The sequence below is a fragment of the Ceratotherium simum genome, chromosome 34 (assembly GCF_057802395.1).
Source record: "Ceratotherium simum simum isolate JZ-2026a chromosome 34, ASM5780239v1, whole genome shotgun sequence".
Taxonomy (NCBI): Eukaryota; Metazoa; Chordata; class Mammalia; order Perissodactyla; family Rhinocerotidae; genus Ceratotherium; species Ceratotherium simum.
Genome location: NC_141933.1, coordinates 18080593 through 18224771, shown reverse-complemented (window position 1 = coordinate 18224771; position 144179 = coordinate 18080593). Strand labels below are relative to the sequence as shown.

The following is a 144179-nucleotide window of genomic DNA, read 5'->3' as shown; positions in this document are numbered from 1 at the left end:
TAGCTTTATTTTCTTCATCTGAAATATTTGGGATGACTCCGATACTCCACATCACGAGTAATAATCAGCTCACTGTTCAAATCCATGTATTCATTGCTGCAGCCAAACCAGGATCTCCATTTTAATCTAGTCTTCTGATCCTTCTTCTATGCTATACTGACCTTTGGCCTGTAGTGTAAGGATCAAATAGTCATGGGCTGGAAAGCCTTGATTTAGCTAGGAGAATTAAATTTAAAATGCAAGATGCAATATGGACTCAATTGTTTCATTTTGTTTTGTTTTTTCCTGACAGAATTCTAAAGAAAAGCATTGGCATTTGAATCCATACTATGTTTCATCTATTTCTAAGATATATTTTCACTTGTTATAACATCTCTGAGGTTGGATGTATCTTACAATTAATGGTAAAGAAATAATTGTCTCACAGTTGAATGAGTAAAGATTATTTCTGGGCAGACATTTAGTGATGGTGAATTGTATAACACTTGAACCATGAAATGGTAATGGACACAGAGAAGAAGAGTGTGTGGTGAGAAACGTTTCAGAGGTGGCATTCCTGAGAAACTTGGAAACAGTGTTCTCATCTATCCAGTTGGGATAATCATGGAAACGTTACATCTAATTTGAAAATAAAATGATGTTTACTCCTGTCAAAGTCCTGTCTTTCAAAATAAATGCTGTGGATGAAACTGAGGCCACAGAGTCTAGTGGATTTGTCTAAAATCACAGATAGCGATATAAGCAAACCCTGCTGTAGAATAGCTTGTAGTGTTTTTGTTATTTGTTTGCTCATTTGTTTTGCGTGTGCCTCAGCTAAATATCATTCCTTGGTGACCTAAAAAATCAAAACAAACAAATAAATACTGATATGGATGATACTAACTTTAAAAGTGTAAATTATATTCTGCTGTGGTCTGGCAATATCTTGAACAAGCTCCAACTCCTATATTTTCAAAAATAATTCTGCTTAGAATGCATATACCATCAAAGAGATTCTAAAATAATTAAACAAGTAGGTAGATGGGAATAAAACTTCAGAATATGGGTCATATTAACCTTTAAATCTGTTTCCCCAGTTCCTAAGTTGGTTATTTGTTGAAATGTTTAATTCAATTTTTAAAAATTTCTGAACATGACTTTTTGCTGGTTATTGATTATTCTTTCCAAAAGCCATTTTTAATCTGGTATGAGTAAATAATCACATGATTGAGTTAATTTACTTCTTGGAGTGTGAATATTAAATAAATCAACTGCTATAGAAAAACATTTGCAAGGAACTCTGCAACTTGTTCCCATTAAAAGTGATGTTTAATTTTTGTTGTTAATAAATGTTCTCCCCTCATGGCAGATTATTGTATCCAGCTGGAGGCACAATGTAGTTCTGTCCATTTAGTAATATGGCAATGGCTAATAGAAGACAGGTAGTATATTTTACAATCTTGCATCATACCAATGGTCTTGCAGAGATAATTTTGCATTTTGAATGTTAAATAACATTATAAAATAATATATCCTTTACTCTTTATTAAAGAAGATGGAGTAGGAACTGTGGGATATTATCCAGAGTCTAGCAGAAAGATCAATGTTAAGAACATAATGTGTTAAAGAATTTAATATATGTTACTGGATATATTACATACCAATAGGGAAGAAAAGGATTCTCAATAAAAAGTGTTGTAAACATTACTATATAGTTTGGGAAGGGGAGCTGGACAATAACTTTGTAAGTACTCATTAATTCAGCAAATATACACAAAATAAATAAAAACCAATAAATTTAATATTTATTAAAATTTAAGTAAAAAATCATACAAATATGAGATAAAATATAGAATGGAGCAGGAGTTATTTTCACCGCATTCATTTTTTAAAAGTTGCCAAAAATTGAATATAGAACATACAAAAACGTAAACTATATATAAAAAGCATACCTAATGCATAAAATTAAATGGCATACCAGATTATGATACTTTGCAAATATTATACTCAGAGGTTAATGTTTTTAAAATGTAAAACGTCTTGTAAATTATTATGAAAAACATGAATGCCCAGTGGAAGTAGGAGCAAACTCAACAGACACCTCACATAAAAGAGTTTAAAAACCATTGAACATTAAATGCTTCTATTTTTCGAATTCCTCTTTTTTTGCTCATTTGTCCCTAATTTTTAGGTTGACACAGAAATAAAATTATCTTTTGAATAAAATCATCATTAGGATGTTTTCTAAGTCTTATTATATATAAATATATATTCTTATAGAGAAAATGTTTCTTTCTGCACTTTTTCTTGCTGTTTTATGTACTTTGAATGTATCATTTTATTTGACACAAGACGTAAAATATAGAAGTAAAGTTTTACACTGTATCTACATCTCTGTGATTCAGTAATTCATGTAATGGAATTCAGTAATTCATGCCTGTCCCTCACCCCCTTCTCAAATTCTGAATGGTGCATGTGAATCAGGTTTGAAAGAAGAAATGTGGTTTAGACATATAGAGAAAGAGTGAAAAGGGTCATTTCATCAAGAGCAAAGACACAGCACAGAACACAAACAGAGGTTAGAAGTCCACTTACCAGTCACCATAAGCATTTGATCCACAATATTGCAAAATAAGTATGAAGATGAGATGTGAAAGATAAAGTAAAAAAAGAGGCCTAAGTCATAAATGCTGCTGCTCATAACAATGCTTATTAAAGGATTGCAAATATATATAAATATACTATATATAGTAAAATACATTATACGAGAGAGACAGAGAGACAGAGTGAGGTAGAGAGAGACACAGAGACAGTGTGACAGAGAACTAATTATATGTCAGGAATTATTCTTAGCTCTTGCACATGACATGTAATTTAATTTTTCTAAGATGTCTGTGAAATCATTATTACTAATGTCTCCATTTTGCAGATATGATAGTACCAGAAGTTGCAAAAACACTGGACATTGGAATGACAACAGCAACAAAAAATAATAAAGGAAGCAAGAAATAAACAACAAACAGGATATATACACATATGAGAATCTCATTCTGTGCGTACACTGAGAAAGGTGTGTTCTTCATCGTAAAATAACAGGAATTCAATTTGGAATTGAATCATATTTTCCACAATGGATACTGAAATAAAATGAGACCCATGATTTCTTCATTAAGCTTATGAAGGCTTACAGCAAACTAAATTGTCTTTGTCCAATAACCATACTAATTTAAATCATTTTAGATTAAATAAAAGCAAATAAGTAGGCTACCAGATTTGAAATATGCTCAGTCCTACCCTTGTCCACGGAAGAGGCACAAAGATAAGTGAATCAAAAAGACTCACTCATAACTACCTACCTCTTGATTGTTATCTCCACTCCAACACTGAAGCCCGCTGATTTAACGCTCCAACAGCCTCTACTTTGGGACTCTGAGTCCTGCTAAGAAAATATTCTCCAGGAAAATATTTTCAACCCCCTGGCTTTACTGAGAGTTTCATTCACATCCTTGTTTCTCAAGCTGTAGATCAGAGGATTCAGCGTGGGAATCACTACCATGTAGAACACCGTGGCCACATTGTCAGTATCTATACTGTTGCCAGAACTGGGCCGGCAGTAAATGAAAAAGATTGTTCCATGGAAGACAAGGATGGCTGTGATATGGCAAGCACAGGTGGAAAAGGCTTTGCATCTTCCCTCTGCAGAGCGCATCTTCAGGACGATGATGAGAATAAACAAATAGGGGGTGAGGATGATCATGATGGTGATGATCTCATTGAAAGTGGCCGCAATGTAGAGCAACACTTCATTCACAGTGACGTCAGAACAAGCAAGAGATAAGAGAGGGGGTAGATCACAAAAGAAGTGGTTAATCGCATTTGACCTGTAGGATGGGATCTCAAGAGCCAAACACAAGTGGATCAGAGAACACACAGTCTCACAGAGGTAGCAGCCAGACACCAGCTCCACACAGAGATTCCGGGACACGGTGACCATGTACAGCAGCGGGTTAGAGATGGCCACGAAACAGTCATAGGCCATCACAGCCAGCAGGATGACCTCAGTTACCAGACACGTGCAAAACAAAGAGAATTGCAGAGCGCAGCCCAGGAAGGAAATGGCTTTGACTTCATTTAAGGTGTTAGCTAGCATCTTTGGCACAATGATTGTGGAGTAACCAAAATCCACAAAGGACAAGTGGCTGAGGAAAAAGAACATGGGGTTGTGAAGCCGAGAGCTGACCTGAATCAGCGCAATCATGCCCAGGTTGCCCAAAACCGTGACTCCATAGATGAGAAGAAACACCAGGAAGAGGAAGACCCTAAACTCAGGGGCATCTGCTAATCCCAGGAGAATGAACTCTGCCACAGCGGTGCAGTTCTCCTTGCCCATGTCCCCATTTTACTGAGATTGGAGAAAAAATATTAATAAAATATTAATAAAAATATTAATTCTACCCTATATGATCCCAATTTCAGTTTTGAGTCTCTCCTGAAAAAGACAAGAGAATAAGTAGGATACTTAATATTTTTCAGCAAAGAAATAGGGCATGGCTTTGGTGAAGTTTAGGTAAAGTTCAGACATTGTGGCATACAAATGAATAGAGCTCACAGTTTAATTCACAGATCACACAAAAGCGTTCACATCCCTAAGAGGCTGTATGATTCCTTAAACTAGTCCTGTACAATTTAGAGCTTGAAACTGAATCCTTAGAAAGATAGCACGTATTATTTAATTACCATATTATCTTATGAAATTCAAATCTCTTTTTCCCTTTAATCAGTACTGGAAAAATTGGGATCCCGGGAAAATAATTTTTTATAATACATACTACCCTTCTCTCTTTTCCACCGAAATGATGAGAAGTGTGGTGATTTAAGAATGTTAACCTACAAGTGTTAATTATTTTCAATATGTTTTAAATGGAGAAAGTAGCTTTTAGACTCTATATTAACACTTTTTCTACAAAATTAGCATATTTATTTTGTTAATTATGCAATTCAATGTCAACCATAATTCACGGAATTGGTACTTGGATTTCTGTAACTATGACTCTGAAGCCTTATAAAGACTTTTATGACAAATGAGTTCACTGCTTTAAATCTATTTGTAGAGCTAATCGAAGATGTGAATATGAAATTATTAACACAAATGCTTGATGTTGCAATGCAGCATTATTTATGATAATAAAACTTAGAAATAAAGTGTCAAACAAGAGGAAAATGGCTAAAATTATGGTACATATATATTATGGAAAACTATGCAGCTGTTAACACAATATTTTTGAAGAACTTTTAATGACCTGCAAATTGACTATGATAAAATAGCAAGTTAAAAAATAGTAAGCCAGATTGCACAGACAGAATATTATATATGTTTATATAAGTTGCATTGTATATTTAATCCTCACAACATTCATGACACAAATATTTTATTCCAATTAATTTAAAAAAATGTAGAAACATGCCTGAATTCTCACAAAACATAAGATGTATGGAGTAGAGTGGGGAAGGAGGGTATGATTATTTTAATAAGAGAAGGATACATTCAAGGCCTTTGACAAACAGAAAATGCCACCAGAGGGTGAGAACACTCTCATTCCTCTTCTCCCTCCTGACTCTTGGTGGTTATATACATGACTGTAGAGGCACTGGTTGGTTATTCCTGGAGGTAAGAGAATGTGGACCAAAACTCAACATAGCCAGGTATTATTATCATCCTTCAAATGATTTCAAAGAGGTGAAGAATATGTGCATTAAGAAATCCCAGTTTGTTATTATCTACTATTTAATGAAGGAAATCATACGGTATTTGACCTTCTCCCTCTGACTTATTTCACTTTGCATAATACCCTCAATGTCCATCCATGTTGTCGCAAATGGCTGGATTTCATCATTTCTTATGGCTGAGTAGTATTCCATTGTGTATATATACCACATCTTCTTTATCCATTCGCCCCTTGGTGGGCACTTAAGTTGCTTCCAAGTCTTGGCTATTGTGAATAATTCTGCAATGAACACAGGGGTGCATGTATCTTTACACATTGGTGCTTTCAAGTTCTTTGGATAAATACCCAGCAGTAGTAGATAATAACAGCAATAAACAAACACATAGAGACAGAGATTGGATTGGTGGTTACCAGAGGGGAAGGGGGAAGGGAGGAGGGCGAAAGGGATAATTCGGCACATGTGTGTGGTGATGGGTTGTAATTAGTATTTGGGTGGTGAACATGATGTAATCTATGCAGAAATAGAAGTATAATGATGTACACCTGAAATTTATACAATGTTATAAACCAATGTTGCTGCAATAAACAAAATAAATAAATAAATAAATAAATAAATAATAAAATTAAAAAAAAAAGCAATCCCAGTTTGAAAACAAATAATTATTTTGATGATATGGTATCTATCTTCAACAGCCAGTAAAAGCGAGTTATTTGTTTTTTTCTGAGTTAAGAGTAGTATGTAGGGGCCGGCCCGGTGGTGCAAACAGTTAAGTGCACACACTCTGCTGTGGCAGCCCGGGGTTCGCTGGTTCAGATCCCGGGTGTGCACCAACGCACCGCTTGGCAAGCCATGCTGTGGCGGTGTCCCGTATAAAGTGGAGGAAGATGGGCACAGATGTCAGCCTAGCACCAGTCTTCTTGAGGAAAAAAAAAAAAAGAGGAGGATTGGCAGATGTTAGCACAGGGCTGATCTTCTTCACAAAAACAAACAAAAAAAAGTAGTATGTAATTTTAAAAACCTTTTCCTGTTTTCAAGTCTAAGCATGAAAAATTAGGCTGTTTATTACCATTAAAGCAGTGGCTCTTAACCAGGAATTGTTCTGATGCCCATGGGACAATTGGCAATGGAGACATTTTTGTTTGTCACAACAGGGAGGGCTGCTGCTGACATCTAGTGGGTAGAGACTAGGGATGTTGCTAAACACTTTATGATGCACATGACAGTCTACCCCCCCCCCACCACACACACACACACACACACACACACACACACACACCCCAACAGCACATGGAAACACCAAAATATCATCTGGCCCCAAAAGTCAATAGTACCCAAGTTGAATAACTTACTATGAGAGACAGTTCAAAGTGTTTTGCAAGGGGAAAATAACTCCATTCCTTTCTCCTTCTGAGGTGGTTCCCATGTCTGTGTCCCTACATGAGCAGTCCTGAGAACCCCTTACTGCCACTCTCAGCATCAGAGTGACTGTCAGGAGAATCTCCATGCAGTGTTCACCAGGTTCTATAGATGGAGTTACTGTGAGAGACGAGGAAGAGGGAAGGAGAGAAACAAAATGCATTCTTTCCGATTTGTTCACACTCTTTTCCCTCTTACGCTAACTGCTGTTACAAGATACTTGGTTCTGCAGGTTAAATTGTTCCCATTTTGCATTGAGCTTGTTTTTCAATACAGAAAGAGAAAATATTTTCATAAAGGGGTACTCAAAACGTGAAATTTCTTAAAATAGTCTCTAAGAAAAGGATTAAGATAGATTTTTAGGAATATGTAACACCCCTACCTTCAATTACAGTTCCTCCTTCTCTTACACATGGCTATTATAAATTACTCCCATGAGGAAAAAAAAAATAACAAGCTTCCAGATACCAGAAAATATCACTAATGTCCCTTCCCAAAAACCAGAGTGTAGTCCAACCAACCAACCTGTGGGATGGACATCGCTTCCCCTGTTTCTGAAAATGCTATGATGGAAAATGTTTAGGCTTTATGTTTTTGTATGTGTGTGTATCTCAGGGGCTCATGTTCCGTAAGCTTCCAAAAATAATCATTGATCTCTGTGGGACATCTACAAGATATCAAGAAAACAACACCATCTTGTGACTCAAACATTAATGACTTCTATGAGATATAGACGGGGGAAATAACTACCCCAACTTGGTACACATTATTATAATTCAACATGATTCCTTCCAGAGTTTATGACGAATTGCAAAGCATTGTATGCTGCATCCAAGCATTGCTCTGTGAGCCAGGATCACATTGCCGTTGCAAAATATATGAATAAGTCTTACAAAGTTTTCCTGTCTTATACTCAAAATCTCCTTCCCAGAGGGCATCAAGTTTGAAGCCACACCAGAGTTCAACCAAATATCAGAAAGAAGTGGGGATAATGAACATCTTTTACTGAAAATAATAATTGCTCCCATTTACTGACTACTTCCTACAGGCGAAGTACTGTTCTGAATACAACCATTAACACATTTCATCTTTATAAAAATAAGTGAGATTGTTACAGTTATGTAACTTTATGAATGAGGTGAGTGAGGTACAGTCAGGTCCAACTTGCTGAAACTCACACACAGAATCACTGACAGAATGAGAGCATATGGTGATTTTTGTGTTGTGCCACACATATGACCCTGTGAGGAAGAGCAGAGCTACCGAATGATGCTGGGATGGAATACTCCCTAGTTAATGCCAGAGATCATTAAATGGGGTTGCCTCAAGGATCTCTCCCAGGTCTGCTTCTTTTCTGACCATATAATGTCTCCCTAAACCAACAGTGTTCAAACCACTGTCTGTGGGTTGTGCCCTTGGATATACCAAACATTTCAAGAATCCCATGGATGTAGTTAGTTACAGGTAATCAGTTTCCAAATTCTCAACAACCTACATATGTTTTCCTAAAATTGATCCATCTGATAATTTTCTGAGTTTGAGGAGTGTTTCTGGGTCTCCTTTCCACCTAGCACTCTCGCGATTCCATTTCATTCATTTTTCAAAAGTAAGGATTCCTCTCATCCATTCACATATTACTATGTGAATTACTCCAATTAGAAAAACAAAAGCAAACTTCCAAAACCTAAAATATAAGAACAATTTGAAATATTGGTTTTCATAAAGCCTGAAGTTTTCTTTAATCAAGACACTTCAAACCCGTGGTGTGACTTCTTGTCACGACTCTGGCATATAGTACATTTTTCTTTTCAGGGAAAATGATGGCATTAGGCATGCATTTTAGCCAACACAGAGATGTTTTGAAATCAGATACATGGTAGATTGATGACAATATGTTTTTAGCATCTATTCATTTTGTTCTTAGTGCACTCTGAAACTTGTCACAAAATGCATCCCCCTGAAGGAGAGAGTCTCATGTGATAGAAACTAAAAGAATATCTATAAAGAGTATCATTGGCAGTAATGTTTTCCATCATCTGTGCAACCTGCTCAGGGAAAGGTTCATTGCTTATCTATTTGTCTTAGCCTTAAAGACACGGCAGGTATTTTTAAAAATTAGTTTAAATATAAAAATTTTATTGAAATTGATTTCATGGTCATCATCTATAAATTGAATAATATCAATGTGAAGTTCTAAGTTTTTGATGAAATGTATTTAAAACACATACGTTGATACCATTTTAGTAAAATATTGTATTGGCAAGATTCAATAAAATCAATGGTATGTTAATTTTTTTTAAACTTTTAAATTTCATTGTTTTAATCAAGGTGTCTCTTAGTGGAAGAATAAAACGTATGCTTAATTGTTATGTGATAAGACTTGGAAGGTCTTTGTGGTAACCTTTTCAGAAATTAAGAAAGTGAGTGGTTCTAATGATTGCATAACAGACCACTCCAAAACATATTAGTTAAAAACAGCAACTACTTATTGCACTGGTCACTACTTCATGACTCAGTAAGTTAGTTCTGTTGATCCGATCCTGACATGGCTGATCTTGGCTTGGTTTGTCATGTGTATGATATCGGCTTGGCAGGTTAGATGCCTAAGAGGTTTCACACTCAAGTCTGGTGGTTTGGCTGAATGCCAGCGCATGTGATGGGGTGTGGGTTCTGTTTCTTAGTATCCAATATGCTAGCCTGTGCTTGTCCACATAACAGCTTTTCTAAGAGACTTTGAAAATTCCAAAAGATTGTGAAAAAGCTATAAGGCCTCTCTGAGGCTTGAAACTGGCACAATGTCACTTCAGCTACCTTCTGTTATCCAAAGCTAATCACAAAAGCATCCTACATTCCAGGAGTGGGGACACTGATTCCACCTTCTGATCAGAAAAGTTGCAAAGGGGCATGGATATGGGGAGGACTGAAGAATCTGGACCATGTTTGCAATCTACAACACTGGGTAACAAATTCTTTTGAAAACTTTGGCCTTCAACAAAATTGAAAGACAATATATGAGTTTGACAAAATTCATATAATTGGCGCCTAAAAATGGTGGACTGTTATTAATTTATGTTAAAACAATTACTCTAACTTTAAAAACCAGCTATTACATAAATGAGTCTTTGCCTCCACAAAATTAGTGGAGATTTTTGTTGTAGGGGAGATGGAGATGAGAAGACAGTATAAGCGTGGCATCTAGGATGTTGGCAATATTCTGCTTCTTAGTCTTGGTCTTATTCATAGTGTTATGTTCAAACTGTGAACATTCATCAAGCTGCACACTTATGATATTAGTACTTTTCTATATGTACATTATCTTTAGTAAAAATTAAAAAATAGGCTCTTGTTTTGTTGTACATTTTGTAGTAAACTCAATGAGCCCCTCGTGTGAATGCTCTTTGAATGTCTTATCTTCTTACTGATTCTCCTATTATTGAGAAAGTTAATAAATTTTGCTATTCGACAATTTATGTTGATATTAGTCACGTTTTTAACATTTGAAAATTATAGTTTAGCATTTATCTGTCAGTTTCTCTCAAACTCTTAATTATTTTTCTCTATTTAAAATTGATTTTTCCTCATATCTCTCTTTTCTATCTTCCCTTGACTGTGCTTTCAACAGTTATCATTCACTCTTGTATTTTACTAAATTAATTTTTATTTATATTTTGATTTATTTCTAGTTATTTTCTTTGTTATCATAATCACGTTTTCAAATCCTCCTAATGTCTAGCCATCTCATTTCTAATACACTAACATACTCCATGATTTTGGTAAAACTTTAGTTATTATTTTCAATTTTCTTTAATATTAAGATATTAAATTATCATACTAGTTTGCTTACTATATGTCCTCACTTCATTATCTGATTTTAGTAACTTTTGGAACACTGTTTGGTTATTTTTATTTATTTGCAAGTTACATACTATTAGAATACATTAATCTTTTTATCCAACCCCCCATGTTTAAACGTGATGGGCATTCTGACTATCATAAGAAGGCATATACGTAGGTTGAGGTAGGTCAAGGTACCTTTTCCAGTTTCATGCTCAAGGAATCACTTACATGTTTTCATAGCCTTAAAATATTGTCTTATTATACAACCGCTTAGACTCTTTGAGCTAAGCCTAACTCATTAGCACTCCAACCTGAGTCCTTGAGTCCCATAGCTAGATAGACCTTACCTTCCAAAGTGACCTTCTGAGGTTTAGACATTATACGTTGCTGTAACAGTACTATCTGAGACCTACATCTTCCAGAACCCCTCTTCCTTATTTCTAATTTTCCTTCCCAGTGTTTCCGCCATATTCATTGACATTCATGTCTTAGCATTTTCTTCTTTAAGGTGAAGCCCTGTCCTTTTGCATGGGAGTATGTGCTGCATATTTCTGAGATCTTCGGTAACCTGGAGCACCAACCATTTTGGTCTCCTACCGTCCCTTTTTGAATTGCTCACTGAGCCTGGGTGTGTGTGTGAGGGGGAGTCATTCACCTGCCACTTGGAGCATGTAAAGGCTTTTCCACTTTCCCAGCTTGATTGAGCTGAGATTCCCGCTCTGTAAATTGTCCTCTCCTTGTAGTAGCGGGTTTTTTAAATTTCTAGGTCCCAAGGGTCATAGATCCTGTTAATACTTCCCTTTCCATGTTCATCCTGTGCTTGATGAGAAAGTGCTGATTCCAACATCTGCTGCTTTTGAGTGCCTTGACACTTCAAAAAATTTTACTTTGGGGTTAATAGAGGTTTCTGTGATATAATTTTGTCAATGTAGTCACCTATTTATTTTTCTTTCTCTTTTTTCTTTGCTCATTTTTAATTTGTTTGTTGCTATTTGTATGTTTCATATTTAGGAAATGTTTTGGGGGAAATTCTAGGTTTATTAATGAGAATTTTATTCTTCCCTCCTTGTCTCAATTTTACTCAATTTTCTTTTTTTTTTTTTTTTTTGAGAGGAAGATCAGCCCTGAGCTAACATCTATTGCCAATCCTCCTCCTTTTTTTTCCCTTTTTCTGCCCAAAGCCCCAGTAGATAGTTGTATCTCATAGTTGCACATCCTTCTAGTTGTTGTATGTGGGATGCCACCTCAGCATGGCCAGACAAGTGGTGCGTCGGTGTATGCCCGGGATCCAAACCCAGGCCACCAGTAGCGGAACGCATGCACCTAACCACTAAGCCACGGGGCCGGCCCCTCAATTTTCTTTTTTTTAGACTTTTTATTTTCTTTAGAGCAATTTTAGGTTCACAACAAAGTTAAGAGGAAGGTACAGAGATTTCCTATCTACCCTCTGCCCCCATGTGTGCATAGCCTTCCCCATTATTAATATCCTCCACCAGAGTGGTCCATATTTTATAATTGGTAAACCTACATTGACATTTTGCAATCACCCAAAGTCTGTAATTTACCTTAGGATTCACTCATTGTTGTATATTCTATGAGTTTGGAAAAATGTATAATGGCATGAATCCATCATTATAGTATTATGCAGAATATTTTTATTGCGCTAAAAATCATCTGTGCTCTGCCTCTTCATCCTATCACCCCCAAAACCCCTAGCAACCAGTGACCATTCTACTGTCTCCATAGATTTGCCTTTTCCAGAATGCCATATAGCTGGAATCATACTGTACGTAGCGTTTTCAGATTGGCTTCTTTCACTTAGTAATATTCATTTAAGTTTCCTCCTTGTCTTTTCATGTCTTGATAGCTCATTTTTTTTTTAGCACTGCATTATAATCCATTGTCCGTATGACCCCCAATTTATTTATCCATTCACCTACTGAAGGATATCTAGTTGCTTCCAAATTTGGCAGTTATGAATAAAACTGCTATAAACATCCATGTGCAGGTTTCATGTGGACATAGTTTTCAGCTCCTTTGGGTAAATACCAAAGAGTGTGATTGCAGGATCATATATTAAGAGTATGTTTAATTTTCTAACTAACTCCTTCCTTCCTTCTCTTTTATCATTGCTGTCCTTCATTTCCTTATATATAAGCATATGTAAGCGTGTCTATGTGTGAGATGTATACACAAGCATATGTAATCAAGTATTTTGTCCTGTTACTCTGTTATGTCACTCTGGTGTCTCCTTGCTTGAATGGTTTCTGAGGAGAAATTGGATGCAATTCTTATCTTTGTTCCTCTATAGGTGAGAAAAATTCTTTCAGGATTTTTTCTTCATCTTTAATTTTCTGTAGGTTTAAAATAATATGCCTAGTGTGTGTGTGTATATATATATATATAAATATATATATAAATATATATATATATATATATATATATTTTATTTTGGCATTTATCTTGTTTGGTATTCTCTGAGCTTTCTGGACCTGGATCTGTGTTTGGGGAAATTTTTAGTCATTATTGTTTCAAATATTTCCTCTTTCCTTATTCCACAGTCCTTGGATATTCTGTTATGATTTTTTTTCAATATTTATTCTCTTTGCTTTTCAGTTTTTGAAGTTTCTATTGATATATACTCAAGTCCAGAGATTCTTTCCTCTGCCATGTCTAGTCTACTAGTAAGCACATTAAAGGCAGTCTCCATTACAGTTACAATGTTTTTGGCTTCTATAGTTTCCTTTTGGTTCTTTCTTAAGATTTCCATCTCTCTACTTACATTGCCCATCTGCTATTTTATGTTGTCTACTTTATTAATTAGAAAACTTAGCATATTAATCATGGCAGTTTTAAATTTAATTCCAACATCCGTGCCATGTCTGAATCTGAAACTTGTTCTGTGTCTTCAAGCTATATGTTTTCCTTTAGTATGAACTGTCATTTCTCCTGGGTAGCCAAACAAGATGTACTGGATAAAAGGAAGTGCTGTAAATAGACCTTTAGTAATGGTGTGGTGAGGTGTGGGAGTTGGAGAAGTGTTCTCCAGTCTTATGAGAGGTCTCAGTATTTTAGCAAGCCTATGCCTCTGGACCATGACCTTCACAAGGACGTCTTAGTCTTTTTCCTCTCCTTGAGGGGGGACTGGATGGCTAGACTGAGCTGGAGTTGGGGATGTCCCTTCTCCCAGATTAGTTAGGCTCTGATGATCCCCCAGCAGGCTAGGCTCTGGTTTACCAGTTTCTTCTGAGGGCAGACTTGTCAAGAACAGAGTGTTTTGCTTATTTCAAAATGATTCCTTTTGCCTCTTTCTGCTGGAATCATAAGGAATTTTTCTCTGATATTTACTGTGGGAAGCTAGTCAAGCTTCTGGAGGTAAATGTCTCGATATTTGGCGGGGCCCTCCTATGACTGGATCCCCCTCAAATTTTTAACTCTCAGAGTTGTCTCCACCGAGACTCCAGCAATTTGTTACAGTTGAGGTTTCCTACCCAGGCTCTGGTTCCTTCGGTTATTTCTGTTCCTGAGTCTCTGCTCACGTAAGCCTGACTCCCGGTATTCCCCTGTGTCTCCAATCAGAGGCCGCTGTTTTAAGAATTCAAAAAGAGTTATTGATTTTTCAGTCTGTTCAGCTTTTTACTTGTTGATAGGACAGAGCGGAAACTTCCAGCTCCTTACATATGGAACTGGAAACTGGACGTTTCAATTTTCATTTTAGGTTTGGTTTCTTTTGTTCTCTTTTTCACAGGAGAGGGTTTACTCAAGTGTCTGGTAACATATGTTGTCTGCCCATCTGTACAAGTGGGTTTGTGAAAGGAATTCTTAATGGCATGTTATACCCTTTATTCAGGTTTGTTTCTATCATCCCATCATCATAGAGATATACATCGTACCACCTCTAAAATATGCCCAATCCTCACCACAACATCATACTCTATCCTCTTTCTCAGCTTTCCTTCTGTTAATGGTGTTTATCGTCCCTGATATTATTTTTCTGTTTCTCCTCATCATAGTAAGCCCTCAAAAGTATGTTTGAACAGATAAATATACGAATGATTATCCAGTCATTTTACTACTGCAGAGTTCCTTTCGCTTATCAGTAAAATGAGAAACTGTTCACTAGCTCCACTGTTTCCAACCCAACTGCCCATCAGGAGCACCTGGATAATTGAAGAAAAGTAAAAATTCTGATGGGCCTTCTTTGTCTATCAATGTTAAATTGCCATATTTAGGTCTTAGGCGTGTGTGTGTGTGTGTGTGTGTGTGTGTGTAGATATAGACATATAGATATTACCATGTCTTCCAAATATGCTATAGATTAGTATTCAGGAATCATAATTTTGCATGATTTCTAAAGTCTTACAGAACTTTAAATGTTTTTTGTCTCCTACTCCACATTTAAATGTCATTTTGAACTTTTTATCAATTGAATAATAACCATTTCAATAAGATCAAAATTTATATTTTTACATTCAAACACATCACTTTATAATTTGAACAGAGTAGAAGTATAATGAATGTGGATGACTGTAAATCCATGTGCTGTATCCTACAAGGAATATAATGTACTTTTACATTTTATACTTTGCCATGTAAACTAACTAGTTGCAATATAAATAAGTTATATTGCCAGGATTAGGACCTGAGTTTCAGAGAAGTTGTGTTAACCCAGTATCAGAGATATGATATAAGATTATGTTTCATGTCTTAAGAGTTCTTATCTATTGGTTAAATTCATTCCTAGGTATTTTATTCATTTTGTTGCTATTGTAAATAGGGTTATATTCTTAATTTCTCTATTTCATTGTTAGTGTATAGAAATGCAACTGATTCTGTATGTTGATTCTGTACCCTACAACTTTCCAGTATTAGCTTATTATTTCTCATAGCTTTGATGGATTCTTTTGGGTTTGATGTATTCTTTAGGGTTTTATATAAATAAAATCCTATCATCTGCAAATAGTGACAGTTTTACTTCTTCTTTTCCAATTTGGATGCCTTTTATATATTTTTCTTGCCTCATTGCTCTGGCTAGGACTTCTAATAGTATGTTAAATAAGAGTGGGGAAAGTGGGCATCCTTCTCTTGTTCCTGTTCTTAAAGGAACAGTTTTCAGTTTTTCACCATCAAATGTGATGTTAGATGTGGGTTTGTCATATATGGCCTTCATTATTTTGAAATGCTTTCAATGCTATACTCATTTTATTCACAGTTTTTATCATAAGTGGATGCTGTATGTTATCAAATGCTTTCTCTGCATCTATTGAGATGATCATGTGATTTTATTTCTCATTTTGTTAAAGTCGTGTATCATATTGATTGTTGCAGATGTCAAACCATCCCTGCATCCCTGGAATAAATCCCACTTGATCATGGTGTATGATTTTATAATGTATTATTGTATTTGATTTGCTAATATTTTGCTGAAGATTTTTTCATCTATGTTCATAAGTGATATTGGCTGGTAATTTCCTTTTTGTTGTGTTGTGCTTCTCTGGTTTTGGTATCAGGGTAGTGTTGACCTCATAGAATGGGTTAAGAAGCATCTCCTACTCTTGAATTTTTTTGAAAGAGTTTGAGAAGGACAGGCATTAAGTCTTCTTTGAATGCCTGGTAGAATTCACCAGAAAAGCTGTCTGGTCCTGGACTTTTGATTTTTGGGAAGTTTTTGATTACTCTTTTGATCTTTTTACTAGTGATTGGTCTATTCAGATTCTCTATTTCTTCTTGATTCGGTTTTGGAAGGTTGCATGAGTCTAAGAATTTATCCATTTCTTATAGATTATCAAATTTGTTGGCATATAGTTTGTCATAGTATTCTCTTATCGTCTTTTGTATTTCTGTGGCGTCCATTGTAATTTCTCCTCTTCCATTTTTGATTTTATTTTTCTGAGCTTTTTCTCTTTTGTTCTTGGTGACTCTAGCTAAAGATTTGTCAATTTTTAAAATTTTTTCAAAGAACCAGTTTCATTGATTTTTTTCCATTTTATTTTAGTCTCTATTTCATTTATTTCCACATTGAGATTTATTATTTACTTCTTTATATTTATTTTTTGCTTGTTTGTTCTTATTTTTCCAGTTCCTGTAGGTGTAATCTTAGGTTGTTGATAGGAGATTTTTCTTGTTTCTTGAGGTAGACCTATATTGCTATAAAATTCCCTCTTAGAACCACTTTTGTTGTATCCCATAAATTTTGGCATGTCATATTTTTATTTTCATTTGCCTCCAGGTATTTTTTGATCTCTTCTTTGATTTCTTCATTGACAGGTTAGTTTTCAGTAGCTTTTTGTTTAATCTCCACACATTTGTGGCTTTTCCAGTTTTCTTCTTGTTGTTGACTTCTAGTTTCATACTGCTTTGGTCAGAAAGATGCTTGGTATTATTTCAATCTTAGATTTATTAAAAATTGTTTTGTTGTCTAATATGTGATCTGTCCTGGAGAGTCCCAAGTGCATTTGAAAAGAATGTGTATTCTTCCATTTTGGGATGGAATATTCTGTATATATCTACTAGGTCCTAGTGTTCTAGTGTGTCATTTAAGGACAATGTTTCCTTATTGACCTTCTGTTTGGATGAACTATTCATTTATGTAAGTGGAATGTTAAAGTACTCTACTATTATTGTGATACTGTCAGTTTCCCCCTTTATATCTGTTAATAATTGCTTTATATATTTAGGTGCTTCTATGATGGGTACATAGATATTTACACTTGTTATGTCCTCCTGTTGGATTGTTCCCTTTATCATTATGCAGTGCTTTTCTTTGTCTCTTGTTACGGTTTTTGTTTTAATATCTATTTTGTCTGATATAAGTATTGCTTCTACAGCTTTCTTTTCATTTTCGTTTGCATGGATTATATTTTTTCCATCCCTTCACTTTCAGTTTGTGGGTGTCTTTAGGTCTGAAGTGTGTCTCTTGTATGCAGCATATATATGGGTCTTTTTTTTCTTGGTCCATTCAGCCACCCTATGCCTTTTGATTAGATCATTTAGCCCATTGAAATTTAAAGTAGTTACTGATAAGAATGCACTTATTGCCATTTTGTTACTTTTTTTCGAGGTGCTTTAGTAGTCCTTCTCTGTTCCTTAATTCTTCTCTTGTTCACTTCCTTTATGATTTGATTCCTTTATTTAGTATTATGTTTGGGTACTTTTCTCTTTATTTTTTATGTATTTATTATAGTTTTCTAGTGTGCAATTACTATGAGGTTCATTTAGAATAACCTATGTAAAAAGCAATCTAAATTACTTTGATAGTCTCTTAAGTCTGACCTCTTACTAACAGCCCAGAACTTTTACTCCCCTTTTCCCATATATTATGGTTTTTTATATCATATTTAACCTTTTTTGTGTGTGTATCCCTTAATTTTTTATCATGGAGATAGATATTTTTTGTACTTTTGTCTTTTGACCTTCATACTATCTTTACAGGTGGTTGATTTACCTCCTTTACTTTATATTTACCTTTATCAGTGAAATTTCTTCCTTTGATATATTTCTTATGCCTCTTTGTGGTCTTTTCTTTCTGCTGAAATAAAATTCTTTAACCAAAAAGGTAAAAGACATGCAAGCTGAGAAGTGGAAAACATTGTTGAAAGAAATAGAAGAAGACACAAAGAAATGGAAAGATATCCCATGCTCATGGTTGGGAGAATTAATATAGTTAAAATGTCCATACTTCCTAAAGCAATCTACAGATTCAATACAATCCCCATCAAAGTTCCAAAGATATTTTTCAAAGAAATAGAACAAATAATCCTAAAATTTATATGGAACAACAACACACCCTGATTAACCAAAGCAATCCTGAGAAAAATAACAAAGATGGAGATATCACACTCCCTGATTTGAAAATATACTACAGCACTATAGTAATAAAAATAGCATGGTACTGGCACAGAAGCAGACACCCAAATCAATGAAATAGAATTGAGAGCCCAGAAATAAACCCACACATGTATGGACAGCTAATTTTTGATAAGGGAGCCAAGAAAATGCAATGGAGAAAGGAAAGTCTCTTCAATAAATGGTATTGGGAAAACTGGACAGCCACATGTAAAGAATGAAAGTAGACAATTATCTTACAGGATGCACAAAAATTAACGCAAAATGGATTAAAGACTTGAATGTAAAACCTGAAGCCATAAAACTCTTAGAAGAAAATATAGGCTGTATTATCTTCAACATCAGTCTTGTAGTATCTTTTTGAATACTGAGTCTCATCAGGCAGGGGAATCAAAAGAAAAAATAAACAAATGGGACTACATCAAGCTAAAATCTTCTGTACAGCAAAAGAAACTATCAACTAAACAAAAAAACAACCTTACAATTGGGAGAAGATATTTGCAAATCATATATCTGATAAGGGGTTAATATACAAAATACATAAAGAACTCATACAACTCAAGTACAAAAAACAACCCAATTAACAAATGGCTAGAGGATCTGATCAGATATTTTTCCAAGGAGGATATACAGCTGGACCACAGGCACATGGAAAGATCTTCAACTTTTCTAATTATTAGGGAAATTCAAATCAAAACTACAATGAAATATCACCTCATGCCCATCAGAAGGGCTATAATTCACAAGAAATTAAATAACAAGTGTTAGAGAAGATGTGGAGAAAAGGGAACCTTCATACACTGCTGGTGGGAATGTAAACTGGTGCAGCAACTGTGGAAAACAATATAGAGATTCCTCAAAATATTAAGAATAGAACTACTGTATGATCCAGCTACTCTACTTTTGAGTATTTATCTAAAGTACACAAAAACATGAATGTGAAAAGATATTTGCACCCCTATGTTGACTGCAGCATTATTCACAGTAGTCAAGACTTGGAAACAACCTAAGTATCCATCAAGGGCAGAATAGATAAAGAAGGTGAACTACAAATACACAATGAAATATTACTCAGCCATAAAAAGATGAATCTTGCCATTTGTGACAACACAGATGGATCTTGAGAGTCTTATGCTAAGTGAAATAAGTCAGATGGAGAAAGTCAAATACTATATTATTTCACTCATAAGCGGAAGATAAAAGAACAAAAACAAACAGACACATAGATACAGAGATTAAATTGGTAGTTAGAAGAGGGGAAGGGTGGAGGGAGGAGAGCAAAAAGGTTGTTAGGGCACATGTGTACAGTGACAGATGATAATTTAAAAATAAAGAGTTTTTATCTAGTGTTAAAACATATATATACGTAAATATATAAAACCACTTTATTGAGATATAATTTACATGTAAAGTAGATACCTTATATAAGTGGACTTCTACTGTATTTATCCTTCTGTAATTGGCTTATTTCATTTAGCATAATGTTCTACAGATTCATCCATGTTGTAGCATATGGTAAGATTTCCTTCTTTTTTAAGGCTGAATAATGTTCATATATATATATAACATTTTCTTTATTCACCTTTCAATGGACATTTAGATTGTTTCCTATATCTTGATTACAGTGAATACTTCTGCAATAATCATAGGTGTGCCTGTATCACTTTGAGACCCAGATTTCAATTCTTTTTGAAATATACCCAGAAATGGGATTGCTGAATTATATAATAATTAAATTTTAAATTTTTCAGAAATATCCATACTATTTTCAATAATGAATGCAACATTTTCAATTCCCACCAACAGTGCACAAGGGTTCCAGTTCCTCCACATACTCACCAACACTTATTTTTTTTTTAGTAATAGCCATCCTAACAGATGTGAGGTGATATCCAATTCTGGTTTTAGTTTTCATTTGTTAAAATGTCCATATTACCCAAAACGACCTAAAGATTCAACGTAATCCTATCAAAATCCAATGTTCTTTTTTTTTTTTTTTACTGAAATAGAAAATTCTTGTGATACCACAAAAGACCTCAAATGTCCAAAGAAACCTTGAGCAAGAAAGACAAAGCCAGAGTCATCACACTTCCTGATTTCAAAATATATTACAAAGCTATAGTAATTGAACAGTATGGTATTGGAGTAAAAATGGACATATAGACCAATGGAACAAAACAGAGCTCAGAAATAAACCCACGCATATATGGTCAATTAGTTTTCAATGACAGTATTGATAATATACAATAGGGAGGGGATAGACATTTCAACAAATTGTTTCGGAAACTGGATATTCACATGCAAAAGAAGGAAATCTCATCCTTATCTTACACCATGCGCAGAAGTCAACTTAAAGACTTAAACATAACACTTGAAACTGTAAAATTCCTAGAAGAAAACATAAAAGAAAAGTTTCATGACATTGGGCTTGGCAATGGTCATGAATGTAACACCATAAGTACAAGTAACAAAAGCCAAATTAGATAAGTGGGAATACATCAAACAAAATCTTCACGGCAAAAGAAACAATCAACCAAGTGAAAATGCAACCTGTGGAATGGAAGAAAATCCAAACCACTTAGATAGACATTTCTTGAAATAAGATGTACAAATCACCAACCAGCCAATATGAAAAAAACCCTTAACATCACAAATCACTAGGAAAATGTAAATCTAAAGCATCGTTATAAATCAGAGGCCAAAAGACTATTTATTCAATAAGTATCAACATGTGGTGAATCATTCCAGAACCATTTTCTTTTTTACTATTGAGTAAATTATCATGATATTTTGAACCAGAAGATAATTGGAGCATATTCCCCTTGGGGCATGTCCTGTGGGTTTCATGAACAGTTGAGTAAGGAGACGTAAACAATTTAAATTAATTGTATTCATAGTGTATCTAAACCTGCTTTTGCTGTTCCACAGGAAAGAGAAAATTTCAGCTCATTTGCAGAATATTTTAGGAGATAGAACCTCAAATATCAAGATCAAATATGTTATGAAATCCCCAATACTAAACCTTTGGTTGATGCTTACTGCATAAGTGAACAAATACAAGAAAGAAAATAGAAACTATTGAATTTATGCTTGTCGAGTTAAGTGAGAGTGTTCCAAATTGAGTGTATGCTTTCATTTTCCCAATGGAAGAAGAGAAATCAGATTAAAGCAAGAACAAAAAGAAAAAATTATCAATGGAAGGCAAGAAAACATTTGACTATTCAACTATCTGGGGGCTTATATTTTGCTATAATTTTGTGATTATAGCATTTGTGATTATAAATTTGTGATTTGTAATGAAAATGGCTATAACTATCCTTTTATTTTGCTCATTTTGTGATGTAGAAGCCACTTCAGATTACTACTATTTCATAATATTTCTCTAGTCTCAATGCTAAATTAAAAAATATCTAAATACATATCAAGAATCATCTTTTATTTTACTGGGGGTCACAATTGGGGAAGTCAGTTACAGAATGACGTCACGATATTATAGGAGGCAGTGTAAAATGCTGAAAAGTGCATGCCCTGTGAGGGGGACCTGGGATTGAATCTTGGCTGTGGTACTTAGCTGTGAGGGTTGCTATAAAGGTGAAATAAAGGAATGTGCATATAAGTCTATTCCTGCTGCATGTGCTCAATACATGGCTATTATTTTTCTCCTCTTTTGCAAACAGTGTTTCAATATTGATCCAAAGATATTTGGAATTTTATGCCTTCTATTAAAATTGCATTTTTAGATGTGGCTTTACATTAATTTAAAAAGTTGATGCTATATTTTAAATTCTTCAAGAATCATAGTCATTTTCTCTTTATAACTCTGAATCCTTTCAATGTATTCTAATATTGACTTAGTTATACCTAGTGTAAGTTTTATTCTGGCATCTACTAGAAATGCCTGTTTCAAGAGAAATTTAGTGGAAGTACTTAACATTGTAGTCTCTCACTGTACTATTTACCCAAGTAAACTTAAGCTCACTGTAATGTAACAAATGAAACTGTGGTGATCCGTGAGCATTTTTGGTATCAACAGATCACACAATTCACCCAACATCTTTATTCTCTAAAGTATAGTCCAGAGACATAAAGACAGAGTAGAGGAAAAATATCATAATCAAAATATGATTCATTGGATTTAATCCTTATTTAAATCATTGGTTGGGTGTCTATTAACAATCCCAAAACAAATATATTACATGCAGCTAAAGAATGAAATATCTGGCTCAAGGCTCTGGTCACATATATTTTTCAGTGATTAGTTATAATAATAATTTTGTGACCCAATATTTGCTAATGTTTTAAAAATAAGGACATACAATGACGAAAGTTCAATTATATGGTCATCTTAAATTTGTAACTAAAAATTGGGCATTTTCAAAGCAAATTGCTTTATATATTTATTGATTCATATATTTAATTAGTCTACATTGCTGTATATTATTTTTTCCGCTTGGTCATTCAAATATACTACTATTTAAAGAGGGTTAAAATTTGTAGAGAAAGCCTAACCTCACACATCATTTTTAATCATGAACTTGGCTGATGAACACATACTTTTAGATTCTAAATCCTTTGTCATTTGTCTTGAACAAGGCATATCATTGAACTGACATCAAGAATGGTATTGGGGCTGATCTTTTTCTTGTGACTGCTGGTCACATTTAAAAAATATTTCATCATATTCATCAAATTTTGTATTTTATTTCTTTTGTATCTGCTTTTACTTCATGTGCATAAACTCTTTTACCTCTGTATAAACACTCATCTCAACCTCTGTTCAGTTAATATTCATGTCACCCTTCCCATGGCTTTTTAAAATAAAAAAAAACATTTAGAGGTTTTTGGAATCAAATTATTAACACATTTTTCATTAAATGGTACATTTAAAAGCACCTTGTAGTATTAGAGTCACTCAAAAATATTCAGTTAATTAAAGTAAGAGGTTGGTGTGCCCTAATCTGTTTTGTTGTAAATTTATTTCCAATACATAGGCATGAACCTAAATTCTACCTTCTCTGATGTCACATGTGAGTATTTCTTTTTTTGTCTCCCTTTTTTCTTTCCAATAATTCTATGAAAATATTTTCTCCTGATATGACAATTCTTCTAGAGAGTCCTGGCTTGGTCTTTCCCTGAAGATTATTGGTCTGTGCTTTCTTCTCTTTCCACCACTATTTCTAATCCAAATGGCTCTCTTACTGATGGGATCCATGTCAAAGTATTGAAGGAGGAGCCTGACTTGTATTGTGAATTTAAATAATATACAGAATATTATTTGCCTAAGGTTACGTGCCCTCAAGACCGACTCAAATTTGCTGTAGGTGGTTATATAAAAAACTAAAATCAAAATAATAATAACTTGAATAAAATCTGCCCTTCACCTTGCGCTATATTATGGACTAATAATTGAGAATTTGGCTTCAAGAATAGGTTTGACTCCTAATTTACTTAACAGTGGGATTATCCAGGAAATATTTCTGCTATTTCTTCTTTTACTTATTTCTACTTTTCTGCTCTTAAATATTAAGTTTTATGTCTTGGTGTAAACACTGTTTATTTTTGTCATTATATATTAATTATTGCTTTTTATGAATGACTTTTATTGTGACTGAAATAATAATTAGTTATTTGTTATTTCACTGTATCTACAATAAACAAATACCTAAACAAGTATATCTTGAAAAAAATAATATGTTTTTTCACAATAATTTTTTACCACAGTTTTTGAGGGAGTTGAAAAGCATATAGAATTTAGATAACCAAAAGTAATAAATATGGCCAATTATTTAGTCAAAAAAGGGTAATGTAATTCTTAGTATTTGAGAAATAAATTTGAATGAAATATAAGTAGTCACATAATTGCTTAATTCAATCATGGCCTATCATCCTGAAAAAATCTTGATTAGTTCGTTCAGATACACCCAAGAAGATCTACTAGAGTTAGAAAATGTTTAGAGATTAGTTCATAAAATGTTACAATCCAGGAGGCTGCTACTCTGTAGAACCTACTTAATTCAGAACATTCTATATTTAACATAATTGTAAAGATTCAATTTCATTAACACATTTTGTCTTTCAATATATATTCCAATATTGTACAATAAATATTAATTGTACAGGTGAGTGGATTATAGCAAATCACTTTACACAATGACTGAAAGGTCTAGAGTGCTGATAGTCTATTCCAATGCTCTGTACATTGATATACTATCTCACGTTAAGACGTCAGAAGGAAATTATGTTTTAGCCAATCACTTGGTGTTTTAATGTGATTTAATATGAAAACAGCTAATAGAATAGAGTGGTAAATTAACCAGTTGATCTGATGATTTTAAAAATTACATGAATTCAGCCAGTGAGTGAACACCCATATTTTCCATTTGATTCTGCAGTGAGTGGCATGAACACTTGACCCACTGTCTTGCCACTGTTTCCTGATCCACAACTGGGAAATTATGCATTGCCAAAAAATAAATATGAAGACATAGCTCACCATCCCTTGAGTCACAATTTTGTTTATTCTTTTTGTAGTAAATGCATTTTAATTTTATGAATATTTTCAATTTGTTCAATTTGAGGTGTCAACATGAAGAATGGCACTGAAGTTACTATATTTGTACTGAAGGGCTTCACAGACAATTTTGAATTGCAGGTCATCTTATTCTTCCTATTTCTAGCAATGTACCTGTTTACTCTGATAGGAAATTTGGGACTAATTGTGTTGGTTATTGGGGATTCCCGGCTGCACAACCCCATGTACTATTTTCTGAGTGTGTTATCATCTGTGGATGCCTGCTATTCCTCAGTAATTAATCCAAATATGTTAGTAGACTTTATGTCAAAGGGTAAAGTCATTTCATTCCTTGGATGTGCAACACAGGTGTTTCTCGCTACTACTTTTGGGACCACAGAATGCTTTCTCCTGGCTGCAATGGCATATGATCGCTATGTAGCAATCTACAACCCTCTCCTGTATTTACTTAGCATGTCATCCAGAGTCTATGTGCCACTCATCATTGCTTCCTATCTTTGTGGCATCTTGCATGCTACTTTACACATGGTGGCTACTTTTAGTCTATCCTGTGGATCCAATGAAATTAAACATGTCTTTTGTGACATCCCTCCTCTCCTCGCTATTTCTTGTTCTGAGACTCACACAAACCAGCTTCTACCCTTTTACTTCGTGGGCTTTATTGAGATAGTCACTATCCTGATCGTCCTCATCTCCTATGGCTTCATTCTGGTGGTGATTCTGAGGATGCATTCTGCTGAAAGGAGAAGAAAAGCCTTTTCTACATGTGGCTCTCACCTAATTGGAGTGTCAATTTTTCATGGTACACTTCTCTTAATGTATGTGAGACCAAGTTCCAGCTACACTTTTGATCATGACATGATAGTGTCAATATTTTACACCATTGTTATTCCCATGCTGAATCCTATCATCTATAGTTTGAGGAACAAAGATGTAAAAGAAGCAATGGAAAAATTGTTTAGGAAAAAAATAGTTTATCAATAAAGTAAATGTTCACAGTAAAAATTGAACTTAAAAAATTGAGAGTGATATTCTATGTCTCAATATCAAGAGGATGTGATGAACATCTTTTATTTTAATTTATTCATGTATTTCTGTTTCCCTGGATATTTTAAAATAAAGATCATAGTTAACAGTCTACCTAGGCTGTTTTCATATGCAGAAAAATCTGTATCATCCATTTGCTTCTTAATATGTTTCTACTGATATATGTATATACACATATATGTATGAGAAGGTATACTGATTTAGATAACACAAATGCACACACCCAGGCATATACATACGTAATCTTTACTTTAGAATGTTGTGTGTTGTTTTCTCTCATCTCCAGATAATTCAAACGTATATGCTCCCATAGTTGCGATTATAAATAGCATTATAATTATATCTGACTAGCTTGATCAAATACCACCTAACCAATAGCAAAATCACAGCTCACATAATCTCAGACCACTTTCTGTGGAGTCATTTCTCTCTGACTCCAGTTCAAAGCACTCTGCCTGCATCCTTAGATTTATGCTTTGGAACCAAACTGACCATAGACAGTGGTGACATCGGATCTATTGTTCCGGGATGGGATTCAGGGATCACAGAGAACACGTTCAAATTCCTGGCATCATTACTATGCTGATTTGTAAGGGTGCATTTCTCCCAAGTTTGTTATTTCATCCAGAGCATGGACATTAAACCCACCTTTAATTTCTCACAGAAAACAAAGTCTAGGCATTAGCATTTATGAAGGTCCTACTTAAATTCAAGAATAACAAAAGTAAAGCCCAATTCAGAGAAAAAGGCATACTTGTCAGGCAGATTGAGCTCTTCCCACAGCTAAGCCCTGGCCCATCTTTATGGGGTTCCTTAAGACCCAGCCCTGACTCAGCTTTTAGCTCGCTTTTCCTTTGATCCCTACCCATCTCTGATGCCCTTGCAGACCCCACAGTCCTCGCTGCCCCAGCCAAGAACCAAGATAGAGAGGAGACTCTCGCCTATGTGTATGTTTAAGCCCCACATCCATCAGACCTCATGTTCATTGCAAAGATGTCTCCCTCAAAGAAAATTTTAAGTTGTAGTGTTCACCCTTGCCTCCTTCCTTTTTATTTATTAATTTTTAATGCTTACTAGTGAAAACTCATTCTTTGCCTCAAGGGTATCATTATTTAATTCCAATGAGACAATCTTCTCAGAATTAGAGTCCAACCTAAGGATGTTTCCCTAATTTGGGATGATTAAATTTAAATAACAACTCAAGAGTTCTTACGCAGAACATCTCTTACCATCATATTCCTACCACAATTTCCTTGCCTTTGTTTTCTCCAATTTGAAAGGTTCTTCCCACTACTGTTCAAATGATTCCTTCCTTCAAATGTCAAAATCAAACCCTGTCACTGGTTCACTATCCTTGCGTACCAAACCATGCAAACGAGGACTGAACTTGTGTGTGTGTGTGTGCCTGTGTGTGTCTGTGTGTGTCTGTGTGTATGATTCAGCATTGAAGAGATCCTTAAACACAACTTAAAATCACAAAGATAGATAAATTTTATGCTCTAAAATTTTAAAGCTTTGAATGAAAAAAATAATTCCAAATGTAGTAAAAGAAATAGCCTTAGACTAGAGAAAATAGATATAATTACACATCTTTTGAAACAATAAATAATACTGTAAAGTTGTATAATACTATGGACAAAGAATACACACAGAATATTCACAAAAGAAGAAACCTCTTTAGGCCAACGGGTGCACTTTGCTTTAATGACGATCTGGAAAATGTGAATGTAAAATGACATATAACACTCTTTAAGACTCATAACACTGACAGAAATTGAAAAGTCTAGGACTACCAACTGATGATGAGGAGATGGAGTAAAGGAAATATTCCTAATCTGCTGTAGGAGTATAAAAGTTACAACCACTTTGGGAAACAATTTTTAAATGTCTAATAAGTTTACCTCCCCAACAAAATCAGGGAACAATGTATAGCTAAACAAGTTAACATGGGCGAGACCAAAACGAGGCCTCAGAATAAAAAAAGAACTTTGCAGAATAAAATATTCAGTGTATAATATAAATTGATTAAAATATCTGCAAAATTATAGTGTTTTATTAATGAGTACATAAATATATAGATAACCGATTCGACTTACTTATGAATGAGAAATCGTAGATATGTTTACTTCTGGTAAAGAAGAAATGATGCTGACATGAGTTAAACAATTGTGTCCAGCATCCCTATGGATAAATTAGACTGCTTGAGCATTTATATAGAATAATGAGGCGTCAGTACAGGGAGTATATTTCATCTTAGTACAAAAAGGAACGTTTTCTGCCTTCAAACTGGAAGAATTGATGGATGTTTTAGGCCAGATAAGAAGATTCTTAAGTTTCTTTAAAATATAAGATTTTATGTCCCCAAGACCTAATAAACGACTTAACATCAATAAAAGCAAGTATTTATTTTGCCCAAGGTGATAGGTCCTAAGATAAAAAGATGTCTGCTCTCAACAGTCAATCTCTATGCTGCTGGCGGACACTGAGAGCTCATATCGAGATGCAGTTTGTCCCTAACTCAATCCACATTTAAATAAGTTTCAGACAAATTCTACAGTTACAGACTAATGGAACATACTCTCAAAATTATTTCAGAAGCTATTTAAAAATTAATATGAAATGTTATTTTTCATCCACATTGTAACATAAAATGGTTAACATTAGGTGGTTTTCACAGTTTTATTTACTGAGAATTTATTATTTTAATAAACCTATAAAATATTTTTTTCAAAAACAAACTTGGAAAGAAGTATACGTAGAAAATTTAAATAACTCTTACCAGGAACAAATGTAAAATTAACCAAGATTCCAAAGAAACGGGAGAAAACTGGGACTGTTCTACAGAAACTTTATTTCAGTGACATAAACTTACTGAAATAAAAAGCAACCCTAGTTTTGCCATCAGTTATATTTCAGCAGAAGAGGGAATTTTTAATAGGCAAGGATATATGCAATTAGATTCGGCCCTGGTGGTCTAGTGGCTAAGATTCGGAGCTCTCAGTGCTGTGGCCTGAGTTCATCTCCTTGTCAGGGAACCACACCACCCACCTGTTGGTTTTCATACTGTGCATGTCAGTGCAGTTCTTTTTAGATGCAGTGGTAGGAGACAAGACATAAGGGATAACTGGTGCAACATCATCAGATCAGCTCCAGATACACTTGATGTATGGAATAAAGCATCTCTAAATTAAAACAAACAAACACCACAGATTTAAGAGAGAATCAGGTTGTGGGAGAGCACAACTTGATTTGTTTGTTAAATATATAGCTAGATATCATGAGTCCCGGATTTCTGAATATGCAAAATTATAATTCACTTATTATGTCTATTTCAACTATAAAAGCCCTCAGTAAGGTAGAATGAGTTACTGGGACTGAAATAAGAAACCACATTAAAAAATCATTCAAAATACGCCAATAACACTAACTACTGGTACCAACTATTTTGCATCCGTTGTTACCAGGCTCTGTGCTAACTAACCTGTATAGGTGCCCTTTCTCATTTAATTCACACAACATAAGAATATAAATACTTGATAGAAATGACACAGCTAGTTATTGATCGACTAATAACCAACCAACCAACTAACCGTCCAAACAAGCTAACAAAACCATAAAACCATACCATTAACCAACATCCTTTGAGTAACAATCTCGTTGAGTCTCAATTGTCTGATCAGACACAGAAGTAATTATATCAATCTTCTTGGACGTTCTTGCAGAGTAATGAGGCCATTATTTCAAAATGCCTAGCATAGTTCTGAGAACAGACAACACTAAATAATGTTAGCATTCTCCTCCACTCATTTCTCTACCCAAGTAAAAGAAAGTGATCAAGTTTAACAAATAAAACTATAAGTATTAATTTAAAAAAATCAAAACAGGCATTAAGCAATTTAAAAGAAAGAGGTATAAGTTGGAAAGGGAAGGGAGGAATGCCAGAACAAAATAATAGAGAAGAGAGCTGAGCAAGTAGAAGTCAGACTGATAGGACAGGACTGGCTTATTTGGCAGAAGAAAGGGAATGTGATTAAATAAAGAAGATTCAGAGTTTCTGAGTGATACTAAGAAGGAAGAGTATTGAGGTGTAGTCTCTCTGTGGGCAGCTGAGGCTGAAGCAGACTGGCGTGGTGGAAACTGATAAGGAGAAACTGACGATACCAAAAGTTTTTCCCAAAGAAATACTGAAATTCTCAAGGAAGACGGCAAAGTGTGGGCTGGAGAGAAAGCCTGTGACAGCCAAGGAAAAAACACTAGAAGTCAGTCTGAGTCATCAATTTCTTATAGGTAGCTCTCTTTCATCATTGAAAACATACACACAGAGGCATGTATGTGTATATCTAAAAATATACATACACATATATACACACATGTATATATATATTCATGCAATACCATATATTAATATTAATATAAATATTAATGCATATAATAATATACTACATTGATGTGTATTCATCCAATATAAAATATATCCAACAGTGAATAAAGAAAACAGTAGCTTGGTCAAAAAATTCTAAGATTCTGAAATTGGTCTCTAGAGAGTTTGTATTTCTGAACTTTGCGAAAGGATGGAGAGAAAAGCAATTAAGATTTTAAGAATGAAAGTTTTAAGTGTTTGTGAACAAAAATAAACTGATTTTAAAGGAAATATTTAACAATCTAGCATCTAATAGAAAAAACAATTTTACCATCTATTCATCTCTTTCCATTTTGCCCATTAAAAGAGGAAAGCAATAATATAAATGGCTCCACGAAATCTCACTTGGGTGACTGAGTTCATCCCCACAGGTGTCTCAGACCGTCCAGACCTCCAGATCCCACTCTTCCTTGTGTTCCTGGTCGTCTACAGGCTGACCATGAAGGGAACCTGGGCATCATCACTCTCGCCAGTGTGGACTCTCAACCTGAAACTTCCATATACTTTTTCCTCCAGTACTTGTCTGTCATCAATCTTGGCAATTCTACTGTCATTGCCCCTAAAATGCTGGTTAGCTTCTAACCATAACCTACTATGAATGTGTAGCCCAACTGGGTGGATTTGTTTTGTTATTGTGGCTAAGAATTTCACGCTGGCTGTAATGGCCTGTGACGGCTATGTGGCTATTTGCAACCCCCTGCTGTACATGGTGGTAGTGTCCCCACAGATCTGCCTTCTGCTGGTATCCCTCACTTACCTCTACAGTCTGACCACAGCACTGACTGTCTCTTCCTGTGTCGTCTCTGTGTCATATTGCTCTTCCAATGTTATCCACCATTTTTACTGTGATAATGTCCCTTTGTTAGCATTACCCTGTTCCGATACCTACGTTCCAGAAACAGCTGTGTTTGCCTTTTGGGGAACCAATTTGTTTTTCTCTGTGATTATTGTTCTAATATCCTACTTCAACATTGGCCTTGCCATTTTGAGGTTATGTTCCTCAGAGGGGCGACAAAAAGCCTTTGCCACTTGTCCTTCTCACATGATGGCTGTCACTGTCTTCTATGGGACTCTTCTCTTCATGTATTTGCAACCAAGAACCAATCATTCATTACATACTGATAAAATGGCCTCGGTATTCTACACCCTGGTGATACCAATGTTGAATCCCCTCATTTACAGGCTAAGGAACAAGGACGTGAAGGATGCATTGAAGAGATTCTTCATAACTCATGTTAATCATTCAAACTAATGTAAATTTAAAACTACAATTATTGGGGCTCAGCAGGGGAGCAGTTAAGTTCATGCACTCTGCTTCGGTGGTCTGGGGTTGCCAGTTTGGATCCTGGGGGTGCACCTATGCACCACTCATCACGTCATGCTTAGATGGCGTCCCACATAGAGCAACTAGAAGGATGTACAACTACGACATACAACTATCTACTGGATCTTTGGGGCGAAAACAGGAAAAAAGGAGGAAGACTGGCAACAGATGTTAGCTCAGGGCCAATCTTCCTCAAAATATAAAAATTAAAAACAATTAATAAAACTACTGCTATCTTCATTTAAGGGTTTTCATTTGCCCCTGAATATCCTACTGAAGAGGGAATAAGGAGCTAAAAATTTCATTAATTTCAGTGGGAAAAATCTTAATCCTTTTTATTTCAACCTTCCGAAACCCAATTTTCCCTGCAGAAAAAGTCATTAATTGACCTGAGAAAATATACTTATATAAGTAATAAACAACAATTTGAAAATAAACACATTTTAACGAAAAATATGTTACTAAAGGGTTGTTATAATTTCTAAACAAGGAAAGGAAGCCTGGTAGCTGGTGGTGGAGGTATGTGAGAATTACTTCCTGGAAGGTGGTCAAGGGTCACATCATCTTCCTTGCTGCAGATAGCTATGGTCAACTATTAAAAATTTTATTAGATTTTGCAGCATTTTATCAAATTTATCAACCTTTTTGGACCCATTTTTATCTTGCACTTGAAATAAATTTATATCACAGAAAAAAATAATCCTTTAGGGAAAAATAAAAACTAAACAAAAAATGCTTTGATATACATGGAAATAAGACGTGGCAAAACAGAAAAAACATACATAGAAGGGGATTCTATCTTTTTATCCCTCTTACTCGGTGCATGTGCACAAGGCAAAATGGTAATATTTATCCATATATAATGTATAATTAATTTTTTCCATATCATATTCTTATACTAAAAACTGTTGCATAGAGTTAATTGTCTTTGTTATGAAATCATAACAACAAACATCACTTCTTTCAACATTTTTATTGATTGTCTTTTTGGATGAAAATTTATTAGACAAAAAATAAAATCATTGTCCTCAAAGTGACACCAATTCTCAAGGACACTCACGGCCAAAAAAAAAAAGTTAACAATCATTATGTGCCATAGCGCTGCCTATACATGTAAAATACTACTAACATACAATGGAGTAAGGGAGAGTGGGCATGACATGCAAAGTAAAGATAGACACTGGCATCATTTCAGAATTTTTTAAATTCTAAAGTGATTTAATCACCCACAAATTACTTCAACATTCACCATTTTCCACCATGGCTTCTTCCCAAGTTTTATGCCTCAGGATGAAGACAAAGCTCTTTAAACGTGTTCTCAAATGTTTTAAAAGATTCAGAAGGAATAAATATGAATACGTGTATAACTCTTATTTTTATTTCTTTTTGTGACTTGAGGGACTAAATTGAGTTAATGATACCCTAATTCCATATCCCATAATCATCATCAGTGCTCATTCTCCATCCACACCTCAATTTCCCTTTCCCACTTGGGTACCTCCTCTACAAAACTGATACACGCCCTTAAAAAGGAATACAGCCTTATAAAGTAAATATAATGTATGTCTCATTGTGCACACGTATGTTGTTGTGGAACTCATTTTGATACACGAATGTTCTCACTCAACTATATGTTTTTGAAGCATGTTCTCACATGCTTTGGGAATAAGCAAGAAATTACATTCAAGTTCCCAAGGGGCAGTTAAGCCCCCAAAGCAGTGTCTCAAAGGGAAGAGACTCACATAAATTCTTCTGACTGCAGTTCAATTGTTACTCAGTTGAGGGAACCAGACTCATCCTCATTTAGGTGAGTAGATGGCACTGATTATCATCATTACTAGATGACTATTTTTGACACCTGTCTTCAATTTAAATTCTAGATATAAGTATAGTCACCAATGCCAGACTCAATACATTATACAATGCATATTAATAATCTCTTCTCAAAACTATATTTTCTGGAGTTATGATATGTTTTTACTACTATTATTATGTTCTTTGAGAGTATTAGTTACCTTGTTTCTATTCATTATTATTTCTGTACTTACACTGGGATTCTAGACAGTAAACATTCTGAAGGGGGAGTAAGCATTTTTTGAAAGCTCCACCAACAATGTTGTCTAAGCAAAGATGCTGTTCATCAGGTCAGGGTTATTGACGCCTAGTGAGTGTCTATGCCTCAGAGAGTAATAGTTTCTGATAGGGCTTCCAGTTATCCAGTAATATGATATTATCATCATCTCTTATTATCATGCAACCATAGAGCATCATTTGTGCTACAGATGTGTGGCCTCATTTTGCTAATACCATACAAAAGACTGAGATTGTCAGAGTGTAAATTCCCCCAAGAGTACATCCTGAGGCAAGGACTTGATGTTTATTTGGTGGATGATTACTTGGTATATGATGCTTATTTGGTAGATGATTCCGGGAATCTAAAATGAGGGAATAGGGAATGTGAGACCAAGAAGGGAGAAAGTTAATAAAGTGCGCAGTAAAGTACAGATGACTGCTGTCATCTATACTAACCTTAGCTGCTGTGCTAAGGTTCCATCACTCAAGATGCTTTGAAGTATCCTTCAGAGCTCTTCTAGGAATTGTCCAAAAGGAGGCTAGAAAAGCTTGGGTGTTTATCCATCGACGTCTGTCCCTTACCAGTTGAGTACCCCTCCTTGACCCATTAAATCTGGGGCACTTCCAAATTGCCTTCTATATGTTCTGAGCAAGGTTTCAAGACACTTTCCCCTCAAGAAAAGAAATAAAACATGTGAGATGGGAAGCTGTCAGCATGCCAGAAGAAGTCTACCATGGCTGTAGGCCAAGTCAGAGGTGGCTCAAAATGACAAGGTATGGGGAGACAGATGTGTCTGATACAGTGACATTTGCAATAGTAAGATGATGGCAAAGCCAAAGTAATATAAGATAGACTTTTTGAGCTAGGCTAACATGTCCCTGGTACGACAATACTAAGATGTCTTTGTCACTACTATCTTTGTGTTAAATTCGTTTTCATTTGGATAGTGAGGCTAAAGATTTTGAAGTATCTCCTTACATATTTATAGTAGGGGCAAAACCAAGTTTAAAATAAGTACAATTAAAGAGTCAAGGAGATCAATCCTTGGAAGAATTATTAATTGGCTCCATGTGTTCTGTTTTCAGTATTGGCAAACTTGCCACACCTTGAACACTTCATCATTCAAGGCTTGCATACTCCCTTTCCTCTCTCATAATGTACCTAAATGTATTAAGGGACATTTTCTTCTTGATCTGTTGTCATTCATGTTATAAATTGCACATGCCACAATGAATAACAAAAATTATTTTTTAAGGATGGGAAGAGGGGGGTAGGAGACCTTTCCATCCCTCTGCACAGGTCCCAGTTATATGGCACAGGTACAGTGCAAACAAGGACACTCAGCACACAGAAATTGCCCACATGTTTGAGAATCTAGAATAACAGGATATAATTATAATCAGTATGCTTTTTAAAATTTTTCCGTGATCATGACAAGCCACATAATAATCGTTTGGGGATTGGCATCAACTCCCACAGCTAGTGAGTATAATTCTGCACATCTTAAGTTACAAAATTTTGGTATTCACGTAGTAGGATTGGCCAAGCAGCAAATTTTGTCACATTTCAAAGTTGTAATTAGAAAAGATTTATATTGATTTCACATCCTTCACTAATGCCACTTTATTGCAGAGTCAGTGTCCCCTTATAGAGATAATGCAGTGTGTTTTACACAGTAAGCCGTGGAAATATATATAAGCACCTATGGCCTTACTAACAGTGTTGGATGAGAGAAGTATGGGTGTTTGTCTTTTTTTTTATAATTTTAAAATAAGAGCGTACTTATTTCTGCTGATGCTAACTCACCCAAAGACTAATGAGCCTGACATATTGTTAGAGCCATTCAAGAGCCTTCCTTCTTCTGTCCTCCCTCTTTCTTCCTTTCCCTCCTTTGAATGGGAGGACAATGTTTTCAATTTGACCAAGGCATTTATCTCCTTTGAGTCTATTTGCACAACCTTACAGAATACTTAGTTGAGATTGGGTGTTTCATTTGCATAGGAGGACATCCTTTGGCTTCAGATCCATTCCTCAAGTCCTAGTGCAGTTCTGGAATTTGAGCTTCTATCAGATAAAATGTTTGTTGCTCAGTTTCCCTGTTTCTTTGTATTCAGTGCTTGGGTAGGGGTGGTGGTGGGAGGAGCACATAAATTGTCAACTCAGTTGTGTTTCAGAAGATCTCTAGGGATGTGTAAAATTACAACACTGTGTTGTTGCGATGCAGCGGTTGGCCAAACTGTACAAACTGCTGTGGAATATTTATTATTTTGTGTATAGGTTTTTGCAGCTTAAAGTGCCACACTTTACATTTTCTTTCTTTGGTTGCTGCTAATGAATACTTATTTTTACTTTTTTGTTAATATTTTAATATCGTGAATAGATTTTTGGACAGAGTAATTGTGTGAGGTAGATTTAATCTGTCTAATTAATCTTGAATTTCTCTTCTGATTTTCTTGAAATTTCTGCTTCTTTAGAGATATCCAGATGTTTTAGTTTTCAAGGCAGTAAGAGCTTAAGTACTTTCTTTTAGCATTAAGTTCTTGACCTGTCTAGGATTGATTTTTACACGGATGAGCTAAACATTTAATTTCATCATCTTCTACAGGGATAATCATTTTCTCCAGCTACATTTATTGAATAGACATTTTTGCCTCACTGTCCTAACATGCCACCTCTGTCAAACACTGCAGTTCTGTACAGTCGTGGGTCTTTTTCTAAAGTTCTCTATTCTGTTCCATGATGTATTTGCCCATCAATGTGCCAATGCCACATTGTCTCAATAACTCTGGCTTCATAAGTTTTAATACCTGGTACCTCAGGTCTTTTCAAAGGTATCTTGCTTATTCTTTATAATTTGCATTTTCTAAATACGTTATATATCAGTGTCAAATTCTACAAAATCTCCTAGTGAGATTCTGATTGGAAAGGCATTGAGCAAATAGATTAATTTGAGCAGAATTGACATTTTATGACACCGAGTTGTGCAATCCAGGAACACAGTATTTCTATCAATTTATTTAGAACTTCTATAATGTTTCTCAATAAAATTTTAATTATTCTCCTTTTAACAGTAACTTGTCTAGTTTTTATAAGATTTTCTATTGTTATGGAATTTTCATTTTAATATTAATTTTTATTGTTTTTGTTCTATCTAAAGGATATTACTTCTTCATCTATTTGAATGCTTATACGATTTTTCCTAATTCAGTCTGATGATGTGGTGAATTATATTTATAGATTTTCCAAAATTAAACCATTCAGCCAAACATGGGATCAACCCAGCTTGAATATAATGTACTGTAATTCTTCTACATCTTAAAAATTTATATCGATAATATATTAATATTGGTTAGGATTTTTGCATCCATATAAGTGAAATGATAGGCATGAATACATTCTTTATTATTATATACACATATATTTTTTAATCAGGATTTTTCTAGCCTCCTAGGATGAGTTGCAATGTGGTCCACATTTTTTAAACTCTGGAAGAGGTTTTCATAAATATGGATGATTTTTTCCATGAAAGTTTCGGAGCACCTGCCTTTAAAACAATCTGAAGGGGAAACGAGTTGGGAAAGTAGAAGTAGAGAAAATGCAACCCTTACATTAAAATTTATTAATTCAAGATATTTGATGTATTCTTGATGGAAGCTGAAATAAAGGTATGAGAATAATATACTAATGGAAATATAGTATATATACTCCATTTCTATGAATGCCATATTCAATTGGCTTTATGTGGATCAAATAATTTTCTGTCCTGTTCATGTACATTTAAACAGGTAAAACTTGAGTGAATTTTCAAATGAATCATGCAATATGTCATACTCCTCGTTCCCCATCACTTTATTTTTCAACCTTAGACTTCATCCAATGATATTGTTTGCCAGCCCCTCAGGCAGTTCAGACAGTGTCCTATACTTTAGAGTGATGTTTCTCTTTGTTGGATAAGTATATTCATAGTAGTTTACTCGATGATTTTAGGTGGTACATTAAGAAATGAGTTTTAAGGGTCAGCCCTGATGGCTTAGTGGATAAAGTTTGGCAATCTCCTCTTCAGCAGCCCAAGTTCAGTTCCCAGGCTTGGAACCATACCACTTGTCAGTCAGTAGCTACGCTGTGGTGGTGGCTCACAAAGAAGAACTGGAAGGACTTACGACTAGAATATACAACGACCTGTTGGGGCTTGGGGAGGAAAAATAGAAGAGGATTGGCAACAGGTGTTAGCTTAGGGTGAATCTTTCCCAGCAAAAAAACAAAACAAAACAAAGCAATGCATTTTAATTATCTTTTTTACTTGTCTTCAAATGTGTTAGAAAAATATAACTACAGCATTAAACCCATCATTTCAGAGAAATTAGTGCTAAAGTCAAAGCAAATGCGGGAACACCTGCTAATTATTATTTCTCAGGTTGAATAAACCATAGATGCAGGCCCTACTTGATATGTAACATAGCAAAAATCAGAAACCTCAAAAATCAGCACACAAGTACTGAAGTTTAGAATACACTGTTCTAGAGGAAATAAAGTTACTTATGTGCATTACAGTGGGCATGTGGGGCACTTCTATGAGGTAGTTAAATTATTTTCTATCACTGTACAAATCATTAAACAATGTTTAAAACTCATAAAAGTACACTGGAAGGAGAATACAAATTTAAAAAATCAAATGGATAGTGGAAAGAGAATACCATTTAGATATGTGGGATCATAATGAAGAGAAGTAAATTAAAGTCTAGTAAATGGGTTAATTATGGTTTTCTTTGGAGATTGGGACTGAAGTTGTGGAGGCAAAAGCAGAGGGCTATTCTTTTTTAATATAATTCCATCTAAAATTGGATATGTTTTAAATTATATGTATTTTAAATAAAAAATATTTTTAAAAAAGTACCAGGATTCTCACTCTAGGCCAAACTTTTGCGATGATCTATTATTGACAGAACCATAAAGGGACTGTATAGACCTTGTAATGATAAGCAGTATGTGACACAAAACATAAAATGGCTACTATATATCTTAGGCTGTAATGGTTTCTAAATTTGGTTCTAGGTTTAATGATGGCGGGAGGTCTTGTTTGAAATCACTGCATCTAAAAACAATTGGATTTCCCTTACACATAATGGCTTTGCATAGTAAAAGTTTAACCACAATAGCTCCTGAAACCCAATGACTCTTCTGATGGTTCTTCCCACAGCAATTTTCCATAATGGCCTGGAAGGACAAGCACAATCACACAGTGCTGAAAGAATTCATTCTAATGGGAATCACAGACCGCCCTGAGCTGCAGGCTCCATTATTTGTGCTCTTCCTCATCATCTACATCATCTCAGTGGTGGGCAACTTGGGCATGGTCATCCTCACCAAGATGGACTCCAGGCTACAAACCCCCATGTACTTTTTTCTCAGACATCTGGCGTTCATTGATCTTGGTTATTCAACAGCTGTGGGACCCAAAATGTTGGTAAATTTCGTAGTTAATCAAAATACAATCCCCTATAATTGGTGTGCTACACAGCTAGCTTTCTTCATCTTGTTTATCATTAGTGAACTTTTCATTCTGTCAGCAATGGCATATGACCGCTATGTGGCCATCTGTAACCCTCTGCTCTACACAGTTATCATGTCACACAGGGTATGTTGGGTGCTGGTAGCAGTCCCCTATCTCTACAGTGCCTTTGTTTCTCTGATAACCACCGTAAAGATTTTTATTTCCTCCTTCTGTGGCTATAATGTCATTAGTCATTTCTACTGCGACAGTCTTCCCTTGTTAACTTTGCTGTGCTCAAGCACACGTGAAATTGAGTTGATAATACTGATCTTCTCAGTATTTAATTTAGTTTCATCTCTTCTGACAGTCCTTGTATCCTACATCCTGATCCTTAAGGCCATCCTCAGGATGAACTGTGCAGAGGGTAGGCACAAGGCCTTCTCCACCAGCGGGTCTCACCTGACAGTGGTAGTTGTATTATATGTGACTCTATCCTTTATGTACGTGCAGCCCAAGTCCAGTCATTCCTTTGATACTGATAAAATGGCCTCTGTATTTTACACTTTGGTAATACCCATGCTGAATCCCATGATCTACAGCTTGAGGAACAAAGAGGTAAAAGGTGCCCTTCATAGGATACGGAAAAATCTGTGAAACTCCCTATATAAAGTTCAGTATAGAACATATATACAATAATTAGGTTATAGACAACAATTTATTATGTATAATAGGCCTTTAGAAAGTAGTAATGTGTAAAAATCATGGGAAACTAGAAATGTTTTTCTAATTTTCCAGTTATAAATGTTCAAGCAGTGATCATCCTTCTGGTATCAACTTTGATCTTGTCCTCAATTTTCAGAGCAAGAGACTGGAGTCTGCATCACTGTTCTGACATTGCCAAGTGCTTGTGTTACAACTGAAGGGAAGTCTTGCTTAGTGCATCTCCCAGTAGATGATCTTTTTTTAAAGGCATTGTTGTATCTTTCAATAAAATATTTTTTTTGTGTCTCATGCACCATTTAAATACCAGCGTGCATCACACCGGCGTACTGACATATAGAAGATGGCAGGTACTCCTCTATGTGCTGGGCAGATACACAGCAATGAAGAAGACATCGAAATGTCTGCCTTAATGATACTTTCACTCTAGCTCCCTTGTAGTGGGTGGCATCTCAGATTTCTGTTAAATTATGATATGTAAACATGTAAATGCTCGAGGAAGCAGAAATAAAAGTGTAATTATTTTGAGTGGCATAATTCTGTGCATTAAAAATTCAAAGGAATCTTCAAGCTAACATGTTATATATAATGAGTAAATTTTGCAAGGTTAGGGGATATATTGTCAGCATATAAAACATCAATTATTTTGCTATATACTAACAAAAAAGGTAAAAATAAAATTTAAACTATCAATTACACTAGAAAAACATCTGTAAAGTACTTGGGAAAAATCTAATGAACAATTTGTGTAACTTCATTGCTAGAAACTACAAAAACATTACTGAGTTATTAAAAATACATAAATGTAGAAATATATCATGTCCATTGATTGGAGGAAATAAATTTTGTGATGAGGTCAGTTCTCCTTATTCACAGCAGATTAGACGTTACAGAAGAAAAGGTTACTGAATCTGTAGATATAGCAATAGAAAGTATCGAAAATGAAACACAGAAGGTGAAAAAATCAAAAACATGGAAAAAGCATCAATAAGCTGGGAGAGAACTTCAAGCAACCATGTATGCAAGTAATTGAACTCCCTCAAATAGAAGGGCATTAAAAATTATTCAAAAAATACACTTTAAAAAATAAATATGGTTAAAATAAAAAATTTTCAGATTCAAGAAGATTAACAAAACCCAGATACAAGAAACATGTAGACAACTACTTGAACGCACATCATAATCAAATTGCTGAAAGCCAGTGATAAATAAAAGGCTTAAGCAGTCAAAGAAAGAAGGTACTTTGTACACAGAGAAACAAAGAAAAGAATAACATTATATTTGTCATCAGAAGCACTGCAGGTGAGAAGTCATAGGAGAAACGTCATTAAAGTACAAACAAAATACATGTCAACCTAGAATTCTGTACCTGGAAAAAGATCTTTCACACAGGAATGCATAATAAAGACTTTCAGATGTGCAAATGCTGAAAGAATCCATCACCAGCAGACCTGCACTGTAAGAAATGATCAAGACGCCCTTCAGCTGGAAGGAAAATGATACCTGGTGAAAACCTGAATCTAGACAAAGGAATGAAGAACACCTGAACTAATAAACACATATAAGGTTTCTAAAAATTTAAACCTCAAAGTCAATTAATTATTTAAAAATAATAAAAATACACAGTACAAATTGTATAAGGGACATACTGGGAGAGAATAGATATTGTAATGTTCTTGTTTTGTATGTGAAGGAGTATGATTACACTTGAAGGTAGACTGTGACAAGTAAAATATCTATACCACATACCCTAATGCAAACACTAAAATAACAGCAAAAAAGTTATAGCTTTTTAGTCCACAATAAAAATATAGAACAGAAAAATAAAAAAAAATGGGAAAAATAGAAATCAAATAACAATGTGATAGACTAAAACCTAACAATATCAGTAACCACAATACTAAAAATCTCAAGGAATCTACAAAAAAGAAACAAAAAACTCTAGACCTAAAAGGTGCGTTCAGCAAGGGAACAGGACACAAGATTACTAAGCAAATATCAGATTTGTACATACTAACAATGAAACAGAAATAACAAACACAACAATCACCCCAAGGCTAATGAACCCTTAGATGGAACCTAACAAAATATGTACAGGATCTGTTTGCCGAAAAGTACCAAATGCTGAATCAAGACATCAAAGAAGATAACCAGCCCCGACGGCCTAGTGGTTACAAAGCATGGCGTGCTCTGCTTCAGCAGCCCAGGTTTTGTTCCTGGGTGTGGAGCCAAACCACACATCCGTCAGTAGCCGTGCTGTCCATGCTATGCTGGCGGCTCATACAGAAGAACTAGAAGGACTTACAACTAGAATATACGACTATGTAGCAGGGCTTTGGGGAGGAATAAAAAGAGAGGAAGATGGGCAACAGATGTTAGCTCAGGGCGAATCTTTCCCAGCAAAAAAAAAAAAAAGAAATCAAAGAAGATATAAACAAATGGGAGACATTTTGTATTCATAGATTAGAAGACTAAATATGTAAAGGCATAAATTTTTTTCCAAATTGATCTATAGGTTTAATGAAAATCCAAATAATATCTCTGCATTATTTTTTGTAGATCATAGGTGAATTTATACTAAAATTCATATGAAATGCCGAAGACCTGGAATAGCTAAAACACATTTTTGAATCAAAATACTATGGAAAGAATCAGTCAGCTAACATTTAGTATATAGCTGTAGTTATCATGACTAGGCGGTGTTTGCGGAGGGGCAGAGAAATAGATCAATAAAACAGAAGAGAGAAGCGAGAAATAGACACTTATGGAAAAGATCCAACTAATTTTTCATGATGTACAACGGTAATTCAATGAAAGAAGGATAACCATTTAAGAAATTGTACTGGAACAATTGGATGTCCATAGGCAAAAAAAATTGATAAAGAAAGAAAAGAAATTAGAATGTTGACCTAAACTTTACACAAAAATTAACTCAAGATAAGTCGTGACTTAAATATAAGTATAAAACTATAAAAGTTTAGACAAAAATATTAAAGAAAATCTATCTACGGTACATAATACTAGGTGAAAAGTTCATCAACATGGCATTAAAAATATGATCCGTAAAAGTGCAAACTGGTGATTTGAACTCCAAAATTAAATCAAATCATCAATCTCACTCTTGGACATTCATCCCAGAGAAATGAAAACTCATGTTCTTACAATCACCTTTGCACAAAAGTTCATAGGAGCTTTATTTGTAATAGTTGAAAATTGGAAACCATGTAAATATCTTTCAATGGGTGACCAGTTGAACATAGTTTATCATCATTCACCTAAGATAATAAAGGAACAATAATAATAAAGCAATGATAGAGGAACAAATGATAGATACACAAAAACACAACGGACCTCAAGAGAATTACGTTGGCTGAAGAAGGCCAATTGCAAAAAGTTACAAACAGTATTTCATTTATACGACATTGGTCAAACGATAAAATTATAGTGATGGAAAATGGATTAGTAGTTGACACAGGTTAAGGACGTGAGAATGAGAGAAGGGAAGAGAGTGTGGCTGTAAAGGAAGGGCATAAGGGACCTTGTGGTGATGGACTAGGTCTGTATTTGACTGTTGTGGTGGTTACACAAATGTACGCATATGATAAAATTACATAGAAATATATATGTAGACACACACAAACACACAAATGAGTGCATGCAAAACTAGTGAAATCTGGACAAAGTCATTGGATTGTACCAATGTTAATTTCATGATCATACTATCGTACTGTATTTATACAACTTGTTACAATTTTTGTGCTCTTTTCTGCAACTTCTTGTAAAACTATTCCAAAACAAAAAGTAAAAAATAATTAAATCTAAGGCTGCCTGGGACAGCATGGGGCAAGAAGGGGTAGAACGGAAATATTACATAGAGAGCCACTAAGAAACTCTGGAGGTGATGGATATGTTCATTACCTTGAGGGTTCTGATGATTCTTCAGATGCATATTTATGTCAAAACTAATCAAATTTTACACTTTATATTGTGCAGTTTTTTTTAATGACAACTGCATAAACTTGTTTTACCTAATTACCAAACATGCCAATAAATCAAACAAATAAGGAAAAAATCAATAATAGAAACATATATTGTACAATATTATTCCATTGACAAGAGAGAACATAATGCAGGCACCTGTCATAGATGTGAAGATCCAAGAACTTCATCTATTTGGTGGTGGAAGAGGTTATTGGTACAAACAATCTGAAATATTTAACAAAATTAAATGTCTTATTACATTTTCTCCTATCAACAGATCTCTTTATGTGTGTGTGCTTATGTGTAGGTGTACATATAGGCGTAGGTGTTATATATGTATATCAACACACACAGAGGCATATGTGTAAAATAATTATTAGGGATAATTTTGTTCACAACATATTAACATGGCAAGCTCAAGGCTCTTCATTGAACTGTATGTGGTAGCAGTGTTGGTGATAACTGAGGTTGGAAACAAACAAATATTTACCAATGAAGAATAGATCCATGAAATTTGTTATATATTATTGACTGCAATGAAGAAAGAAGCAAAAATAGTCACAACATGGATACATCACAAACAATTAAAGTGATTTAAAATGCAACAATGCAATTTATTACAGCAAATAACACAGCAAATCATGTACACATAAAATAATACATTTTTGCAGAATATCTTGACCACGAAGGCTATATAGCAAGCACAGTAGAATATGTGTTAAAGTAGACAAGAAGAATTGGAGTGAGTACTGGACACGATGGAAAAACAAGAAATCTTGAAATGTAATACAGGCAAATATGATGAAAAAGAAGACCATAACAGATGATGACAACTTACTACAAAATGAGGATGAGAAGTAGGGGTAACTAATTTCTCTCCCTATGGTCAAAAAGAAAGGAAAAAAATAGAAGAACAATCCAAAAAAATTAAGGAAACAAGAACTTTACACACAATATATTATTATTTTTAGTTCATCTAATCATTTAAATAACGTAATAGGACAGCATTTGAAAAGCTCTCTATTGTGTCATCCATTTGAGGAGACCATTGTAGAACTGGAGGAATACTGGCAAGCTTGTTGTGAAGATAAAATATAGAAATCCATTTCCCCATGTGGTTATATTAGTAAGGATACTTCAGAGAAAGAGAAGCAAAAGGGGATTATATTTATACGTTTATAAAGAGAGAGATTTTTAAGGGATTGACTCATGAGGTTTTGGGACTGGCAAGGCAAAAGTCTACGGGCAGGCTGGTACTGCAAGAGTTGATACTGCAGTCTTGAGTACAAAGGTGGAAAACTAAGGTAGAATTTCTATATTGCAGTCTGGAGCAGAATTCCTTTTTCTTTGAGGGGCATCAATCCTTGCTCTTTAAGTCTTCAACTGATTGGACCAGGCCCACCCAAATTCTGGAGGGTAATTAGCTGTACTCAAAGTCTATTTATTTAAATGTTGATCACATATGGGGCCTGCCTGGTTGTGCAAGCTGTTAAGTGTGCGCGCTCTGCTGCGGCAGCCCAGGGATCGGAACACCGAACACGCCAGTTCGGATCCCGGGTGCACACCAACGCACTGCTTGGCAAGCCATGCTGTGGCAGCGTCCTATACAAAGTGGAGGAAGATGGGCACGGATGTTAGCCCAGGGACAGCCTTCCTCAGCAAAAAAAGAGGAGGATTGGCGGATGTTAGCACAGGGCTGATCTCCTCACAAAAAAATAAATAAATAAATAAATGTTGATCTCATCTAAATAAAAATCTTCATAATAACATCTAGATTGCGGTTGGACCAAACAACTAGGCACCAAGCCTAGCCAAGTGGACACAAAAATTAACCATCAAAGTGGAAAAACAAAGAAAGAGTAACAGGTAGGAATGTAATACACAAATGAATAAATCTTCCTCACTTGCTGGCAAATAAAATTTGTTTTAGACAATTATGAAACACTCCTCTTGCATTCTGTTAAGTTTTCAAATGATTCAGGAATAATCAATAATTGCTTGGCATCTCCTCAGGGAGAGTATCAGAAGGTGAAAAAGAGTCCATAAATTGTTCTCACTCTGCCATGTTATGAAGCACATGGGGAGCCGAGACAGAGATTTCATTACCGGCAAACAAGCTATTTAATTCGGTGCCGTATTTTACTCATATCTGAACAGCTTTGTTGACATTTGCAAGAACACCATTATTCTATGGCAAAGCACAGCAAAATATTGGGATTTTTGATTCACTTCTGTGTGCATTCTGCTTTTGATAATGCACGAGCAGAATAGAACTGCTCTTCATTTCTTCAGATCAATTGTTCAGATATTTTCACAAATGTTAATAAGCATATTTGAAACGTCAGTACCATATTGCTTACGTAATACTCATATTTCTTATAAATAATTATTCATGTGAACAACAGAAAACAAAACCAAGAGACAAGAAAGCCTAACAAAAGAGTCAGGAATAAAAGAAAAAAGTTATGGCAGAATTATAAAACTGCAGGTATTTAGTTTCTAATTGGATGTCTTTCCAAATCCTTAGTCACTTAGTGACTCTAGGCTTTTCTTATTCCCTTCTCAAAAATATCATAATAATTAATGAAAATTTAAATCAATGCATAAATGTGAATTTTTCTGATCTCTTGATGAGCAAAATGGGGTTTCCACCTTACACTGAGATGTGGAAAGCAATTTTTGGACGTTAGGAGACTTTTAAGTCCCCAGTTTTATAGTGATTGTACAATGTACAGTGTGTTCAGTTTCCAGTGGAATCTGACAGAAAGCAGATATAATTTTCTTGAAGAGCATAGCTTTCAAAAATAATAATCTGATAATCAACACAGAGAGTAAACAATGAAAAAGTAATTTATGCTTTCCTTAGAACCCTACAGGTGGTGGGAGAAACCCCTTCTATCCTCCCTCATCTTACAAGAAATCAGCACTTGCCAGTGAGATTTGTTTTCTGTAGCATTTCATCATGGCACCCAAAAAAGATTTATATTTCTTCTTATCCCATTGATTTAAACATTTTTTTCCTAACAGTACTTCAGTATTTCTGACATAGAAGGGTATGTACACGGGGTCTGCATAGGAAATCAGAAGATCACTATCTTATAAACAATGTTTTATGTGAGAAAGTGTGCATTTCCTGTAAACATATTTATGATACAATGTTATAAATGCTACATTTTTCTATTTGTTTTCTTAGAGCTCACTCAGAGACTCCTGACACTCCCATTTTCCCTGTAGCCAGGATCAATCCTATTTCTTTCTCTTTCTTTTTTTCTAAGGAAGCATAGATACAGTTTTTCAAACCACTAATTCTTTTACCTTAGCCTGCCATCCTCATTTTACTCTGGTATTACTCTGGTATTTTTTTTTAACTGATGGCTTATTGGGGATATTTACATACATCTTTATTTCATTATACTTATTTATGTCTGCATTAAATGTTATCTCATACTATGGAGGAGTTCTTTGCAGTCTTAATGTGCAGACAGACTTAAAATAACGTTGTGGAATCCATATATATATTTGTGTACTTTATCTTGTCAGTGTGATGTCGTGAAATACAGTGGGGGGGACGCACTGGGGACACTTACCTGGATAACACACTACTCCATCTATTCATCTTCATATCCATGACAAAGAAGCTAAGTTACACACAAAAAATGCATTTATACATGTGTAAAGTTAATCCGTTTCAGGTAACGTATTGTCTCCACATAAACAAATTAAAAAAAGCACATTATAACCCATATGTACTTGATATTTGAGGAATATTTCCAGATACCATAAACACATTGAAAAATTTAATTCTCAATTATCTTTCCAACGACACTACAAGAAAGAGTTGATTTTGCTGATGTATATAGAGATTAAGAAACCTTTCATCATTTGCCCAAAGTACACCTTTGTATATATCACAAATGTAGGTATAGCAGAGACTATATCTACTTACGTATATTTCTCTATATAAAGACAAATAATCTCTACTATCATCTTTTAGAGTTTCCTTATTTATACACCTCTGTAAAATATCAGTTGTGCGTTGTTTCATTCTGTACCACCTGTAGGCATAATGGCTCTCGTAGGAATGTGTTTTAAACTAGGGGCTTCTAAATGTTTCCACACATAACTGGAATTTGGATTTTTAAAAAAATCTATTATGTAATTAACATGTGTATTGTGAAGTTATGTGATTTCAGTAAATGTAATTATGTAATTGTCATTATATAAAAAAAAGAAACGTTTAACAAACACCTATAAACCTAATGCCTAAAGTTTTTACCATTTTTCATTTTTACTTCCTTTACCTACATTTATATCTGTCTGTATCTAGATCTATACATATATCTATATGTATCTCTAAACATATATCAAAGTTTGCCGACCTTGGCCCTATTGGTATTTCAGGCTGTATAATTCTTCGTTGTGGGGGGATTCCCAAATATAGTAGGATAATTAGCAGCATCACTGGACTCTAACCATTAGACACCAGTAGCGCCCCTCCTCCAGTTGTGACAACTAAAATTCCTCCCAATATTGTCAAATGTTTATTGGGTGACAAATTTTACCCCATTGAAAACCACAAATCTGTGTCTTCAACTCTTTCTCTATCTCTATCTCGGTTTCTATTACTAAATATATGTGTTTTATTTGCAGGAAGTGTTTTATTTTATTAAAGTCTAAATGGTAAATTTGGATTTATTTTATATATTCCAACTTTGTATACTAAAAAATTACCAGATTATACCACATGAAAGCTATTGACTTTGCTGATAGTTCTATCCAAAGTAGGTTTTCTGTTAAACCTGGATGGAAAAACACAAACAGTGCTAAATGAATTCATTCTGATGGGAATCACAGACCACCCAGAGCTGCAGGCTCCATTATTTGGGCTCTTCCTCATCATCTACCTGATGATGGCAGGCAACTTGGGCATGGTCATCCTCACCAAGATGGACTCCAGGCTACAAACACCCATGTACTTCTTTCTCAGACACCTGGCTTTTACTGATCTTGGTTATTCAACAACCGTCGGCCCTAAAATGTTAGCAAATTTTGTTGTGGATCAAAATACAATCTCCTATTATTTTTGTGCCACACAGCTGGCTTTTTTCATCATGTTCATTATTAGTGAACTTTTTATTCTGTCAGCAATGTCTTACGACCGCTATGTGGCCATCTGTAACCCTCTGCTCTACACAGTCATCATGTCCCAAAGGGTATGTCAGGTGCTGGTGGCAATCCCCTATCTCTACAGCATATTTGTTTCTCTTCTAATCACTGTCAAGATTTTTAATTTATCCTTCTGTGGTTATAATGTCATCAGACATTTCTATTGTGACGCTCTTCCCTTGTTATCTTTGCTCTGCTCAAACACACATGTAACTGAACTGATTATTCTGATTTTCTCAGCTTTTAATTTGATTTCATCCCTTCTGATAGTTCTTTTGTCTTACCTGCTCATCCTTGTAGCCATTCTCAGGATGAACTCTGCTGAGGGTGAACGCAAGGCTTTTCCTACCTGTGGATCCCACCTGACAGTGGTCATAGTGTTCTATGGGACTCTGATATTTTTGTATGTGCAGCCCAAGTCTGGTCATTCCTTTGACACTGATAAAGTGGCTTCCATATTTTACACCCTCATTATCCCCATGTTGAATCCCTTGATCTATAGCTTGAGGAACAAAGACGTAAAATATGCTCTACAAAGGATATGGAAAAAACTATGCAATATCTTTTCTTTTTTTTTTTTTTTTAATGGAATTTCCACATTTCATTTATATTTATTTTTTCCCCCAAAGCCCCAGTAGATAGTTGTATGTCATAGCTGCACATCCTTCTAGTTGCTGTATGTGGGATGCGGCCTCAGCATGGCCGGAGAAGCGGTTCCTCGGTGCATGCCCGGGATCCGAACCCGGGCCGCCAGCAGCAGAGCGCGCGCACTTAACCGCTAAGCCACGGGGCCGGCCCTGCAATATCTTTTCTTAAAGCTCACTGTCCAACGTGCTTCTTCGAAATCAGGTTGTGACTTTAAGACTTGTTGTGTGTGCCTTCAGCAGCAAGACAAACACAAATAATCTCATCATATATTTAGATAATGTCTTCTATGTGCCAGTCACACTTATAAGTGCTATAAATACATTACTGAGCAGAACAGTAAAAATCTTTGCATTCTTTCAGGGGAAGAGATGAAATATAAGCACAATAATTAAGTACATTTTATAGTACAGTAGAATGGTTTATGACACATAAGAACAGGTAAAGAGAGTGGGTATGCTGTGTGAGATTGAGGAAGAATAGTAGATACAGAAAGGGCATTAAAATGACTTGTGGGTTATTCTCAACTGTTAGAATTAAACTCCCAGTGTCTATGTGTGTGTTTGTGCATGTGCATGTGTTTTTGTGTAAGCATCCTTCTGTTTTAGGTTTCATACTCTTCCATGGCATGCATTAAAATTAAACTCATTGTGGTTTTAAGGAGGCTCAGTGTAGTACTATGTTTTGAAGTCATCAGTCATATCAATTTTCTCCCACACCATGTGGCCAAACTTAGGATCCTGCTCCTTTCTCATCAGTGCAGTTGCTTTAATATATGAGCTGTAGAAAGTATATTGTCAACATACTTAGCAATTCAGTAACTCACAAGATCAGTGCAATGTCCTATTTTTCTGAATCAATCAATTTCTCTATACCAGTGGATATACCAATTAAGATAAATTTCCTTGATTATAGTTAACAATACTGTACTGTATCCTTGAAAGTTACTAAGGGAGTGAATCTTAAATGTTCTCACGACAACAACAAAAAAATGGTAAACGTGAATTGATGGAGACGTTAGATGGTGCTAAGTTGTGATCATACTGTAGTATACGTGTACCAAATCAAACACTGTATAACTTAAACTTACACAATGCTATATGTCAGTTATATCTCAATAAAGCTGGAGAAAAAGAATTTCTTGAGTCTCCCATGGAAGCTTCCAATTTTTTTTTTTATTTCGTATTTTATTGAGATCTTAGTTGTAAACTGTTTTTGTCTAATGGGATTCTTATTCTTCCTTATCTTTCTGAAAACCTAGGATACTTCTTGTTTAAAATTCATATTCTAATGTTTTTGTATCTTTGCATAAAAGGTCTACTCTATGTTGAATTAAATTTTTGCCTCTTTCATGGGGTGACTTTCCTCAATATTTGTTCCTATGAGTGTAATATCTTATTAGGAGGATTCACTGTTTGACTGCATGGATTTGATAATCCCTCTTGTAGAAAGCAAGAGGAGACAATAACATGATTTGGTCTATTCTATATTCCTAGTGAAAGTAGTAAGATACGTAGCAATTTATATATATGCTATGTCTTCCGGACAAACTTCCTCTTAACCCTCTTAATTTCCACTTTTTTGTTTATTTTTAATATTTTCCACATTCATGCAACTTTATTTACATCATAGAAAGACTGGACTGTTTTCTTTGTCCTCCATCATAGAATAAAATTTTCTATGTAGTCAATCAAATTTAAATAAAAATAATTCATTAAACTAAAAAATGTATATTTTCATGTGTGGAGAAGTATTACTAAAATCATACAGTTGATTTTTTTAATTAAGAAAAAAATTCTACTGAAAGTATGTATGAACTTGCAAATATAAATATAAGAAAATATTTTTGCTTTCTAGAATATGTTGGGCAGAGATACAGTGAAATATTACATTAGTTATTAGTGGCCACTAAGATTATAAAAATGTTTAAATTAATATTTTTGGTTCTATGTTTTCCCAAATTATCTTCAGTGAATAATTATGACTTTTATAATAGGAAATGGTAGAAGTCTCAATTATCTAGATTTAAGAAAATAAACTGTGACTAAACATATTCCAACATATTACAAACAAGTTGGAATATGTTTAGTCACATCTAACAATATATCTCACATCTAAAAAAATATTGGTATGGCTTCTATATAATTTTGATAACAATTATATGCATTTTAAAAACTAGTCTTTATTTCATTATTAAGTCCACATATAAGTTATTTCAGAAAGTTTTATATTTTTCCATAGCATATAAAAAATTCAAAAAATCAGGAATTGGTACATAACTGAAATTTTTGATATGATATTATGAAGACTATAAGAATTTAATATATTATGCAATAATCATTCAGAAAGATTAATAAAACAGAATAGGAAAAGTACAGAGAATTTAGAGATGCTAAAGACATGTATAAAAAAACAATCTGTGTTTTCGGTTAGGATCATAAGAATGGGTGTACTATGTATTTTCATGTATATGGACACTTAGAAATACAGTATAAAAAATCTATGATGAAAAGAATCTCAATATGGAAATATGTATGAGAACTAATCCTCACTAATTCAAAATTGTTCCAGGTATCTTGACTGGGGAACTCCACTAAATATTTAGGGAAAATGAATTAACCAATTCTATGCATTTTCTTCTAAAAAACTGAAGTGGAGGTTTATATCCCAACTTCCTTTATGAGGAGAGATTTCCCCTGATATCAAAAGCAGACAAAGGCATTATAAGAAAAGAAATCAGCAGAACAATATGAGTCATGACCATTTATGCAGCAATTCTAATAAAAATTTTAGTAAATTTAATCTAGCAATATGTAAAAACAGTAATGCACCATGTTACGTTTACCTCAGAAATGTACAGTTGGTTTAATATTCAAAAATAAAGTTATCAGGGTGGGCCCCTGAGTGTAGTGGTTGAGTTCAGCACACTCTGCTTCAGCAACCCAGGGTTTGCAGGTTCAGATCCCGGGTGTGGACCTACATCACTTGTCAGCCATGCTGTGGTGGTAACCCACATACACAGTAGAGAAACACTGGCACAGATGTTTGCTAAGGGCTAATCTTCAAAACACACACACACACAAAATCATCATGTTAAGAAACTAAAAAGGAAAAGTTTTCTGACATCTCAGTCAATGCAGCAGACAGAACATTTGAAAGTCTCAATATCCATTAGTAATAAAAATTTTGCAGACAAGTATTAAATGGGACTTGGTAAAACTAATAAAGGGCACCAATAAAAAACCTACAACAAATATCATATACCATATCAAAAAATCAAATACATTTCCATTAGATATACAAACACAAATATTGAATATTTACCCATAACTCATGCAAAGATTCACAGAAAATGGATCACAGATGTAAATGTAATACCTAAAAGTCTAAAAATTTCAGAAAAAAACATAATGGAAAATGTTCATGACCTTAGGTTGTGTAAAGTTTTCTTAGATACAACACCAGAAGTAAAACTTATAAAATTAAAATTTGATACATTTGACAACATCAAAATTAAATCTTTAACTTTTTAAAAGATACTCTTTGGAGGATGTAAAACCAAGGTACATTCTGGGAGACAATATTTTCAAGTAATGCATCTCAGAAAGGTCTTGCTCCACAAGATGTACAGAGGTCTCACAAATCGATAATAATAACAATAAAGAATGGGCAAAACATTTGAATAATCTCTGTATCAAATAACACATAAAGGTGGTAAATATGCACATAAAAAGTTGCTCAGCATTATTATTCATTAATGAAATTCAATTTAAAACCTCAATGAGATAACACTATATACCATATAATGCATGTATGATAACGTATATATATGTATATAAACATACACACCCAGAGGAAAGGAACTTTCATACATTGGTGGAGCAAAAGTAAAATAGTATATAATATTTTGAAAACAATTTGTTACAAGCATCAGTGTCTTAAAAATTAAACGTACATTTAATATAATATTTAGCCATTCCATTGCCATGTATTTACCCACAGAAAATGGCAGCATATTTCCATATAAGACTTGTATGCAGATGTCCATAATAACTAAAGGAGTACAGGACCTGTCACTCAAAAATATATTGTTTTGTCATACTGATTATTTTGAGCTAATACAGCAGGAGCAAGAAGGACACTCTGAACTCCCTTTTCTTCTGAAAGCGAGAGATGAAACTCTCATGTCAGAGGTACCCTCCTTCTATCAGGAGAGAAGAAACATTGCACCAGAGATGGAGACTTGAGGCCAAGAGAAATCTGTGCAAACACATGGTTAAAATATCTTATACGCCTGTAGTCTCCCCATATATTTTAGTTTTCTACAATTGTCACTCTTGTTTCAACCTCATATATAAGCACTTAGGCTTAGCCACTTTGGGTCTTCATTCTTCTTATGAGGACTCCCACATATATGTACAAATTTGTAAATAAAGTATGGATGCTTTTGTCCTGTTTATCTGTCTTATGTTAGTTTAATTCTTATGCCCAGCTAGAACCCCTAGGAGTGTAAAAAGGAGAAATTTTTCTTCCCTTTCAGCTTTATTGAATGTTTATTTGTAATGGCCAAAAACCAGAAACAGTCTAAACATTCATCTACTTGAGGATACAAAAACAGATTGCAGGATATACAAGCAAATGAATGTCATTAGCAACGAAAAGTAATGAATTATGGGTACACACAAATACATAGATGCTCTCAAAATAATTACACTGAGTGAAGGACGTCAGAACAAAAAGATTAAATAATTTATAATTACATATTCAAAAAAAGTCTAAAAATGCAAAATCATCTATAGTTACATAAAGCAGATCAAATAGGAATTCCCAGAAAATGCAAGAAAAGGACATAAAATACATACGGCTTGCTTGAAAAGGAAGAAATGAAAACTTCCTTATATGCAAATGATGTATTATCTAATAAAAAAAATTCCACTAATCTGAAGAAAAAATCTGGAACAAAAATGTGAGTTCAGCAAGGTGACATGATACATGATTAACAAACAAATATTAATCAGATATATATAGAGAGAGACAAACAACTAAAAAATAAAACCCGTTACATTCACCCCTTATATACTAAAATATGTAGGTAAAAACCAGCTATAAGGTCTGTACGCCAAAAAGGACAAAATACTTATTAAAGAAATTAAAGATGATATGAATAAATTAGTAGACATATTGAGTTCATAGATTAGAAGACTCGACATACTAAAGATATCAATTCTTTCTAAACTGATCTATAGATTTAATGCAAATTCAACTAAAATCCCAGTAAGATTTTTTATACAGGCTACTTTTTACTGAAATTTATATAAAGGGCCAAGGACCTAGTATAGACAAAACACATTTAAAATTAACTATAAGAAAATATTCTATGTTGAGATTTACAATATAGCCACAACAATCAAGACTGTGGGATGTTGGTGGAGATCCAAACACATAAGTCAACAGAACAGAATAGACGATGTAGAAATAGACCTTTGAGGTAGTTCAACTAATTTCTCATAAAGGTCCAAAAGTAATTCAATAGAAGGAAGATAGGCTTTAAAAATACGGTACTGATGTAGTTTGGATTACAGAGGAAAAATAATAAACAAACAAATAATGTTGACCAAAACCTTATACAAAAATTAACTGAAAATGAATAACAACTTAAATGTAAAATGCTAAACTATAAAATGTTTAGATAAAAACATAGGGGAAAATCTATATCCAGGACCAAGGGCTAGTGAAGAGTCTATACATATGACATCAAAAGCACAACCTATAACACATAAACATTGATAACTGGACTTCATCAAAATTAAAACAACTTGCCAATCACACTCTTGGACACTCATCACAAGGGAGAGAAAACTTATGTTCATGCAATCATATTCTAGTGAATGTTTATGGAAGTTTTATTCATCATAGCTGAAAACTGGAAAGAATCCAAATGCCTTTCAATCATTGAATGTTTAAACAAATGTTATCATCAATACCATGGAATACTACTCAACAACAATAAAGGAATAAATGATTTATGCACACAAAACCACAAATGAATCTCAAAAGAATTATGTTGAGTGAAAAAAGCCAATCCCAAAAGTTTACAAATGGTATATTATTTATAAGACAGTTTTCAAATCACAAAAAGTATAATGATGGAAAACAGATTAGTGATTAGTGATTAGGAACAGTGTCAGAGGGGGAGGAAGTGGGTGAGGCTATGAAAGGATAGCCAAAGGGAACTTTCTAGTGATGGAATAGATCTGTATTGGAGTGGAGGGAGCACACAATGGGATAACTGAAATGGCGCCATATGCTGGAAAGGAACAAAACAAAATCAAACAAGAAGCAGTGAACAGATGATGGAAACTCAGAGTGAAAAGAGAAGTAACAGTAACTAATTCCTGTCCCTGAGGGAAAAGTAAAAATAACAACATGAGCAGCAAATCAAGGAAGTAACACCTCATATTTGCATAATGCATTATTTTAATTCCCTAAACATTTTAAACATTTTTACAGTTTAAACCGTGTTTAAACATTTCTACGCTGTGTCACTCACTGGAGGAGACCACTGTGGAAATGCAGACTCCTGATGGGCAAGCCCTTAGGTACAGTATTCTAATCAGGAGTCTTGTGTGGGACAAAAGTTCATCAAGAGTAAAAACTGGAAGGAAGGAAGAAAGAGAGGGAGGGAGGGAGGAAGAAAGTCAGGAAGGAAGAAACAAAAAAAAAACAGAAAGAAAAGATAGTGGATACAAATTGTTCCTGATGATTCAAGGACAGCCTCCAGACATTTCGTTATGCACTGGAATTCTTTAGGGATCATCAACAAATTGCTTGGCATCTCCTCAGGGAGAGTCTCAAAAGGTGAGGAAAATCCATAAATTGTTCTCACTATGCCAGGAAAGAAACACAGGAGGGAGTCAAGACAGAGGCTCCATTACAGGTAAAAAATAGAATATTTCACATCTTATGTTACCAATATCGACAATGTTTCAGTGACATATGCAAAGTTCCACTTTAATTCAATGGCAAAGCCCTAGCAAAATGTGACCACTTCTGATTCAGTTCTCTTTGCCCTCCTCTGCTCCATAATGCCTGAGCAGGAAGAGGACCCCTCTCCTTTTCTCTTCATACTAAATTTTTGAGTATTTTCACATGGGTTGACAGACTAAATGCTCAAAAGCATCTTTGAAAAGTCATCATGCCATTGCTTATAAAATATTTGTTTCATATAAATAATTATATCTTTAATGCAGGCCAAAATTGAGAACAAATGAAATATAATTAAAGAGACATGAATTTTTTTAATTGGCTAAATTAAGAAGCTGCAGGTATTCAGTCTCTCCTTTTGATAGTCTTCCAAATTCTTAGTTATTTAGGAACTCTAGGCTCTCTTTTGTGACCCTCTCAATAAAATTTAATATTTTATGGTTATTTAAATAAATCTATAAATATGATTCTTTCCATATCTCTTGATGAGGCAAAAGAGGATTTTCATTTCACATTGAAATGTGAAAGCATTACTTGGATATTAATAAACTTTTAAGTACCCAATTTTATAGTGACGGTACAATATTCAGCATGTTCTTCAATTTCAAGCAGTATCTGACAGAAAGCAGATGTAATTATCTCAAAGAGTGTAGCTTTAAAAAAAACAGCAATTGGCATTCTGCAAAGATGTTAAAAAGCAATCTGGCTCTTTCCACAGATTGGAAAAGCTTGTGAGGGAAAAAAAAAAAGGAACACATTTTTCTTTACCTTACAGATAAACTTGCATGGAAACACAAAATCTAACAATGCTAAATGAATTCATTCTCACGGGAATCACAGATCGTCCTGAGCTGCAGGCTCCTTTATTTGGGCTCTTTCTCATCATCTACCTGATCTCAGTGGTGGGCAACTTGGGCATCGTCATCCTCACCAAGATGGGCTCCAGGCTACAAACACCCATGTACTTCTTCCTCAGACACCTGGCTTTTACTGATCTTGGTTATTCTACAACCGTGGGCCCCAAAATGTTAGTAAATTTTGTTGTGGATCAAAATACAATCTCTTATTACTTTTGTGCTATACAACTAGCTGTCTTCCTTATGTTCATTATTAGTGAACATTTTATTCTGTCGGCAATGTCCTATGACCGCTATGTGGCCATCTGTAACCCTCTGCTCTACACAGTCATTGTGTCACAAAGGGTATGTCAGGTGCTGGTGGCAATCCTCTATCTTTACAGCACATTTGTTTCTCTTCTAGTCACTGGAAAGATTTTTAATTTATCTTTCTGTGGCCACAATATCGTTCATCATTTCTACTGTGACTCTTTCCCTTTGTTATCTTTGCTCTGCTCAAATACTTATGAAACTGAAATGATTATTCTGATTTTAGCCGGTTTTAATTTGATTTCATCACTTCTGATAGTTCTTGTGTCTTACCTATTCATCCTTGTAGCCATTCTCAGGATGAACTCTGCCGAGCCTAGGCACAAGGTTTTTTCTACTTGTGGATCCCACCTCACTGTGGTCATAGTATTTTATGGGGCTTTGATGTTTATGTATGTGCAGCCCAAATCCAGTCATTCCGTTGACACTGATAGAGTGGCTTCCATATTTTACACCCTTATTATCCCTATGTTGAATCCTTTGATCTATAGCTTGAGGAACAAAGATGTAAAATATGCACTACAAAGGATGTGGAGAAAACAATGCAATCTCTGTTCTTAAAGGTTGTGTACCATATGATTTCCATAAATTAGGTTATGGGACTTAACGTTTGCTCTAAGTGCCTCCAAAAGAAACAGCAAGCACAAATGTGTTCAACATATATTTGTAGATTGTTTTCTCTATGCCGGGCACTTCTAGTTTCTGTAAATAGATTAATGCACAAGATAGTAAAAATGTTTGCCTTCTTTGAGGAAGAAAGACAGATTATATACATAAAATAAGTAGATGTTACAGTACAGTAGGCTGTGTTAGATGAACATAGACAAAAAAAAAAGCTGTCAAGGGTTGTGGTGTTTTTCTCACCTATTATAATAAAATACCGTCTGTGTGTATGTGTGTGAGCCTGTGTGTCCGTATGTGTGTAAGTCTTTTGTTTTCTTTCTGTTTTAGCCTTCATACTCTTCCCTAGTATGTTTTAGAATTATAGTTAATATTGGTTGTTTCTATGATATCTGAGGATTTGAAGTATTCAGTTATATTAGTTTGCTCAAATACCCTTATTCTAAACATTGGGATCCCTCTTTTTCCTCATCTATGTCTTTACTTGTATATATGAGTCTGTTAGCTGAACTTAGTTTGGAATTCAGAAATTTGTAGGTGTTGATTGATGCCTGATTCTGTCTCAATCAGTCCATTTTGTTGATATCAGAGGATATTCAAATTAAGATAAGTTTTTGAGGCCAATCAGAAGCTCCCAGGTTTGCTCTTTTCCCTCCAAGTGGTTGTCTTGCTTAATACTGGCTATTTGGTTCAGAAGACTGTAACATTTCCTTATCTTTTTGAAAAAAATTACTTGTCCATGTTTAAAGTTATGTTGCAGTTGTTTTGGGTAATAGGACTATTCTATGATGAAATAATTGTGTTGTCTCTCTTTCCTTGGGTTGAGTGTTTCCCAATTTTTATCAATATTGATTATGTACTGTATTTTAATTCACTTTCATTGCTTAACTATAGCTCCAACTCACTCTCCACATTTTCCCATGTGCTTAGTTTTATTTTTTATTTCCTTTTGCTTATTTTTATTTTTCTTAATATTTCTAGGATTTTATTGAAACTATTAGTCTACAATATTAGCTTTGTTCATTATCATGCACTAAAATTCTCTGTTTCACCAATGAACATTTAATAAAAATAATTTTTGAGAATAAAATTTAAGAAGTACATGACACAAAGCAATCAAGATGTCCTTCAGTAAGTGTATGGGTAAATAAACTATGGTACATCCAGACAATGGACTGTTATTTAGCACTAAAAATAAATGAGCTATTAAGCCATGAAAACATAAAGTGGAACCTTAAATGTGTGTTGCTAAGTGAAAGGAGCCAATATGAAAAAGCTACATACTATATGATTCCAACTCTATGACATTCTGGAAAAGGTAGAACTATGGAGACAGTAAAAAGAGCAGTGGTTACCCAGAGTTGGGGGAGAGGAAGGGATGAATAGAAGGAGCACAGAGGATTTTTAAGGCAGTGAAAATATTTTGTATAAAACTATAATTGTGGATACAGGTGATTTACGTATTCGTTCAAACCCATAGAATATACAACACCAAGGGTGAACCCTAATGTAAACTATGGAGCTTTGGTGAAAATGATCTAACAATGTAGGTTCATCAATTACAGCAAACGTCCCCCTCTGGTGGGGATGTGGATAATGTTATGGGGGAAGCTATGCCTGTGTGGGGCAGGGAGTATATGAAAAATCTTTGTACTTTCTTCTCAATTTTGCTGTGAAGTTAAACTTCTCTAAAAAGTCTAAAGATACAAAGAAAGGTGCACGACTCGGTGTCATGTGAGGATGAATGTTATCAAAGCGTTGATGCAGTTAAAAAGTATCCGTACAATAGTCATAAAGACTGCCGGGTGATAATTTCCCGCACTTTGGAGTACTGTATGACATGCATTCCTTATGTCTTGATGAATCTAATCATCACAACAGCTCTGTGAGACAGGTTCTATTAAAATTTCCACTTTTTGCTCTATCAGATGGTGATTCAGAGAGAGTAAGTAAATTCCCAGAGTCCACAAAGATGCTAAGTGTTAGAACCAGGTTTGAAAGCCAGGTGGCTCAGTTCATGCTTGAGGATTCACGCTCTTAACAAGTACCCTATATTGTCTCTTAATGTCATTTTTATGCTTTGCTGATGTCACCCCAGAGATGACAGAGAGCAGAACTTCACTTTAGCAGATGTCAGACTAGAAGAGGAGAAGCAGCAGGGAGATTAAAAAAGAAAAATGAAATCCATGTCTGGCACAAAAAGTAAATTCAAGAAAGATATAACTAGTCAATTAAAAATAAATAAATTAACTCAGAAATATAAATTAATCAGACCATTTTGGATGAGTTGTTTGCTCAAATAAAAGGCCATAGCAAAGTGAATGTAAGAAAGAGTCTGAGTAGATCCATAATAAATTGGAGGACGGGCAAGGGTTAGCATTAGGTTGTCAGGAACATGCTGAAAAAGAAATAGACAAGAAGGTTCTCATTTTAAGAAATGATTCCTGTTCTAAGAAGTTCAGTTGCCCTTGAGCAATGAAGATTGAGGAGAAGCAGAATTCCAAAAAAGCCTAATGTCTATTGCTAATGATTTGTAGGAGGAATTCTACCAGGGAAAACCTAAGAGATACATGTTCTTTCCCAAAAAAGAGAGGTCTGTGTGAGGAATATTCATTCTCCATCACCTTCTGCTTCTCAGACTTTGAAGAAACTTTTTACATGAGCTTCAGTCATTTGGCAAATTAATTTAAGGACAAGAGAATATATTGACTCCATTATTGCTGAGCTACTAAACCAATGAAAACCATGAGACGCAACATGTGATCACTTTCATTTTTAATTGTCTTCTTCCTTGAGCCAGTATTTGTTGAGTGACCCCCTACATGCATGAGAAAAGCATTCCTATATGATACAATGGGGAAAGGCAGAGTGCCACACGCAGTTGTGAAAGTTAGGCACTGTGTTATTTTAGGGTGTGTCATGCATATGGACTAAGATGTGAAAAACACCTCCCGAAAGAAAGATGTACAATATGTGAAATATCGCCCTGATTCACGTGAACATCCAAAAGGCCACCCACCACAGTGATTAGACCGATAAAAGCAACAACATACAACTCAAGAATATGTATCAACTTCATGAAAAGAAACTTCACTAATCAACCTACACAGTAGGTCATTGAAAGAGACCCTGAAAATATGAGAGAAAGAGAATACTAATTAAAAAGTTGGAGTATAAAAGTTAAATGTTATTATCTTTAGAATAAGAAATGATCTGTGAGTCACTAAATTTTTAATGACACACAATAATCATAATATTCCCAAGTGCCAAATTGCATCTGCATAGGGTTTATTAATTGGAGAGAGGTACCCCTGGGAAAGGAGAGGTGTACAGGAAATGACAAATTGTTACGACATATATCTTGGGATTTCCTGGAGGCAGAGTAACTTCTGGAGAGCTGAATGGGGATGTCAGGGGAGAGAGGTCTCAGAAGTCACGTAACAGGAGGAGCTATAGTCTAATTTCCTCTATATGTGAATGGCACGCCCTGGAACTATGAGGGGCATGCCCTTCCGAAAGGCATGTGGTATTTCTCTCATTGCCTACTGTGTCATATTTGAGCAGAAGTTTACATTGTATTTACAGTTAATCTTACTTTTATTAGCTCCTTGATGATAAGGAATAAAATATTTTCTATGATATTCTTTAAATCCCAACAAACTTGCATGACATAATACATGAAATATAGCAAAATATATAATCAGATGCATCTGTCCATTTATATAATTCATAGCTCAATATATTGGTTTATAACTAAGAGTTTAGAAATCAGTTAACCATAGAGTAGACAAAGTAAAATTTCAGTTTTTATTGTCATAGACTATGTTGACATTTTTAAAACTTAACCTCTTCATGGAGTTATTCCTTGGCTATCATAGTCAACATCAATTCTATAAAAATTATGGATGCATTTTTAAAAAAATCGACTTAGAAATAGACCAATATAAAGATTTCTTTCAAGGTTTTAGTTTTTACAAAGTCATTAAATTTTCACGTATTCTGTCTAGCCATAAAGAATTTAATACCTATTGAATAAACATGGTCTCTGACTCTTGCAAGATGGATTGTACATAGATTAAACTTTTGATTCCAGATCTAGTAATAGTCACGTAAATTGACTTTTATTCCTATTGCTAATTTTATTTTTATAGCAGTTTTATTGAGATATAATTCACAGACCATACATTTCACCCATTATAAGTGTACAATTCAGTGATTGTAGTATAGTCACAGAGTTGTGCAACTAACACCACAATTATGGGGCTGAAATCAGGGGTCACTAGATCTCTGCTATGGGGTTATCCATGCTGTTATGTCTGTCCTGTATAGTTTCCTAAAATTAAGTAAATTTAATGCTGACATCACTCCCCTACAAATATTAAAAGTACAATGTGGAAATGTTGTGAAAAATTTTTGCCCATGAATTTGAGACCATAGATTAAGTGGGCAAATTCCTTGAAAGACTCAAACTACAAAACACAGTAATTTGTTATAGAGAAACTGAAGGGCTATTACCTATTAAAGGATTGAATTCATAATAGAAAAACTTCCAAAGGAAACTAGTGGTCAATAGGGTATCATTGAAAAAATTTTACTAACATTCAATGAAAAAAAATCCACACTTTTTCTTCTAATAAGTAGGAGAGAAGAGATCACTTCTCAACTAATTTTTTGAGGTCAGTATCATCCAGACACACAAACCAGAAAAAGACAGCACAAGAAAAGAATATTACAGATCACTATCTCTCATTATCATAGACATAAATATCCTCAATAAAATATTAGCAAACTTAATCATATATATACATTTATTCTGTTGATATAATATTACATTATCGATATTTGAATGTTGAACCAGGTTTACATTCCTACAGCAAATGTAAAGAAAAAAGAAAAATATATGAATTTCTCAATTGATGCAGAAGAAGCATATGTTAAAATTCAGTATCCATTTATAGTATAAAATAAAATTAAACTCTGTTATCTGGAAAAAGAAAGGAACTTCCTCAAAAAATGATAAAGGACATCTACTATAAAACTTACAGTTTTACTGTAAATAAATGAAAGGAAGAATGTTTTCCCACTAAAATTGCCAAAAGGTAAAGTTGTTTTCTCTCATTACAACTATTGTAGGCCATAATGGAGATATATACCATCCTGTGCAATAAGATGAGGGAAATAAATAAAAAGACATATAGATTTGAAAAAAATAAATAAAATTGTCCCTATTTGTAAATGACATGATTGTTCATGTAGAAAATGAATCTGCAAAAGTTACTAGAACTAAAAATTAAATATAGAAAAATGACAGTATACAAGGCCAACAAACAGAATTCCATTGTATTTGTGTATACAAGCAATAAGCAATTGGAAGTTTCAATAAAAATATAATTTATTATAATAAAATAAAAAGATTTAGATTTATAAACCCCAAAAAAATGTGAAAATTGACATATTGAACATGGCAAAACTGATGAAATAAATCAAAGGTATATAAGTTAAGAACTATATTTTGCTCATGGATTGGAAGAAACAATATTGTTAAGATGTGAAACATCTAGTAAATGAATGGGAAAAATGTACCAACTAATTCTAAAATGTAGATGGTTGGGTGAAGAAATTAGAATAGACCAAAGAATGTGAAAAAGATAAGAACAAAGTTGGACTACTCACACACTACCTTTATTTTTTCCTTGCTGTATGTATGTAACACACAGAGTAAGAGAAAATGAAAACTACTTATTCAAAACATAATAAAAATTAGCAAGGTTAAATAGTCACAGAAATAGAAATATGATACAAGACTTCTAAAGAGATTGGGCAAACTGATGTTTTGTTATCTTAGGGTTAAATTTTATATGTATATTGCTATACCCGGCATCACGATGTGAGGCTATCAGAGCATAATGATATTTTACTGTCAGTATCAAAATCTGAAGTGTTTTTATTCTGGTGTGTATATTGCCATTATGCATTATTAATAGTATGATTGTCATTATTATTGTTGGAAATAATTTTATGGCATTAGCTTCTTATCCCTCATGAATGATTATCATATATATTTTAAATCTATCCGTATCCCTCTCATATACATTCCAAAATGTATTTGTAAAAACAATCATTTTACAACTGTATTTTATATTATAGGAATACCCAAAACTAGTTTTTCTTGTTTATATAGAGAGATTGTTAGCAAGTTGAATATGCTTGACCTGTCAATTGTAAACTAGCAACAATAAAGTTCTTTGAGTATTTCTTCAACTGTCTCTGGGCTTTAAGAATCCCAGATTGCCTCCAATAATCTCGATAGTAATGGAACTCAAAAATACAGAAAAATGTATTTAATTCAATTTACTGTTAATACAAATATATTTCCCTTGGACTTCTTTTTGCTCATTAATGGTAAAGGTTGAAGTTACTAAATGAAGAAAAATTTTAGAATCATAGAGTGAATGCTTACAGAACTAAGTCAATAAGTAGATATTAGTTTACATAGTCTGATTTTAAGTGTATTCAATGGAATTTCTGTAAATGGTAAGTTTCCAGAATGTGAAATATCTTCTTGGCAATTTTCTGTTTTAAATCTTGCATGAAGAGGAAGAAGATGCTTAAAAGAAGAGATGGAATTGGTTTTGAAATTTAAGTACTCAAAAATTACTCTTTAAGTCATCCTACACGTGTAACTAAAATTTTAAAATCTGAAGTTTAAATCTTGAAAAAGCCTTCTGTTATAATCTCAAAAGTAATCATAGGGACAGCCACCCTAGTCTTTCAGAGATTAAGGCCTAGAAAAAAAGAAACTAATGACATAATATGTTTTTGGAAAAGCAGAAGTTGAAAGTTCTCATTATATTTGTATGGGGGTCTACCATTAATGATTCTGCTCCTAAATTCCAGTGTGTGTGCAGGGTTCCTACTATTTTTTCACAGTTAAGGGCTTTATGTAATCTGCAGCCAGAATATCACATACTATTTGTCAGAAATGAGCACTTCTGGCGTTGTTCAGATAGGTCTTTGCAGCCTGAGAGGTCTCTCACTATTTTCCTTTTAGTTTCCACTGCTGTTCTCTTTCTGCTGCAATCCAGGCAGCAGCAGATGGTCAGCCCAATTCTGCTGAGGTCAGTGGCCAGAAATTCTCTGACAACAGCTAGGAGTCCTTCAATTCAACTCAATTCTGACACTGTCTACCTGGAGACAGCATCAGATTCCACAGGTCGAGGGCTCAGTCCCAGAATGTTGCCCCCCAACTTCAGATGCAAATCACAAGTCCAAAGGTTGTGCTTGTGCTTCTGCCCTGGTGAGAATAAATCAGAGGTTTCCATGATCTTCCTCCTTGGGTTCCATACATTTCCTGGAGTGGCTCACAGAACTCAGGAAACCAGGTTACTCACTAGATTACTGGTTTATTACAAAGGGTGTCAAATGATATAAACCAACAGTCAGATGAAGAGATACATAGAACCAGATACAGAACAAAGAAGCTTCTGTCCTCATTGAGTTTGGGGCCCAGCACATGTGGAAGCAGTCTGGTTCAACAACCTAGAATCTCTCAGAAACCATTCCTTTTGGGGTTTTATGGAGGCTTCATTACACAGGCAAGATTGATGAAACCATTGGCCATTGATGATTCATTCAAACTTCAGCCCCTCTTCCCTCTCTGGAAATCAGGTTGAGGAACTGAAAGTCCCAAACATTGATGAGTGGTGGCTTCCTGCGGTAACTAGACCCATTCTCAGGTGCTTTGCAAAAGTCGTCTCATTGACATAACAAAAGACACCTCTATGACTCTCATCACTTAGGAAATTCCAAGGGTTGTAGGAGCTCTGTGTCAGTAACTAGAAGAAGACTAAACGTATATTTCTTCTTACGAATTGCAATACCACAACCATTCTTTAGACTAGTTAAAATATAAGTCAATGAAGGCAAATTTCAGCTATATAATTATATCTATATATAGTATATATATATATATCTATATATAGATATATATATATATACTATATATAGATATATAATATATATATATCTATATATATAGTATATATATAGATATAATATATAGATATAATATATATATATATTATATAGTATACTATATATATATATATATTATATATATATATATATATATATAATATATATATTATATTATATACTATATATATACTATATATATAGTATATATATAGATATATATTATATCTATATATAGTTCTTGGAAACTTAAGAATCAATTATTTTTCTCTTAGTAAGTACCATATTTCTATGTCCTTAAATACAAGTATTATTACACAATTATTTTCTTCAAATAACAGAAATATATAAATGTAACACTGTCTTTTGTATTGATTCAGAGATTCATAACCGAGAATATCAGAAGAACTATGGGACAGGCTATTGTTTTTGTGATGCAGATATATGAATTAAACAGCTTTCCCTTTCTGGCTGCCTCCTCATATGACAAATAAGTGTATAGAATGAAAAAGTCTGTACAAGCCTTAGAAACCTTAACATTTATGGAATTCTTGGAAATAAGAGTCAATTGATAGAATGTTGTAGGATTAACGGAGACTTGTAATTAACAGGGGAAATGTTTCATTTCTATGGCCCTTCTCACAGCAGTCTTTATCTCCTTGTTTCTCAGACTGTAAATCAATGGGTTTAACATGGGAATCACTAGTGCACAGAACACAGAAACCACCTTCTCCTCTTCTACAGAATACTGAGAACTTGGTTGAATGTATTTAAAGCTTAAGGTACCATAGAATATGGTCATAGCAGTCAGGTGAGAGGCACAGGTGGACAAGGCTTTCTGTCTGCCTGCTGCTGAGCGCATTCTCAGGACAGCAACAGCAATGAATGTGTAGGAAATGACTACAATCAAGAAGGTAGTTATGGCGGTGACTCCAGAGAAGGTTAAGAGCAACAGTTCATTCATGGAGGTGTCAGAACATGACAGCCTTAGGAGCGAGAGAGCATCACAGAGGAAGTGGCTGACAACATTGGACCCACAGAAGGACAGTCTCCCTAAGCTCATTGTGTGTGTCAATGAGTTAATCATTCCAGCTACGAATGACCCAATGAGCAGCCCTACGCACTTCCTCTTAGACATGGCTGCAGTGTAAAGCAAAGGGTTGGCAGTGGCCACATAACGGTCATATGCCATCACCGATAGCAAGAAGCCTTCTGTGGTGATGAACACCCCAAAAAACAAAAGCTGTACTACTCAGGCAGAGAATGAGATGGTTCCCCTCACAACCAAGAAGCTGATCAGCATTTTCGGTGCAATAGCAGATGAGCAGCAGGCGTCTACAAATGAAAGGCAGCTGAGGAACAAGTACATGGGCATGTGGAGCTTGCGAGTGACCTGGATTAAGAAGATCATGCCCAGATTCCCCACCAAGGTAATGACATAAATCACCAGGAACAGCACAAAAAGTACGACTTTCAGTTCAGCACGGTCTGTCAGCCCCAAGAGAATAAACTCAGTAACAGCCATAAAATTCTCTTCAGCCATTTGTTTATTCCTTTTCCTGAAATCTGAGGTGAAAAAGATAAGAGGATTAGAATGGACACGGGGGAATCTGATATTCATTAAAAGCAAACAGAAATATTTATAGCCTTCGGTACTTGGAAAAATACATGATTTTGCTGAACCTAAGTCTCCTCATTTATAATAGTAGGAGCTTGACTAGATTGTCTCAATTGTTTTCAGCTTTAGTTATGATTCTATCCTATAAGGAAACATGTGAAAAAGCATTTTGACTCTCAAAAATTTTAGTGTGTCTCTAAAGTGCCTACCTCCATAGGAAGTTGATACTGACATGAGGGACAGTGATGGTGAGTAAAAGGAATTTGCAAAATTAAATTTAAGCCCTTTCTTGAACTCTTCATTTTGGATATAAAAGAATTAATTACAAGAAGATCTAAAATCAGGTGCACTATTAACTATGCAGTTAATCCACAAAAGCACGATGATGTAATGAGAGAATTGGCAAGGATAACGAGGCAGTGAGCCTGACCTCCAAAGATGATGCCATGATACTCTGTAAAGTGCATAAATCTCTGGCCTCTTCTGACACCTCCTTATCAGCAACATGGAAGGAGACCCTCAGTGGAATTACCCAGTGATGAGACTCAGAGCAGAGAAAACTATGACTTGCTTAAAAAAAGCAATTAGAAGAGTTCATAAATTATCTGAGGCCCTGAATAAATAAATTATATATTTATTTTTGCTATTAACTTATTGTCATATAAATGCCTATGTAAATGATGTATATTATTTAATTATTTGCTATATACATGCATATAAAAATATAAGTATATGTATTTATACACTCACATACACATATATGGAAAAGATGAAATTTAAAATGGGGTAATCACAATCACCTATTGCTCTGGAATACTTTTTCATATCCTTCATATGAAGATACATATGTATGATTATTATGATTTTCTAAATCCAGTTTTCATTAGACAGTTTGGTTACTTATGCTTGTTATTCTGTTGTATTATATTTCTATAAGAATTGATATGTCCATAATAAAACTCTCTCTCCCATATTCTATATTTAGTTAAGAGAGTATAGTTTTAGAAATTAAGAAATAAAAACAATGATAAAATTTGGCCTATATATATCAATTCTATCAATTTATTTTAATTAAAATGTTTCAGTTTGCCACAAAAAGAAAGTGGTTAGCAGTAGCCCAACCTGGGATTAAAATATGTTGCTGTCACTTCTTGACTTATTGACTTTAGGAATTTCTTTATCTTCTTTCAGCCTGTGCATGTTACACCCACATCTCATGGCCATTGAAAAGAAAATAGGAGATATTGGAAGCAAAATGCTAAGTTTTGCTATATAGATAGTAAGATAGGTAGGTAGATAAGTAGGTAGATAAGCAATATATTCATTAATGATTGATACATGAATGTTTTAGGGAGGGTGTAGATGAGTATAAATAATGAAAAAAAGTACTATAGTCAACCAATTACTTTTCCTCTATTTTAAATCTCTGGTTAGTTTTATTTAAAATGATAATTAAATAGAAATGCAGATGGATGGTTTACAACTTTCTTTGATAAATTATTAGCCTATAAATTTTCACAAGTTTTTCATAGCTGCTTAGAAACGACCAAAATATTGGCTAAAATGCAAGAGTTCTTTCAACAAATAAGGTTAAGCCAGAATATTTCAAAACTGAATATAACATCAGTTCATCACATCTGAACTGTCCAATACAGTAGCTAGTAACTTCATGTGACTATTTAAATAAAAAGTGAAACTACATAAAATTAAATGAAACTAAAATTTTATTTCTTTGAACTAGTCCCTATTCAAGTGCTTAACAGCCGTATGTGACCAACAGCCACATTTTATAGCACAGATTACAGAACATTTCCATAACTGCAGAAAGTTGCATTGGTTAGAGCTCTCTTCTAATTATCTGAGTCATCTTTTTAGAATACCAATTGAATAACACTTTCTCAAGGAACGATTATCTATTGTAAATAGTTTTGATTACAAGCATAATTAAGGAAATGGGATTTCCAAATGGACTTTAGAAATTCAATTATATTACATTTTCAGAGATGTCCATTCTCTGCAAAATTTAAAGTGATATTGTAAGGGGATTTGAATGATAAGCTATGGAGTTGTATCAAATAACCTCTAATATTCTTATCACTCATATGATTCTATTGGATTTAAAACAAACTTTTTAACTCATCTACTAAATATGAAAAAAATAAAAAAGGAAAAATCAATTTTAACAATATAAATTTAACTTACCAAAAGAAAATATTTTAAAATTTCAACTTTAGAAACGTCATCTTTTTCCATAGTTTCTTATCCTTTACTCGAAAACAATTTCAGTTAATGATTATACGATAAGCAGCATTACTAAATATTTGACTAGTATGTAGCTGAAGGTAAAATAATTGAAGATAAATCTTAACTATTAATACACAACAAGCAGAATAACAAATTAACAAATAAAGTCTTAACATATTTATTTTTTTCATCTAAAAGGCCAAATTTGGGTAGAAAAGACAGCTATACATATACATTTACATCAGCCTCTAATGAGCTCTGTCACAGCTTAAACATTATACAGTAATAAATGAAACCTTAGGAAACACTCAATTTATTAAGGGATTTTACATTTTCCCATGACTCATATATCTCCCTAGAGGATATAATTAACTAAAATGCTATAAAGAATTTAAGAAAACATCAAGCAAAAGATGAGGGGTCGCTTCTTGAATTCAGTGAAATATAATAGGAACAATAATTGAAAAGAATTTGCTCAATGGAACAGTGAATTACCTAAGTGATAAATGCTTAAATGTTACTAGGCTTGTTACAAACTTTGTCTTTATGTAGATATGCGAGACAAGGAACCTGACAAATGCTACTACTTTTAAACTCTTCTTTGAAAACAACATACACACACACAGAGTACAGCCAATTGCTGATGGTAAGGATGTCTATCTTTATTCTTAACTTAACATGCAGAATGAGTTGGGAGGAGTCCTGCTAGAAATCTGGTTTAGATTCAATGCTTACACTCATCAAACTAATGGATCATATACTCTAGGCATTATGTAACACATTAGAGATAAAGGGGTTATCAAATATGATTGAATATTCATTTTTAGAAAGATTGAAGAATAAATATACTCCCAAAACACTAATACCAGAATATCTAGAAATCTGTCCTAAAAAATGGATAATCTTCATGGGGAAAAATAAGACATGCTAAAAATTAGACTAATACGGGGAAATTTGTAATATGCATTTCCTGAGGGCTTCTGTCCATCTCTGTAACTGGAATCTTGGATTTTAATAATTCTGCTGTTGAAAACAACTGGAAAATTGAAGAATACACATGCAAAAAATGTTTTCAGATATTTGACAGTTGGCAACACAAGACTATGATCTGTGAGAGAAGGGACACATTTGCTGGTCCCTGACACAGGGCGGTGGTCGAGCACACGGAGAACACAATAGGCATATTGAGTTGAAGATGCAAAATTAGATCAGGCAGGTCTGAGGTGCCTGGAATATGTGGAGCTGAGTACTGAAATGGAGAGACTTAAGCAGACAAAGTGGTTAAGATATTGGCAGAAGTCTGTTTGAGACTAAATAATTCCTAAGCTGCATGTATGAAGGTAAGACTCCATAAGAGCAGATCAAGAACAACTACCAGGGAAAGAGAAACTACCAGAGATCTTTATGATGAGACTACTAGTTCACAAATGGTTGGGATATGTTCAAATTCTGTCAAACATTAGTGAGGAAACTCAATGAATATTTATGGCCATTCAATGAAGACGGTAGAAGAGAGAAGAAATTGCCTCAGAGGAAAGGATCCATTAAACTCCACGCTAACAGAACTCAACATTAGCTCTCAAAAATATTAAGCAGATTTGCAAGTAAATAAACTGCCTGCCAAACAAAACTCAACACTGTTTAAAAAACAATTGAAAAATTCTGATAACTGAAGAATGTCTGCAATGTCCAACATTCAAAGAAATATTTATTTTCACACTGAAGAAGAAAAATGTTATCCATAAGCGTGAGAAAAATAAATTATCAGTATTTTTCTCTGATAATACTAAAAAACAATACTAATAAAATGAGAACTTTAAAACAGTTATAAATATTTGCAGGAATTTAAGAGCAAACGTGGATACTAAAGAGAGAAATAGGAATTACGATAGAGAACAAATTGAGTTACTAAAGCTGAATGTAATATTGGAAAGTAATATTTCATTGTTCATTTGATAAAAGCAGATAAGACGTTGCAGGAAAAAAAAAATAGTGAATTTGAACACTAGCCAATAGAAACTATCCACATCTAAGTACCAAAAGACAAAAAAAAAAAAAACATTAAACATTTAAAAATGTGAAAGACCTATGGAAAATACATCACATACAGAAAAAAAATAATGATAAGAATGAACACAGAATTTATGAAAAAAACTAATGTGCGCCAGAAGAAAATTAAGTAACCTATTTAAAACATTAGAAAAAATATCAAACTATAATTCTGTATTAGGCAAAAACATAATTTAAAAACTGAAATAAATATACGATTTCCTGATCTGTTTCTGGTAATGACGAAGCAAGCTTTGCTAAGACAAACCACCTCACAGTTAAAAACTAATATCTTAGGAAAAAAAACTGAAAGTAGAGGAGAGAAACCAAAGTTAGGTAGATTCTGAAAGATATTAGACCCTAAAGGAATGGGTGATTTCCCCATTTTTCAACTTCTATTTTGAGGGAAGGCCCCAGTCTGCACCATTCAAATAACAATCTTATACATAACCTACAGTATTTCTGATCTAAAGAACAAGAAGACAGAGTTTGGGACAAGCACAGCCATACAAAAATTAGGGATGAATTCCAGAAAGGAGTCAGTCAGGGAAATTTAGACCCATATTCAGTGTTCACTGACCCTGAACCGTGTAAGTATGGGGCAGATTCCAGTAGCCAAGACAAGGCTAAAAATATGAACTGACATTTGTTTTGCAAACCATGAGACAAAATTTGCAGTTTGAGTCAAACTGTGTTAACTTCCTGCTAAAATAAAATATGAATAAATAAAAAAAGAAAATATGAAATCAACACTCTTAAGAAGAATATAACAGAATTCAGTCATCTTCACAGCAAAATTCACATTGTCCAAGATAGAATCCAAATTCCTTGACACTCAAATGTACAAGAAAATTAGAGCAAACTTTGAAGTGGTAATAGATACTGATTTGTGGCTCTTCTATTTTCTTTTCAGTTTTAGGACAGTTCTGTGTACCTTGGGTTGTGGCTTTATTAGCTTTCTGGCCTCTCCTACGCACTCCATCCTTGCATCTCAATCTGTTTTCATATGTGGAGCTCTCAGGTGGGGGAAAGTTTTCTGCCGTCCTTAGTGATAGCACAACTCCTCTTTGTATCACTGCAAGATCTTGGGTCAAAGAACTGAACATAATAGTCAAAACAATAAAACTTCTACAAGAAAATATGGAAAAGTAGTTTTACCTAGGACACATATAAAAAAATTTTTAAATTCAGTAAAAAAAAAGAACAATCTAAATTAAAACGGCAAAAATACACTTTACAAAGAAGATATATGAATGACCAACAAGTACACAGAAAAGTGTTCATTGTCACTAGTCATCAGGTAAATAAAAACTAAAATCACAATGAGATATCATTTACACTAATTTCCATTTCTAAATTAAAAACAAATTAAAAAAATAAAATTAATTTAAAAAATTTTTAAATTTCCGAATCAAATACTGGCAAGGATGTGGAAAAAATGAAACTCTCATATTTAGCTATTGGTAATGGAAAATGATACAATAAGTTTTGAAAGCTGGCAGTTTCTTATAAAGTGAAGCATACATTTACCTTATGATCTAGTAATTCCAATTTTAGATCTATAACAAAGAGAAATTAATGTATAAGTCCACAAATATACTTAATATGAGTGTTCATACTAAACGTTTCATCAATAGGAGAATAGTTAAAAAATTGTGATATATTTATGCAGTGGAATATCATTCAGCAATATAAACGCATGGATGAATTTCAAAGTCACTAGGCTGAGTGAAAGAAGCCAGATTGTGAGTAAGTATTGTGTGATTCCACTTAAGAACTTCAGAAACAGGGAAAATAGCTCTAGGAGTAGAAACCAGAGTGGTAGTTGCTGGGGGTAGGAGGAGGATATTGTTTGAGGGATACGGTATAAGGAAAATTTCCTTACAGTTGGAGTGGCCTACAGTGTGGGGATTATAGAGCAGTAGGGAATTTTCTTTGGTGTTGAAAATATTCTATATCTTGATTTAGGTATTAGGAACAAGGGAAATACATTTTTCAAAACATCAATTTCTACCATTTAGATCCATGTTTAACTGAATGTGAATTTTCCTCAATTCTTATATATAAAGAAGTTACAGAGAAAGAAGACATACGGAAAATTTATGAGAGATGGAATGTACCACCTTATATAGATTTTACTCCCAATGAAGTTGTACTGGACGTTATTTAAGAGTGATAGGATCTCAGCTCAGGAGACACTACCTTTGAGACACTCATTATAGTAACACATATAGTAACAGAGTAATTGTTATGGGTTCACCATATGAAAGGACAAGGCATATATATCACTCACTTAAAGATGAGACATTAATATTAAATCTTCTAGTTATAGATCTTGTTACTTTGGGCAAATTACATCATTTATCTGAGATTAGTGTCCTCCAAATATGGGACTAGTAATATCTATCTCACAAAAGTTAAGTGATATGTTTTAAACACAGTATTTACTACTTATTTTTATTGGAACAATAAATCCAAATGAAAAGTTCTATGTGATGATAATAATGTGATTTACAGTTTTGCAACTGCTCCAGTCTCACTGGGATAAAGCTGATGTCAAAGTGTTTTCCACTGTTAACTTTAATCACTGACTCTGTGTCAGTGAGTACCTTTATGTCATGTAGGTCTCCACAGAACTGCATCATTTATGTTGTTTTGTTCATTTGCTTGAATAGTCTTTCATATCTTCTCACTAGGGAAGATGTAGGGTGTTTTGCATAATTAGCAGGCACAAAAAGGCAATTTTTAAAAATCTTTCAGATGATTTGAGCACAATCATCTGAATAAATTACATGCTACTTCCTCAGGGAGCATCACAAAGAGAGAGGAGAAGCATAAATTCTCCCTACCCAAAGAAAAAGTAAGAGTAGTTTGGGAGAAGAAAATCCAGTTCTTCATTAAAGTTGAGTGACTAGGAATTGTTGTTGATTTAGGTTAGCATCTGGGTGTTGGTAATTTCCCATGATTCCTGGCTTCTGACCGTGGACACTCTTATGGTCATTGACAATGGATTCTTTACATCATAAAAATTCATTATCTCCTTTGAAACTGGGTTCCCTGGAGTAGTATGGGATTTTTAGGGCATTTAATCCCATGAATTCACTAGATGTCATAGATTCATTCGATTTGTGAAAGTTGATAGTGGCATTTGGATATTACAAGTGAAGAGGAAGTTAGAAATGTCTGAAAAAATCATCACCAATTTCATCTATTAGAAACTATTATGATTAGGATTTGCGGATAAAATACAGAATGCCCAGCTACATTTGAATTTCAGATAAGCAACAAATAATTTGTAGTATATGTCCTATGTAATATTTGATAAATATTCTTTTATATAAATATACCCAATGCAATATTTGGAAAATAATATTTTAAGATATGTATTATGCACATAATATTTTATAAAATGAAAATAAGTTTAACATAAGGATATATATATCCTTATGTATCAGGATAAACTCCCATGCCTGAATTTATAGATTTTTTACTTGTTTGCTTATTTTCCCTACTAGTTGCTTATTACTCAGGTTGGTTTTTTCAGAATGGACTTTACAAACTGATTGAGTAGACTGACAAATAAATAGAATGATTTTTACAAGTTATGGAGAAAGCCCTGAACCTCAAATAATTCCTAACTGATATCGCCATGTCTTAAGATTGAAAAAGTCAGTCGTCCCTTTGCATCCTTCTTGTATTTTGTCTCCTCTGATGGTTAGCCCTAAATGGAACTATTTAAAATGAAAATACCAAGATGTTCAAAACTAATCAGAGATATCCTTTTCCAAATGAGAAGAAAGTGCTGGGTATTACCATATTTTTAAGATCCTGATAGCAATTCTTTTCAATAAATACCCAGAAGTGGGATTGCTGAATCTTATGGGGAGTTGTTAATTAACAAGTATAAAGTTTCAGTTATGCAAGATGAATAAGATCTAGAGATCTGCTGTAGAACATTGTGCCTATAGTTAACAATACTGTATTGTACGCTTAAAAATCTGTTAACAGGGTAGGTCTCATGTTAAGCATTCTTACCACAACAAGATAAAAATTGAAATAAAAAAAGACGAGTGAGCATGGTGAAAGAATCCAGACATCTTGAACGGGAGAAGGAGATAATAACTGACAGTGAAAATGGAGATAAAAGACAATAAACACTAGAATAATTCTTAGCAAAGCACTGAAGACTTCAAAGTCGTGGAATTGGTACCTGAATTCTGAATTCCTTTGCTTAATCCGGTGTATCTCGTGTTCTACAGGAAAACCCGTGACAGCAGGCCTTGCAACACTTGGTTCTTATTTGTGAAACAGGAAGGGACCTGAGAGCAGAGTGGGACTCAATGGAGAATCAGCAGACGACTTCAACTAGGAAAGAGGGGGAGCAGTGGCTCACCAATCTCCAGTAGAGCCTTCCTCCGCCGTCCCCATTTCTTGGATGGACTGGCTAAATCAACAACCAAAATTAGCAGATCCTAGAATTCTGCCAACTGCCACAGGGTGGGACCAGATTCAGCTGCTGAAAACTGTAGGTTTGGACATTGTGGTAGGCTTCCAGAAGTTTCTACTTGACAGACGTGCAGGCTAAAGCTGAGCATTACCTTGCGTTATAGTAATTTTATCTTGTATTTTAACGGACAATATTTTGAACTACAATCACTCCTCCAATTGGAAATCATGCTCACAGAGTTCCAGATTTTTGTTGAGGAGAAACTGAATGTGAGAGAAATAAAATACAAATGGATTAAGCTAAAGCAGCTTCACTATCTTTAATCAGAGCAGTTCCACTTTGTTTTCCTGACTTCCCGTGTAAATTTTATGAAATGGAGAGGGCTGTACTTATCACTGAAAAATATGAAAATCACAGTGTTATGCTCTATATGTACTTCATTGTACAATTTGAGAAATAAGTTGAAAATAATGTAAGATGTAATAAATGCTCAAATACTTATTTTAAATGCCTTATATACCTATCATATCCACAGTGGAGGAATTAATTTATGCATATAAATAAGCATTTAAAGGAATTAAAGAATATAGAATTAAATATTCAAAATCCCTGAGTATTGATATAAACCATATATTTTAGCAGGAATGGATCCAGATCTTATGCATCTTGAAGCTTATACTAATTTGAGGATTTTCTTTTCAGAATAAGTAATAAAATTGTACATATAAGTTGAGGCATAAATGTGAATATTTATTTAGAATGGAAAAAGAATTTTAAAGATTCAGTTTTAAACAAACTAATACCCACAAACATCATAAAATTTATGAATATAATATTTTTGTTAATGAAATTTCATACACATCTCAGCATATTGGGTGACAGGAGTGTTCTTAGAAGCCATTCCTACACCAAAATACATAGCATTATTCAATGATAAATGTCATTGATTTTGAATCGTATAAACATACCCACTAAATATCAAATAAGTCAATCTTCCCTTAGCTGGACCCTACAAATGCCTGCAGACACACCAGGGCATCCTGACATTAGTTGAAGTGTGATGGAGCAAAAGTTGAAATGGAAAGAGAAAGTGAGCCTAATGGATCAAGGTTAAATATTTTACATTTGCAACTTTTACAAAGATATATCTTTGTGAGTTTGTTGCTAAGGCCCCACCCAGGGCCTTGAAAGTACAAATGAAGGACCCTAAATCTTAAACTTCATTAGCTTTACATTATCTCTGCCTGTCTCTTTAAGAATATCAAAATTCCACAAGAAGTCTCAGACAAAAATGAAAGTATAGTAAAGAAAACTTGTGATGCCATTGCGTAGAGAACATAAAGTCTAATATTTCTATATTAATTCCTATATGGCTGTTTTAAATCAATGCCTATGTTCCGAACATTGCTGAGTCTACCCAGAGTGTAATCTGTCACAATGGTACATATGTTTCATTTGGATCCCTCCCCTTGGAAAGTAGATAATTCTATCATTTATTTTAGTTTTAAAATCAGGTATGGGAATTATTTTTCTACTCCTTAGTATGAAGAAAAATCTCCATTCTGTCTACAAATATAATTTGTTTAGATGGCACTACACGAAAGCTATCAACAACTTCTCTGTTTCTTCCCAGAAGAGCTAACTGGATTAAATGGGCCAACGGAATCTAACACTGCTCACAGAATTCATTCTGATGGGAGTCACAAGGCGGCCTGAGCTGCAGGTTCCCCTGTTTTGGGTCTTCCTCATCATCTACACAATCACAGTGGTGGTCAATCTGAGTATGATCATCTTGACCCAGGTGGATTCCGCCTACACACACCTATGTATTTTTTTATCAAACACCTGGCCTTCATTGATCTTGGTAATGCTACTGTCATTTGTCCCAAGATGCTGCTAAATTTTGTTGTGGAGCAAAATACCATTTCCTATTATGCATTTGCCACACGGTTGGCTTTCTTTCTTATGTTAATCATCAGTGAATTTTTCATCTTGTCAGCCATGGCCTATGACCGTTATCTGGCCATCTGTAACCCTTTGCTCTACCATGTTATCATGTCCCAAAGACTTTGTCATGTACTGGTAGGCATTTGATACCTCTACAGCACCTTTCAGGCTCTAATGTTCACTGTAAAGATTTTTACATTGACCTTTTGTGGCTCTAACGTCATCAGTCATTTCTACTGTGATGATGTTCCCTTGTTACTTATGTTCTGCTCAAATGCACAAGAAACAGAATCATTGATCATACTATTTTCAGCATTGAATTTGATCTCTTCCCTCCTGGTAGTCCTAATGTCCTACATACTCATTCTGATAGCCATATTTCGAATGCATCCTGCAGAGGGCAGGAAAAGAGCTTTCTCCACATGTGGTTCTCATGTGATGATGGTGGTTGTATTCTATGGGCCTCTACTGTTTATGTACATGCAGCCCAAATCCACTCATTCCTTTGATACTGATAAAGTGGCCTCTGTGTTTTACACTTTAGCGATCCCCATGCTTAACCCCTTGATCTACAGCTTAAGGAACAAAGAGGTAAAAAATGTCTTCCACAGAGTCTTTAAGAATCAATGCAAACTTTGTATCTAATATTCAATATGGAATGTTGTTCTAATAAACTATGATAAAGGCAAACGTCACTTGATAATATTTTTCATAGATATAATTACATTCTTTTTGCCTCCAGAGCAAAACTAATTATAATGTACAAATAGATTGGTCCCTTTATATTCAGCCAAATTAATTCTCATATTTTAGAAATCAATTAACTGTCACTCTGTCCCCAACATTCCTCATTTTTGACTCAATTTTTCCTTTAGTGATCCCACAGAACCTCTCATTTCTCCCAAAGGACACACTTAAAGCTCTACATCAGTAAACTACATGTCTTCTTCTGTCAGTATTTTTAAAGCACGTATCTTTTCAATCTGGTTTTCATTGTATTTTGTGAACCTAAAACAAAAATGTAAACAAAGTGAGTCTCTTGCAGACAGCATATAGTTGGATCATGATTTTTTTAAATCCATTCTGCCAATCTCAGCCTTTGGAGAATTAAATTCATTTGCATTGAAAGTAATTACATTACAAGATCTCCTTGAGTTTGTGCCTGAACCCTAACTTGGGCATGTCTACAGTGAAGGTCCACAAGGCTGATAAAAGACTGATCATGGAATTGTAAGCTGAACAGTTCCAGAGATCATATAGAGCAGGAAGACATTAGAGTTCCAAAAAGCCAGAGTAGAGAGTCCTCGTTCAACACTTGGGCATCCAGTAGAGATCTTAGAGATAAAAGCTACCACAGACCCCTACTCATATAGTTTGAAAACAAGTCTGAAAAAGAGACAACTGATTCTTGTTTAAAACACTTAACATTCTTTTAGGAAGACAGAAAAAAGCACTTATTAACATAAAATTTACGATATTCAGCCAGCCGCAAACACTAAACATGTCTGAAAGCAAGCAAGAACACGTGATGCCTCCCAGGAGATGATTAAAGTAGATCCTTAAATGACAGTGATGGTAGAATTATCAGCCAAAGACTTTAAAACAGACTGTAAATATGTTCAATATACTGACTGATTTAAGAAAACACTAACATTTTGAGGAGACAATTGAAAAATTAAAAAATAACCAGATGAGACTTGTAAAGATTGAAGTACAGTGTTGGATATGAACAAATATTTATTGAATGAAAGTAACAGCAAATTATACACTGAAAAGGAAAGAACTATACTTAAACTTATCACAGTAAAGACTACCCAAAATGAAGCCAGAAAGAAAACAAAATACTGAACAAAAACTGTGAAAATAGTCTCAGTGATCTGTAGAACTATGACGAGTTACGTACTGCACATGTAAATGTAGGTCCAAGTAGAAAGAAGAGACTGTATGGGGCAGAAAAAACGTTGGAAGAAATGCTGGCCAGAATTTTTTCCAAAATAGTTGAAAAGAAACAAACTATAATTCCAAAAACAGAAAAAGCTAAAATAATTCTAAGCAGAATAAGTGGATAGGAAATTATGCCAACTTACACACACCACAATCAACTTTTTGAAAATCAACGACAAAGAGAAATCATTAAAAACAGGGATAAAACATAGTTTATGAAGAGATGAAGAAAAGATTTACCATTGATTTATTGGCAGAAACAATACAAGTTGTAAGGTGTTGTCTTATGTCAACCTATAGTAATATATCCAACAAAAATAACCTTGGTCAATGGATGTTGTATTATCAAATATTGCATAATCTTTTTCTAGGAAGTCATTCTTTTGTTTACTCACATGTTGTGTGTGTGTGTATAATTTACCTAATATGTGCATGATATTGTGTAACTGAGATGCCCACAAAGACATATTTATGATTTCCAGTGTTTAGTGATATCACATAATTTATTTATTCAGTTAGACTCAGGCATGAAATACTTTTGGTTTTTCTTAATGGGACATTCTGAGAATAATTAACATTTAACCAAAGCATTCTCCCTCTGGTAATTATGTGCAATTTGTTTACCCTTGAAACAGATTAAAGAAGTTTCCACAAAATGAGTCTCAAAGGGGTAGAGAAAAACTTATATCCATTCTGCAACAACTGCTAAAGATTAAAACAACAGCAAGCCCAAGTAGATTCTCTACTAAGGTGAGTAGGAAGGATCGGTCTTTGAAAATTTCTCAGGGCATACGGCTTAAACTGGATCATCACCAAAGATCTTGGAGGATATTATGCTCTCAAGAACAGGTTCTTCCTTTGCAATATACTGTTCTGTCATCAATAGGATTAATGTGTGGGTCAGACCTGTCAGAGAGTCCCTGATACTCTGTGCTGTGCATTTAGATCTTAGTTTTCAAATACATTTACAGCTTCAGTCGTCTATTCTAACAAGGGTCATTGTCCATCCTTATTTACCTGGTGAATTTCCTGTCCCACTTTCCGTTTCCTGTCTGCTCAGGGTGACCTTAATGGAGAGGCCTCATACCTCTGTCTTATGTTTATGAGAGTATATTTTGAAGACAGAACGATTTTGTTTGAATGTTGACTCCACCACTTACTATCTGAGTGACTTTGGTTAAGTTATTTAACACCTTGTGGCTCAGTCTCCTCAACTCTCAAATGGAGAGGGTAACACTATCTACTTCCTAGAGTTATTGTGTGGATCATATGAGTTAATACGTGTAAAGTGATCAGTAAAGTGCCTGGTACATGATGAGTTCTCTATCAGCGCTTGACATTCATTTGTACTCTTCCTGCTGGGCCTCTACATGAATCTCCATGAAGAGTTCATAAATCTTCAGAATGGCCAAGTCCTTTTTATGCAGAAGAGGGGTGTATGATTGGAAGATCATTAGAAGTGATTCAATAGGCAGAAATGACAGTTGTGGCAAATGTGGACAGGATATTAATAACAAAATTCTAAAATTAACATATTATAGCATTAGATTTTGTGTTGGGCAAACAAGCCAAACTTATAGTGAGAAGTATAGAAATATATATTTAATGGTCAGAGGTTTCCTAATCACCACCTGATTCATCCCTCCACCAACAGTTCAGAAAGTCTTTTTATTTATGTCTTGCTGCTTTTAAACACCTTTGATGATTGTCAGTTATTTAAGATTTGTAGTTTAGGTGTAGATGTTTGTTTTACAAATTACTTGAAAATTTTAAAAAGCTGAAATATAATGGAGAGGTCTTTTGACACACTTAAGATTTTTTTGCGTCAAAAGAAATAGATCATAGTAGCTGTGTCAAAACAACCACTCCAAAATGCCCCTTTTATTTCATTTATTCTGTTTGTATGTTTTTTTGCTCAGGAAGATTCACCCTGAGCCAATATCTGTTACGAATCTTCCACTTTTTTGCTTGAGGGAGATTGGCCTTGAGGTAACATCTATGTCAATCTTTCTCTAATTTGTATGTGGGTCACTGCCACAGCATGGCTGATGAATGGTGTGCGCCCGTGCCCAGGATCCAAATCCAGGCCATTGAGGCAGAGCACACTGAAATTAACTACTATGCCACAGAGCTGGCTGCCTATCTTGCCCCTTTTAAAGCCTACTTTACCAAAGTTTCAATGAATGTGTGTTTTGTATCAGTCTTAGCCTATGGAAAGTGATGCTGTCAGCTAGGAATGCCTGGGGGTACTCAACTTGGCCTGTACTAGTTGTGGTGAGCCCCCAGAGACACTTCCCCCAACCAGATACAATGTTGTGGCTAGACAACGCGTGCTAGATAATGTTGTGGCCTTCATGGTTCTTGTTATGATTATAAGACATGCCTCAGCAACAACAGTCAGGGAACTATGAACAAACAAGATTTATCACCCAGATCCTGGAGGGCGCACAGCATGCCTGGGGCCACACAGCGAGGTTGCAGGTAGAGAGAGAGAGAGAGTGCAAACCTAGGGTTCTGCCTTTACTAAGGTTGAGGGTGGGAGCAGAGGGTTTTGCACTGGGTTTACTTTTTATTAGTGAATTGAAAACATAAGAGCAGGAATTAATGCATAGGAAGGGAAGAGCAGGACCATGCAAGCAGTCAGTTATCTAGGTCACCCAGTGATTTCTAAAAGGGGAAGTTCATGGGTGGAGCAGCCTGCCTCTTTATCTAATTGTGTAGCTGGCAATGTGTTTATTAGAGATGAATATCTTTGAAATGGGTGCTGTGGCAATCAGAAGCTTAATATCAGGCACTTACATTATATTCAAAAAATGCTAATTTTCAGGCACTTACACTACAATGTGAGTCCAGGTATGTGTAGCTTTGGCCTGATGGGAAGAGGAGTCTTTATTTATAATTTGAGACAAAATGTCTCTATATCTCATATCCCATTGTATGTACGTTTTAAATTCTCTTAGAAGATAGCAACCTAAGTATAATAATTATTGATTTGATACCTTGCATATGTCACTAAGATGAACTATATGGAGAAACACAGTCATACTGCAGTGACCAAGGTGACTGATTATTCTCATGGGGATCACCGACAACCCTGGGCTGCAGGCACCTCTCTTTGGAGTCTTCCTCATCATATACTTGGTGACAGTGATGGGTAATCTGGCCATGGTTATCTTGACCCATTTGGACTCCAAGCTACGTACCCCCATGTACTTCTTCCTTAGACATTTGTCAATTACTGATCTTGATTACTCCACTGTCATTGGCCCAAAAAAGATGACAAACTTTGTGGTGCACAAAAATACAATTTCCTACAATTGGTGTGCCACCTAGCAGGCATTCTTTGAGATTTTCATCATCACTGAACTGTTTATTCTATCAGCAATGGCCTATGATCGCTATGTAGCCATCTGCAAACCTCTTCTCTACGTGGTCATCATGGCAGAGAAAGCATGTTGGGGGCTGGTACTGACTCTTTATCTGTACAGCACATTGTTGTCACTATTTCTCACAATTACGTTATTTAACTTGTCCTTCTGGGGCTCTAACATCATCAATTATTTTTACTGTGACAGCCTCCCTCTGATATCCATGCTCTGTTCTGACACATGAATTAGAATTGATCATCTTGGTCTTTCCGGGCTGTAATTTGCTCTCTTCCCTCTTGATTGTTCTCATATCTTATATATTTATTCTTGCGGCCATTCTCAGAATGAACTCAACTGAGACTAGGCACAAAGCCTTCTCCACCTGCAGCTCCCATCTGACAGTGGTGGTTGTGTTCTGTGGAACATTATTGTTCATTTACCTGCAACCCAAATCCAGCCATACTTTTGATATTGATAAAATGGCCTCTGTGTTTTACACCCTAGTGATCCCTGTGCTGAACCCACTGATTTACAGCCTAAGGAACAAGGAGGTAAAAGATGCTGTGAAGACAAATTTAACTAATCGATGCAAAAATTCCCTTTTAATATAATCTTAATGTTCAGTTGCAAAGGTGGGCTCAAAAATCTTTGCTAAATTCTTTTTCAGAAACTTTATGGCATCAAAAAGTAGGAGTATTTTACTAGATTTTTTTCCTCTTTTTCTAGATAAAACATTTCCTCTTATATCTTGATGTACTCTTCTCAACTGGAGTAGAATAAATAAATATAGTAGCCAGGTAGTATAAGTCCCAAGTGATTTTTAAAGTCATATTGGTACCTATTTTATTTAGAAATAAGGCAAATCATACTAAATTTTTGTTAGACTTGCTGAGGCAAACATGTCTTAAATACTCACAATAGAGCCAAATTAACCAGAAAATTCGTAATACATATTTTATAGCAGTCACTGTATATTAAAGAAAAAAAAGATTGAACCATGAAGACTATGTAGACTCGATAGGAGACAAGATAAGTAAATGTGTGATTATAACATTACGTGAAAATACTGATCCAAGAATCTAGGCTAAATAGAAAATAAATTGTGCCACCTCAAAATGACATAAACAGTCAGAGTGAATTAATATTTTATATCTCAAGGATAGGGTGGGCATTTGGGAAAATTTTTGATCAGGAACCATGAGAAAAATATTGGCTAATTGTGGGTCCCCCTTGACAGATCTCCACACTATAGCTAATTTCAGTTTATGATAGGCTTTTGATAAACAAGCTGACTTTGGATTGGCAAAGTCAAAATAAGCGAGTTATCTGGTCACCTACTGGAATGATATCAATATTTTGAAAAATCTATAGCAGTGATAAATATTAAAGATAAGTGATACACTCAAGGGTTAATTGCATTTTCTTTCATGTCTATTTGACTTCTTCATCAGCTTTTATACACAGTGACAATATTTTGCATGGATTCTGGGCTAACACAATGCTTCATTCAGGTTGTATAATCATTCGGCAAATGCACAGATTCCTTACATCTTATTATTCTCCTGATTTGAATAGGCATTTTTTAGATTTTTAAAAATATATACACTACCCCAATCATACTTGTTTCAATCTACCCTAGTATTCAAATTGAAAATTGTGGGGAATTAAATCAGAATATGAACCAGAATCTCTTTATCCCTGACACATGAATTTTATGTTTTCTCTTTTTTAATGTACTGGAATTTACTTTATTAAAGAGAGTTGATCTTAGGTGTTCTTACCACAAAAAGAAAAAAATTTAACTATGAGGTGATGGATATGTTAATTAGCTTGAGTTTGGTAATCATTTCACAATATATACATATATCAAGACATCAAATTGTACACCTTAAATATATACAATTTTTTTTTATTGCCCATAACCTCAGCAAAGCTGGAATAAATTTTTAAATCAAAAAATAAAATAAAATGTAAATTGAACACAGTAGAAGAAATACAAAATTACATTCTCCAATCAAGTCAATTTTTTTACCACATTGGTATACTTTTCCCAGATTCTGTCATTTCTATTACTATTCAGAAACCAAAAGTAAAATAATATTAACAGCATTTTCCAAGAATATCCATATAGAAAGGTCTTTAAAAAAAATCTTAATGCATCATCTTTCCTGCAACTTATTTTATGTGAGAATTCATCGTGAACATCTTTCTTAGCAAATAAACATTAAATATTATTTTAATGTCAGCATAAATGTCATTTTCAATACACAGTGGAGTATAGATCAAAAACTTGGTATTTGGCCATTCTTTGACTGATGAACATTTTATTATTTGCAGCTTTTTATTTATTTTGCCACTATAAAAAATGCTGTGATAAGTAGTCTTGTGCTTATAACATGGTATACCATTGCTTTTTATTCTAAGATAGATGTATAAGATTTCTTCCACATGCTAATGACGTGTTGTTAGATCACTGTTTTACAAATATCCATAATAATTTGAAATAAAAAGAAAACACTGAGAAAAAGTTGTATGCATTGTGATTTTTTGCCAAGTAGTATTTTCTCTTTTTTGTAATTTTCAAAGAAAGGATATTAAGATGTACTGACATATCTTTTTCTTTGTGTGATGATAAAATTGCAAAATGGTGATAACAGGTGGGTAGCATCACCTATTTGATATCATAGCTACAACATGAAGGGTTCTAAAACATTTTCTTTTCTACAGAAAGCTTATAGTATTCCCTACTTCACTGGATAGGGCCCTTGTCCCTTATTGCCACAAAGCACATTTTCTCATCATCACTATAATGGTGAATAATTTAGAAATAACGTTGCCTCAAGGTGCATTTCCTACCTGGACACTGCAGCAATTCAATTCCTATCTCATGACTTCCTTATGAAGGTAGCAAGACATATTCTCTTTCTTGACGGGGTTATCTCAAAGATTTCAAATTTCCTACATGGAACAGGAAGCCTTCTGGCTTTAAGATGATAGAGAGAGATGGCTCAAAAAGAAATTATCTCTTTTAATATCTTATCCTAAGGTTCCAAGTGGTTCATCCCTTAATTTAACACTGTAGTGTTGAGGCCAAGGTAAAATTTAACAAGACTCAATTTTAAGTTACAGATCAAATTTTAATACTAAATTAATTTAATAACCACTACCAAATGTGATTATTCTCAGAACAGACAGGTATGGACCTAGGCTTATGGTGTACAGTTGTTGTGGCCCAGGGCAGCCCACTCTAAAATATCCCACTATGGCCTGTTGATTATTTTGAATTCAAGTTACTTGAGAAACAGTTAATGCAAAAAAAAAAAAAAAAAAAGGAGGCATTTTAACTATCCTCTCTCTCTTCCTCCCGAAAGCAGGAAATAAATCCCCCATGTGAAATGTGCTGTCCGTACATTTTTATCACCAAAGTGGGACAATCATGGCCAAGGAGCCTATACAAACAAACACTATTACTTCTTTACTCATTTACTACCCCAAACCCAAACTCTGCTTAAATTCCTTACTAATTAAGTACTCAAACCTCAGTTTATTTGTCCCATCAAATTATCACAAATTTATTGCTACTTTGGGTGGGAAAGGCTTATAAACTACCTGCATTGTTCACTCTCTGAGCATCATTTTTTATGATCGCCCATGCACACGTGTTAAATTGTTTTTTCTCCTGTTGATCTGGTCTTGTGTCAATTTTATTGTTATCCAGCCATAATGACTCAAGAGGGTTAGAGAGGGAAGATTTCCCCCTCCCAACCCAAAGTGCCCCATGTCTGGCTTTACATCTGCCTTTATACAGTAGAGAAAAGATCCAGAATAGCTAAGACATCTTGAAAAAGAGCAAAATTGGAGAACTTATAATACTGATTTAAAGACTAACTATAAATCTGTAATAATCAAGATAGAGCAATATTTTATAAAGACAGTAAATAGAACAATGGAAAAGAAGAGAGTTTAAAACACTTGCACATATGTATGTTCAATTGATTATCAGCTAAGAAGCCAAAGAACTTCAATGGGATCCAAGATATATATGAATATTCTCCACAAATCAATAATGAAAAGACAAACAACCTAGTAAAAGTGGGGGAAAAGATCTGAAAAGACATGTCACAGAAGAAAACATGAATGGTCAATAAACACATAAAAAAAGCGTTAACATCCTTAGTCACCAGGAAAGTGAAATTACAATAACAATGAGATATTACTTCCCATGCACTAATCTTGATAAAATTAAAAATACTAGATTACCGAATACAAAGTATCATATCAGCTACTATGTTCAGCTCTCGAAATTATCATACATTGCTGAGTGGAGCACACAAAGGCACTTCACTTTGGAAAAAAGTTTTAAAGAAATTAAACACATTACTATCACATGACCCAGGAATTCCCCTCAGGGATCTAAGTCCTAATGAATGAAAACATATCCAGAAAAACGTGTGTATATTAATGTTACTGATGGCTTTATTTATAATAGTAAAAAATGGAAATATTTCAACTATCCATCAAGAGATAAAAAGACGAATTGTGATATACAAATAAAATGGAATACTGCCATTAGTAAAATGGAATGAACTGCCCATACATGCAATAGCGTGGATGAATTTCAATAGCATTAAGGTGAGCAAAAGAAACCAGCCCATACATGCAATAGCGTGGATGAATTTCAATAGCATTAAGGTGAGCAAAAGAAACCAGACGTAAACATATTATATTATTCCATTTATATGAAATTCTAAAACAAGTAAAATAAATCTATGATGATATAAATCCTAGTAATTGTGGCCTGTGTTATATTGTGGGGCAATTTACTACAAAGACACATTGAAGAACATTTTGAGGTATTGGAAATAACTGTCTTATTGGGAGCAGTAGTAAAACAGGTGACATCATTTTTCAAGGGTCATCCGTGCATGCTCAGCATATTATTGTACCCCAAATATACCTTAATAATTTGCTGTTTTAAAAGAAACTAATGAAATATCACCTTTTTAATGCTGTGTTTAATTTGTTTCTCAGAAGCTTTTGAATTTCTATATAATCTATATGGACAATGATTTATAAGATAGATAAAATTACACTAAAATGTATGTCTATAATTTACTTGATAAATTTGCAAACTATATATTTAGTTTCCAGTATTTCACCATAATAATAATACTGTTATAAGATTTTTGTATACTTTAATAATTTGTATTACAGCTGCAGAACAGATTTCCAAGGACAAGTTTTCCATCAAATGAAGATATGCATGTTTTTAACTGTTTTTGGACCTAAGGCAAGTGGTTTAGAATAACTGCATCCCTCAGTTCATAACACTTTATCATAATTGGGCCAGGCAAAGCCCCTCTCTTTTCTTAATTTATTTTTTATTCCAATTTGTTATGGACTGAATTGTATCCCACCAAAATTCATGTGTTGAAGCTCTAATCTGCAGTATTTCAGAATGTGACCATATTTGGACATAGGGCTTTAAAAAGGTAGTTAATTAAAATGGGGTCATTAAGTGGGACCTAATCCAATATGATTGATGTTTTTATACACAGAAGAGATTAAGACACAGAGAGAGACACTAAACATGTACAAAGACCCAGCAATGACCATGTGAAGACATAGCAAGAAGGTGGCCCTCTGCATGTGGCTACCTTGAAAAGAGAGGCCTCAGAAGAAAGCAAACATGCCAACTCCTTGACCTTGTCCTTCTAGGCTCCAACTGAGAAAATACATTTCTATTGTTGAAGCCATTCTGACTGTGGCATCTTGTTATGGCAGAACTAGCAAAATAATACATCTTTCCTCTTTATTTCTTTACCTAGTCCCCTCTACCACAACCAGTAACCATCCCAATATATTTAATGAGAATCTGTTAATTTTCTTGTTTTCTTACAAAATATGCATTACTCTTCCATGTGCATGTGTTTATATAAACATCATTTTGCCATATATCTCAACTTCTAGCTTTAAATTTAAAGCCTATAGAGGAATATCTTATGCCAAAAAAATAAGTATTGCTGAGTGGTGGTTGTTAAGAGGGCCATGTAGATGGACTCTGAACTCACCTCCTCCCACAGACACAATTTAGAGCTACTCTTGGAACAATTACCCCTGAGAGAGACCTTAAAACTGGGTTAAAGAAAACCCACAACATGGGACAGTCCTAGCTGAGGTGGGAGAGGCAGAAATCCTTTTCGGGAGAGAAAAAATCCACCCTCACAAGCCACAGTGCTTCACAGCCACCTGGGAGCAATCCAAATGTACACAGCCTCCACTAGAGGAGTGGGAGACCTGAGTGGTGGAGCATTACCACTATAAGCATCTTTTGGTCCCAGCACAACCGAGATGAGTATCATAATATCTGGCTTTTCTGGCTACTAACAACAATGGAGAACACCCTCAGAAAAGCTATCAGACGTAAGGAAAACAAAGTCAGCTGTTAAAGGGCCCATGCACAAATCCAGCCATTACGGAAAGCAAACTAAAATCACTAGAAAGAAAGGTACACAGTCCTTTGGTGAAAAGAGACTCACCTGATAGGCTTTCAGTGCATCTCAGTGAGAGGTGAGGCCTTTCCAGGGACTGAGACATTAGTGGCAGCCATTATTGTGACCTAGTACCAGTGTGATGACACAGACACTGGCAGACACCATTGGAGTACTTCCCTTGGCCTGCTAACACAGAGTCTGCACCACCCACTAGAGCACTGATTTAAACCTGCTCATCCAGGGCAGGCAGACAGCCCTAGGGAGTGGCCCAAACCAAAAGCAAGCCCTCAGGCACCTGTTAGGCTTGAACAGGATCCTCTACTGCCAAGCAAGTGGGACCACCACTGAGGGGCAAGGCATGTGCAAGGAGTGGGTACAGTGTGTAGGTCCTCTGCAGGACCTGCAGGGGTGACTGGGTCTATTTCAGGGCCTCAGGGTGCATGCATGGGCAGGACTGAGTTGATGGTGTGTGTGGCCCTGTGGGTGGTGGGGCTTGTCAGCTGCAGAAGACTTGTGCTTCTAAAAGAACCACATAGGGCATCAGCCCCACCATCTGAAGCCTGAAGCAACTGAGTGGTCCTATGCCAGGGGCCAGCCCCACTCAGCTGCAATTCTGAGAGGTGAAAAGAGCATTGTAGGCCAGAGGCCTACAACAATTGGAAGCCCTGGAGCCTAACAACCAGCCATGCTGGGGGCCTACTCACTTAACAGGAAAACTGCAACAGGATTGTGCTATTCGACCATGCAGCTAATACTGGAGCACCTCACATCCAATAAAGTGACTGAAGTGTCCATAGCAACCACACGCAGCTGAGCAATACAACCAGCCATCAAATGGGACAGCCTAGGCTCCTTGGACACCTGCAGCAAGAGCAACCCTGCCACAACAGAAGGACACTTGCAACCCACACTGGGGTCACTTCTAGAACATTTGGAACTGGTGATGAAAGGGAAGCAGAGTGCAGGGCCTCATAAGGCATCTCTTATATAAAGCCACCTCTCCAAGATCAGGAAATGTAGCTAATCTACCTAATACATAGATATAAGCACAGAGAAAGAGGCAAATGCGGAGGCAAAGGAATACATTCCAAGTAAGGGAACAGGACAGAACTCTAGAAAAAGAACTAAATGAAGCAGAAATGAGCAAACTACCTGAGGAAGTGTTCAAACAAAAAGTCATAAGGATGCTCACTGATCTTGGGAGAAGAATGGATGACCACAGTGAGAACATCAACAAAGAATTGGAAAATATAAAAAAGAACCAATCAGAAATGAAGAATACAGTACTGGAAATGAAAAATTCACTAGAGGGACTCAAAACCAGAGTAGATGAGTCGGAAGAAAAATTCACTAGAGGGACTCAAAATCACAGTAGATGAGTCAGAAGAAAAATTCACTAGAGGGACTCAAAATCACAGTAGATTATTCAGAAGAATGAATCAGTGAGCTGGACGAAATAATAAAGGAAATCACCAAAGCTGAACAGCTAAAAGAAAAAAAGGAAACAAAAAGAGTGATGACAGTCCAAGGGACCTCTGGGACAACATCAAGCACATTAACCTCCATGTCATAGGTGTCCCAGAAGGAGAAGAGAGAGACCAAGGAGCAGAGAATATATTTGAAGAAATAATAGCTGAAAACTCTCCTAACCTAAGAAAGGAAAAAGACATCCAGGTACAGAAAGCACAGAGAACACCAAACAAGATAAATCCAAAGAGGCCCACATCATGACACATCATAATTAAAATGTACAGAACTAAAGATAAAGAGAGAATCCTAAAAGCTCAAGGAGAAAGGCAAATTACATACAAAGGAAACACCATATGTCTATCAGCTGACTTCTCAGAAGAGACCTCACAGGCCAGAAGAGAGTAGCACGATATATTTAAAGTGCTAAAAGGAGAAAACCTACAGCCAAGAATAGTCTACCTGGCAAGGTAATCATTCAGAATGGAAAGAGAGAGAAAGAGTTTCCCAGACAAGAAAAAATTAAAGGAGTTTATCACTAAGAAACCAGTCCTACAAGAAATGACATAGGGACTTATTTAGGGGGGAAAGTGGAGACCACAAATACGAAAAAAAAAAAAAAATCTATTTCCATGATAAGAGGGTAGCAAATACAAACGCATGAAAAAGAGATTAGATATGATATCAAAAACATAAAATACAGGAGGAGGGGAGTAAAAGAGCAGAGCTTTTAGCAAGAGGTCAAAGTAAAGAGACTATCAACTTAGTATAGATTCCCATATATGTAGCTTAATATATACAAACCTCATGGTAATCACAAACCAGAAACCTATAATAAATACACAGAGAATTAAGAGAAAGGAGCCCAAACATAGTACTAAAGAAAGCCATCAAACCACAAGAGAAGAGAGCAAGAGAAGAAAGAAACAGGGAAGAACTCTTAAAACACCCAGAAGAAAAGTAACAAAATGGCAATAAGTACATACTTATCATTATCTACTTTAAGTGTCAGTGGACTAAATGTTCCAATCAAAAGGCATAGAGTGGCTGATTGGATTAAAAAAACAAGACTCATATATATGCCACATACAAGAAATGCACTTCAGACCTAAAGACACTCACAGACTTAAAGTGAAGGAATGGAAAAAGATACTCCATGCAAGTGACAGTGAAAAGAAGGCTGGGGTAGCAATAGTTATATCAGACAAAACAGACCTTAAAACAAAAACTGCAACAAGAGACAAAGAAGGGCACTACATAATGATAAAGGGCACAATCCAAAAAGAGGATATAACACTTGTAAAAGTCTATGCACCCAACTTAGGAGCATCTAAATATATAAATTATTAACAGACATAAAAGGAGAAATAGACAGTAACACAATAATAGTAGGGGACTTTAACACTCCACTTACACCAATGTATAGATCATCCAAACAGAAGATCAATAAGAAAACATTGGCCTTAAATGAAACACTGGACCAGATGGACTTAGTAGATATATACAGAACATTCCACCCAAAAACCAATGAATATATCTTCTTTGCAAATGCGCATGGAACATTCTCCTGGATTGATCACATATTAGGCTACAAAACAAGTCTCCATAATTTAGAAGATTGAAATAATACCAAACATCTTTCCTGACCACAATGGTATGAAACTAGAAATCAACTATAGGAAGAAAATCAGAAAATCCACAAATATGTGGAGATTAAAAGAATGCTACTGAACAATGAAGGGGCCAATGAAGAAATCAGAGGAGAAATAAAAAAATACCTAGAGACAAATGAAATTGAAATTACGACATGCCAGAATTTATGGGATACAACAAAACTGGTTCTAAGAGGGAAATTTATATCAATACAGGCCTACCTCAACAAACAAGAAAAATAAACTCTTTAACAGTACTCGTAAAGGAACTAGAAAAAGAGAAAAAAGCCCCAAATCAGTAGAAGGAAGAAAATAGTAATAATGAGAGTAGGAAGAAATAAAATAGAGACTAAAAAAAAAATGGAAAAAAATGAATGAAACCAAGAGCTGGTTCTTTGAAAACATAAACAAAATTCACAAACCTTTAGCTAGACTAACCAAGAAAACAAAGGAGAAAACTCAAATAATAAAATCAGAAATGAAAGAGGAGAAATTACAATGGACATCTCAGAAATACAAAAGATGATAAGAGGATACTGTGAAAAGCTATCTGCCAACAAATTGGATAATCTAGAAGAAATGGATAAATTCTTAGAATCATACAACCTTCCAAAACTGAATCAAGAATAAATAGAGAATTTGGATAGTAAGGAGATCGAAACAGTAATCAAAAATCTCCCAACTAATAAAACTCCAGGACCAAATGGCTTCCCTGGTGAATTCTACCAATCATTCAAAGAAGACTTAATGCCTATCCTTATCAAACTTGTCCAAAAAATTGAAGAGGAGAGGAGGCTTCCTAACTCGTTCTACAAAGCCAATATTACCCTAATACCAAAGCCAGACAAGGACAACACAAAAAAAGAAATTTAGGGCCCAGTATCACTGATGAACATAGATGAAAAATCCTCAACAAAATACTAGCAAATCAAATACAATAATACGTTAAAAAGATCATACATTATGATCAAGTGGGATTTATTCCAGGGATGCAGGAGTGGTTCAAAATATACAAACCTACATGATATACAACATTAACAAAATGAAGAATAAAAACCACAAGTTCATCTCAATGGATGCAGAGAAAGCATTTGACAAGACACAGCATTCATTTATGACAAAAACTCTGAGTAAAATAGGTATAGAAGGAAAGTATCTCAACAGAGTAAAGACCATACATGACAAACCCACAGCTAATATCATTCTCAATGGTGAAAAACTGAAAGCTATCCCTCTAACAACAGGAACCAGACAAAGACGCCCACCATCACCACTCTTATTTAACATAGTTTTGGAAGTCCTAGCCAGAGCTATCAGGCAAGAAAAAGAAATAAAAAGGATCCAAACTGGAAAAGAAGAAGTGAAACTGTCATTATTTGCAGATGACATGATTTTGTATAGAGAAAACCCTAAAGAATACATCAAAAAACTTTTAAAAATAATAAATGAATATGGTAAAGTAGCAGGTTACAAAATCAACATACAAAAACCAGTTGTGTTTCTATACACTAACAACAAAGCAGCAGAAAGAGAAATTAAGTGTTGTTAAATACAATTCCATTTACGATTGCAACAAAAAGAATAAAATACCTAAGAATAAGCTTAGCCAATAGGTAAAAGATCTGTACACTGAAAACTATAAAACATTGTTGAAAGAAATTGACAAAGACATGAAGAAATGGAAAAACACACAGATCAATGGAACAGAATTGAGCGGACAGAAATGAACCCACACATCTATGCACAGCTAATCCTCCACAAGGGAGCCAAGAACATACAATGGAGAAAGGAAAGTCTCTTCAATAGATGATGTTGGGAAAACTGGACAGCCACATGAAAAAGAATGAAAGTAGACCATTATCTTACACCATACACAAAATTAACTCAAAATAGATTAAATACTTGAATGTAAGACCTGAAACCACGAAACTTCTAGAAGAAAACATAGGCAATATTCTCTTCAACATCAGTCAGCAACATATTTTCAAGTATCATGTCTGACTGGGCAAGGGAAACAATAGAAAAAATAAACAAAAAGAACTACATGATATTAAAAATCTTCTGCACAGCAAAGGAAACCATCAGCAAAATGAAAAGACAACCTAACAATTAGGAGAAGATATTTGCAAATCATATATCTGCTAAGTGCTTAATATCCAAAATATAGAAAGAACTCATGCATCTCAACAACAGCAAAACTATCAACCCAATTAAAATGGGCAAAAGACCTGAGCAGACATTTCTCCAAAGAACATATGCAGATGGCCAACAGGCACATGAAAAGATGTTCAACATCATTAACTATCAGGGAAATGCAAATCAAAACTACAATGAGATATCACCTCACGCCCATCAGAATGGCTATAATTAGGACAGGAAACAAGTGTCGGAGAGGATGTGGAGAGAAGGGAACTCGCATACATTGCTGGTGAGAGTGCAAACTGGTGCAGCCACTATGGAAAACAGTATGGATATTACCCAAAAAATTAAGATTAGAACTACCATACAATCTAGTTATTCCACCACTGGGTATTTATCTAAAGAACATGAAAACATGAATCCATACAGATACATAGCCCTTATGTTCATTGCAGCATTATTCACAATAGCCAAGGCTTGGAAGCAACCTGGGTGCCTATCAAGGGACGAATGGATAAAGAAGATGTGGTATATATACACAATGGAATACTACTCAGTCATAAGAAACAATGAAATCCAGCCATTTGTGACAACATGGATGGACCTTGAGGGTATTATGCTAAGCGAAATAAGTCAGAGGGAGAAAGTCAAATATCGTACACTCTCACTCATAAGTCGAAGATAACAACAACAAACGATCACATAGAGACAGAGATTGGTTTGGTGGTTACCAGAGGGGGAGGGAGGAGGGAGGAGAGTGAAAGGTATAATTAGGCATGTGTGTGTGGTGATGGACTGTAATTAGTCTTTGGGTGGTGAACATGATATAACCTATACAGAAATCGTAATATAATGCTGTACACCTGAAATTTATGTAATGTTTTAAACCAATGTTACCGCAATAAAAATAAAAAACCAGTGAACAATTAACAAAAAAAAGTTTTACTGAAAAGAGGACTTAAGCCCCAAAGAAGAGAATTGTCCCAGGGCAGTTTGTTTTTTACACAGTTCTATTAGTCATAGGTTTTCTTTAGCAACACACATACTAAAATTGGAATAATATAAAATTCTATTCATCATTACACTCATAAAATATATATATATATATCTAAAATATTCAGTATTTAAAAATGCATTTGTGTGACAGGGAATTTATAGACATGTTCAAATATAACAGAAGGGCTTCATGTTAAATATTCTGTTTGGCTCCTCTCTCGTAGGTATAGTCTACCTTTTTCACCTGAAATATAACCATAAAAAAAGAGTAAAAACAGTAATTTTATTACCTAGAGAATGTGTTTTGGAGAAAACAACCTCCTTTTAACACCCACTTTACCCCATTCCTTGAAATAATGACTATGTTAATTGTATAGTGAAAGTGGAAAGTGAAAGGGAGAAATAAGAGAGTAGCATGATAAATATACTATTTATTGATAGAGTTTGTCCTAATTTCACTGTTAGACCATTGGTTTCCAGCTCTTCAATATTACACTTTTGCAATAATGAATTTCTTAACGCAAATGAGTTACTTTGAGAGACACACTTTAATCACCGTGCCCCTTAGCTGTCATGGAGTTGAACTCACGTCAATAATGTAGGCCCAAATTGCAACAAAGACTCCTGGGGTATCTGGTTGAACACCTAAAGGAAGACCTTGTTGAGAAACCGACCCCAGGTGGCATCTTCCCCAAGGATGTAAAAGGCAATTTGTGGATCCTTGACTCTCCTGTCCTTCAGAGTTTGGGTCTCAAAGGTTTATAAAGCCCCATAAACTCTCATGCCACAGCCGCGTAGAGATTCTCGCTAAGAACCTGAAGCAGATTCTCCAGTACAGGTGTGTGTACAATATTTATCTTATTTTTGTATAATGGGCTTTAAAAGATCCAAACTCTACCTTTAAATACACAATGTCGCTTTTGTTTTAGAAGGCACTGGGTATTATATATCACCAACTAATACAATGTTTCAACTAAAGTTTGTTTCCAAGATTTATAACTGTTTTGGGGAACACAAGGTGCCAAATATGACGCATTTTATGTTTCCAAATTAGAACTGACATGATTGTGTCTTATGCACTTAAATAAATTATATCACTACTCAAATAACAGAGTTATGCTCACTGAAATTGTTCACATCATAGTTTTATTTCCACAATATTACCTGAGATGAAAACAGCATGCTTCATAGAATATCCTGTGAAAGAAACCTGGATACACAACTACCCAAACTCCAAATGATTCTCCTTTTTGATAATATAACTCTATATCACCAATTTTCTCAGAAAATTTTTTCTATTAACTCTGAAAACATAGAGAGAAGTGTATATAGAAGCATGATAAGTAATCAATGCATTAATGAAACGTCTTTAGATAAATCACCTATCTTATATTAAAATAATCTGCCAACACTTTTGCTGAGAAGATCTCAAAAAGAAGGGTTTCTCCTTGAGGAAAGTCACTGCAAAAGCATGAGCAAGGCTTTAAGAAATGCAGACTCGTAGACTCCTGGTTTGACAGAACAGAATCTCTATAACATTCTCTAGAGGGAAATAAAACCCAGAAGAAAATGTTCATTTCCTGGGTTGTTCTTCGCTCCGCTGACCTAAAATAGGATGTTCAAAAATAAATTTATATTCTTTATATTCTGCTTTATCGTTATATAGTAAAAATAGTTCTAAGTACATAGAAACTATTTCTACACACACTTTTTAATGCTGCTATTATTACTCATTAGACATAAAACATTGGTGCTAATTAAAATACAACTCACCAATCTCTTTACCCTCCCTTTACTCATTAGTATTCAAAAGAAGATTGTAAATGCCTAGAGAATGATCAGGAATGACATTCTTAAATACTCCAAAATCATGTTTGTTAGCCTCATTTGACACTATGTTCATTTCCAGTTTCTGATTGCATGGAGCCACTGCTACAAATGGGGGTAGACTCCTTTGAGATAATATGCCACTTCTCACAAAAAAGTGGAGTAATCTCAGAAGAATCAATATGAATAAAGAGAGAGAGGGCCAGAGATGAAAATGTGTATTCAATGTGTGCCTGGTAGGGTAGTATGACTATAAAGATAATACGGACCTGACTGTGGAAAGCATTGAAAATGAGGCTAAAGCATATTTCAATTATCCTAAAAAGCTCAGATTACATATCTTAATTACTCAAAAAGTTTTAATGACTGTCACTTGCCTATCAGCTAATGTGAGAGAATCATGACATGCAGAACAAGAAGGATACAATAGTCAATGAGAATGTCAATGAAAGCTTCACCTGAAGAATTAGAAGAGGAGGATGCTTAGGACAGGAAAGTATTTATGGAAATTGGCATATAATACCATATGGAGCTTTGAAAGAGAAAATTAGAGGATGGACATGTTTTTGATTTAAAAAGGTTGCTTTTGAAAATTTATTATTGCAATTTAAAATTAAGTATATACCCAGGAACACACTAGATTCAGCAGAAATAGAGGAGTTGATGTAATTTGGAAGCATTTCTTTTGGGTGACAGTTGATATGTTTGCCAAAGGATACAATGGAGAGACTGAAGGCTGCAGACAAAATATTAAAAATTGTAAACACAGAAAAGGCAAGACGAGAAAGAGGTAGGGGAGGGGACACAGAAGCAATATCCTCTAGCGTAGTGATTGGGGATAAAAGGAAAGCTACAATCTCAAAACAGAGTGTGGTCCCTCAGTGGAAAAGAATGCAGCTTAATTGAGGAACATATTAGGAAGTTTTGTTATGAATATTTAAAAAGATCTTGAAATAGATGAAAAAAATATATGGCGTCATCATCTAGGTTGACTTTTCTTAAGTTTGCAAACCTAACCACGCGAATGTGCTCCAGCTGTAAATATTAGCCTAAATGATTGTTTAAACATCTCATAAGCACCGAAAGCTTAACAGATTCAAAATATCACTTTGATCACTCCGTCTTAAACCATATCCTCTAATATGCAAAAAATGTCATGGTCATTGACCCAATTGCAAAAAAATCACTAAAGTCTTTCTTGATCAGCTGTCATTCCCGCATATATCTCTCATATAATTCATAATAGGAATTATGCTGAAGATATCATCTTGTTTCTGCTGCCAATGGTTTAACGCACCTTCTTCTCTCCACCTCCAGCTTCTCCGCTTTGGCTCAAGTCAGCATTGTCTTACACCAGGAATCCCATAACAACTGCTTGACTCATGTTTTTTATTTCTGTCATGATTTCTACCCCTTTAATCCTATAATTCATTATCTTCATAACGGCAAGAATAATCTTTTTAAAAGTTAAAGCTGATCATGTTCACCTACCTTAAAACTTATCAATGCCTTACAATTTACTTAGAATAAAATCCAAATATTTGCTGTGACCTACACTAATCTGGTTGTAGTAATTCTCCATTTCCTCATTATTATCCAGTCTCTGGCCTCCGTTAAGTTCCCCTTCAAAAAAAAACAAACAAAATCTAAGTTTTTTTCTACCCTAGAGCAGCATTTCCAAGAAAGACACTCCTGCCTGGAATTTTGGAATGCTCTTCCTGTGATCTATTAAATAGTTGGTTCCTTCCCATTTTGTAGGTTTCAGCTCACATACCACCCTCTCGGAAAGGCCTTCCCTTAACATGCTGTGTGAAATAATTTTCCCAGATTATCCTGATGTATCTTTTTGTTAAATTTTCTTATTGCACTTACTACAATCTAAAATTGTCTTATTTATATGTTTTGTTACCAGCCTTTTGTTTCTTCCTTATTATTAAAATAGAAGGTCCATGAGGTGAGGGATGAGTAACCTATCTGAAGCGTGAGCATTTCCTGGCACAAATAGGAAATCAACAAATACTTGGTAAATAAATAAATAGGACGATGACTCAAAGAAATTAGGGAATGATGTTTGGTGTCAGAAACAAACTGATATCAAATATCCAACAATGTTGGAAGTTATTTTGGTCTTATTTTTCTGATTCTTTTTACATTGTTGCTTTTTTTTTTCTCACTACAGAATAGTTTTCTGGTTCTTTCTATTCTATCCCTTTTTAGGAGAGACAGTGTCAGTAACTCAGGGCTTTTACAAGTCAGGCATACATGATACATAATCTTTTTTTAAAAAAAACACCTTATTGGGGCCGGCCTGGTGCCATAGTGGTTAAGTTCATGTGTTCCACATCAGTGGCCTGGAGTTCACAGGTTTGGATCCCAGGTGCAGACCTACTCACCGCTCATCAAGCCATGCTGTGGCAGCATCGCACATACAAAATAGAGGAAGATTGGTAGCAGATACTAGCTCAGGGCCAATCTTCCTCACCAGCCCCCCCAAAGAAAACACTTTATTAAGGTATGATTGACATACAAAGCTGTACATGTTTACTGTGTACAACTCAATGAATTTGGACATAAGTATACATCTGTGAAACCACCACCACAGTCGATGCCATAAACATATCATTCACCTGCATTAATCTCCTCCTTTACTCTTTATTTATTATGACTAGTATTATTATTTTGCATTTGTGTATACTTAAATTTTTGCTAAAGTGTAGATCTTATTTTAAATAATGATATATTTTTGACTATCTCGGACTGAGCTCCAAATCTTTAGGTAAGAGACTATCACAAAACATTTTGGGCCAGGTGCCCCCACTGGAACTACCAATTGCTACTGGGAAGGGACTCTAATTTGCTCACTCGGAGGCAGGTGACCATTCTTCAAACAAACATCTCTAGGAAAATATTCAGTCATATTATAATAGCATGCTAATTCTTTGGTAAATATATGCAATGTAATTATCATAGAATATCTATAAATTAAGAATGTCTATTATTATTACAATAATGGAAAATACCAAAATGTGAAAAAATTTCAAGAAAAGATCAACTAAAAATCAAGACCAGCCATATTTTAAATTATTTTTAAATAATGTTATAAAACAATATAAACAACAAATATTGATTAATAATAAAACCACATTGGAAAAATATGAGGAACAATTGCACCAACTTGTGGGGCAAGAATGAAAAGAGTTACAAGAGGGAAGCAAAAGGAAGTTGTATCCAATAAAGCATAGTGAGATGGGATTGCAAAAATGATAACATTCTCACAGATACCATTGTTTTAAAGCTGAAAAGAGAATCAGTAACTTGAGAAATAGATCTGAGGACATATCCCTGCATATTTTTGTCTGAGTTAATAAAGTGGAAAATGAGAAAAAGCAATTAAAAGATATGGATGGTAGAATTGGAAAGTTCAATGTACGTTGAATAGAAGTTATAGAAAGATCAAATAAAGAAAATGGAACAGGATTGTGGCTAAATCATCTATTCTTGAAAAAAAGCAAGAAATAACAGATTAAGAAATCATAAAGCAACATTGATTATTTGGGGCATATAATTCCTCAAGCCTTTCTCATACTCAATGCAAGAGACATAACAAATGAATCATGGCTTCTATTGTTTGCAAGCTAATAAGATATTCATAATTTCATGAAATTAAGAGGAAGCAAATCCTCAAAATATGCATAATGCTCGATCATCTATTTAATTTACATTCTTGCATTTTCTTTCTACCTAATTATTGAAAATTTTGTTAGACCTAGAACCTTGAGTTTAAAAACTGAGATAGATTAACATGCTTGTCAAAAAATCTCACTCAAGTAATTGTCCTTGCCGTCTAATGACAGTCCTAAAAAAATTTCTTTAAATTGGTAATCAATTCTCCGTTTCTTCCCTGAACAGACAGATTTCCAAATTCTTTCATGGCTCCTGGAAATTTCACCCGGATCACTGAGTTCATCCTCACAGGTGTCTCGGACCGTCCAGACCTCCAGATCCCACTCTTCTTTGTGTTCCTGGTCATCTATGGACTGACCGTGGCCGGGAACCTGAGCATCATCACTCTCACCAGTGTTGACTTTCAACTTCAGACCCCCATGTATTTTTTCCTCCGACATTTGGCTATCATCAATCTTGGCAATTCTACTGTCATTGCCCCTAAAATGCTAATCAATTTTTTAGTAAAGAAGAAAACCACCTTCTACTATGAATGTGCCACCCAACTGGGAGTGTTCTTGGTCTTCATCGTAGCTGAGGTTCTCATGTTAGCTGTGATGGCCTATGACCGCTATGTGGCCATCTGTAACCCCCTGCTCTACATGGCGGTGGTGTCTCGGCGGATCTGCCTTCTGCTGGTGTCCCTCACATACCTCTATAGCTTTTCTACAGCTGTCGTGGCTTCGTCTTCTGTATTCTCTGTGTCTTATTGCTCGTCTAATGTAATCAATCATTTTTTCTGTGATATTGCCCCTCTGTTAGCCTTGTCCTGCTCTGATACTTACTTTCCAGAAACAGTAGTTTTTATATCTGCACCTACAAATTTGTTTTTTTCCATGACTATAGTTCTTGTATCTTATTTCAACATTGTTTTTTCCATTCTAAGGATACGTTCATCAGAAGGAAGGAAAAAAGCCTTTTCCACATGTGGTTCACATATGATGGCAGTCACAGTTTTCTATGGGACACTACTCTTCATGTATGTGCAGCCTCGAACTAACCATTCAATGGATACTGATAAAATGGCTTCCGTGTTTTATACACTGGTGATCCCCATGCTGAATCCCATGATCTACAGCCTGCGGAATAAGAACATGAAGGCTGCCGTAAAGAGATATCTGACAAACTCATACTGTTCTTTTAAATCAATGTGATTTTAGAACTCCGTAGGTAAATGAAGAGAGGGTTAAAATGAGCTGCCCTTATGTCAGAGAAAGCAAAGATTAGCTGGCTAACTTATAGGTTTACAAGAATGCCATAATTCTGGGATCTTAAAGGGGCTAGGATTTGTGAAGCAGTGATTTAAACAGTACACTGAAGGTCTTGGAGTTATGAGGTCAATAAAGAAAGAAAACATTATTCACTAATTTTGCCAAGTAGTATGCTGGTAGAAAGATCGAAAGTAATATTTCTAAGTATCAGGAGACATATATGTTAAAAAATACATAAGTTTTATCAGACAAAGTATAAATCTTAATTAATGAAAATGTTAGAATAAATTATTTAAGAGACCAGAGATGACAAAATTATCTACTGTATTAAAAACTTTTGAAACAATTTCCTTGAAGGGGGTGGGGCAAAAGGTGCTGACCTAAGTAACACTGGAAATGAATGGAGTGTGTAAGACTAAAGGCAAAAATAATCGCATGTAGCACTGTACTCTAGTTATAGAGTTAGTTCTCATGTGGATATGGTTTAACAATTCTGGAACCATTATACATGTTACTGGAATTAAACAATTAAGTAAATGGGTGGCAGATAGTGGGAGACAACTTTCTCATTGTTGGCATAAGAGACTATAGAAAAACAGAGAGAGGAAACCAGAATGACCCATATGATAATGGATTAGTGTCACAGACATCAGCATGAACTCATGTTCAGCTTACTGTAGATTCTGTGGGTTGTAAACAGAAATAGTCATAGACATGTATATCTGTGTGACTTAGTATAGACATGTATATTTCCTTACTTTGCTAGCTGAGAAGGCCTGGAATCTTGTGGACATCTCAGCAGCAACATCTACTGCCCAGATATTAGTTTCTAATAACAGTCTTCAATAGAAGGAACTAGGGCTCCTTTGAGATTTGACTGATTCTAGGACTGGGTGAGAAATTTATATGATGAGCAAAGAGCACATTATAGTGTCTGAAATCAATAGAGTGCCTAGAAAGAAAAAGAGGAAACAAATAAGAAAAGAGGGAAGGAAGGAAGGAAGGAAGGAAGAATGAAAGGAAAGAAAGAAGAAAAGAAATAGAAGGAAAAACAATGATGGGATATGTCATAATGTCACAGGAGCCAACTGAAAGTGCTTCCAATGGCCAACACCAGAACAATTTGAGCAACAAAATAAAGTAGAATTTTAGAGCTGAATTATTAGCCCAAGTATGAAATTTTTCCATGATAACATACTGATGTGAATAACGATTGAATAAATTATAAATAGGGGAAAATGTTCAAATCTCACAGGCAGAAGTATTCCAAATAATTTAGGAATTCCAAATTCCTTGCCCTCAAGGAGGTGTAGCAGAACTCTCCACTCCTTGTGTGTGAGTTGCACATAATGACTCCTTTCCAAAAATTATAATATAGAAAGAAGAAGAGAATAACTTTATTGTGGAGAAATCAAACAAACCCTCCCTCAGCCAGGTGACCTAGGTTAACATTAGCACTGACAAGGCACGTTGATATATGTGCTCTTCTTATGATGTGATGGGAATGTCAATTCACTTCCATGGTTTTCCTCCCCAAAACTCATTACCCCAGTCTAATCTGATGAGAAAAACAACAGAAAAACCCCAGTTGAGGGACATTCCAGAAAACACTTGATCAGTACTCTTCAAAATTGTCAAGGTCATAAAAACTAAGAAAAATCTGAGAAACTGTGACAGCCATGAGAACGTTAAGGAAACATGAAGACAAAACATCAGGTTCTATCCTGGATGTAACCTTGGAACAGAGAAAAGAATTAGGGTAAAAACTAAGAAAATGAATAAAGGGTGTACTTTAATTTATTAACAACAACAACAAGAATATCTGACATTCGTCAAATCATTCAGGCGCCTGAGTCTTACTGTGGCATCTGCAGCTTCTCTTCCTGTCAGTAAATTTACTTTTGTTTCTAGGACAAAAATCTGAAGGATGCACCAGTGTGTGAAGCCAATTCTAGTATTTTCTTTAGCGCAAATACTTGGGATCTCTTTATTTTGGGAGAAGAAAGATAAATGAACAGATTGGGCCATCAGGAAGCATGGAATTGACCCCTGAAAGAATGACATGCTGAATGACATTCTGGAAATGGATTATTTTCCTCACTAGGCTTGCATCTCCTCATGGGCATAATTATGATATTGTGCTAAAATATGGTTGGTTTATTATTTGTGTGTATATATATATATTATATATATATATATATTATATATATATATTTTGTTCCCAAATTAATCCTAACAAATAACACTAATCAGCATCCTGCTCTGGTTGATTTGGGGGCAGGCACAAAGCTTTGCTGAACTATCTGTCTCACACATTTTCCTGATGTCTTTCTCCGAGGTCACTCTGCAGTGCTCCGAGTCGCTCCCACAGAATCCTATTACTGCTCAAAGCACCACCAGGCATTAAAGATCCTAAAATAAAAAGGGAATTCTGATGGCTGGGAAAATTTGAAATCCAATGGTTCCTATTTCTTGGAGAAACAGTTGTTCTTTTTGAAATTTCAAGGTTTACTTTATCTTCAATAATGCTTCTATTGGAAATTTGAATTCTGAAAGTTATGTGTTTCTGATCTAAAATTTGATTTCATATATATTGAAGTCGATTTCACTGACAGATTTGGGATTCCAAGGATTCCATTTTTCTATTGTTGGCATGATCTGTCATAAAGAATGAAAAAATCTCTAAATACTATAATGTATTTACTTTATTCTCACAAATTAATTCAATGTGATAACTCAGTATGGATTTTAAGATAAATGGCAATGCCTCAATGGTACTCTTTCAGCAGAAATGATAAGAAATGTGTAACATCCTTAAAGAGCACCTGGGAGTTGTGTTTCTTCATGACACAGTGTACTATTAATCTTGTTTGTGACAAGGGAAGAAATTGGCTTAGCATTGCAGCCTAACTTGTGAGTTGCATATGGACACTTACACTGGTTGTACAATTCTAAATAAGCCTATGAACCTAATGTTCAACAAATCTGTCAGGTGAAATTTAGGGATGATTCAATGTGTAAAGTTTCTGAACTCCTATGTAAAAAGCTGTGATAAGTTTTTCCGTGACTCTTTATAGAATGCCCACTCTGAGTGATGTTTTATGTAACTGTTTACATTCATATTGTATTTTAGGCCAAAAACTATTAGGCAATCAAATTTAATTTCTGGAAAAAAAGTATATATACAACTTAATTATAGAGATGAATAACCTTGTCTAGGGACACTATCTATGCTCCTGTATTAAGCACCATAGTTACTAATTTGCCATCTAATATCAGATCATAAGTCATGGCATTTTATAATAAGACACCAGCAGAGATGGGACATTTGACCAATTGTGTTAGATTCTTTTGTAAATTTAATTAATGGAGGAAAAATAGGCATTCTATATTCATAGAATAATTATTTAATATCCTAAACATATAATTCCTGCCTATGTAATTTTGATCTTCATCATAGTTCACAGAATGTTATCAGGCTGTCATTTTTAAGTATTTGACACATTATGTGAAATATTTAGTGTCTGTGTATCACGTAAACTGAAATGTAATCTTCTGAGCCTCTCCCTGTTATATTGAAGCCCAGGGTTATAAAACTTGGAAGTTTCTTTAATAGAAAACTGTGTGGTAGATTTACCCAATAGATATGTTCCTTGCGGATATAAATCAATTTAATAAATTTTTAAAGGAAATTTTCTTGGGTCCGGCCCCGTGGCGCAAGAGGTTAAGTGCGCAAACTCCATTGCAGCACCCCGGAGTTCGCTGGTTCGAATCCCGGGCACACACTGACGCATGGCTTGACAAGCCATGTTGTGGTGGCATCCCATATAAAGTGGGGAAGATGGGCACGGATGTTAGCCCAGGGCCAGTCTTCCTCAGAAAAAAAGAGGAAGATTGGCAGATGTTAGCACAGGGCTGATCATCCTCACAAAAAAAAAAAAAAAAGAAGAAAAAGAGAGATTTTCTTATTTAGCTATCCAATGTAAGGAGAAAAGGGGTAAAGAGAAATTCATGTTTTCTCTTAATAGAAATATAGAATGAAAACATTTGGTACTGGTCCTAAGAGTAAGGAGATTACTACATTTTAAGGTAAGAAAATCAGTAAAGGAAATGTCTTGGAGGATGGAAGAAGTTGCTATGAGGTGGTTATAAGAAGATTGTTTAGGTTTGTGTTTATGAAGAGGAGAGAAGTCTAGAGAGGGGTTTCTTCAAATGAGCTTATGCACCATTAGCATATTTCACAATGTAGCGAATCTTGGAAAGGGTTTCTTTGATGAAATAGCCTAGAACAGAGTAGCACAGAACACAAAATAGAAAACAAGTAGGACATCTCATGTAATGACAGGAACTAAGATATGAGCACAAAACTTGAGAGTAGAAAATGATTGCCATGTTTTGAAAACTGCTAGAATGCCAATGCGGCTGGACTGTAGTGATCCAGACAGAGATGTGGAGATGAGTCTGCAGTGGAAAACAGGACCCTTTGAAATGACAAAGTGAAGAACTATCATTCTAGAGTCTTGTTCCACTACAACCAGCTGAGTGAGCTTAGGCAAGTCATCAAAACTCTTTTTCAATTCCATAGGCCATTGAGTGTCATCTTATGTTGAAATAATTGTACTGGACACCAACACACTAGTCAGCGATGTTGAATCCTCCACCATATAAGAGGAGCACAAAATCAATAAAACTCTCTCTTTCCTTCACTGGAATGTCTTGGCTCATGTCTTTCTATCAGTGAGAATGGAAACACCAGTAAAAGAAACTCTTGTCTAATAAACTGTTCCTTACTAATTAAGTTATCCAGAGTGTTTTCTACTCAACTCCCTGGAACTTAGGGAGAAGAAACGTGAGGCATCCCAGAGAAAAGTTTTGTTTTATCAGTTGCACTAACATTGTGACAAAGCCTTTAGTTGATACCTCACATTGTCTCTCCTTTATTTTGTCACAAAATTATTGATGAACAGCCCTAGTTTAAGAATGGGCAGCTAGAGCAGAAGATTTAATAAGCAAGGGAGACTCCTAGTCCTTTGGAAGCTCTTTATTTCCTGAAATTAGGTATGAGAACTCATAAATACACTAAAAATAGGAAAGAATGAAATTATTCAGTGTCTTTTGGTATACACCCACTTGGTAATCAATGTTAAAACATTGATAGCTTTATTCATAATAGTGCAAAACGGAAATATTTCAACCTTCTAGCAGCAGATAAAAATATGAATTATGGTATACAAATAAAATGAAATACTACCAGTGATAAAATAGCATGAGCTGCCCATATGATGTGCAACAGCACAGATGAATTTCAATAGCATTAAATAGAACAAAAGAAGCCAGACAGAAACGTACTTTATCATTCATTTATAAGAAGTTCTAAAACAGGTAAAAGGAATCTATGGGGATAGAAATCATAGTAATTGTGGCTTGCTATACAGTGTGGAGCAATTTACTGCAAAGAGACATTGAGGAACATTTTGGGGTGATGGAAATACTCTCTAATTGGCAGCAGCAGTAACACAAGTGTCATCAGTTTTTACATGTCATCCATGCACACTTGGCATTTTATTGTAACTGAAATATACCTTAATAATTTCATGTTTTAAAAGAAACCAATGCAAATGATCTTTTTAATGCTATTTTTAATTTGTTCCTCAGAAATAATCCTTGAATTTTTATATAATCCATGTAGACAAACTTTAGAGGATATATAAAACTATTCTAAATATATATGTGTATAATTTACTTGATAAATTTCTGAACTGAATATTTAGTTTCCAGTATTTTGCTATACTAATAACACTTATAAGGATATTTATATATTATAATAATGTTAATTACTTTGCAGAATAGATTTCCAGAAGCAAGTTTTATGCCCAATGAAGATATGCATATTTTCAACTGTTTTTGGACCTAAGGCAAGAGGTCTGGAATAATTACGTTCCTCAGTTCATGACCCTTTTCATTATCAGGCCAGGCAAAGCCCTTCTCTTTTCTTAATTTATTTTTTATTCCAATTTGTTATGAGGTGAATTGTGTCTCACCAAAATTCATGTGTTGAAGACTTAAACCATATATCTCAGAATTTGATCCTATTTGGAAATAAGGCCTTTAAAGAGACAGTTAAGTTAAAATGGAATCATTAAGTGGGCGCTAATCCAATATGGCTGGTGTTTTTATAAAAATAGGGAAGTAGGGCACAGAGAGAGATACCAGACGTGTACACAGACCCAACAATGGCCTTGTGAAGACATAGCAAGAAGGTGGCCATCAGCAAGCGAAGGAGAAGTCTCAGAAGAAACCAAACCTGCCAGTCCTTTGATTTGGGCCTTCTAGGCTCCAGAGCTCAGAAAATACACTTCTATTGTTTAACCCACCCAGTCTGGGGTATTTTTATAAGATATCACTAGCAAACTAATACATCTTTCATCTTTATTTCTATATTCAGTCCCCTCTGCCACCACCAGGTTACCATCCCATTGTGTTCACTGGGAATCTGTTTGTTTTCTAGTGTCCTTAGAAAACGTACATTACTGTTCCATGTGCATGCATTTATACTTTACACAAATGTCATTGTGTCATATATCTCAAATTCCCGCTTTAAATTTAAGGTCTATAGGGGAAAATCTTCTGAGAAAAAAGAAATATTGTTGCAAAGAGAACTTAAGACCCAAAAAAGAGAATTGTTCCAGGGCAATTTCATTTCTCCATACTTCTAATAGCCATTACATGCATAAAAAGTATATCTAAAATATTCAGTGTTTAAAACATTTTTTTGTGTTACAAGATATTTAATAATATGACAGAAGGGCTTTACTTACTTTTTATTTTTTAATTTTTTGTTTATTGCAGTAACATTGGTTTATAACATTGTACAAATTTCAGGTGTACATCATTATACTTCTATTTCTGCATAGATTACATCATGTTCACCACCCAAATACTAATTACAACGCATCACCACACACATGTGCCGAATTATCCCTTTCGCCCTCCTCCCTCCCCCACTTCCCCTCTGGTAACCACCAATCCAATCTCTGTCTCTATGTGTTTGTTTATTGTTGTTATTATCTACTACTTAATTAAGCAAATCATACGGTATTTGACCTTCTCCCTCTGACTTATTTCACTTTGCATAATACCCTCAATGGCCATCCATGTTGTCACAAATGGCTGGATTTCATCTTTTCTTTTGGCTGAGTAGTATTCCATTGTGTATATATACCACATCTTCTTTATCCATTCGTCCCTTGATGGGCGCTTAGGTTGCTTCCAAGTCTTGGCTATTGTGCATAACGCTGCAATGAACACAGGGGTACATGTATCTTTATGCATTGGTGTTTTCAAGTTCTTTGGATAAATACCTAGCAGTGGAATAGCTTGATCATATGGTAGTTCTATCCTTGATTTTTTGAGGAATCTCCATACTGTTTTCCATAGTGGCTGCACCAGTTTGCACTCCCACCAGCAGTGTATGAGAGTTCCCTTCTCTCCACATCCTCTCCAACACTTGTTGTTTCCTGTCTTGTTAATTATAGCCATTCTGACGGGCGTGAGGTGATATCTCATTGTAGTTTTGATTTGCATTTCCCTGATAGTTAATGATGTTGAACATCTTTTCATGTGTCTGTTGGCCATCTGTGTATCTTCTTTGGAGAAATGTCTGTTTAGGTCTTTTGCCCATTTTTTAATTGGGTTGGTAGTTTTTTTGTTGTTGAGATGCATGAGTTCTTTATATATTTTGGAGATTAAGCCCTTATCAGATGTATGGTTTGCAAATATCTTCTCCCAATTGTTAGGTTGTCTTTTCATTTTGCTGATGGTTTCCTTTGCTGTGCAGAAGCATTTTAGTTTGATGCAGTCCCATTTGTTTATTTTTTCTATTGTTTCTCTTGCCTGGTCAGACATGGTGCTTGAAAATATGTTGCTAAGACCGATGTCGAAGAGTATACTGCCTATGTTTTCTTCTAGAAGTTTCGTAGTTTCAGGTCTTACATTCAAGTCTTTAATCCATTTGGAGTTCATTTTTGTGTATGGTGTAAGGTAAGGATCTACTTTCATTTTTTTGCATGTGGCTATCCAGTTTTCCCAACACGATTTGTTGAAGAGACTTTCTTTTCCCCATTGTATGTTCTTGGCTCCTTTGTCAAAGATTAGCTGTCCATAGATGTGTGGGTTTATTTCTGGTCTTTCGATTCTATTCCATTGATCTGTGTGTCTGTTTTTGTGCCAGTACCATGCTGTTTTGGTTACTATAGCTTTGTAGTATATTTTGAAATCAGGGAGTGTAATACCTCCAGCTTTGTTCTTTTTTCTCAGGATTCCTTTAGCTATTCAGGGCCTTTTGTTGTTCCATATAAACTTCATGATTCTTTGCTTTATTTCTGTGAAAAATGTTGTTGGAACTTTGATAGAGATTGCATTGAATCTATAGATGGCTTTAGGAAGAATGGACATCTTAACTATGTTAATTCTTCCAAGCCAAGAGCACAGAATATCTTTCCATTTCTTTGTGTCTTCTTCAATTTCTTTCAGCAATGTTTTATAGTTTTCTGTGTACAGATCTTTCACCTCTTTGGTTAAGTTTATTCCTAGGTACTTTATTCTTTTTTTGTAATTGTAAATGTGATGGTATTATTAATTTCTCTTTCTGCTACTTCGTTGTTAGTGTATAGAAATGCAACTGATTTTTGTATGTTGATTTTGTATCCTACAACTTGACCGTACTCGTTTATTGCTTCTAAAAGTTTTCTGGTGGATTTTTTAGGGTTTTCTATATATAAAATCATGTCATCTGCAAATAGTGACAGTTTACTTCTTCCTTTCCAATTTGGATCCCTTTTATTTCTTTTTCTTGCCTGATTGCTCTGGCTAGGACTTCCAGTACTATGTTAAATAGGAGTGGTGACAGTGGGCATCCTTGTGTGGTTCCTGGTCTTAGATGGATAGTTTTCAGTTTTTCACCATCGAAGATGATATTAGCTGTGGGTTTCTCACATATGGCCTTTATTATGTTGAGGTACTTTCCTTCTATACCCATGTTATTCAGAGTTTTTATCATAAATGGATGGTGTATCTTGTCAAATGCTTTCTCTGCATCTATTGAGATGATCATGTGATTTTTATTCTTCATTTTATTAATGTGGTGTATTATGTTGATTGATTTGCGAATGATGAACCATCCCTGCATACCTGGAATAAATCCCACTTGATCATGGTGTATAATCTTTTTAACGTATTGTTGTATGCGATTTGCTAGTATTTTGTTGAGGATTTTTGCATCAATGTTCATCAGTGATATTGGCCTGTAATTTTCTTTTTTTGCGTTGTCCTTGTCTGGTTTTGGTATCAGGGTAATGTCGGCTTCGTAGAATGAGTTAGGGAGCTTCCCCCCTCCTCAATTTTTTGGAAGAGTTTGAGAAGGACAGGTATTAAATCTTCTTTGAAGGTTTGGTAGAATTCACCAGGGAATCCATCTGGTCCTGGACTTTTATTTTTGGGCAGGTTTGTGATTACTGTTTTGATCTCCTTACCGGTGATTTGTATATTCAAATTCTCATCTTCTTCTTGATCCAGTTTTGGAAGGTTATATGATTCTAAGAATTTATCCATTTCTTCCAGATTGTCGAATTGGTTGGCATATAGCTTTTCATAGTATTCTCTTATAATCTTTTGTATTTCTGAGGTGTCTGTTGTATTTTCTCCTCTTTCATTTCTGATTTTACCTATTTGTGCTTTCTCTCTTTTTTTCTTGGTGAGTCTAGCTAAAGGTTTGTCAATTTTGTTGATCTTTTCAAAGAACCAGCTCTTGGTTTTATTAATTTTTTCAGTCTCTGTTTCATTTATTTCTGCTCTGATTTTCATTATTTCCCTTCTTCTACTGATTTTGGGCTTTGTTTGTTCTTTTTCCACTTCCTTTAGGTGCATTGTTAGATTGTTTATTTGAGATTTTTCTTGTTGAGATAGGTTTGTATTGCTATAAACTTCCTTCTTAGAACCGCTTTTGCTGTATCACATAAATTCTGGCATGTCGTATTTTCCTTTTCATTTGTCTCCAGGTATTTTTTGGTTTCTTCTTTGATTTGTTCGTTGACTCAGTCATTGTTCAGTAGTATTTTGTTTAATCTCCACGTGTTTGTGGCTTTTCTGATTTTCTTCCTATAGTTGATTTCCAGTTTCATACTGTTGTCGTCAGAAAAGATGCTTGGTATTATTTCAATCTTCTTAAATTTATGGAGACTTGTTTTGTGGCCTAAGATGTGATCAATTCTGGAGAATGTTCCATGTGCATTTGAAAAGAATGTGTATTCTTTGGTTTTTGGACGGAATGCTCTGTATATATCTACTAGGTCCAGCTGTTCTAGTGTGTCATTTAAGGCCAATGTTTCCTTATTGATCTTCTGTTTGGATGATCTATCCATTGGTGTAAGTGGAGTGTTAAATTCCCCTACTATTATTGTGTTACTGTCTATTTCTCTTTTTCTGTCTGTTAATAATTGCTTTATATATTTAGGTGCACCTACATCGGTGCATAGATATTTACAAGTTTTGTATCCTCTTGTTGGATTGTTCCCTTGATCGTTATGTACTGCTAAGGGCTTTATTTTTAAGTACTGTATTTGACTCTTCTCTAGTAGGTATCTTCTAGATACCTGAAATACAACCAGAAAGGAAAGAGTAAAATAATAATTTTGTTACGTGAGAATTGTTTTTTGGAGAATCCATTCTCCTTTTAACAGAGGTTTCACCACCACATTCTAGAAATGATGACTATGCTAATTGTATTCTTTGAAGTAAAAGTGGGAAAAAAAAACAGCAGAGAAAGTGGTGTGATAAAAATACTATTTATAGATACAGTCTGTTCTAATGTCACTGCTAGACCATTGGTTTCTCTCTCTTCAATGTTGCATTTTGCAATAATGAACCTCTGAATGCAAACAAGTTACTTTGACAGACATCCTTTATTCCCCGTGCCCCTTAGCTGTCATGGAGTTGAACTCACTCCAATAATGTAGGCCCCGACTGTATCCAAGACTCAAGGGGTGTCTGGTTGAACTCCTAGAGGGAGATTTTCTTGAGGAACCAACCCCTGGTTGCATCCTCTCCAAGGATTTAGAGGGCAATTTGTGGATCCTAGAATCATCTGTGACACCCAGTTTGGGTCTCAAGGTTCATAGAGCCCATCAGCTCTCATTGCCACAGCCATGTATCGATTCTCACTAAGAACCTAAAGCAGAGTCTCCATTACGGGTGGGTAGAAAATATGTGTCTTATCTTTATGTAACATCCAAAACTGTATTTGAAATGAGCCACTTCACTTACATTTTGGAAGGCACTCAGCATTATATACAATCAAATAATACGATGCTTTAACTAAGGATTGTTTCCAAGATTTATAACAGTTTTGGGGAACACTGCATGACAAATATGGTCCAGATTTATGTTTCTAAATTAGAACTTGGCATCATTACATCTTATGTACTTAAATTATATCACTACTGAAACAATGGATTTTTACTCACTGAGATCTTTTATATCATAGTTTTACTTCCGTAATATTAGCTGAAATGAAAATGGGATGTTTCACAGGATAACCTGTGAAAGAAAATTGGATACACAACTTCCCAAACTCCAAGAGATGCTCCTTTTTGAAAGTATAACTATAGATTCCAAATTTTCTCAGGAAAATTTTCCATTAACTCTGATGACATACATGCAAGTGTATATGTATATACACATAACATGTAATAAATGCAATAATGGAGCATGTTTATATAAACCATCTACCTTATACTAAAACAAATCTGCCAATGTTTTCATTGGGAAGATCCCAAAAAGAAGAACTTCTATGTGAGGAAAGTCACTGCATAAGCAGGAGCAAGTGTTTAAGAAACTGCGGACACCTAAATTCCTGGTTTGATAGGACGGAACTTCTACAACATTCTCAAGGAGAAAAGAAAACCCAGGAAGAAAATATTCATTTCTTGGGTTGCCCTTAGTTCAACTGACCTAAAATGGAATATTCAACAGTATGTTTACTTTTTTTTATTCTTCCTTTTAATTTTATAATAAAAAAATAATTCTAAGTACATAGAAACTATTTCCATAAGCAATTTTTAATACTATTATTATTAAAAATTTTAACCATAAAAGATAAAATATTGGTGCTGATTTTAAGATAAATCACTTATCTTTTTACCCTCCTAGTTACTCATCAGTATTCATAAGAAGTATAAAAATGCATAGAGTATGATCAGGAATGACATTCTTAAATACTCCAAAATTCAAGTTTGATAGCCTCATTTGACACTATGTTCTTTTCCAGTTTCTGTTCACATGGGGCCACTGATACAAGTGGTGGGCAGACTTCTTTCAGATAACATACTACCTCTCACAAATAAGTGGAATAATCTCAGAGGAATTAATATGAGTAATGACACTGCGGGCCAGAGATGAAAATATATGTTCAATGTGTGCCTGGTAGGGTAGTATGACTAGAAAGGTGATATGGACCTGACTTTGGAATGCACTGAACATGAGGCTAAAGTATATTACATTTATCCTAAAAAATAGCTCTGATTACATATCTTAATTACTCAAAATTATTTAATGACTGTCATTTACCTGCCAGCTAATGTGAGAGAATCATGACATAGACACCAAGAAGGATAGAATAGTCAATGACAGTGTCAATGAAAGCTTGACCTGAGGAAGCAGAAGAAGGGCATGGTTAAGATGGGAAAGTATTTATGGAAAATGCAAATAATACCATATGGAGCTTTGAAAGAGAACATTAGAGAATGAATATATGTTTGTGATTTAAACTAGTTTTTTAAAAAAATTTGTTATTGCAACTTAAAGTACATAGAGGCCAGCTTGGTGGTATAGTGGTTAAGTTTGTGTGCTCTTCTTTGGTGGCCCAGGGTTCCCAGGTTCAGATCCTGGGCATGGACCTACACACTGCTCATCAAGCTGTGCTGTGACAGTGTCCCATATACAAAGTAGAGGAAGATTGGCACAGATGTTAGCTCAGGGACCATCTTCCTCAAACAAAAAGAGGAAGATTGGCAGCAGATGTTAGCTCAAGGCCAATCTTTCTCACCACCAACAACAAAAAAAGTATATTGACAGCAACACACAAGATTTCAGCAGATATAGAAGAGTTGATATAATTTGGAAGCATTCATTTTGGCTGATAGTTGATACGTCTGGCAAGAGACACAACGGAGAGACTGAAAGCTTCTGCAAAGGTTAGATCTTATGTTAAATAATTATGTACTCTCCACTCTCTGGAACTTAACTCCAAATCTTCAGATAAGAGACTATGACAAGACTTCTTTGGGCCAGGTGCCCCCGCTGGAGCTATCAATTGTGATTGTGAAGGGACTCTAATAGGCTTAGACAGGAACAGGTGACCGACCATCCTTGAAAACAATTTCTCTGGGAAAATATTCAGTTATATTATAATAGTATGCTGATTCTTTGGTAAATATATGCAATGTAATTATCATAGAAACTCTATAAAATAAGGATGTTTAGTTCTATTACAATATGAAAAATATCAAAATGTGAAAAAATATCAAAAAAAGATCAACTAAAAATTAAAGCCAGATATATTTTAGAAATTTTTAAATAAAGTTATGAAATATATAAATAAAAATAGAGATTAATAATAAAAACATAGTGGAAAAAATATGAGGAAGTCCACCAATTTGTGGGACAAGGAGGAAAAGAGTGGTGAGAGGGAAGGAAAAGGAAGTTGAATCCAGTAAAGCCCAACGTGACGGAATTGTAAAAATGACAACATTTTCACAGAAATCATTTTGTAAAAGCTGAAAGAGAGTTAGTAATCTGAAAAACATATCTGAAGACATATCTCCATGTATTTTTTCTCAGTTAATAAAAGAGAAAATGAAAAAAGCAGTTCACAGTCATGGATGGTAGAATTTGAAAGTTTCAATGTTGAATATAAGTTATACAAAGACCGAATAAAGAAAATGGTGCAAGAAATGGCTAAATCATCTTTTCTTGAGAAAAAGCAATAAATCTTAGATTAAGAAATCACAAAGCAACTTTAAATTATTTGAGGCACACAATTTCTTAAGCCTTTCTCACACAATGCAAAAAACATAAGATATAATTCATGGCTTCTATTGTTTGCAATATAATAAGATATTCATAATGTAATAAGATTGTGAGAAAGTAAATCCTCAAAATATGCATGATGCTGAGTCATCTATTTAATTTACTGCACTTGCTTTTTCTCTCTCCCAAATGATTGTAAAGTTTATTTATTAGACTTAGAACCTTGAGTTTAAAAACAGCGTTAGTTCAATACACGATTGCAGGAATTCTCACCCAAGGAATTACCTTTGCCATCTAATGGCAGTCCTAGAAAAGATTTCCTTAACATTTGTAACCACTTCTCCTTTTCTTCCTCAAAGAGATGAATATCCAAACTCTTACACGGCTCCTGGAAATTTCACCCGGGTCACTGAGTTTATTCTCACAGGCGTCTCAGACCATCCAGACCTCCAGATCCCAGTCTTCTTTGTGTTCCTGGTCATCTATGGACTGACCGTGGCCGGGAACCTGAGCATCATCACTCTCACCAGTGTTGACCCTCGACTTCAGACCCCCATGTACTTTTTCCTCCGACATTTGGCTGTCATCAACCTTGGCAATTCTACTGTCATTGCCCCTAAAATGCTGATCAATTTTCTAGTAAAGAAGAAAATCACCTTCTACTATGAATGTGCCACTCAACTGGTAGTGGTCTTGGTTTTCATTGTAGCTGAGGTTCTCATGTTAGCTGTGATGGCCTATGACCGCTATGTGGCCATCTGTAACCCCCTGCTCTACATGGTGATGGTGTCTCGGCGGATCTGCCTTCTGCTGGTGTCCCTCACACACCTCTATAGCTTTTCCACAGCTGTTGTGACTTCATCTTCTGTATTCTCTGAGTCTTATTGCTCTTCCAATGTCATCAATCAATTTTTCTGTGATACTGTCCCTCTGTTAGCATTGTCCTGCTCTGATACTTACTTTCCAGAAACAGTAGTTTTTATATTTGCAGCTACAAATTTGATTTTTTCCTTGATTATAGTTCTAGTATCTTATTTCAATATTATATTTTCCATTCTAAGCATACCTTCATCAGAAGGAAGGAAAAAAGCCTTTTCCACGTGTGCTTCACATATGATGGCAGTCACAGTTTTCTATGGGACACCACTATTCATGTACCTGCAGCCTCGAACTAACCATTCATTGGATACTGATAAAATGGCTTCCGTGTTTTATACACTGGTGATCCCCATGCTGAATCCCATGATCTACAGCCTGTGGAATAAGGACGTGAAGGCTGCCTTAAAGAGATTTCTGACAAATTCACGCTGTTCTTTTAAATCAATTACATACTCTGTATGTAAATGAAGAGATGTTTAAGATAGGCTGCCACTGTGTCAGAGAAAGCAAAGAGGAGGCAGCTGGCTGATATGTTTACAGGTATCTAAACCTGAGAATTAAAAGCCGCTAGGAGTTGGGAAACAGTGAATTAAAAAATAAAGTGGAGGTATTGGAGTTTGGAGGTTAATACAGAAACAAAGCATTATTCACTAACTTTGCTAAAGAGTTTGCTGATGTCCCATTTGAAACAAATGTTTCCAGGAGTCAGGAAAGATATAAGGTGAAAAATTTTAGTAAGTTTGAACACAGCAAAAAAATATGGAGGAAAGAAGTAAGTCAATTTTTCATATTCCTTAGCTTCCTTTTTGCTTTCTTTTTTTTTTAATGAGGAAGAGTGGCCCTGAACTAACATCTGTGTCCATCTTCCTCTATTTTGTGTGTGGGATGCCACCACAGCATGGCTTGATGAGTGGTGTAGGTCCATGCCCAGGATCCAGGCCCAGGAACCCCAGCTGCCAGAGCAGAGTACGCCAAACTTAACACCGCTGTGCCGCCAGGCCAGCCCCTCCTTTTTGCTTTCTTCCTGGGAGTGTTTGGATATAGTGGATCACTGTATCATGAACTGTAATCCAGATGGTGGAAATCTTTTTTATAGCTAAGTTAGGAAAAATTAAACTGACAAATGTATTTAAAATAAAACTTCCTAACTCTTTCTTAATATATTTAATTAAAAAAATACTACTGATGAATTTATATTCTGAATCCTAAAGAAATATAGTTCAAATTATTTTTACTGCAATCAACATAATTTATATAATTTTTTAATGAATGACCCAGAGTACCATCATTGAATATGCTCTCATGTTGGTTCATACACTTACTGGATTCTCTAAAGATTTTCCTGTCACCCTACTCTAATATTAGTCTTCTTTATTGTGTGTAATATATGTACTGTATTGTGATATCATTGGACATTCAATGGACCACGCTTGTGAGAGATCCTTATATCATTAGAGAAAGCATTTAATTGTTTTTATAATAATTATTTTTCTGTTTTCTGATAGTTTTTGATCAGTGAGCATACATAAAAATCTGTTGTATAATTTTGAAAAGATAGAGGTGACCAGACAATATCTCAGACTTATCAAATGAGAATCACTAGATACAGGCCAATAAATCATTATTTTAAGAAGCTCCATGATTGCTTCTTACATTTAGCCTTAGGAAAAAATTGACAAATAATCAAAGAACTCAACTGGAAGAGACATATGAAAAATCATATTAACATTCTATGGCTAGGTTCACTTTATTTATAAATGGATTCCAGTGTTGAAAAACTTCTTCAAGTATAAGCACTAAATCTTCAGTAATAACAATTATGATATAAGAAAAGAAATGTAATCTACAAGACAAAATTAGACTCATAGACCTGGAAAAGATTGTAATTAAGGTATCTCTGGATTACTCAAAAAAATCTATTTTAAACTGTTTCCTACCAATTCTCTTACTAATTAATTTATGCAAAGGGTTTTCTTCTAAATTTTTCAACTGAGGGAGAAGAAATATGAGGCAGCTCATAGCATAGTTTTTTTATCAGTTACACTAACATTGTGATAAAGCCTTTAGTTGGTACTTTGCATTGTCTCTTCCTTCTTTTAATTTATTATAAAATTATTGACGAACGGCCCTAGTTTTAGAATGGACAGCCGGAGCAGATGGTTTAGTAAGCAAGGAAGACACCAGAGTCCTTTGAAATTTTTTTATTTCCCCGAAATTAGATATGGGAACTCATATAGCCACTAAAAAATAAGAAAGAATGAAATTATGTAGTGTCTTTTAGTATACATCCTCTTGTTAATCAACGTTAAAACAGTGGCACAGTGGTTAAGTTCGCGCGCTCTGCTTTGGCGGCCCGGGGTTTGCAGGTTTGGATCCTGGACATGCACAGATGCACCATTTGTCAAGCCATGCTGTGGCGGCGTCCCATATAAAGTAGAGGAAGATGGTCATGGATGTTAGCTCAGAGCTAATCTCCCTCACAAACACACACACACCCAAAAACATTGACATATTGATGTAGTCTAACATTACAAGATAGAAATCCTTAATTTACTACTTTACATTTGTTTGTCTGAGCAGCCAAGCTCTGTTCAGTGGGCACGGTCTTTACTACATGTTTCTTCACAGACACTGTGCCCTATAAAACACGAGAATGAGGAAATGGATGCTGCCGGATGAACTAAGCCATGAGCTACATATGGACGTTTGCAGTGGTCGTTACATCTCTGCATAGAAATCTATGAACTTACATTAAACCAGACCATCAGGTGAAATATATGCAGGATTCACTGTATAAAGTTTGTGAACTCCCATGTAAAATGTAGTTTTAGTCTTCCATGGCACTCTATAAAATGTCCTCTATCAGTTAAGATTTATTTAATTGTTTAACCTGATACAATATTTTAAGATGAAGAAACAAAAAAGAATTTGGAAATCAAATGTAATTTCTGGACTCTTTAAATATTTCTAATTCATCAGTAAGAGTTTCCTTTCAATTACTTTAGTGTTGAAAGGCTTGTCCAGGGACACTACCCGTGCCCCTTTTGCTTGTTTTTTGTTTGAAGTATTGTACTGTATGTACACAATGATCAAGGATCTCAATACCAAACCACAAGTTGTGGCATTTTATAACGAGGCACAAGCAGAGATGAGACATTTAGCCAATTGTACCAGACGTGTTTCCCAGCTGACAAAAAAGAGACATTATGTATTCATAGAAGAATTATTTGATATATAGAAAATATAGTTCAAATATATGTACTTCCTATTTGATCATCATTTATACAATGTAACCAGGTTGTGATATGTAAGCATGTTCTATATTTTCTTTTTCTATCAAAGTGTCCTGTTCATACACCATAAGAGAGACATGTATGATTCTATTCCCCTCTTCATTATATTGCAGCCCATTGTTATAGCTAAAATTTATTTAACTGAAAACTAAGGGCAAATTTTAAATTCATAGTCAGTCTATAAAAGCACAAATCCACCCTTCTTTCCCCACACACTAAAATGACAATGTATTTCTTAGTCATCATCTGGTTCAGAGTGACTGAGTTGTAAGCTAATGCCCAAAGCTTTTACCAAATGCCTGTGCATACAGTATTGAGGAGTAAGCCCTTTAAGGAGTCAAATACACATTTCACAGAAAGCTATTTGTAAGAATTTTAAAAGCATAATTCCTGTCTGCCTTATCTGACTTTAAAAGCCAAATACAAAGATTGATACTTTTTTATTTATTTATGTTCCCCCCAAAGCACCAGTAGATAGCCGTATGTCATAGCTGCACAGCCTTCTAGTTGCTGTATGTGGGGCGCGGCCTCAGCATGGCCGGACAAGCGGTGCGTCGGTGCGTGCCTGGGATCAGAACCGGGGCCGCCAGTAGCAGAGCGCGCGCACCTAACCGCTAAGCCATGGGGCCGGCCCACAAAGACTGATACTACTAATCTACAGCAACAACAACAACAAAAATTTTTCAATAAACTAATCATGATATTTTAAGAGTTAGGAGAATCTTAGAGCAATAATATACTAAAGGCAGAGCTGTAGATATGTTCTTCAAAAACAGAGAATGAAATCAGTAAGTCTTCAGTCTTACTGATTGGGATCTCAATTGAGCACAAACTGTAATTTTTCTGATAATCTCACTTGCATCATGCTCTGAGGTAAGTCCTTTGGGACAGAGACACTGACAAAACCATGCAATCAGCTGCTAACCAGACTCATTATGAGGATAAAGAAGAGCTCTCTGTACCCGGGCAGGTGAGAAGAGTATATTTTAAATGGGCTTTGACTCATGGATGTGTACTAACACCGCTAGAGTAGCTCAAGAGAAGAGTTTTAAAGCGTTAAGTAGAGTATAACAAGATGAACTAGGACTAAAAAGTTTGGAGTATATTTTGTAAAATAAACAGTGTTTTCTCTGACTTTCTATTAGTTTTGATGAAAGCATCAAGAGCATTTTGGTGTAAATAGACAAGAACAACTGAATGGCTGGAAAGAAGTGAAGAGACAAGCTAATCACAATTTTTATATATAAATGAATAAGTTGAATTTCAAAATATTCAAGTGATTTTCCCAAGCTCATGAAGCTAATTAAAATCAGAGCCAGTTCTAGAAGATAATGTTGAATGAACGTCATGTATTCATGTATTTAGGATTTGTGGAAATTATACATGTACTTAACTCCAGTTTTTTCCATGTTCTCTGCCTGAAACCATCTTTGCCTTAAATCTTTCTATGTTGGTTTTGATAATGCTTACCCAGGGAAATCTTCCCATAACCTTCTCTTCCTCAAAGTCTTCCAGTTACGTGGCCTCCTTTCAAATGTTTTCTTTGTCCCCAGCACTCAACTCCTTCAGATCACTGTAACTCAACATTCTGAGTCTGTTTGATTGCTATCTTCCTCTCTTTAGACTCTAAGCTTCTTGTTCAGGCTGAACTCTGACCTTTATTTGTTGTCACCTCAAAACTCAGAAAGACATTTGATACATAATAGGTAGTCAATCAATATTTTTTATTACACACAAAATTGCAAAATTATATATTAATTTATATTTCTCTTTAAAAATATATACACACACACACACACACACACACACACATATATATATATATATATATATATATATATATATATATATATATATATATATATATATATATATATATATTTGTTTTTAGGTTAAAGAAAATAAAAATTCCAATTTAGAATCTTTGAGGAGGGTTGGAAAAACCAGGCCAATGATTTACCCGATTATAATCTATGTCAAAACTGTGCTTTCTACATTTACAGTAGCTAGAGATTTTACTCAAGGTTAGTGGGGAGTATATTAGACAAAGGTCACCAGTATGTCCCTGGAGGTACTTTCCAAAGCAAGGAATATAAGTTGAGAATAAGGGAAGAAATATTCAAATATCATTATTATGATATTAATCTTAAATTGACTAATCCAAAATTTAATCTTTACTTCCCCATTTCCTAACATTTATGAGGGACCACATCAGCATGGCTCTCAACATAAGGTGTCTCACGTCTACCAGGGGAAGAGGGATGCAAGCAGATGGTTGTCATAAATGTGAGAAGAAATATAAATGAAGTACGTCTAAAGTGATTCTAGAATACAAATACAAAATATAGTAACTCAACATGGGAAATAGCTCTTCACAGAAGAGGCAATATTTCAATAGGCCTTAAAGTTTTCCCTTCAACTCTCCATTTTTCATGTAGACAATGTTACTATGAATGGCAAAGACAACAGTAGAGAAGCAAGAAAGGGCATGTTGTTATTGACAAATGTAGACCAATTATAGTAATTGGATCAGCAGATGTCCACTGATGGTTGGGAGAATTGAATGGAATTGGGATTATAAAAATATTAAGGGATAAGATTGTGAAAAGTTACATATGCTTTCAAATATAATTTACACTTTATTTTTAATAACAAACTAAAATCCCAGTTGAATTATATTTTATCTTTCTTATCCGTCAGTTTTTATTTCATCTACTTTGAGGTGTCTTTGTCAGTTGTACATGAACTTATAATTGCTAAATTTACTGATTTTTTTTTCCTTTTATCACTATTAAATAGCGCTCTTTGTTTCTGGTAGCATTTCTTGTTTTAATATCTATTTTTTTCTGACTTGAATAGAACCATTCCAGATTGAACAAGGCAGCTCAAAATTCTTTTGAATTCATGCCATGCAGCTGAGCTCCCTCAATACTCTGCTCTCAAACTTATCTACCTACCCCAGCAAGGTGGTCCGCACATAAAGGGACCTTTCATTTAAAAAGCTGTACTGAGTTTAAGGTAGTTGTTATGTAGGATTTAAATATCACTATGATCTTTTGCTTTAAAATTAGTTCTTTAGCAAGATACACATAGTGAAACCTCTAATCCATGAAACCACAGCATGGATTTGTAGAAAGGAGTCTGTGAGGCAGAGATAAGTGATATAAAAATCTGGACCCCTTATTCATACAATTTGTTAATGCTGTTTCAACTCTATTTAATCAGGTTGTAAATGAATCACTTCCATTTAAAATAGATTGCTATGTGCTAGCCCAAAATTATGAGTGGTGGACCCTACAATACCCAATACAAGATAGACAGCTGATGCTAAATTTTCATTTGGTGTCTTTCATCCAGCATTTATTTTCTACTAGGACACAGAAGAATACAGAAAACAATTTTGTTTCTTCATCAGAATGTCTGGCTTTGCTCCAAGTTCTGTGTGATGATGTGGATTTGGGCTTTCCAGAGACTCAAATATCATTCTATTCCAATACAGATATCTCTAGTATCGTTGGCTAACTCGCAGAATCTACTCTTTCTCCAGAACTGAATCAAATCAGGTAGAAGGTTGAATAGCTAATAAATGGCTCAGAGCTATAGTCCCAAGCATGGTATATGCTTCCTGGTAAGCCCAAGAGTTTCAAAATGTGTTGTATGTATTGAGTTGCAGTAAATTTGTGGCACAACAATATGCCATTTGCTTTGGAGCAGGTGTGCAAAGAGTTCAGCTTGTTATTTCATTTAAAGCAAATGTACAGCAGGAAGCACTGGACTCTGAATCTTTGTAGATGTTTTCCTCCCTACTTTTCACTCTTACATGTTACCAGGGATTGAGGGACCTTGCCACTCGCAATTCAACAGATACAATTAGTATAATTCTATCAATATGGTGAACTTGCATAATGTTTTGTGAAATAACAAGGTGATTAAAGATCCCAAGCAGAAATTTTTTTTTTCTCTTCGTTGAGGTATAATTGACAAATAAACATTGTATACATTTAGGGTATGTGACTTGATGTTGTGATATATGCATACACATGAAATAATTGCCAGAATTAAGCTAATGAATATGTTTCTTTCTTTCTTTCTCTTTCTTTCTTCCTTCCTTTCCTCCCTCCCTTCCTTCCTTTCCTTCCTTCCTTCCTTTCCTTCCTTCCTTCCTTTCCTTCCTTCCTTCCTTCCTTTCCTTTCCTTCCTTCCTTTCCTTCCTCCCTTCCTTCCTTCCTTCCTTCCTTCCTTCCTTCCTTCCTTCCTTCCTTCCTTCCTTCTCTCTCTCTCTCTCCCCCTCTCTGTGGTAGGAACACTTAATATCCACCTACTTAGCAAATTTCAAATATGTATTACAGTACTGTTAACTATAGTCACATATCTGTATATTATATTTCCAGAACTTACTCATCTTGAATAATTGAAATTTTGTATACTTTGACCAACATTTCCCTGTTTACTGACAACCATTCTCTATCGGTTTAGTTCATTGGAGCCACTTCACGCCATTATAATTCATTGCCTCTTCTGTATAAACATGTGGTCAGGAACATAGACTCTTCATTCACACAGTTTAGCAAACAACTTTAACCTTTCCAAGCAACAGCTGTTGTCACTGGTAAATTAATTCACATTTCTGTGTCTTGATTTCCTCATCCACAAAGGCTAAAATAGTTCCTTTCTCTTGGACTTATTGTGAGGATTAAATAAGATTATAAATATAAAAGGTATTGCATAGTTCCTAGCAGATAACAAACACTTCATAAATGTTGACGATTACACTTAATTATTAACTTTGTTATTGGATCTGTGATCCCTTTTATTTGTTTCAGATAATGCGGTAATAGCCTTTATAGAAATAGTTGGCAGCATGATATGCTTCATTTTAAAATCAACAAAATGAAAATATAAAAGGTAAGAAGTTATTTTTTGTGATCTTCAAAGCAATAGTTCTTTTAAATGTCTTTTTGGGTGTGTTTATGATCATATTTTAAACTGGTTCTTTTTAGGGTCTCCATTATTGCTATTAAAATAATCATAGTTTTCCTTGAAAAAAGAAGCCCCTTTTGTTACCTTTAACAAAGATTACATTAATTATCAATTTATTTAGTTTATTTAATTCTAAACTTTTCAAAGTAAAAATAGAGCCAACATTTATTGAATGTTTTTCTGTGTGTCAGGTGCTGGGTGAAGTGCTTTAAGTAGACTGTCTCAGTTAATTTTCATAACCCCTACTGAGATGGGGTTACAATAAAGAAATTCAAAATAGTTTATGTCATTCATTAACACACCTGTAGCTGATAACTGGAAAAAAAAACAAGATTTGAGTTAATTTTGTCCAACTATAAAGCTTAAATTTTCAATGAGTATCTTATATTTCCAACTATACAAATTATACAACATTGGGATTAAAAGAAAACTGAATGGTGATTCACAAAATTGTTTGCCAAAACTAGATATAAATTAAATTTTTCATAAGTTAAAAAAATAATTGGAAAGATATGTGAGCCTGAGTATGGCACAGAAATGGATCCCCCATGTTGCTCACATAATCTGGAAAAGAAAGTAAAGGGAAAAGTCACCACATAGAGGGCAGAGGAACTTTTGTCTTTATCATCCTTTTGCCTATCAGTGAAGTTAACTTCAAATGTTTCTGAGGATCTCCCACCTCCCACCAAAACCAGATTCATAGCTGTTTCTGTACAGTCTAATCATATTTCACTTTGACACTTTGATGTCACAGAGTCCATTTGTTATTACAATCATGTGTCACTTAATGATGGAGATACTTTTTGAGAAATGTATCAGTAGATGATTTTGTTGCTGTGGGAATAATATAGAGTTTACTTACACAAACCTAGGTGGTGTAGCCTACTACACAGCTAGGCTATGTGGTGCTAATCTTATGGGACTACTGTGATACATGCAGTCTGTCCTTGATTGAAATGTCGTCATGGTGTGTGTGACCATATATAACTGCCTTGGTTTAGAACCAAGGAAAGGACCTTAATACACACACATGCACACACACACTTTTCTCATCTATAAATTGAGGCTTTCTAGAGAAATGATCTCTAATGGTCCTCAACTTGTTTTATGACTTATATAATAAGATGCCAACATTCTATGCTTAATTTAATTACTTACAGACCAAATTGAGTGCCAAGAAAAAGGCCTGAGGAAAAAAAATTTGTCTATAAATATGTAATCACTAATGGTTCTTCTTCATAGATTACTTTCTAATAATACTTTGGTGAGTCAAAATATGTGGAAAAAACATGGGCTCTTCTGAACTAATACATAAATAAGAAATATAATTGAGAAACTACACAGGAAATAGAAGTAAGTATACAAAAAAAAAGTGTAAATTAAATTCCTCAGAGTATTTATATTCTAGGTATATTACTGAAAATTTTTTAATTAAATTAAAGCATGTTTTCAAGGAATTTTAAGTTCACATATTTTTAAATGATACTTTTTTGAAGGTAAAATGGGTTAAGGTCCACTTAAGTGACCTATTTGTAAATCTTGATTTTCAAGTATTAAATATGAAAATGTATGACATTTCTTAGTATTGATAAGAGGATTAAATGAGTTGATAAGTGCTAAATACATAGAATTAGGCCAAACAATGGCAAATATTCCATAAATGTCAGCTATTCTCATACTTATTCTTGTTACTGCAGAATTTTTTAGAACTGGTTGATAGTCTCTTTTTCAACTAAAGAATTTATAAACAAGTTATACAGAAAGTGCAATGTTCTTTTTAGCACAATTCAGTCTTCATTCAATAAGCTGAAAAGAATTGAAGAGCATCTAAATTAAAGACAATCTAAACCAAAGTCTAAAAGCTTTTAATATCAATATGCAAAGACAGTTGCTTGGGATCTTATTCAAAGTAGACCACTAATTAGTGGTAGATACAAAAAAAAACCCACCTTTATTTATAGGAAAATGTCTTCAGGATTGTCTACGTCACTGACAATAATGATAATAAAATTGACATTTACCAACCCTATGTATTAGGTACCAACAATTATACCATGACTTTACATATATTTCTATCTAAATGCTCGTATACCAGTTTGTGAGATGAGCATTTTCCTTATTTTACAAGTAACTGGGGCATTGTATGTGACAAAACTAGGAGTAGGAAACCTCCAATTTGGGGCCAAATCTTTCTGAAATCAGTCATGTTCTTCACTAATCTTGGATACTGAAGAAGATGGATTATTTCCTACTTTTTTTTTTATCAACCTTTTGATTCTATATTCAGATTAAAACAAAACAAAACAAAACATCATGGAGACCACAGAAGGAGGTGTGAAGATACAAACATTTTATTTAGGTATACCTGGAGACAAAACAAAGAATGTTTTGACTGAGGGACTGGTGTTTCAAGAGCTGGGCCCAGTCACCTAGAGAAGTTGCTGGAGTCCACTTCTAGAGGCTGCACAGACCTGTGTGCATCTGCCTGAGAAGAAGCTGAGTGACATGTCTATCGAGTACGCTTGAATTTCTTAGTTCGCTTCCCTGAGAAAAGCCAAGTTTACCTTACAAAGTGATTGCTAATAGTAAAGAATTAAAATTGTGTAAAGACATGAAAACTTCAATTCAATTAGTGTTTAAGCATTGCTGCTGTCAATCACGTTATGAAGCAGAAAAGTGCAGTGAAACCCCAGAGGAGTGTTCCTCACGTGAGGTGTCAGGATTCTATAGGTCTGATTTCTTTACCTGTAAAAAGAGAGACTGTCTATGATGCTTCTACACGTCTTGTATATGATGTGAGGATATGTGTGTGTGTTTATCCATAGAAACATGCACTCAAAAGGTAAAGCGTAGTGAATAGAAACACCAGGTTTCCCTCAAACTTGCCTTAAAAATCTGAGAATTCATTCAACTCACAAGGTTCTCAAAGCACCTCATGGCAGCATATCTGAGTTATTTACAAATTAAGTGCAAAAGAGGAAACAGTCACCTTGTATTACACACCTCAAGCTGTATTATATATAGTGACTGCCACTATCACGATTTCCTTCTAAAATAAGGATAATGAGGTAAAATAATAAAATAATACTAAACCACTAATTTAATTACCTTTTATGAAGTATCAAAATAATAAAAGCATATCAAATCACTAGTTTTTAAATTTCATGTCATCATCCTATAAGGGTGATTGAATAAATAGCAGACACAGATAAATGATATTATAACATAACAGAATTTCTCCTTGAACAAATATGGAAATACATTGAACTTATTCATTTAATAACACAATTTCTTATACACATTCTTTCAATTTTCTTTAAAAATCTGATAATGACACATTTAAATCTAGATAATCTATAACAGCCTTTATTCTTAACACCCACAGTGTTAAGAAAATAGAAAGCAAACAGACATCAATTTGCATTTAGAATTTTCACATTACTAGTTATGTGACTTTAGACAATTTATAAATAATCGGGGCCTAGAGGTAAAACTTCACACATCTCTTAGGTTTGTTTGATTGTATTAAGTAGGACTACTTATTCAAGTACTTGGCAGGTAGTAGAAACCTACGTAGGCTTTATCCTCTTACTTGCAGACTGATAGAGCTTTGACAGATCAGTTAATTAATCTTTAATTATATATAGCAAACACACAGCACCTATCACAGGTTATTGTTCCAAACATTTTATAGATATTAACCTGTTTAGTCTTCAAAACAAACTGATGAGTTGGGTCCTATTATTTTGCAGAATTGGGAAGAGAGTCACACAGAGTTCAGGTCAGTTGTCCAGGGTTGCCCAGCTAATAGAGGAAGGAGATAGAATTCAAATTCAGGCCGTCTTAGTTACAGAGTCAGAAATTCTAACAAAAACACTCCTCTGCCCTTGCTTGAGATACACACGTGTGTTTGGGAGTGTATTTGAATATAATTTCCGTGGTCTGTAAAGGCTGTAACGATGGCCTGGATGAGATTCTTTGCATCACACTGACTTTCCAGGACTGGCTTGGGTCCTTGTAGAAAGTGTCAGGGTCTGTTGGAGTAACAGGCACATCTTCAGTTGATTGGGAAAGAATTACAGGAAACGTCGGCAACAGAAAGCTTGATTCATTTCCCTTCTTGTATTTAATAAAACATTTATTATTATTAGTTTCTTAATTTTAATATCTTTAAGATTTCACAACCTTTGTCCAAGGCTTTCTTTGAGGCATCTTTCACCTCTTTGTTCCTTAGACTATAGATTAAGGGGTTCAACATGGGGATCACCACTGTGTAAAATACAGATGCCATCTTGTCCGTATCCAGGGAGTGGTTTGATTTGGGCTGTAGGTACATAAAGATGAGTGTGCCGTAGAAAATAGTGACAGCCACCATATGGGAGCCACAGGTAGAGACGGCCTTGCATCGCCCCTGGGTAGAGCGGATCCTTAGGATGGCGGCAATAATAAAGATGTAGGAAGTGAGGACAATGGAAGAGGAACAGATCGCATCAACACCAGCAAAGACAAAGATCAGAATTTCCTTCATATGTGTGTCTGAGCAGGACAGAGCCAAGAGAGGGAGGTCATCACAATAGAAATGGTTGATTACATTGGGGCCACAGTAAGTTAGACGGAAGGTGATAATGGTATGGCATAGGGCACCCAGAAAGCTGTATATATATGGAACTGCCACTAATTGAATGCAGACTCTTTTTGACATCAGTGTTGAGTAATGCAGGGGACTACAGATGGCTACATAGCGGTCATAGGCCATGGAAGCTAAAAGAAAACACTCAGTGATCATGAAGGTGAGAAAACAGCCCAGTTGTGTTGCACAAGCATGGAAAGAAATAGTGTTGTGTTCCACAACAAAATTCACCATCATTTTTGGCGTGATGGCAGAGGAGTAACAAAGGTCAACAAAGGCCAAGTGGCTGAGGAAATAGTACATGGGTGTGTGAAGTCGAGCATCAATCCTGATTAAGGTAATCAGTCCAAGGTTGCCCAGCACCGTGACCGCATAGATGGCTAAAAACACCACAAAGCACGGGGCCTGAAGCTCTGGCCGGTCTGTAATTCCCTTGAGAATGAATTCAGTGACATAAGTGATATTAACTTCAGCCATTTATTCTGGTGGATTTTATGGATTTTGCTGCAGTTGAAGAATAAAAATGACACTTGTCATGTTCTCTGCCAGTGTTGGGGGAAGGTGATCATTGGTGTTTTATCACCTTGAATCACGCCACCACGTGGGCAAAAAGTACGCCTTAGCTCTCTAATGACATGCTGTTCTCGCCCCAGGGAAAGTAGTCTTTTACTCTCAAAATAGTCTTCTTAACAGTTACTTTGCTTTGTAATTTTAAGAGGATGCTGGTTAAAAGTTAAATATTATCTGAAAGAAACCCCTTGAGACAACTAACACTAATATTTTAGTGTTTTTGCCCCCACTATCTTTTCTATGCCTATATAAATATGGCAGCGCAAAAATATATAATTCTTCAATAAAACTAAATTTATATTTCCATTTTTCAATTGTGTGCATGTTCCCACAGACTTAAAAAAAAATTAAAATGATCTACTATGACTGACATTCACTTTCCTATATCCCTTCTCCTACTTATATAGAATAAATGCTTATTATTCATTTATTGCTTATTTTCAGAAGGGAAAACATACAATTTTATTTGCATACAAATTAAAGAGATGATTTTTCCAATTCAACATTCATCACATTTTGAAGTTTATTGCCCAAAGAGTTAACATTAATTAGTTTATCAGATAACTTACTACTCTAAACTACATGTAGATAAACATCTTTCCCCATAAATATGTGTCAATATGTTTCAAGGGCTTAAAATATCCAAAGCACTTACTAGAGTAGGTTTCACTTTGTAGCAATATATCCTGAGGAACTGTTCAGTGGTAAACAAAATTTTGTGAAACATATACGTATAGGTAGGTAGAGTTCTTGATGTGTGTTTCAGAATAATTGTAATTATTTGTATATCCACCAAAGAGGCAAGATGTATGTTTGAAAAAGAGAACTAGTCTCATTAAACCCAATATTAGCCTATTTGAATTTTACTTTTTTCTCTTGGCTTTATTTTCCACAAAGTTGAACCATAAAATGAAAAGAAAGGAGTCTTGAGAGATCATCATACCTAACTTAATATTTCAGATTCTATTTATTGCTAGTATTATTATTTATCTGTTGCAATTGAAGGCTGTTCCTATCTGATAATTTACTTAGTGCAATACATGAATTAACTTATGATAGTCTCTTGCTAATGGTATGAAGAAGGTTCTATCCCATTATCCCTGATTAAAAATTGAAAAAACCCAGGCTTTTGGCTATGGTCACAGAGAACAGATGGGATAGCGTGGGTGTGACGGTACAGCCCATATTCCTTATCAAGCTATGCTGCCCAAAGTCTAGTGATTTCTCCAGCTCCTTCAGTTTCAATCACCAGGATAGAAAAACAAGGCTGGCAGATGCATCCATTTTTCTACAGTATCAAGTTAAATGTTTAAAGCTTAGAGATGACACACATGAAAGCTGCAGTTCATTGAAGATGGCCTAGCTTTCCATGTAGTTTGCCAAGGTAAAATCGTAGGAGCCTGAGTTTTTAAAAGTTATTGCTTTCCTCCTGGTGAATAACTGTTTCATTCAAGAATATTCAGAATTAAGCGTTCTCATACTTGCATATGAGGCTTGAACATACTCAACTTTTTCTCACAACGTCTTTTATATCAATTCCGGCTGTGAAGATATGTGAAGATGTAATTGAGAATAATTGTAAGGCTATCATACAATGTAAGAGTAAAGCAGACCACCTTCACTGAAAAATGATGTCAGAGGAAGAGGTTTATTTATGATTTATCATAGTATTTTACTTAAAATAACAAAAGCTGTCTGTGCATTAGAGTTTCCTTTGTTATTTCTTTTACACAACTTCAAGATTTACGGTGGTTCCAAAGTACATGTCAGACCAAGCTAGAGGGAACCGTGTGAGAAGATAAATGCTTCAGTGAGAGTGTTAACTGGGGTGGATCTGTACTATTAAGTGGAATGTACAAGCACTGACTTAATGGTAGAAAAACAACATTTACCGTGGAGCTGCATATCAACGTGGAGTTTGGATTCCAAAATTCAATAAACTTAAAAATCACATGGTAACAAAAGTCCCTATGAAAGTCTGTTAAAGTTCTCATAAAATACAGCACTTATGATTTTGCATCTACTTTATAACTCTCTAGATTATTTTATCAATTCCTCTAATTTTTTAAAAGTAATTTTTCTTCATAGCCTCTAACGAGTTTTTGTAGATTGTTCTGAAGCAATCACCATCCCAAAGTCTCACCATTTATTCAGTCATTTCCAAGCCTCTGCCAATTTTGAGGGGAAATCCTTGAAATTATTGACACATTTTACCCAAAGATTTCCTTAATAAGCACTGTTTCTTGTTTCACTTCATCTTTCCTAACACAAGTTTTGCCTCAAATTTTACTGCACATCGGAATCATCTATGGAGTTTTTAACGTCCTAATGCCCAGTTTCCCCCTGCCAATTTAATCAGAAGGTCTGGGGATCACCCAGGCTTCAGTGTGTTTAAAACTCCCCGGGTGGTTCCAGTGTACAGCCATGTTTGAGAGCCAGTGGTCTACAGAAAAATTCAATGGTTAGAACGAAAAGCAGAGCTCAGCCATACTTTCAAACTTGTTTATTTCTTTTTTAATTCTGTTTGCTTAACCTATGGCTGAATTAGTTGAGTACATGATCCACTGTGCCAGTAGAATTCAAATTGAAGTATGCCTATTTGTGCTCATATGAAAAGACTCACCAAGCGTTATGAGGACAAGAATAGTTTTTAAAAAATTAATTTTCAGGGGGGCCGGCCCCGTGACATAGCAGTTAAGCGCCTGCGCTCCACTGCTGGCGGCCAGGGTTCGGATCCCGGGCACGCACGGACACACTGCTTGTCAGGCCATGCTGTGGCAATGTCCCACACAAAGTGGAGGAAGATGGGCACAGATGTTAGCTCAGGGCCACTCTTCCTTGGCAAAAAGAGGAGGATTGGCGTGAATGATAGCTCAGGGCTGATCTTCCTCACAAAAAAAAAAAAAAATTAATTTTCAGTTGCTCCATTTCCATATCTGTTTCTTTCTGAAAATGATTCTCCTGGGAAGGCACCTGTGCTCGTTTTTTGTTTTTTGATTTTTTTTTTTGTCTTTCCTTTTCAAAATCCCCCCTTCTGCCACTTTCCAAATGAAAATATTTCTCACTCACCTGGAATCTTATGATTCCTTGCTCCAAGGTATAAAAATATTCAGAGTTCTAAACAATTTGGGTATTTAGATAATTCCTTTCATCAAGAGACACCCTCATCTCAGTAATAAGACAAATTTCAAAGGAAAGTCAAATTTATATTTAACGATTATTCATCAAAATTAGAAATATATGTTATTTAAAAAATTTTATACTAAGAATAATTGTGATTATCACTCAAACAGAAATATTTTACTATTATAGCATATAGAATCTATAGAACTTTATGTCTACAAGAATAAAATTCCAATCAGTGTGTGCGTGTGTGTGTGTATTTGAGTTTTAGAGAAACAAGGTAAAGTAAGAAGATAAGGTAACCAAAGCAATAGTTTCAGTAATAAAAGTATATTACTTTTGCACAGAAATGCTTTGCACAGGAAAATTATTCAGTCATAGGAAACAAGAAAATAGTCATTGGGGAACCTCCTCTCTCCTATCCTCTGCTCTGTTAGTCAAGGTATTTCCTGATTTTCTCACTGCCCACTGTTAGCCAGGTCATGCCCTGGGCTTTATCAGGGTCTGTATGGCTTTTTGAAGCCAAGCGTCCTTCACTCCGGGGCTGCACTAACGTTGGTTTCTTCACCGGAGCTTACCAAGCAGCCCGCAGAGGCACACTGTGTGCCCCCAGTGTACTCCAGGTGTGCAGACATCGTGTCTTCTTAAGCCATCAGATGCTCCCTCCCAAAATGTGTATGTGTCTCCCAAAATACATACAAATGACATGACATGACATGAAAAAATGTTTAGGATGACCTGGTTTGAGTCTGATTGCCTTAGAGTCCTGTTTGAGACCAAACATCTTTTCTGAGAAGCAATATTAGAGAAGTGAAATACCACTACAGGCATCCTTTGGTATCCCCCTGGGGATTGGTGCCAGGGACCCCCACAGATACCAAAATCCAGGGATGCTCAAATCTCTTAAGTAAAATGGAGTAGTATCTGCATATAACCTGCGCACATTCTCCCGTATACTTTACCATCTCTAGATTACCTGTAATACCTACTACAGGGTAAATGCTGTGTAGATAGTTGTTATACTGTATCATTTAGGGAATAATGATTAGAAAAAAAGTCTGTACATGTTCAGTACAGACACAACCATCGTAGGCCTTTCCATCCATAGTTAGTTGAACCCAAGGATGCAGAACCACAGATACAGAGGGCTGACTGTAGATTTCTATTTTATTTCAGGGTTCAAAAGTTACAATGAGTATCCATTCTTTGTTTAAGAAGGAAATTTTTACCTTATGTTTGTTTCCAAAGGCCAACGGTAGACTTTAAAAAACACTGTTACCAACACTTAAGTGTGGAGTCATTCTTGGTGACACACCCTCATGAGAGAATTTTAGACAGAAAATCTCACCTGCTCTTGTATTTCTCCTCCATTAGCCATATAGTAACAACTCTCTTTTGTGGGTGTCACTGCAGGAGGGAGGGTAATTCTAGGAGAGTATCTAGTTAGCTCAATATGAGGTCATTTAAGGAGTGTGTGTGTGTGTTCATGTGTGTGTGTATGTGTATGTGAGACAGAGAGAGAGAGAGTTGGAGACTGATGAAGTAGAATTTTAAGTACAAATAGATATCCTTTAGAAAGTACTCAAAAGTTGAGAGTATGAAATTAAGAAATGCAGTCAGGATGTTAGAGGCATTATAACTAAAAGCAGACTGATTCTATTTAATACCACAGCTTACCAAGGAGAGAGATTTCTAAGGGGAAGCCAGGTTATAGGTGGAGGGTTGGAGATTCATTCTGTATACAAACTCCACATGACTCACCTACTTAGCAAAGATCCTGGCTCCCAATGAGCTCGTTCTGAAGTCGTTTGGGTGATATACTAGTTCTGGATCCCTTTGGATCTTGACTTGAACCTCTAGAGATATCCCAAAGCTGTTAATTTTTCCTTCTGTGTTTCTCTCTGAGTGAGACGAGCTGGACAAATTATATTGCAGATTTAAAAAAAAAAAATCGTTTAATTATCTGTATTCCTGAAGGAACCATACTTCAAGTGTACCAATCAGACAATTTGCATGAGGGCAAAGGTAGGCTATACTACTGGAAACAACATCAAAAGACCATAAACCTTGGTTCATTTGAGTAAGAACTCAAGTTTTGTGAAAAGATAAGACTAGTAGTGTAATTCTGAGTTACTTATGAAACCTTGGTCAATGTCCATGTTCTTTTTAAGACTCAATTTTTTCAATTGTAAAATCAAGTAAAAATGGTACATCTTGTAAGTTTTTGTGACTATTGAATGAATTAATGTATATAAAGGACTCAGTAAACTCTATGGTAAGCAGCAAGTGTTCAAAAGATACTTGTTTAAAAAGAAAGACAAGTCAGAACTATAAATAAAATCAAGATACTCCAAAATACTACCTGAAAAACCAGAACTGCTTCTACCACAGTTTCAGATTCTAACATGGTGAATCTACACAAGAAGAGAAATGTGTTATTATTCATGGTGAAATCCATTTTCTTCACAAATTTCAAACTAAAAAAACATTTTCAAATCTAATATATAGAGAGTAGATGTGCGTGTGTGTGTGTAAAACACAACTCATAGCAGTAGCCAAAATTCCTGAAAAAGTTATCTACTGCTTCCAATTTTTCAAAATCTTTTGCCTTCTCCAATCCAACTTTTCCCTCCACCATGGGAACCAATCCTTCCTGGTTTGTCTGTCATATTACTGATAAATACACAATTTTCAAGTTTTAGTTGGATTTCCTCTGAAACTTGAAAATGTACACCATCTCACTCCTTGTCACTTGTGATATCACACTTTTTAAAATTTATTTTCTTAATTGCAGTAATAACACTTATCATGAGATCTACCCTCTTCAAATTTTAAGTGCACAATGTGGTATTGTTAACTATAAACTAAACGTTGTACATCAGATCTCTAGAACTTATTCATCTGATACAGCTGACCTTTCTATCCATTAAACAATAACTTTCTTTTTTTTTTTTTTTGTGAGGAGATCAGCCCCGTGCTAACATCTGCCAATCCTCCTCTTTTTTTGCTGAGGAAGACTGACCCTGGGCCAACATCCGTGCCCATCCTCCTCCACTTTATATGGGACACCGCCACAGCATGGCCTGACAAGCAGTGCGTCGGTGCATGCCCTGGATCCGAACCGGCGAACCCCGGGCCGCCGCAGTGGAGCGCGTGCACTTAACCGCTTGCAACACCTGGCCGGCCCCTAAACAATAACTTTCTTTCACCCCTCCTCCAAGTCCCTGGAAACCACCATTTTACTCTATTTCTTTGGGTTTGACTATTTTAGATACCACATGTAAGTGAAATCATGCAAGATTTGTCCTTCTGTGACTGGCTTATTTCACTTAGCATAATGTCCTCCAAGTTCATCCATGTTGTACCAGTGGCAAGATTTCCCTCTTTTTTAAAGCTGAATAATATTCCATTATATGTGTATCCATTCATTGACATTAGGTTGTCTTCATATCTTGGTTATTGTGAATAATGCTGCAATGAACACAAGAATGCAAATATCTCTTCTAGATCCTGATCTTAATTGTTTTGGATATATACCCAGAAGTGAGATTGCTGAATCATATGGTAGTTCTATTTTAATTTGCTGAGGAACTGCCATACTGTTTTCCATAGCAGCTACACCATTTTATATTCCCACCAACCATGTACAAGGGTTCCAATTTCTCCACATCATTTCCAGCATGTATCTTTATATATATATTACATATATAAAATATATTTTTTATATATATATATATATGTATATAATAGCCATCCTAACTTGTCTGAGATGATAATTGAATTGTGGTTTTGCTTTGCATTTCCATGATGATTAGCAATGTGTTTTCATACCTGTCGGCCATTTGTAGTCTTCTTTGGAGAAATGTCTATTCAGTTCCTTACTCCATTTTTTAATTGTGTTACTTGTGGTTTTATTGCTATTGAGTTGTAGGAGGCCCTGGTATGTTTTGGACATTAACCCTTATCAGACATATGTTTTCAAATATATTCTCCCATTCGGTTGGTCACTTTTCACTCTATTGATTATTTTCTTTGCTGCGCAGAAGCTTCTTAGTTTGGCACAGTCTAATTTTGATTTTGTTGCATGTTCTTTTGATGTCATATCCAAGAGATCATTGTCAAACCCAATGCCATGAAGATTTTTCCCTGTGTTTCCTTCTAGGAGTTTTATAGTTTCAGGTCTTACATTTAAGTCTTTAATTCATTTTGAGTTGATTTCTGTGTATGGTATAAGATAGGGTCTAATTTCATTCTTCTGCATGTGGATTGTTTTGGCCATTTGGGGTTTTTTGTAGTTCCATATGAATTTTAGGACTGTAAAAACTGTCATTGGGATTTTAATAGGGATCAAATTTTCTTTGTTTTTCTCCTAATTCACTGACTTCAGTTTCAGTCTCTCCTTTTCCGCTGTTATTTTTTTCAGTTCCTCCCCCATTCCAGGTACTTTATTTACACCCACAACTTCAATAATCAATGAATCTCAAATTTATTTCTTAAATTCTATACAATAATTTGTAGGATTCTAAATGATCTAACCCAGGTTTTCCGCTCTAGCCCTGCTTTGCTCTCCCTAATCCACTTTTGTTCTAACCACACTAGTTTTATGTCAATTATTCTTATGTTCCCTCCTGCCACAAAACTTGTTATATTGTCTCTTCTTTCTTAAATGATGTCCCTACCTCCCATCCCGTTTGCCAACCTTTACTTGAGAATTCAAACTAAGCATCATTTTCTAAGGGATGTTTTGTTGAAACCTGAACCATATTGGGTTCCTCTATATATTCTAATCATTATGCACCTCTACTTGGAAGGAATGATCATAGTTTATGCTTATATGCTCCTTTGTGTAACTATTTTTTTTATAAATTTATCTCCCAAAAGATTGTAAGCTCCATCAGACAGGGACGACGTCTATCTAGCTCACTGCTGGGTCCCTGACTACTAATATAGTTCCTGGTATTAAAAAAATATATATGTTAAATAAATATTTGTTAAGTAAATAAACATATATAATTTAATAAATAAGTACTCTGAAAAGTATACTGTAAGCACACACAAACACAACTTACTATCAGATGGCAAGAATTGTGTTCTAACCCTTGCTTTCAATTTCTCAAGGTCTTACAACTAATTATTTGCATCACCCTCAATCTAGACATTTGAGGTCGTCTAGTTTAACATGATCATTTAAACAGATGAGGGAAGCAAGGCTTCTCAACCTTATATAATTATCTCTCTTAGTTTCCAGCTATGAGAGAATAAAAGAGTTCACAGTCTTTAATAACAATAATATCCACAAACACATACTTACGGTCACTCCTATTGGGCCAGGCACACTTCCAAGCAGTCTGTATACTAGCACATTTAATCCTCACAACAATCCTGTGGTATAAGTACTCTTATTCTTATTTACAAAGGAGGAAACTGAAGTACAGAGAGGTCAGGCACCTTGCTCAAGGTCACACATCGAGTAAGTGGAAGATCCACGCTTTTGACTGACTCCAGAGAGAGAACCACTAATTTACACTTCTCTTGCCTGCTCTGCTCTAGGCACAGGCATGCTGACTGCATCCCCTAGGCGTGCTTGATAGCTGGAGCCAGCTGAATGCAGCCAGTAGGCAGTTGTGACGGGAGAGCGGATGGTACCAGGAGAGGGAGGGCACTTTGTCCCTGCTCCTGCTCTCTCCCTGCTTTGGCACCATGTCTCTGGCAGATGCACCCCTCTATCCAGCTCCCTCCAGGCAGCCTCTCATCCACAGCCTTGCTCTCATTGGCATCCTAATTTTCTCTCTGTCCCCTAAGTCCTTGAGGTGGTGATAAGATTGCACTGTTGTTAGATTCTAGGTGCCTCTTTATTCCTTGCTTGGTCATGTCTCTTCATTTGAACTGTATAGGTTAATTCTCATGAATCTGATCCATAGTTCTGTAACTCCACTGCAATTCATCCAATTTTTTTCTTGATAATTAAATGTGCTGGAAATTTGTAAAAAAGAATGGTCATGTCTACGTATTTAAGTGAGGGTGGGTGCATTCTAAGACCTTTGGAAAACTGAAAAAAGCCAGGACTTAAAGAGTGGACAAGATTGTTATTCTTAGAAACAAGAAATGATCTGTAAGGTGCATGGATCTTTATTATCTATGTAAAATATTAACTCTTTACATTTTATTTGTGTGATCAAAATTATATATTTGAAGTGAAATATTGCAGATATGAGGAAGGAAAAAACATCTCTTTACAATTGTCCACTAGGATCTGGTCTGGCCCTAAAAGCTAAGCTGTAGTATTCTGTTATAGGATATCAATAAATTCACAGAACACCAACAATAATTTCACAGAAAGAAGTTTACTTGGTACTGGTGATGAAGCAATACAAAAACAGGATCACTAAGTAATAATGTCAGAGCAGAGACAAAATAAAGAACACTGTCTAAACCACAAAAATGGTGAAACATCCTTTTCACCTGGCTAATATGAGGGACTGTTGCTTCTTTAACAATTAAAGCTTTAGCTCTACTCCCATTTGTCCATGTTCTAAATAAGAACCGTTAACATACTGAATCATAAAAATGCTGCTACTCTCTGACAGCACACAATCCAGAGTGCAACCACGCTTTGTTGAACTCTACCCTAAATAACCACACAGGTTGAAATCTCTAATCCCTAAGACCTCTTACTGAGATGCTCTTGTTTTCCGTGTTATATAATCTCCCTTGTTGAGACAAGCAACAATAATACAACTTTGACTGGAGATTTGTTCCTGCTGGTCTTTCCCTGGAGAATATCAACAGATGAAATGGTATGAAGTCTGGTATATGTTTCAAAACAGCTTTGGGGGTTAGTGGATGGGGTGAGAGGCATGGATGAAACATATCTGACCATAAATGGACACTATGAAGCTGGGCAATTGTTATGGGGGAGATTATTATGCAAATTCTTCCAATTTTGTATATGTTTGAAATCTTTCATTATAAAACATACTATATAATAATTTATTTAGTAAAAAGATAAAAAAATTTAACAATTTGTAAGTAGTTACACCAGTTTGGGGTTTGAAATATCAGTACATCTATATTAAAAATACTATTATAGACAGCAGCAAATCTGCACAAATGAAAAATAAGAGGCATGGATTTTTAAAAGGAAGAAATAAAAATGTTTCGCAAATAATGTGATCAGCAAAACTCAAGGAAATCAATGAATCATAATAATGAAGTTTTGCCAAAAATGGCACCCCTGTATACTAGAAATGTAAAAAACTCAATGGGGAATGTGCTGTTTATAATAGTGTGAGATCTACTATTTATGTGTGTATTGAATTAAGACATACATTAAATATATTCAAATAAGCAAGACATTAAAGAAACACAGTTTTTGGCTTAAGCATTTAATGAATGTGATAATATTCTACTATCATGTTGCTTTTCTTTTAGATTTTTTTATTCAAATTAACCCACTGTTTACTGAAAATATTAAAAATAAAAACCTGTGTTGCCACTCTGGAGTTAAAGATATGACGCTGTCAGAGTCCCTACACTCATAGTCTAGCGAGGGAGACAGACGCGGAAAATATATATTATAACACAGCAAGAAAAATACAGCAGTGACACAAGGAAGGCACAGAGTATACTGAGAAATAATGGATCAACATTCTTTTTTCCCTTTTGAGGGATCAGGTAAGGAGAAGATTGAGGGAATTTGGTGAAATCTCACTAAAATATTAACTTTTGAGCTTGTATGAGAAGCATGAAAAGGTCTTAGACATTATAGAGGGGGGAAAAGCTGTGGAAGAGTATTTCAATGACACAGAATGTGCAAAGACAGGAAGTACAGCCACGATCAATGAAGGAGAGGAATTGTGTGGTGGACAGGGATGGACAGAGCAGGAGAAGAAGTTAGAAAGACAGTCAGGGCCAAGACTTCATAGAGCATTCTGGTCTACCAATGAGATTGGACCAAATCCTATAGTAGAGAGAATCTACAGAAACATCTTATATACAAGATTAATATAATTAGATGCATTTCAAGAGCTCCCTCAAACAAAATAGTGGCTCAACATTATGAAATAACATGCGGCAAATTGGAAAGAGATAGATAGGTAGAAAAATTAATAGAAAAAGAATGGAATTCAAAATGAAAAAAATTACTTGTTATAGATGGTGTGTATGCTCCTTAAAAAAATGAGAGAATTTAGAGATACACTTTTGTAGTTTATTATTCCCTGGTTTATGTTATTGGTGTGATGTGGAATTCATAGTTAGAGTGGGATTCTTGTTTGGAGGGAGAAAAAGAATTGCTTTGGTTGAGATATATAAAACAATTTAATGATATACGTATATATATATATATATATATACATACACACTTATATATGTATTTTTCTATCTTAGGCAATATTCCTATTATTACTATAAATAGCACGAGTATCCAAGATTTTTGTTACAAGTACTAAAAGAGGTTCTATAATAATATAGTCTAGAGAACAGTGTTGCACCTTAAATCTTGATTCTAGCTAACATATTTATCAGCTGTGACTTGAGATAAATTAT

The 144179-nt window shown here is 34.9% G+C and overlaps 9 protein-coding genes and 3 pseudogenes across 9 annotated transcripts; 9 read left to right on the top strand and 3 right to left on the bottom strand.

Annotated features, from left to right (window-relative positions):
* Positions 1–3418: 3418 nt before the first annotated feature.
* On the bottom strand, positions 3419–4369 carry LOC106800212 (olfactory receptor 5L1-like). The gene has a single exon (XM_014779642.2). It carries the CDS (start codon positions 4367–4369, stop codon positions 3419–3421), a length of 951 nt encoding a protein of 316 aa, XP_014635128.1.
* Positions 4370–25390: 21021 nt separating this feature from the next.
* Positions 25391–26320, top strand: LOC101406108 (olfactory receptor 5T2-like). The gene has a single exon (XM_004443640.1). The coding sequence runs from the start codon at positions 25391–25393 to the stop codon at positions 26318–26320; it is 930 nt and encodes a 309-aa protein (XP_004443697.1).
* Positions 26321–31128: 4808 nt separating this feature from the next.
* LOC106800213 (olfactory receptor 8J2-like) lies at positions 31129–32060 on the top strand (annotated as a pseudogene).
* A 7350-nt stretch (positions 32061–39410) lies between these two features.
* On the top strand, positions 39411–40346 carry LOC101405846 (olfactory receptor 8K3-like). The gene has a single exon (XM_004443639.2). The coding sequence runs from the start codon at positions 39411–39413 to the stop codon at positions 40344–40346; it is 936 nt and encodes a 311-aa protein (XP_004443696.2).
* Positions 40347–47032: 6686 nt separating this feature from the next.
* Positions 47033–50197, top strand: LOC147912609 (olfactory receptor 8K3-like). Its single transcript, XM_087423188.1, has 2 exons — positions 47033–47078; positions 49164–50197. The coding sequence occupies exons 1-2, from the start codon at positions 47033–47035 to the stop codon at positions 50195–50197; spliced, it is 1080 nt and encodes a 359-aa protein (XP_087279314.1).
* A 7776-nt stretch (positions 50198–57973) lies between these two features.
* LOC147912608 (olfactory receptor 8K3-like) lies at positions 57974–58915 on the top strand. Its single transcript, XM_087423268.1, has one exon. It carries the CDS (start codon positions 57974–57976, stop codon positions 58913–58915), a length of 942 nt encoding a protein of 313 aa, XP_087279394.1.
* An 8638-nt stretch (positions 58916–67553) lies between these two features.
* LOC101408969 (olfactory receptor 5J3-like) lies at positions 67554–68501 on the bottom strand. The gene is given in 1 exon segment (XM_014779646.2): positions 67554–68501. A coding segment is annotated over 1 exon segment (939 nt). The 5' UTR covers positions 68493–68501.
* A 10454-nt stretch (positions 68502–78955) lies between these two features.
* Positions 78956–79899, top strand: LOC147912607 (olfactory receptor 8K5-like; annotated as a pseudogene).
* A 4325-nt stretch (positions 79900–84224) lies between these two features.
* On the top strand, positions 84225–85271 carry LOC147912606 (olfactory receptor 8K1-like; annotated as a pseudogene).
* A 17799-nt stretch (positions 85272–103070) lies between these two features.
* Positions 103071–104018, top strand: LOC101406373 (olfactory receptor 8J3-like). The gene has a single exon (XM_004443641.1). It carries the CDS (start codon positions 103071–103073, stop codon positions 104016–104018), a length of 948 nt encoding a protein of 315 aa, XP_004443698.1.
* Positions 104019–118454: 14436 nt separating this feature from the next.
* On the top strand, positions 118455–119504 carry LOC101387360 (olfactory receptor 8J1-like). The gene has a single exon (XM_004443646.2). It carries the CDS (start codon positions 118455–118457, stop codon positions 119502–119504), a length of 1050 nt encoding a protein of 349 aa, XP_004443703.2.
* An 11952-nt stretch (positions 119505–131456) lies between these two features.
* Positions 131457–132416, bottom strand: OR8U3 (olfactory receptor family 8 subfamily U member 3). Its single transcript, XM_014779649.2, has one exon. It carries the CDS (start codon positions 132414–132416, stop codon positions 131457–131459), a length of 960 nt encoding a protein of 319 aa, XP_014635135.1.
* Between the last annotated feature and the right edge of the window lie 11763 nt (positions 132417–144179).

What these genes read in the sequence shown, in the direction of transcription:
- LOC147912609 (XM_087423188.1), top strand. Translation starts at nt 47,033, where the DNA reads ATGGGGTTTCCACCTTACACTGAGATGTGGAAAGCAATTTTTGGAC. An exon ending in GTGGAAAGCAATTTTTGGAC is followed by an intron (nt 47,079 to 49,163) that starts GTTAGGAGACTT and finishes CTTTGCTGATAG; the next exon opens with TTCTATCCAAAGTAGGTTTT.
- LOC101405846 (XM_004443639.2), top strand. Translation starts at nt 39,411, where the DNA reads ATGGCCTGGAAGGACAAGCACAATCACACAGTGCTGAAAGAATTCATT.
- OR8U3 (XM_014779649.2), bottom strand. Translation starts at nt 132,416, where the DNA reads ATGGCTGAAGTTAATATCACTTATGTCACTGAATTCATTCTCAAGGGA.
- LOC101406373 (XM_004443641.1), top strand. Translation starts at nt 103,071, where the DNA reads ATGGCTCCTGGAAATTTCACCCGGATCACTGAGTTCATCCTCACAGGT.
- LOC106800212 (XM_014779642.2), bottom strand. Translation starts at nt 4,369, where the DNA reads ATGGGCAAGGAGAACTGCACCGCTGTGGCAGAGTTCATTCTCCTGGGA.
- LOC101406108 (XM_004443640.1), top strand. Translation starts at nt 25,391, where the DNA reads ATGAAGAATGGCACTGAAGTTACTATATTTGTACTGAAGGGCTTCACA.
- LOC101387360 (XM_004443646.2), top strand. Translation starts at nt 118,455, where the DNA reads ATGGCAGTCCTAGAAAAGATTTCCTTAACATTTGTAACCACTTCTCCT.
- LOC147912608 (XM_087423268.1), top strand. Translation starts at nt 57,974, where the DNA reads ATGGAAACACAAAATCTAACAATGCTAAATGAATTCATTCTCACGGGA.